The sequence below is a fragment of the Carya illinoinensis genome, chromosome 7, assembly GCF_018687715.1.
Source record: "Carya illinoinensis cultivar Pawnee chromosome 7, C.illinoinensisPawnee_v1, whole genome shotgun sequence".
In the NCBI taxonomy this organism is placed as follows: Eukaryota; Viridiplantae; Streptophyta; class Magnoliopsida; order Fagales; family Juglandaceae; genus Carya; species Carya illinoinensis.
Window position 1 is genome coordinate 33479749 of NC_056758.1, and position 143015 is coordinate 33622763.

The window sequence follows — 143015 nt, forward strand, 5'->3', positions numbered from 1 at the left end:
TGTATTATGTTGGGAAATGATAGTTTAATACATTGCCTTTTCTTGTGCATTATAATGCATAGTGTGGGAACAAAGTTAAGAGATGCTTGAAAATTCCAATATTTTAGAACTATCAGAGGTTTTATTGTCTTAAAAAGTGAATTGTAGGCTTCAAAGCGTTTGTTATAGAGTGGTGATGTTACCTTGTAAAATTGCTGGAATGCAAGTCTACTATTGCATCAATGTTCTTGAATGGCTGGAAACATTGTAATCTAGGTTTTCTAATATTCCATTCTCAAATGCTTATGCTTGAGAGTCAGCAGTGGATTATCTCTGACAAACTTTAACTCTTCTAGGACAATGATAATTGCAAATGCCGGGGATTGTCGCGCAGTTCTCGGGAGGCGAGGTCGGGCAATCGAGATGTCAAAGGACCATAAACCCAATTGCACATCTGAAAGAACCAGAATTGAGAAACTTGGCGGTGTCATTTATGATGGCTACCTCAATGGCCAATTATCTGTGGCTCGTGCATTAGGAGACTGGCACATGAAGGGCCCCAAAGGTTCCGCCTGCCCTTTAAGTGCAGAACCAGAGTTGCTGGAGACATGCTTGACTGAGGACGATGAGTTCTTAATAATGGGTTGCGATGGTCTGTGGGATGTAATGAGCAGCCAGTGTGCTGTCACCATGGCGAGGAAAGAATTGATGCTCCACAATGATCCTGAAAGATGCTCAAGAGAACTGGTCAGAGAGGCACTCAAGCGCAACACGTGTGATAATTTGACGGTTATTGTGGTTTGCTTTTCTTCAGACCCTCCCTCTCGGATAGAGATACCTCAATCCCGAGTTAGGAGGAGTATATCAGCCGAAGGATTGAATTTACTCAAAGGTGTATTGGACTGTAATTCATGATTAGGAAGGGGAATGGTTGAAAGATTGATGTACATATATTGAGGTGACTATTGGTTGAGGGCATTTTAGCCCCTGAGCTGCTGCTGCAGCCATTTACTTGGGCTACTCCCACTTCACTTGTTGCTCTTGTTCTATTTGTTGCCCCCTTTCCATGGCTGACATTCAGCCTCATTCACAGAAATAAAATTATGTAGGATTGATTTTCATTTCATTGAGTTCTGAATCCTGAACATCTCAGACTAATCAAAGAACAAAAAAAACTGTACATCCCAGAATAGTTATGCCGTGCCAACTAGAAAATCATAGTTTATGTTGTACATATCAGAAGAAGTCATCGCTTTTGACCCACCCGATTTCCATTTCTCTATCATAACTCCAGCAAGGCTTTTGAAGGGGTACGATTTAAACGTATAAATATATAGAAAAATCAGAGCTCGTAGCTGAGGATATTAGTGACTGTAGAGTTTGGCGAATATATTAGTACAAAGTGAACTGTATTCTGCACTCTTTAAGCAACTGCTTGACGACATTTGTGCCTCGCCGGACCTGCTTATCTGTAGCCTGGCCGTCCTCCTTATTGCCCGGTACGGTTTAGCACCAACTGTTGCTATTCTCATTTTCCGTTGAATTGCATGTCTTTCTTTACCAGAACCTTTTGTTTGCTCCAAACACGGCATTGTTGTTTGTCAGCAGCGTACTTTGGTATTGTTGACTGGACAAGGAATTATGTATTTCGTTGAATGAGTAGTTATTTGCGGTTGGAAATTTGATTTTACAAAGACGACCACGCAGATTGTCCACGATCAACCAGAAAAAGATTTGCAATGATAAAATGAAAATTTTATTTTAAGAACAATCATCCCTTAGCATATGAAGGAAATTTTAATCTTGTACCCAGTTTCCAGTACATGATGATCTCTAACAAGCATAGAAACACAAACTGTCGTGTCATTGAGTTCTTCAAACATGTGATCGGGTATTTTAAACTTTTGTGACTTTAACACGTTGATACATCCAGCTAGCAGAACAATTGGGAGAAAAAATTTCTGGGTTACAAGTTAAGCATAAGTAAGTCACTCTGAGGAATGATGCCGATGGAAGTTCTAAAACGCAGGAAACCTTTTTTCATGAGAGTTGATCAAAGTTCTCCATCTGATCCATGATCGGTGCCAACAACTTCTGGGAATCCATTGCAAGAAACATGAAATCCAATAACTTAAAAGTCTCCCTCTCAAGTCTCACTTCAAGGCACTCTATATCTAAGCTTTGCTTGGTAAGTAGGCACAAACTAGAGGCGGCTAAAGAATGCAGCTCCAAGTTCCTGTAACTTTTATTTTTGTTGTTCCTCTCCTTTTTCGGAAAAAGGAAACGGGGGTTGGATTACAGGTTTAAACTTTAAAGTTCAACATTACCTACCCTGACTGCAGTGCTTGCTTACATCTCCTACTTGACAGATCCTTTCTCCATCAAGTCTGCCAACTGCAAGGATCGGTAAAACTGACATAGTTTTATGCAATGCATCAATAAAAATGACCTTCAATTGGGTCAAAATCGAAATGCAGAACATCAAAAGCTACATCATCTTCTGTTAGTTCAAGTAAACTGTCCCATTGTAAACATGGGTCGGATTCAGTGAATCACAACTACCAAGATCAAGATTGACTTCAGACCATAAAAAGGAGGTGTAACAGTATTGTTTAATCTCTCACCTTCCACAATAAGACGATATAGCTTTTAAATATGCTCGGGCTTCTTGTGCATTTAACATACAAGACATGTGCTTGATTTCCATAAATTTTTTTTTTACGAAGTAGAATGAATTGTTGGGAGAGTCATATGAGCACAAAATACAAAACAAGAATGTATGATTATATCTTAAGGTTTCTGTATCATCTCCTGTAAGATTAATTTTCTCAATAGCGCTAGAAATCCAAAGGTTTTAGCAGTAAAGTGTATGCAATGCAATGATTGCCTGAAGTAATTGAGTACTCTTCAAGCAAATTTGCAATAGCAGTTCTGATCTCATCATGATGCATTTCACCACCAAAATCAAAAGCCCAACTTGGTTGCTTCCAATTGAGTATTATTCAAATGAATACCACTTCCTTCATGAGCAGGAAATCATATGTGCTGCAAGAGATCATTCACATGCCTTTCTGATGCTCTTCTCCCAAATATTGGTTAATTAAGGTGGATGCAGCCTCTTGAATTTTTGGGACAAACAATAATTTAATATGGTATTAGAGTAGAGTCTTGAGTTAAAACTTTGACTTCACCATTTACTTTATGTTCATTAGATAAACATATTATCATCAATTTAAAAATTTGAGACAACTGATAATTTATCGTTAATTCAATAGATTAGCGTGTCGAGTTTTTTAGAATTTGTAACATGGGATAGGTTTGTACCACACCATACTCATATCCATGAGTAGAGATCATGTGGTACGAATCAACCAAAGTTGATAATCATTCTTTCAATTAAAAATAGATCAATCCTCATAATTATATTCATAATGCATTCACATGAGAGCTATTTTCATACGCTTGTCTTTTGGGATTTCATCATGATCAACAGATTATTCTCTCCCTCCACCATTTGGAAGGCCGATGTATGTTGACTCCGGTTTTTATGGGCCTATGAATTGTATCAACGATGGGCTTTCTTTAATGATAATATTTTTATAATTATTGTTGAACCAAGGTTTCAAGTTTCATGTGATTATAAATCTACACATGGATTTTGATGATAACAAATGAATTCAAAGAATAAAGGAGTTACAAACTCAAGTTGTTCACACAATGGAATCAAGCACATCAAAAAGTCAAGCATGAGCAAGAAGGAAACAAGTTCACATTAAAGTCATAGAGTAATGTTGTAAATCTCTTAAAATTCGAAATTAGGATTAATGCTCAAAATTAATATTTTATCATAAAACATTAAAATATATTTTCCACATGTGCATGAATTTTTTTGAAAATTAAATTTGAAAATTTTGAAAGATGATTAATTGTCATCTTTTGCATGTGCATGCCTTGATTAAAGGGTTGAACTTTGAAAATATTAAAGATGATTGATTGTCATCTTTCATATGTGCATGTTTTATTTGAATATTTTCAAAAGTGATTGATATTTTTTTAGACTTATACAAAAGGTAGATGATTTTGTTTGAAAATTTTGAAAAGTAAAGTGTGCTCATTTTGTCATATGCAAAAAGTAAAAGATTAGGTTTGAATTTTTTAAAAAGGAAAGTGTGCTCATTTTGTCATATGCTAAAAGTAAAAGATTAGGTTTGATTTTTTTTTAAAAGTGAATGATGTCAATTGAAAAAGAAGAATCTTTTATTTGAATTTTTTGAAAAAGTGAATGATGTTGTCTTTGACATGTGAATCTTTTTAAATTTGAATATGAAGTCTCATATGCCTATAAATAGATCATTTAAGAGTTTCACATTTACAACACCAAGAGCATACAACATTCATTCAAAACTTTCATTCTCTCTTCTCTAAGCATTGAGCATTAATCCTTGTTTATTTTGAGAGATATAGTTTGCGCTGTATTGTTCTTATTTCACTCATTGAGGAGTGTTTTCTGATAACCTACCTACTATCAGCTTTTGTATCAGAAAAAGAGTGTGTATAACCCTTGTGCGTGTAGAACCTTGTGCGTGTAGAAAGTATTCTACACGGGGAATAGTTGAATCAACACGTGTAAGGTGATTGCAAGTGTAGAGGATGTTCTACACGGATCCTTTGTAGCGGTGTTGTTTAAAGGTGTAATAAGTTTCTATCTCCACCTGAAAGAGGTTGAATAGTGAATTTGAGAATCCTCAAGGGGTAGCTTGAGGCGAGGATGTAGGCAGTGGGGCCGAACCTCGTTAACATACTGAGTTTGCTTCTCTCTTACACTTACTCTTTATATTTATTGTTATTTCATATTTTGTTTATATTTTATATTATATATTTGATTTATAATTGTTATTTTTTTAATACAACTCAATTCACCTCCCCTCTTGTGTTAGTCATTTGGGCAACAATTGGTATCAGAGCTAAGAACTCTATTATAAGATTAACTATCTTTTGAGTTAAGATCTTATGGCTAACATTGCAGCTTCATTTGGTGAAGGTCAATCTAGTAGTCGGCCTCCACTCTTTTGTGGAGATAATTACTCATTCTGAAAAGTTAGAATGAGAATATTTCTTCAAGCTCAAGGTAGAAAAATCTGGAAATGTATTGTAAATGGATCTTATATTCCAACAAAAGTGGTTGATGGAGTAAAGGTCAAAAAGGAAGAAGAAGAGTTTGATCGTGAAGACGATAGACTTTATACTTTAAATTTAACTGCTATGAATTTATTATATAATACTTTTAATGGAAATGAGTTTAATAGAATAATGAATTGCGTTACGGCAAAAAAAATTTGGGATAACTTGGAAGTAACTTATGAAGGAATTTCGCAAGTCAAGGAATCAAAAATTTATATTCTTACTCATGAATATGAAATGTTTAAGATGAATGATGATGAATCTATTTCTAGTATGCACACTTGTTTTACTAACATCATAAACAGCTTAACAGCTCTTGGCAAAATTTATTCCAAGGTGGAGATAGTAAGAAAAATTCTCAACTCTTTACCAAAACGTTGGGAATCAAAAGTTACAGAGATTCTTGAAGCTAGAGACCTCAAGAAGCTCGAAGTCAATGAACTCATCGAGTCACTTATCACCCATGAGTACACATTGAAAAGAGGAGAAGAAGAAGGAAAGCCAAAGAAGAGCTTAGCACTTAAAATTGTTCCTCATGAAAGTAAAATTGATGAAGATGAGGAAAATGACGATAAAGATGAAAAAGTTGCGATGATAACAAGAAGAATTAAGAGGTTCTTGAAGAAAAATAGAACTCCTCCGAGGAAATCCTTCAAAAAGTTTTCCAAGAAAGATTCAGGTAAAAATGACACTTTAATTTGTTATAAATGCAATAAACCTGGTCATATCAAGTCAGATTGTCTTATGCTAAAGAAAGATCGAAATAAGGGCAAGAAAACAATGAAAGTTACATGGGATGATGATTCAAGTACCTCAAATAGTGAAGCAAGCAATGAAGAATCAGTAAATCTTTGTGTTATGGCTAAAGATGACATTGAGGTAATAAATCTTGATAATACTGAAAATCCTTCATATGAAGAATTGCAAAATGTTTTAGAAGAGATTTATGAGGAATTTGAAAGATTGGGTATCAAGTATACTGCTTTGAAAAAGAAAAATTCTTCTTTAACAAACAAAATTGAAATTTTAAGAAAAGAAAATATCATTTTGAAAGATGAAAATCTTGAATTGAATAAGAAAAAAGCCGATTTAGAAAATATTGTTGAAAACTTTACGAATGGAAAAAGAAATTTTGAAAAACTTCTTGGTAGTCAAAGATGTGTTTTTGACAATGCAGGTTTGGGATATATGCCAAAACAAAAATACAAACCTTATAAAAATATATTTGATAATCATTCTACATCAAAGACTAATATTCAAAATTCTTTTCATAAAAATAATTTTGTCAAAAAATGATATTATTATAATCATTCAAGTTTTTCATATATGTCACATGCTATTTGTAATTTTTGTAATAGAAATGGTCATAATTATCATACTTGTCCTATTAGAAGAAATCATATAATGACTATTAGGGCCATATGGGTACCTAAAAATCTTGTTTCTTCTAATACTAATAAATAAAGGACCCAAAGAACTTGGGTACCAAGAAAAATCACTTTAATTGTTTTTATAGGTATGCATGAAGTCATCCACAAGCAAAAATAAGTGGTTTTTAGATAGTGGATGTTCAAGACACATGACGGGAGACAAGACTAAGTTCTTTGATCTTAGATCTAAAGTAGAAGGACACGTGACATTTGCAGACAACTCGAAAGGGAAGATCGTGGGAATAGGTAAAATTGGTAATGAATCTTCTCTCATAATTGAAGATGTTCTACTTGTTGAAGGTTTAAAACATAATCTTTTGAGCATAAGTCAATTATGTGATAAAGGATTTACAGTTACTTTCAAAATGGATAAATGCATTATTTTAAATAATCATGATTGTAATATTTGTTTTATTGCTTTTAGAAACAATAATGTTTATACAATCAATTTTGAAGAAATTACCTCACAAGATGCTATTTGCTTTTCAGATCAAAATGAAACTAGTTGGCTATGACATATAAGATTAGGTCATGCCAATATGGAACTTATTTCCAAACTTTCAAAAAATGATCTTGTGAGAGGTTTACCAAAAATAAATTTTCTTAAAGACAAAATTTGTGATGCATGTCAATTTGGTAAACAAACATAAACTTCTTTTAAAACTAAGAAACATATTTTCACTACTAGACTATTGCAACTGATACACATTGATCTTTTTGGACCAAATAGAGTTGTAAGTCTAGGAGGAAAATATTATGCATTTGTTATTGTTGATGATTTCTCTAGATATACTTGGGTCATCTTTCTTGCTCATAAAGATGAGGCACATAATGCTTTTACCAAATTATGCAAGAGAATTCAAAATGAAAAGGGTTATACTATTTCAAGTATCCGAAGTGATAGGGGAAAAGAGTTTGTTAATAAAAATATTGAAACATCTTATAATGAAAACGGTTTTGTGCATAATTTTTCTACTCCTCGAACTCTTCAACAAAATGAGGTAGTAGAGAAGAAAAATAGATCTCTTCAAGAGATGGCAAGAACAATGCTCAATGAGAACAACTTGCCTAGTTATTTTTGGGCCGAAGCAGTAAGTACTGCATGTTATGTTATAAATAGAGTTATGCTAAGGTCTAAGTTAGATAAAACCCCCTATGAGCTTTGGAATGAGAAAAAGCCCAACATTGGTTACTTTCATGTATTTGGATGCAAATGTTTTATTTTGAATGACAGGGATAATTTAGGCAAGTTTAATGCAAAATCTGATGAAGGTATCTTTCTCGGGTATTCTACTAATAGTAAAGCTTATAGAGTACTCAATAAAAAGACTTTGACTGTACAAGAATCTATGCATGTAGTATTTGATGAATCTAATTCTCCACTCTCCAAGAAATCTATTGATGAAGAAACAGGAGGTATAAATAATACAGAAAGTCTCAATCTCAACAAAGAGAAAACAATAGAAGAAGTTCAACATGGAGCCATCAGGAAAGATCATCAAAATTTAATACAAGATGCAACCAAACAGTGGAAATTTGTGAAAGATCATCCAGTGGAACAAATTTTGGGAGAACCTTCACAAGGTGTAAGTACTCGATCATCTCTTAGAAATATTTGCAATCATACTGCTTTTCTATCTCAAATTGAACCCAAAAATATTGATGACGCACTTCTTGATGAATCTTGGATTCTAGCTATGTAAGAAGAGTTGAATCAATTTGAAAAAAATGATGTTTGGACACTTGTTCCTAGACCCAAAAATCATACTATTATTGGAACAAAATGAGTTTTTAGAAACAAGAAAGATGAGTTCGGAGTCATTACTAAAAATAAGGCTCGACTTGTAGTCCAAGATTTTAATCAAGAAGAAGGAATCGATTATGATGAGACATATGCACCTGTCGCAAAATTAGAAACTATTCAAATGCTACTTGCATATGCTTATTATAAAGATTTCAAACTTTTTCAAATGGATGTTAAAAGTGTTTTCTTAAATGTTTTTATAAATGAATAGGTATATGTTGAGCAACCTCCAGGTTTTGAAAATCATATTTCCCCAAATCATGTTTTCAAACTCACAAAAGCACTATATGGATTTAAACAAGCTCCTAGAGCTTGGTACGAGAGACTCAGTGGTTTCTTGATTGAAAAAAGTTTTTCAAGAGGAAAAATCGACACAACTCTTTTCATTAAATATGAAAATGATGATATTCTTTTTATTCAGATTTATGTTGATGATATAATATTCGGTGCTATTAATGAAAATATGTGTCAAGTTTTTGCTAAAACTCTGCAGGAAGAATTTGAGATGAGCATGATGGGAGAACTTACATTTTTTTTCGGATTGCAAATTAAGCAAGCAAAAAGTGGGACATTCATCAATCAATCAAAATATATTAAGAAATTACTGAAGAAGTTTGGGATGGAAAATGCTAAGGAAATTGGAACACCAATGAGTCCATCAACTAAACTTGATAAAGATGAATCCGGTAAGCCAGTTGACTCGAAGATATATCGAGGTATGATTGGTAGCTTATTATATTTAACAGCCAGTAGACCAGATATTATGTTTAGTGTGTGCTTATGTGCACGCTTTCAATCATCTCCAAAAGAATCACATTTAATTGCAGTTAAGCGCATTTTTAGATATCTTAGTGGTAGAATTAACCTAGGGTTATGGTACCCTAAGCACACATCTTTCGATCTAATCAGTTACACAGATGCAGATTATGCTGTCTGTAAAATAGATCGAAGAAGTACTAGTGGAGCATGTCATTTCTTAAGTCATGCACTAGTTTCCTGATTTAGTAAAAAACTAAATTCTGTTGCATTATCTACTGCTGAGGCAGAATATGTTGCTGCGAGTAGTTGTTGTGCTCAAGTTTTCTACATGAAGTAACAACTTGAAGATTTTAAACTCATGTATAATCACATTCCAATCAAATGTGATAATACAAGTGCTATAAATCTTTCAAAGAACCCAATACAACATTCTAGAACTAAGCATATTGAAATAAGGTATCATTTTTTTCGAGATCATGTGCAAAAAGACGATATAATATTAGAGTTCACAAACACACACGATCAGTTAGCAGATATTTTCACAAAACCTTTACCAGAAGATAGATTATGTATGATCAGAAGAGAAATAGGTATGATGCATGCTATGAATATCTCTTAAAAGATAGACCAGAGTCAATAAAAATAGAGATAGATTTTTTAAATACTTTTACATAAACTTGAGATTCTTAGCCTCATGTTTGAGACGCCCATTCTCTTCATACAATATCATGTCATTCTTATCCATGGGAACCGGCAAGCGGAATGAAGAATCTAATAAAGATTTCAACTGTTTATTCTTCTGCCGAATGATTCCTTCCCTTGTGTGAGACTCTTGAACAATTCGTTGAAGTACAACAATTTGTTCTTTAAGCTTTTCAACTTCGTGATTTTTGGCTTGTAGCCGCTGAGAAAAAGCAACAATAGAGGAAGAGTAGCGAGTCATAAGACTCACCAAGTCATAAATAGCATCAGAATCTGACTTATTAGTCAGATTATTATTTTCTTGCTGCAACATGGCACCAATGGTAGCTGCAGAAAGAACAGGAGGTTGAGATGCAGAATGTCTCATGGATGGATCTAGAGAAATGTTAGAAGAATGAGCCATTGAGAAAAGAATAGAAGGCTTAAAATGAGAATGTTGAAGGAATGCAGATGAGTTATAGAGATGAGAAGAAAACTTGATGCGGATTGGATAAACTTCAGGACTGATTTTATAGAGATAGCATAAAGAATAAGACAATCTATCATCCAAGTCAAAGAGTAATGTATTTTTTTCCTGATCGGTGAAAATGACATTTTTTAGAAACTCGGAACCTTTAATCTCGTTTGTCAACAACATCAGGCAATTTTTTTCAAATCTCCAGCCGCACTTGTCAGGTCACGGATGGATGAAATTTATTTATTTATTTATTTATTTTTTAACTATCTACTAACGCACCGTTTTCTTCAGGTCCATTTACTTGTTGCCGATCCTTTTTAATGATGCCAAAAGGGGGTGAAGTTTTAGACTAGAACATTAAGGTTGTTTAAATTGTTAAACTTGTTATATATGCTTGGAATTATATTTATATTTTTACTTGAAAAACTAACGCATATTTTCAGGGGGAGTTTAAGTATTAATACAGGTTTCAAGTTCTATCAAGTATTTGTTATCATCAAAAAGGGGGAGATTGTTAAACCCAAGGTTTCAAGTTTCATGTGATTATAAATCTACACATGGATTTTGATGATAACAAATGAATTCAAAGAATAAAGAAGTTTCAAACTCAAGTTGTTCACACAATGGAATCAAGCACATCAAAGAACCAAGCATGAGCAAGAAGGAAACAAATTCACATTAAAGTCATAGAGTAATGTTGTAAATCTCTTAAAATTCGAAATTAAGATTAATGCTCAAAATTAATATTTTATCATAAAGCATTAAAATACATTTTCCACATGTGCATAAATTTTTTTGAAAATTAAATTTGAAAATTTTGAAAGATGATTGATTGTCATCTTTTGCATGTGCATGCCTTGATTAAAGGGTTGAACTTTAAAAATATTAAAGATGATTGATTGTCATCTTTCATATGTGCATGTTTTATTTGAATATTTTCAAAAGTGATTGATGTTTTTTTAGAGTTATACAAAAGGTAGATGATTTTGTTTGAAAATTTTGAAAAGTAAAGTGTGCTCATTTTGTCATATGCAAAAAGTAAAAGATTAGGTTTGAATTTTTTGAAAAGGAAAATGTGCTCATTTTGTCATATGCCAAAAGTAAAAGATTAGGTTTGATTTTTTTTAAAAAGTGAATGATGTTGTCTTTGACAATTGAAAAAGAAGAACTTTTTATTTGAATTTTTTGAAAAAGTGAATGATGTTGTCTTTGACATGTGAATCTTTTTAAATTTAAATATGAAGTCTCATATGCCTATAAATAGATCATTTGAGAGCTTCACATTTACAACACCAAGAGCATACAACATTCATTCAAAACTTTCATTCTCTCTTCTCTAAGCATTGAGCATTAATCCTTGTTCATTTTGAGAGATATAGTTTGCGCTGTATTGTTCTTATTTCACTCATTGAGGAGTATTTTCTGATAACCTACCCACTATCAGCTTTTGTATCAGAAAAAGGGTGTGTATAACCCTTATGCGTGTAGAAAGTATTTTACACGGGGAATAGTTGAATCACCACGTGTAAGGTGATTGCAAGTGTAGAGGGTGTTTTACACGGATTCTTTGTAGCGGTGTTGTTCAAAGGTGTAATAGGTTTCTATCTCCACCTGAAGGAGGTTGAATAGTAAATTTGGGAATCCTCAAGGGGTAGCTTGAGGCGAGGACGTAGGCAGTGGGGCTGAACCTCGTTAACATACTGAGTTTGCTTCTCTCTTACCCTTACTCTTTATATTTATTGTTATTTCATATTTTGTTTATATTTTATATTATATATTTGATTTATAATTGTTATTTTTTTAATACAACTCAATTCACCCCCCTCTTGTGTTAGTCATCTGGGCAACAATTATTTCATAAAAATAGTATTTATTTCAAATATGATTATATAAAGAATTGCGAAGAAGGTTGTGTATTTATCATTTTTCTTCGTAGTCAGGTCGCCACAAGACTTTGACTAAGATTGGAGTAATAGAAATTTTCTTTTATTTATAAATATTAAGACTTTTCATTCTTATTTTTTTTAGACTCTGTTTGGATGTTGAGCTGGGTTGAGATTGATTAAATTCTTTATAAATAATAGTGAGTTGAGATGGTAGAGTGAATTTTATAAGGTACACTTAAGATGAGTTTAAATATATTTATGAGAAGTTAAAAAAAAGTTATGGATTCCACGTGTAAACAAATTTTGAGTTAAGATAAATTTAATAATTTGAGAGTTAAGTATTTGAATGTTAGATTTACCTTAAAATTAGTTCAGTTTAAGTTTCAAATGAGACTTAATCTCATATAATGTATTTTTAGTAAATTTAAAAGTCAAATTTTTAAATAAAATCTATTTAAAATATAAAAAATGAATTAATATGTTTTGAGAAGAAAAAAAATCAAGATAAAAAAATAATATTTGTTAATTAAAAAAATGAAGGAAAAAGTGGGACATCATGTCGAATAAGATTCAAGGAAGGAAAGTAGATACAAGAACAAATGAGTGTATTAAAGTGAGATTATAGACAAAAAAAGGTAATAAACTAATTTTTTGTTTATATTCCAGAATTAAAAGAGGACAAAAATACATAAAACCCCGTAATTCCATCTGTCCCCCAGCCCCGACCCCTTCTTAGTTCTCACATATTGAGCTAAGTACCCAACCTTTTTGTTTTGTTTTGGCACCCAAATAGCAAAGTCTTTGCACAGTCACTCTCATTTCTTTTGGTTGGTGAGGCATGAATATAAGGTGTTGAGAAATCATGTCAATAGAGATACACAGATCATCAACATCCACTTTAATTTCCCATGTGAGACTATAAATTCAATTCTTGGGGATAGATACAGTCTAACAAATTCATAGATGTTTAGATGCTGTTCTTCATATCTAAGTAAGTAGTAGTGTAGTAGGGTCAACTCTTAGAATCGAGTTTACTTGTCGCAGTTAAAAGATCTTGGTTCTCTCTCTCTCTCTCTCTCTCTCTCTCTAAGTTAACACGGTTCAGCATTCGTGGCTTTAGGACCACACCAACCGTCTTCCAATAATTAAAGATCATGTGGTCCAAAACTTTTAAGAAGAAATGTTATTCGTCATCTTAATTTTTATTATTTTTTTATTATATTATACGGTATTAGATAATTAAAAATTATTTATTATATTTCACTTATAAACTTATCATATAATGTCACATCATAAGATGATAAAAGGATTATGAGAAAATAAATAATAAATAAATTTTTTTCTTAACCTTTAGGGATAGAGTAATGTTACCCATCATCTCAATTTTCATTATTATCTCATTATCCCATAATATGTTATTAGATAATTTAAGACTATTTATTATATTTCACTTGTGAATCTATCATCTAATGCCACATCATGAGATGATAAGAGAATAATGAGAAAATAAATGATGAATTAATTTTTTTCTTATACTATTTATATTGAAGAATGTATTTGCAACTATAATTCATCTTCAAACATTTAGGGCTCATTTGGATTCAAAGATGAGATGTGATTATTTCATATGAAAGTTGAATAAAATATTATTAAAATATTATTTTTTAATATGATTATTGAATTGAGATTTAAAAAAATTAAATTATTTATTATATATTGTATAGAAATTTAAAAATATTATAATTATTAGATTAAATGAATTAAAACACTTTTTAAATTCTAAGTGGCTCTTATATGTATAATTATTAATTAATAATAAAAAAATGCAAATAAAAAACTCACCCCTGCCCCAATAGAAGGAAAAAAGTACACAGAGAGGGGAAACAGGATGATGGGTTCCACCCTTCACCAACTACTGAAGAAAATTCTCACTTCGCACGTGTTAACACTCACACTCGTGCCAAAACAAAAAGCCCCAGCAAATTTATAAAGGTAAAGAAAAAACAAAAAGTACGACAATGACCCGTGACGACATATCGACTCCCGCGATAAAATCAGACGGCTGAGAGATATGAGTAGCACAATAATCTCCGTGGGCAAGATTGTAGCAGATAGAAACACAGGGAAGAATGCACAAATGCAAATGGAATTGGGATAAAGAGTAAAGAGGGGAGGAGCCGAAGCTGTTGGGTCGCTTTTTGGATCAGTGTTGCGTCGCTTTACTAAATTCCACCTCCGACACCAACCAAACCCCACATTTTGTTTTTTGAAATTTGTTTTTCAGGCTCTCTATGATCGATCTCTGTCTGGCTTTCCATCCAGATAATCACAAGATTACTCGCCCATTCCCCTGAGCTCGAACGATCCAATCTCGTCTCAGATTTGCTTTGGTTTCTCTAGGCGCTTTCACATTGCTGCGAAATGTGAGTTTTTGGGTTAATTTTGTGTTTTCTGGGCTTTGGACTACGTTTTTCCGACATTTTGGTCGACGAGGATTCGTAGGAAAGAGAAGGAACTTGAATTCTGTTGCCGTACTACGTTTCCGTTTCTAGATTTCGAGTTTCCCCTTTTGTTTCTCCACAACCAAACGGTGCTTTTTCTCTTTCATTTGTTTCTTGCTTCGTTCTTGGCTTTTGAATCTCTATAGAACTCGCTTTAAAATTCTTTCAGGATTTTGTTTTGAACGTGATTCGTGTAGTTCTACCCGATTCCATGTTGCGTTTTTTTTTTTTTTTTCTCTGGTTTTCCACATTTATGTCAAACAAATTTGAACAGTTCCGAAAATTGATGGATTAGGATATACAGTGTAATGAAAGACCGTTACATAACCTGTTATAAACGTTTTCTTTTTAGCTTAATTATGCACTCGATGCAGCGGATCTGTAAATTCTACCGATTAATTAGGTAAATTTTCGGGTTTAGAATTGAATTTTCATCACACCCATTTATTTTGTTGTTTTTCCGTTATTTCTTGAATTGGGTCGTGCTTAACTCCTTGTTCTAGCCTTTCGATTCAAGGAGAATCGCACCGGGTTATTGAAATGTTGTGGCTAATTAGTTTCTCTTAACTTGTGATGTATTTCTCTGTGCACGAATAATAAGGAAAGGTTTCAACTTCTGCTCGGTGCTTATATATATTGTATATGCTTTTGTGCTCTTGAAGCAGACGTCTTTTCAGTCATAGTTTCTTCTACATTAATGTTTGGGCCTAATGCTTCTTGGTTCTCCTGTTTCAGATGAATGCCGGCAGGCAAGTTTAGTGATGGGTATCATTGCAATTTGTGAGATAGTGAGTGGGTATGTTCTTTTTCTGGCAAAAGACTAGAGAACAGAATGTTTTCTGAGAAATTGACTGGAGAAGAATCTCTTGGTCAAGATTTTGAGGCTTTGAGTGTGTCGAAACGTCTCTTCAGAAGTGTAAGCCAGAAGTGGAAGAAGAAGTCCAAAGGTGGAGGAGAAGAAGAGGATGATGTGCGGGGGGTTTCTTTGAGATGTCTTACTTTATATGGTAGAGGTGGTGGTTGCAAAGTAGGGGCTGACACTAGTGGTGAATTTCGGGATCCAAGTAGCAGAAGAAGGTCAAGTTCCAGTGAAGAAGGAAAGGGATACAAAATGATATGTGGCACTGAGGAAACTGGAGTGGATTGCTTCTCATATGGGGTGAAGGAGAAGTTTTGGAAGAAAAATAGTAAAAAGGATTTTGAACTTGAAGAATCGGTAAGAAACAGTAGAATGCACATATTTCTTCCAGATGATATTCTGGAAATGTGCTTGGTGAGGCTCCCACTGACAAGTCTTATGACTGCCCGCCTTGTCTGCAAGAAATGGCGATACCTAACTACCACTCCTAGGTTCCTGCACATGAGACGGGAAGGTTCACATCAGAATCCATGGTTGTTTCTTTTTGGTGCTGTTAAAGATGGCTATTGCTCTGGCGAGATACATGCATTAGATGTTTCTCTAGACCAATGGCGTAGGATAGATGCTGATATTCTAAAGGGAAGGTTCATGTTCTCTGTTTCCAGCATTCAGGATGATATATATATCGTTGGAGGTTGTTCCAGCTTGACCAACTTTGGGATGTTGGACAGGAGCTCATTCAAGACACATAAAGGGGTGCTAGTGTTTAGTCCCTTGACTAAATCATGGCGTAAAGCTGCATCTATGAAGTATGGGAGGTCAATGCCTATTTTAGGGGTTTCCAAGGTCAGTTCAGATTTTTCCATCTATCAAAGTCATCAAAATCGGCATGATAGACGCTTTTCCAGATCACGGGTTGGTGGGGTTTCAGATGTTTACGAGGATCCTCACAGGCTTTCACTAAGAAGACAATGCAGAAATGCTTTGGAAGAAAACGAGGCTTCATTGTTGCCCAATAAAAAGTCATACAAATTTACTAGGCAAAAAAGTGATCAGTTGGGCACAAAGGGCTGTCGAAGGTTTGTGCTGATTGCTGTTGGAGGTCTTGGATCTTGGGATGAGCCTTTGGATTCTGGAGAAATCTATGACTCTGCATCAAATAAATGGACAGAAATCCAGAGGATGCCTGTAGATTTGGGAATTGTTTGTTCTGGTGTTTTTTGTAAAGGTGTCTTTTATGTATATTCTGAGACTGATAAACTTGCAGGATATGACATAGAAAGAGGTTACTGGATTCGGGTCCAAATGACTCCTTTCCCATCCTATGTTCACGAGTACCATCCAAAACTTGTATCTTGTAATGGGCGGCTATTCATACTTTCTGTCTCCTGGTGTGAAGGAGACGGTCAAATAGGCCGAAGAAACAAGGCTGTCAGGAAACTCTGGGAGCTGGATCTCATGCATCTTACATGGACTGAGGCCTCGGTACATCCTGATGCTCCTATGGACTGGAATGCTGCATTTGTCGGGGACAGAAACCTGATATTTGGGGTTGAAATGTTCAAAATATTTGGTCAGGTCTTGGATTTCTTGACTGTATGTGACGTGTCTGATGGGGCTAAATGGAGCCATATTACAAGGAATCATGTAACTCATGAATTTGATGCTTCTTCATGCACAACAAAATCACTGGCAGTGCTACATCTGTGAAGCCTATTGTAAACTGCAACTCGTGCAGAAAATTAAAGACGTCCTTATCCCTAATGGTCATTCTGAGAGGACATAACAACTGGGAAAATTCTGTTTGGAATTCTTTGGACATAATCCTGGACACTACACATCTGGTCTCAGTTCCTGATTCCGGCGGCGACTAGAGGTATGGCTTGCTTGTGTAACATTTGATGTAATTTATTCCACCACAATTCATACAATTGATTCTGTACTTTTGCTTTTGCATATATTGCACCGGTATATTTCTTTCCTGGTAAACGTCCAATTTGTGGATGTTGTTTCAGCTCAATTTATAGCCCTTCAGAACCTCATGGGTATCAAGTCGCTGAATCGAAGTATCTTATTATCTGTCATTAACTTGTTTGAAATTTACTTTGGTATTAATCATATAATGTATATCGCCCAAAAACATATCATTTGAGCACAAACATTAGATGGCCAGTAATTGAGAATTTAAGAAGATTGGCGATATAAATTTATAGGTAAATGACCAATCGCTCATAAAATGACCATGTTGTTTCAGACCTAGTATGCTACATTATGTTTTAGAGTTTAGGATTTTAGGTTCATGGCTGTTTCAAGAAGCTAAAAGATTCTAAGCCATATGCACACAGACTCGTGTCTTGTCCACGAAGGACCATACCTTGAAAAGTCTGTAACTTTTATGCCACAACCACCTCTCTCTCAGGTGTACCCTTGTTCAGTCTTATTGAACAATATCTTTAGTTGTGTTTTAATGTGTTTGTGAAAAACTTTTTGAATTCTATGATAAGTTCGGTTGATAGGACCGAGACAACCCCTCATGTTTTCTATGAAATTGGTTCTGGAGATGCAGGAGGGAACTTGGGCTGCATCGATTACAGTAGTTTTATTCTGATTGAACCTGATGTAATGCCAGTAAGGGAGTACTGTTCTTTACTCTTTGTTATGGCTGTGCTGGGTATGTGAAACGGAAAGGGCATTGAGATTGCTCTGGGCATTTCTAGTTGTGGCAGTGGAGAACATTTAGCATGCACTCATGCGAACGGTGCTTTACCAATAGCATGATCTTGTGAGGAAGTAACTTCACATTGTTCGATCGAAAGTCTAATCGTTGGGTTATGATACACTGATACTTACCTTTTGCTTTGTTTTCAAATTTTGGTTTATCAACCTCCGTTAAAACCTCAAAAACCATTATTACATACAAAATACAACCTCAAGGATTGAGTACAATGGACAAGCCATACATTTACCAAAATTATCTATAGGCACCTTAAGCTAGCAGTTTTTAACCTTTTACACAATGACAAGGTCATTGAAGAAAAATAAAATATATAGCAAAATCTTAATTGTCAGATTTTGGCTGAAGATGCAAATTGTCAAGATTCGGTAATTTAAAGATACCAAGTATTAATTTTGTTAGATTATGATACAAATTGGAAAACGGTTGCTATTCAAAAGCACAAAATGGAACTTTTTCCTAAATTTTATATGATGTTTCAATGTGGATAATGGCCGAACGCATGTACATAGCAAATTCCTGCGTTGTATCAAGATAATTAAGGTGCATGGGAGATCAATACTTGTGTGATGGTGGAACCCCATAACAATCCCACCGTTTATGCTTTGTTAAAAAGGTAAGACCATCCCTATAAAAGAATTTAACAATTTCCCCCACTCAATTCAAGCGCTGTGCAATACAAGTCGATAGAATAGAATCATTCAGAACAAATAAACAGCTTTAAAAAACCTCAACAAAGGGAAAATGAGGAAGGCTGTATACAACATTATCTACCTTCAACTTTATGCTTTCCAAGCCACCATTGAAACAGAACTCTCCAGACAAAAGGAGAGTTACATACGGGTACTTGTACTCATCAACTTAAAGAAATGGCCTATCCCATATTTGGAAAGATTCCAGAGAAGTTAGGTATCTTATCAACATGCTTCAAGGCACGCTCGGCAATCTGCCGGGTTCGGTAATCAGCATGCTGAAATGCATCAACAAGTGCTGTAGTCACATTTGGATCTCCAGAAACTTCATAGGCTATATCTTCAGTTCGCAAAAGTCTTTCTACAGCCCAAACTGCCCTCCTCCTCAGATTATCTGTTCTTTTCTCGAGTAAAACATCGAGTATAGGTTTGATTCCCTCTACCTCATACAGCACTGTTACGCCTTGTTCAATGTCAACACCATCATCCAGTAAAGTAGATAATGCCGCCAGGGCTGCCTCAACCACCTTCTCATTTGTATGGTCTAAAAGAGCAACTAACTTTGCCACGGCCTGTCCTTCCAGAAGACAAAAGGATTCTTTTAGTGAACATGTTCCTCGATGGAGCCTACACAATCCAGTTATGACCTGCTGTTTGCTAAAACATGTGAAGATTGAGGCACAAAAACCAGGTGCTGGCAACTCTGGCAATGTTGTCAAATTCTTGGATTCTAGTGATAAGTTCTCCAGTGCCGTGGCAGAGATCATCTGTACATTGTCTAGTCCATTGGCCTGAAGCAGTTCAATAAACAACGCAGCAACATTCTCCTCGCGGCAGAAAGCAATGCAGTCAGGTTCATCAGCTAAGACAAATGTAACCCTCGCAAGAACCTGTACAAGCCCTTCTAGGAATGGAGTGACAAATCGACTGCCCCTAGTCTCTCCTTGACGGATCCTAACAACTCTAGAGAAGATCATCTGAAAGGCACCCTCATCCAGCATCTGCCTGGTAAGGCCCAAGTCCCTCTCGGGAAGTTCAGCTAAAAGGCCAACAGCTGCAGCCTGCTCTTCACTGATTCCTATATTTTCTGATATGACTTTAATTAGGCTGCTGAGCTGGCCAACTGAGCCGCGCAGGGCATCAGCCAATTCCTGACCCATGAGTGGGGAGAGGTTCTTCAAAAGTTTAATGGAAGCTAGCCGCAAATCTCTCTGTGGAGCCTCAATAAACTGAACCAAACTGATAGCAGCACCAGAGCTTTTGATGGCAGAGACAACATTAACAACGGTAGTTGGAGAGTTAGTGAGCCCAACAAGAACCTGGAGAAGCTTGCACTCGATTGCTGGACCTGTGTTGCTAATGAGATGTAGTAGGTTATGGACTATGTCTTCTGAGACCAGAGTCTGGTGGTCGGATCCAACTGGGATAGAATCACAGTCATAACCCGAGCTCACAACATTAGCGAGAATTGTTGCAGAAACCTCTTTTAGTCTCATGGGAAGCAGATTGGAACCAACAGCAAAGAGATCCTTCACAAGAGGGGGAAGTATCCCAGCCTCTATCAACACTTTGGCACTTGCCTCATAAGATGAGATCTGGTTTAGAGCTTTTAAAGCAGCTTCTCTTGACTGAATATTTCCATTTCTCATTATATTAATCAAAGATAAACCGACAGTTTTGGCCACAATGACTTTTACGTCATTGTTCAAGACCAGCTCACCAAGATATGCAGCCATGGACAGTTTGGTTTCTGGTGGCCCTGCAACCAGAACAAGGGAACCGAGTTAATCTGGAATTTCTTTAACTGACTGTTACTTCATAAAAAAAAAATAATCCTACGACATATGAACTCTTAAATTGCTAAGGTGGACCCACCACTCTACTTCTCCAGCTACCAAATAATAATGATTAGAAGAAAGGATTACAGATCTCGTACAAGAAATAGTTTAATTCTCATTTCAGAATATCATGTTTGGCATTTGGATTGCCTCGTACCATATTCAACCCAAACATCAACACCTCTTCAAGAAAAAAGATGAAAATCAACTGAAGATGGTACAATCAGTATGTAAAATATTTGAGCTACCTTATTTAGCTCATAACTTGGCAATGTGTTGAAGTTTGGTTTGAATCGAGTAATAATTACTTGCACATTCATGCATTATCTTTAACAATTAACTTCAGCAAGCAAAACAGAATATTCCTTGCTCTACCCCTGCAAGAAGCAGGACATGTCTGAACAACAGTGTGACCTACATAGTTGGTTAAAGAAGAAGTCCAGCAAAAATTTATAATTCTAAGATTCCTTAAAAACTATCAAATCTCAGGGCATAAATATTGCATAATCAGCTTATGCTTCTTACGCTTTTTTCTAATAGTGAGAATAATATCTATTTATGTATTTGTACATACAAGAAATTAGGGAGCTCAGTAATCGAGTGAGACTTGGATATCGCTCGACATAAATTCTAATTTAAACACACATGAAAAGCAACATTTTTGTAGTCCAGTTTGTTTTGGGAAAAGAAACTGGCCAAGGAGTACAGCTTTTGTAATCAATGAAATAAGCATAAAATAAGACTGACAGTGCAAGCACCTTCAAGGAGTTGCGTCAGAAGAGGCTGCAGTCTGCCATTTTCAGCCATCTGCCGCACATTGTTCTCACACTTCTCCAAATTTTCTAGCGTTTTATCAGCCTTTTCAACAGTTAAAAGATCCTCTGAATTGCTGCTTGTCATTCCAACCAAGATAAGAATTGCTCCATTGATCGAACCAATCTTCTCACACAATGTTTCGGATTTGGAGAGCTCATACAGCAAAGATACAGCTTCCTCCCTCTCTTTGGAGAGTTCATGGGACAAGAACTTTACTATAGTGCGCACAGTGTCTCCCTCAGCCAACATTTTCTGCAAAACAAAAAGAGACCATTAACAAGAGGCACTAAGCCTATCCATGCCAATGATTCCATAAAAACAATTTAGAGAATCATAAACCAATAAAAACCTTATTCTCATCATCATCCTCCACCACAATTCGAAGAGTTTCCAGAGTTTTACACCGAACTTTACGGCTGCTGCTCTTTAACATGTCAACAACCAAGGGTATCAACCCTGCATTACGTGGGATATGCTTATTGGATCTGCTCTTTTGGCATACGTACTGGACACACTTCAAAGCCTGCAGAATATCACTATCTGAACTCCCCAGATTCAATGACCTACGAGCCATATCAATCTGAACAGCTTCATTCCTAGCAGTCCACTCTTCAATGGTGTTCCTCAAAGCTATACTAGGTTTCAGATCTGTGCTTTTTAATTCCTTCAGCGTTAAGGGACACACCATCTTTCTTGCACTCTCCCTGCATTCCTTGAACCACTTTTCAATTGCTTCTCGTTCAAAAGTTTGCCCATTCTCTAAGGTAACAGGATCACGCATAACTTGCTTTGTCAATGGGCAGACAAATGCATCATAAATAGGCTCAAGGTATAATCTTTCAAATTGACTGCTCTCATCTGATTGGCTGCCAAGGTCAAAACTCCCATCCCAGTTATCAGCCATCTCATCTAAATTATCCCCTGTGACATAGATAAGGTAAAACAAGTGTAGACGACTATTAGAGAAGTAATGCAAGAAGATACAACTAAATCATTTTTGTGATAGGGGAAAAAAGGAAGCTGCTTACAATAACATCAACTCATCAAGGGAAGTGAGACATGGAAAGTTCAGAATTTGATCATGCTTCTTTTAAGGCAGCAACATGTTACAGAAACAGACACTTCGTAGAGAAACGCACTAAGCTATGTGCAGTAAGCAAGCAAACAAGACCCTAGAAGCGCTCATTCCAAGTAAAATACTATGTTGGACCCAAACTCCCAAACCTCGAATAACCACTCCAAATCCCCCTTCTTCATCTAAGACTCGTACATCTGGCCAGATATGATCCAATTTTGAACCAAAAAGCAAATCTTATAATCCCCTGAATTATAAGCATCATTTGAAATATATGGACACCAAGAAAACTGAGCCAAACTTTGCCAAAAGTACTAACTACATTCAACCACAAGAACAACAGCATGGTATTAATCCTAAGATTCAATTTAATCCGTTCTAAATTAAATCCCAAACTTTTCTAAATTTAAGCAACCACCCCTCACAAATTGATCGTAAAAATGACGACCAAGTTTTAATCAATATCGTTGAACGCAACCATTTTAATCTCAAATATTCACGTCAAGGTGCGTTCCGGAAAATTCAGATTAAACCCATCCCTAATTTGCCTCCGCTCTTTCAAAGCGATCGGAAGCAACCAAAGAAGCACAAGGAGGAAAAGACACGGATAGAGAATTAGAAAACAGAAGGAAAGAGATAAATAAAAAGAAACGATAAGAAGGGTATACCAAGAACATACCTTTACTCCGAAATTCTAGAACAACTTGCCTCCAAGGAAACCCTAATTCTAGTCTCACAGTTTGGAGGCAATGATCACTGGGTGGATTCGTTGAGCAGAGAAGACTCCGATACGGAGCACTTGTTCCATAAATAAGAATTGACTTTAAACTCGCTGAGAGCAATTAGTATCAAAGGCTGTTGTTGCTGGAAGTGGATGTTTTAAAAATGGAGAAAAATGAAAGAGGAGGGGCTTTGTGGTGAATCAGGAAAGCAACGAACGCTACAGAACAAAAGAGCCACATAAGTAATATCATAATACAGCGCGTACATTTCGTGGAAGATGTAAGAGGGTTGACTAGACAAGAACAGTCGTACGAGAGATAAGAGTGTGTGGGTGTGGAGCCCATCTTGGTTAACCGGTAGGTTTACCTCGCGGTTAACCCACCAAGCTCCAAAAACCAGGCTGGCCGAGGCTTTAAGCTGTTAAACTACAATAGTATGAGAAAGGGAGACGGGCGACAGGGAATGGAGGTCAGTTCCACGTTGGTACCGAGATCACGACTCATGGCCAAGGCACAGTCTACCGTGGTATGATCACATCTTGGATGTGGGTCTCTACAACCTAAGAACATGGTCGTTAACATGCATCTGTAAGTTAAAGATCCACGGCTACGATCGAGAGTTACGGAGATGCCGATTTAATGACCCACAGTTGTGACCATGGGTCATAAAGATCTACCAAAAATTTGTGCGTACATCACTTTAGACTCATGGCCCGTGGGTCTGTGCACAAATCAAGACAATTATTACTTGCTTTTAATTATTTATTTGGATTGATCTTTAGCTTTGTAAGTTTGAATTGGCTTTTTGTTGAATTTGTAAGATTTTTCTCATTTGTAAGTTCATTTAATTTCATTTGTAAGTTTGTTTGTGATTTTATTTGGATTTGTAACATTTGTAACTTTGCTTTGTGTGACTTGTTTGTTAATTTTTGTTAAAAAATGTGGTGTTAGACAGGATAGCGAGAAGGTGGTGACGCTTATTTGCTGCCCAACGTCTAGATGGGGGGCACCCACCAATAAGGGCCTGGGGCCTAACTCGACCCCCCGGTCCATATGGCGAGGAATGGATCTGGAGCCATTTGTCTTACGGGTGTGGGTGGCATCCCTAATGGAAACTAGATGCTTTTGCAAAATAATAGGAAAAGCTCTTTTAGCTATTTCACTCTCTAATATTTGTCCAAAAAAAAATACATAATCATATTTTGTTTTATTGCGTAAAGTAGAAGGTTTACACCCTTTGTTGACTTATTCCATCCACACAAGAATGGAAGAGGCATAGTCCATATATACTTGTAGTTAGGAAAGCAAGCCACCAATAATGATAATAATAGAGAAAGTGAATAAAACTATAAATATTTTACAATACTTATTTTAAGTTCTTATAAATAGAAATACATGGTATAAAAGTAATAAATAATATATTAAACATGTAATTCTATTACAATTTCAACATAACTTAGTCTATTAACAACTTATCATCACAAAATCTTTCGCAAACATTAAGAATAAATTAACAAAGAGTTGTGCTACATCCACTGAGGATGTAGCACGAGACTCGTCCTGACAAATAGTAAAAAAAAATTTATTTTTTTATTCATTTTTTTATATTTTTAAATATATTTTTTTTAAATCACAAAATCACTAAAAATACTTCCTTAATTACTAAGTAAAAAAATAAAAAAAAATAAAAGAGAAAAAAATTTTATCAAGACCCAAACGTAAGTAGGACTAGCATTTTTTATTAACAAAAATATTAATATACAACAACAATAATAAACATCACAAACACCAACAATATAAAAAATAAAAAATGAATTAAGTTTATCTTACAAAATAAGAAAAAGGTACAAATATCATTGTCAGACTTCGGGAAAAATTCATTTGTACATTAAGCCATTCATTTTAATCTTATATACTATGACTTTTTCTAGAGGCATTATAATGCTAATGATGAAACTAAGAGGATGGTCTCGATAATAATAATATGAAAAGATTATGTGATGTGATGAGATGATGATGATTATGAAAAATGATGTAATAAGATGAATTATGATGGTTATGAAGATGAGGATGCAATGAGATCACAATGATATAAAAATATGATAAGATAATGATTGTTAGGGGGTTTTCTACCCCTCAGGTCTAAGGCCCAAGATCACAAGCTCAGGCAAGAGAAGCCTAGGCTAAATGAATAAACCCTAACCCATGTAGGGCCTTTGTATCGAGAGAAAGAGAAATAGGGGACACTATGAGTCTGATTCCCTACCGTGTCACCCAACCCTTGAAGGGGTAAAATAGGCAGATAGCTCATATAGGCGGGGGACTCATGACCTTCTAACAACAAACAAAGAGGAAGAGGCAATCTGATGCATCACACCCACGACAGACAGACAAGATAAGGGTCACACCGCATTAAATGCCCCTCCTAGAGGGTCACGTCGCATTAAATGGGCATGGCTGAAGAAGCTATAAGGGGACACCTCCCCTTACCATAGAGCATGGGCTTCTAGTGCCAGATCCCATGTATAAAAACGACACCCAGGATTCGGGACAGGGGTTAGACTGTAACAGCCCACTAAAAATTCAATTAAGGAATTTCTATTGACTTTAGGAACCTCGTGAAAACTCTGTAAGTTTACACGAATCGACTAATCGCATAAATTTTAGCCTGTCAACATAGTTAGTGTTATCACTCACTATGGTGCTAGAAATGCGATTTTAATTATTTGAGATAGTTAAAAGTGTCAGAATACATTATAGTCTACACCACTAGGCTTAATTAAATATTTAGAATTTTTCAGTACTAAGTTTATTACGTTTATTTTTGGAGTGAATAGTAACCTCGGTAAATGTACTGAGCGCAGTGTTTTCAAAATCATAGTGTGAAATGTCCAAATTAGGATAGCGATATTTTATTTGGACACTTGGCAAGATCTTAACCACACATAATGAATAGTATTAGATACTTGGCACAAAGAGAAACCATTAGATAGAATTGTGAAGGAAATCAAGGTGTGAGATCATGACACCTAAGCAAAATACACATTTGGAAAATATATTGAGCTGATTTTTATAGATATTATTGGATAGAATATTTTGAGATAATATTTTATAGATATTTTGGGTAGGAGAAAACCACACTCAACTCTCAACTCCAGCCTTATCATCTCCCTTATCTCTTCCATAAGCATCTCCAGCCATCACCCACGAACTTATCTTCATTTACACGTTTCTTTAAAAGAATATCAAACATTATCTCTCGGACAGCTTTTAGGAGTTCTTTTGCATGCCCATTTCGAAGCTGTTGTAAGTGTTTTATCATAAAGTCTCCTTCATATAAGTTGTTCCTTTTTGAGTCTAGTTTACATGGATATCTTATTTGCCCCATTTGAAGATCATTTGGTCAGTCAAATATTGTGTAAACTATAGAAAGGTCATTCTGGGAGATAAACTGGAGAATATGTTATAGTTTGGAGTTTTTGACCAAGCTAATGGATAGATATTGGTCCGAAATTTTTATGGAGTATTGTTAACATGTATATATGACTATTGGTTGAGGATTTTTGCATGATTGAAGGTTTTGATGAAATATTTTCTTAGATTTAGAAACTTAGAAACTGGAAGAAGAAAAACAGTTTCTATTTTGAGAAGTTTAACTCTTTGGTGGTCTAAACCTATTCTAATGACTTTGATAATTTTATTGGAGGATCCTAAGCATCTTATATACATGTTATATTATTATTTTGAAGATATTTGATGTTAGTTTCAAAGATATGAAATTTTATACAAAGAGATTTCAGATAAGCCAAAGTGTGGATGTTCTTGGCTAAATTTATGTTTTGGTTAATTTTTAACCATGTGATCTTGAATTATAAGCTTATATATGTTTTAGGACATCTTTTTAAACCATGTGATTGTTTGGTTTGAAGATCACATATTTATAAGTCATAGATCAAAAGGTTGATCAAAACAAGTTAGAAACAAAAATCAATAGAAATAGCATATGAGAATTTCGGCCCTATGGAGTTTTAATAGTTGTGATTAGTTTTAAATTTTTCTAAATTGATATTTGAGTTGAGGATAAAATTTACATGAGGCATGTAAATTTTGGTGACTTTTGGAGTTAGTATGCAAAATCCTTAAGTTATGGGTAAAACGGTCATTTTCCTACATGTAGAAAGTAAAATGGAAATTTTACTCTTTAAGTTAGTATTTTTCCATATTTCAAATTATTAGTGATTTAGTACTAACTTTTAGAATCACTAATTACAGTTCCTCGTGATCGCGCTTGAGGTTTTATAAGAAACGCGGAGATCGAGGTAAGTTAGCTTTTAACTTACTAGCAGTCTACTGTGTATGTGTGCTAAGTAAAAGAATTACAGTGTATTTATGTATGTTATCATATATGTCATGCAATGCCAAGTTATCATGTAATTGTCTATTATACAGAATTTATTCTGTCATCAATTTTTATCTGTTACACAATATATTCTGTCATGTATTACTATACATTACAAATATGTCATGCTAAATATGTTGTCTGTTATATGTTATGGCATGTTACGAAATGTTACTATCTCAAGTTGGTTATGTATTTCAAATTATGTTCAAGTCACGTTATATTACGTCAGGGCTTCAGTCCTTTCATATTCCAGTCACGTTTCATCTTGAGTATATTCAGTTTATGTATAATACATGGGGCCACAACAACTGTGGAGTATGTATTTAACTACAATTGTGATGCGTAAAATACATGGGGCCACAACAACTGTGGAGTATGTATTTTTCATGTTAAGTCAAGTTTGTGTAGAATACATGGGGCCACAACAATTGTGGAGTATGTATTTAACTACAATTGTGATGCGTAAAATACATGGGGCCACAACAACTGTGGAGTATGTATTTTTCATGTTAAGTCAAGTTTGTGTAGAATACATGGGGCCACAACAACTGTGGAGTATGTATTTTTAATGTTAAGTCAAGTTTGTGTAGAATACATGGGGCCACAACAACTGTGGAGTATGTATTTACACGTAGAATACATGGGGCCACAACAACTGTGGAGTATGTATTTTTCATGTTAATTCAAGTTTCAGAGCAAGTTCATGCTAAGTCAAGTTTCAGAGCAAGTTCATGCTAAGTCAAGTTCACTTCATGATTCAATTTAAGCTATGTCAATTATGCTATGTTGTACGCTAAGTTATGCTTTAATTACTTATGAATTTGATTATGCATTTATGCTTTTACTGTCATCCATGCATCATTAGTCTGTATGGAAGTTTTTTGTTAACTTGCTGAGATTTGTAATCAAATCTCACTGTGGTAGTCCCAACTACCATTCCCCCCGAATGGTAGATCTTGTTACAGGACCTGAAGGAGGATCAGGAGCTGACCAACTAGACACAGTCGACTGAACGACGGTGCGTCGTTAATGTTAATATAGTAGTTAAATTACTATTTGTACGATGGAGTTGCATCTCCAGTACTATTGGATCATAACTATTTTGGAATAGTGCTGTGATCTTAGTTATTCAATGGATCTTTATGTATGAAGTATGTTTTAAGTATTGGGATATTTTCAGTTTGGTGCATAGTATTGCTAAAAAAAAAAATTATCCGCTGCGAATATTGCATAATGTTAGATGCATGTTAGGATTATTGCATCTTATATGTCATAAACGGGGGCAGGTAACCTTGTGTTGTATGTCTCGACGCTTCAAATGTCCGTCCAATCCCAAACGGAATTTGGGGGCGTCACATAGACTCTTTGAACTCTCTCTACTCTCACTACTCTCCTGTACATTTCCTACAAAGCATCTTACTGACTTTGGCATCAGTGGTTCCCCTGGCCACCACACAACTGCCACCTCTCGATGTTTTCTCTATGTTTATAGGTCTAAGAGCAAAGATCTTAACTGCTTAGGGCCCGACCCCAAAAGCATAAGAAACACGACGTTAACAATGATAATGATCTAATGAGATGAATGATTGTTATGAAGATGGTGATTTAATAGGATCATGATGATATGAAAATATAATGAAATGATAAATTAGATGAGAAGTTGATGAGTGGGATAATGATATGATAAGATGGATCATGATAGATATGAAGATGAGGATGTGATAAGATCATGATTATAGGAAAAGATGATGTGATGATAAATGTTATAAAAAGATAATGAGATGATTAATGATAAACTAAACCGGGTAAAGAGATATGGCTATTCCCTTTCATTTCAACCTTTTAGGCCTCAATAGCCACTATCCTTATTTTTTTCTCCTTTCTCTTCTCCTCTGTCTTTCCCTCTTCTTCTCATCCTCCTCTAAGCCAACTTTGGAACTCTCTTTGTTGTCTACAGTAGGGGTGTAAAAAAAAAATCGATAAACCAGTAAATCGGATCAAACAGATGGGATCGGTCCAGTTCCGAGTTTAGTTCAGTCCGATATCGATTTTATTTTTCTTAAAACTAGTCAAAATCGGTTCGATTCTTATTTTTCTTTTTCTAAAACTGGACCGAACAGAACCGGATCGGTTTATATATATTTTTTAATTTTTTATATTGTATATAATATTTATATATAATATATAACTATATATAAATTAGTTATGTATTATATGATAAATTACTAACTAATATAATATTAAATTTTAAAATCTCATATCATTTTGTTTATTGTATTAATAGTTATATTAATATTATATAGTGCATATTAATAGTTATACTAATACTATATCACTAGATATTATATTATAATATATCATTATATTATATTTTATAATATATCAGTATAGCCTATAATACAATTATAATATATATTATAATATGCTACAATATATTATCAATATAATATGATATCTTATAATATACTATATTAAAACCGGTAAAATCGGACCGAAAATTGGTAAAATCAGAGTACCGGTTTAGGAGTATAATCGGTTTTAAAAAATACAAAACTGGTGCATACCGGCTCGATCCTAAATTTTGTCTAAAATCAAACCAAACTGGACCGGTTACACCATAATCTACAGCCGCTACTCACGGCCAAGGCACAATTTATAGTTGTATGATCTCAACTTAGTCATGGGTCTCTACGATCCAAGAACAGGTGAGATTTGATTGGAGATGAAATATGAGATGAGATGAGATGATGAGATTTACGCCTGTAACGCAAAAAAGACAAAAAAAAAAATTGCCTTGCAAAGTAGTACATGTATTGAAAAAAAGATTATACAACTTCAATATAGAAAGTGAGAGAGAGTGAGAAAGCTCTCATGCTCGTAGAACATGTACACATCCTCCAAATGCTTATAACTATATTGTTTACTTGTCCTTTTATGATCTCATGGAAGAAAGGATTATAATTGTTCTTGAATTAATAAAGTGAATTTTATGTCAACTGAATACAAAATCAAAAAGGGAGAAAAGTATGAAGAAACACAATCTGGACAACTTTTATTATTCTTAAATTAATAAAAGTGGATTCATTGTTCGAGACATTAAACTGGATCATTTTTTTATTTTATTTTTTATTTTTTGTCGAAAATGTTTAAACTTACGTGAATCCTTTGGTTCTAACAAAAACCAAGGTTGTGAAAGATTTGTATCGGTAAAATGTATTCTATATCGTTTTCAGGCTACATCAATCACACCAAAGTTGACCCACACTATTAAAATAATCAATAAATGCATATGTTCGGCCCCTTTTTCTGCACATCAACGCATATACTTCCACACGTCATGAGATTATTATCCACAAAAATAGCAATGCAAAAAAAAAAACCATTCAAGAGAACAACAACACAAAAATAAGAGTTGAAAAAAGAGAGCTAAATAGTGTCACTAAGAGCATTGGCAATGGCTAGCTAGACTGTACATCTAAAATAAAATTCTAATGTAATCTTTTGACTATAATATAAACTTTTAACTAGATTAGTTTATATTAGACTAGCTATCTTAAATTCTAAATAATAATATAATATTATGTATTTTAATAATATTTGATAATTGTTTTTTAATATTTTATAAATACACTTCATATATTAATTAATAACTTTATTAAAAAATAAAATTATTATTTTGGAAATATTTTTTTTATAGAATATCCAAGTTTTCACAATAAATATATCCCTACTATATTAAAAAATAGTAAAATTTTTTACAATAAATATATTCCTACTATATTAAAAAATTATAAAAAAAAAAAAAACAGAAATATCCCTACATGTAAACGAGGGAAGAAAACTTTTTATGTAGTTTTGGTCTTTGTGGTCTTTGTACAGGAGGGAAGCATGGATTCACGTGTGGGACTTAAAGATAAAATAATAAAATATGGTTTTGATCTTTGTACAGGAGCTCACTAGGTACGGTGAGGAGCTGAAGCTTATTGTAGATAAAATCTTAAACCTTTTATGTATGACTATCCAATGCTAAGGAAAATAAGGTTTAACTTCAAAATTTTAGACTTGGATTGAGCGATATTAGGCAATGATACTAGCAACCAACAGGTGTTTGATAAAAGTCTTGAAAGACTTGTCTCGTGTATTCCATGTATATGATTGTCTCGAAAATAATAAAATACTATTTCACTACAGTGTAAAGGTATTTATAAACTAAAAACAGCCAGATGTTACAATGAGAGTTAGCCACATCTTTATTCTATTGGAGATGAATTTCATTCTTGAATAAGTACGGAGGCAGAGCATTGTGAGTACAAAGGCAGGGACAAAGGCAGAGCACTATGCAGCGGATGGCAGGTCCTTTCTTGTGTGCGTATTAGTGGTGCTTGAGCAATGGTTTTCTGTCTTAACATCCCCCCGCGATTCAAGCGGCACGTGAGTGAGAGTGAGGCTTGATCGTAGCTGTGAAAACCGAGTTGAAGACAATGGTTTAGTAAAGATGTCAGCAAGTTGATCTTTACTTGAAATGAATGAAACTTAGAGTGTTTTTGCAGCCACCCTTTCACAGACAAAGTGAAAGTCTAGTTCAACATGCTTAGTACGAGCATGTAGCACAAGATTGACAGAGAGATAAGTAGCCCCTAGATTATCACACCACAGTGTGGGTGCTTCAACCAAAACAATTCCAAGTTCTTGTAATAAAGATTGAAGCCATAAGACTTCACAAGTAGCATTAGCCATAGCCTTATACTCAGCTTCAGTGGAAGACCGAGCTATAGTGGGCTGTTTCTTAGCCCCCCAAGAGATCAAGTGAGACCCAAAATAGATACAAAACCCCCCAGTAGACTTCCGGTCATCAGGGCACCCAGCCCAATCAGCATCAAAGAAGACACACAGTTTAATTGGTAAATTTATGCAGAAGTATAGACCCAGATGTTTAGTAGAGTTGAGATATCGAAGAATGTGTTTGACGGCTTGCCAGTGAATTGACACACTTTATTAACGGCAAAGGCAATATCTGACCGAGTGAAGGTCAGATATTGCAAACTTCCTACAATGCTCCTATACATGTGGGGATCTTCAAAGGCAGGACCATCCAAGTTAGTTAATTTTTCAGAGGCCGAAATTGGAGTTGACACAGTTTTGGATTGGTGCATATTTGTTTTAAAGAGAAGATCAGACACATATTTATTTTGGGAAAGAAAAATACCAGAATCAGTGTTCAACACTTCTATACCCAGAAAGTAATGTAGGGATCCAAGGTCTTTTATAGGAAAATGACTACGCAGAGCATTAATAAACTGAGTTATTAAAGCTGGATTTGAACCCGTAACAACGATATCATCAACATATATCAGCACATAAACACAATCTGAGTTATTTTTAAAAATAAATAAAGATCTATCAGACTTGGATCCAATGAAATCGGAATGAAGTAGTCGATCTGTGAGCTTGGAAAACCAAGCCCGAGGGGCTTGTTTCAAGCCATAGATCGATTTCTTCAACTTACAGACATGTTGAGGAAGATCCGGGTTGACAAACCCAGGAGGTTGCTGCATGTATACATCATCTTCAAGGTCTCCATGTAAGAATGCGTTCTGTATGTCCAGTTGGTGTAGATGCCATTTGTGAGTAACTGCAAGAGAAATAATGAGGCGAATGGTGACCAGTTTGACAACCGGGCTAAAGGTTTCACCATAATCCAATCCGGGCTGTTAGTGAAATCCCTTAGCCACAAGGCGAGCCTTGCGGCGTTCAAAGGTGCCATCAGCCCGTCTCTTGGATTTGAGAACCCATTTGGAGCCTAAAATATTGAAAGAAGGGGAAAATGGGACAAGATCCCATGTCCGGTTTTGGAGAAGAGCAGCAAACTCATCATTCATTGCTGCTCTCCATTCCGGAAACCGAGAAGTTTCAATGAAATTTGAAGGTTCTTCTGGTATGGCAATGGAGGACGTGGTAAGGGAGAGTGTAGGTTTGAGTGGCCACGGGATGGTGCCGTCAGTTCGGATGAGGGGGCGAGTGGAGTGAGTCTTGGATCTTGTGAGCATAGGATGATGAGGTAGAGAGTCACCGATTGATGAGGAGGAAGGAAGAGAGGCATCGATTGATGAAGAGGCCGAAGGGTTAGGGTTTGAAGGTTGGGAAGAGGATGAAGCTGGCGGCTGCGTATTAGGGTTGGAAATATGAGAAGGCAGAGGGTTATGTGGTATGCGATGGGCTGGGTCAGATCGAGGGATAGGAGAGCAAGGGAGGTGAGTGTCCGTATTAGGCTGTCTGCTGGAAATGGGCTAAAGGCTTATGGGTGAGTGAGGTGCAGTGGATGGCTGACTTGGAGATGGGCTGAGGTGTTGGGCAGGTGGGCAGGACACAGGCAGAGTGTATGGTAGCTTTAAAACGGTGGGTTGGGCCTGATCGGTCGGTTGGGGTATTTTGTGAGGGGAGTCCGAATTAGCTTGAGAAAGAAAAGGGTAGTAGGTTTCATCAAAGATAACATCTCGGGATATATACATGTGACCCACAGGCAAATGAAGACACCGATATCCTTTATGATCGAGGCTATAGCCCATGAAAATACAAAGTTGTGAACGAAAATCTATTTTATGACGGTTGAATGGTTAAAGATTGGGCCAACAAGCGATGCCAAAAACACGTAAAGATTTATAATCCGGAATTTTTTGAAATAAAATTTCAAAAGGTGATTTATTACCAAGAATTTGTGTGGGCATACGGTTTATTAAATACATAGAGGTATGAAAAGCTTCAAACCAGTATTTATGTGGAACCGAGGCATAAGCAAGTAATGAGAGCCCAGTTTCTACTATATGTCTATGGCGCCTTTCAACCGTGCCATTTTGGGCATGTGAGTAAGGGCACGTAAGACGATAAGAAATTCCATATGAGGTGAGAATTTGAGTAAGAGGCCGAAATTCACCACCCCAATTGGATTGTACTGCTATGATATTAGTGGAAAAGGTATTGGAAACATAGCGTAAAAAGGTAGTAAAAATATTGGAAACATTAGACTTTGCTTGAAAAGGAAATAACCAAATAAATTTAGAAAAGTCATCAATAATTGAAAAATAAAAATGACAACCATATGAGGAGAGCATAGGTACAGGTCCCCAAACGTCTAAAAAAAGAAGTTCAAAAGGTTTATGAGACCTTGAAGGAGATGATTGATGTGGTAAAGCATGAGCTTTAGCCTGTGAGCACGCTGAAAATGCCGAAGAGTGAAATCTGTGATTCGGTAAGATGGATGACCAAGACGGGCATGCCAGTGTTGAGTGGAAGTATGTTCACCAAGGAAAGCACATGGAGTTGATGAAGGAACTGTGTTGGGCATAGGAAGGACATAGAGCCCATTCTTAACTGGTCCTTGAAGCAGCACCTCCTTGGTTTGTAAATCCTTCACAAAGAAACAAGTGGAGTGAAACTCAAAATATACAGAATTATCAACACAAAATTGATGAACAGAAAGCAAATTTTTTGTAATAGAAGGAACATGCAGGAGTTGAGTAAGAAGATATTTGCCAGAAGAAGTGGTGAAGTGTGCTGAGCCAGTGTGTTGAATGGGAAGGGTCGTGCCATCTCCAATGCTAACTTGTTCAGGGCCCTGATAAGGCATAGAGTCTAAATTGAGGTTAGCAAAATTTGAAGTTAAATGATTCGTAGCAGCTATATCAGGAAACCAATAATTGAATGGTGATTCAGAAGATGGTAGAGAGGTGAAATTAGCTGTAAGAGAGGAAGGAGGTGGGGCTTGGTAAAACTGATTTAGGCGATGATAGCATGTGACAGTAGTATGGCCCACTTTGTGACATATTTGACCTACGGGTTTGATAGAGTCTGGACGGGGAAAAAGGTCGGGTTGGTTAGACTGGGCCGAATGAGGCCCACGGCCTCGTCCACGTCTTCCTCCAAGGGAAAAAGAGTTGCGGCCTCGTTGTGGATTACCAGAGGCTTGGAAGGTGGCATTTGCAGAGATGGGATTAAGGGAGAGTAGGGATTGGTTCTGATGAACTAGCCGAGCTTCATGGTTTAGAAGATAACCAAAAATTTGATGGGCAGTGAGAGGTTCGGGCCGAGTGGTGATTGAGGAGATGACTGATTCATACTCAGTCCCTAATTCGGCCAGAAGGTAAACAATAAATTGGGCTTGAGAGAGAGGTTCGCCAGCAGCACTAAGAGAAGCCGAGAGGGATTGAGCTTTGTGATAGTAATCAGTGATTGATTCAACACCCTTCTTCAAGGTAGCTAGTGAAAAATGGGTTTGAAGAATATGAGCTGATGATTGGGCAGCATAGATATTCTCAAGTGCCGACCATATTTCATGAGAAGTTCGGCACTGAAGAACCTGGAAAAGGACCATCGGAGAGAGGGAGCTAGTGAGTGCTGAGACGATTAGCTGGTCTTGTAATACCCAGTGTCGATACTCAGGATTCACAGCACCATTAATGGTTGCGGGAGGAGGGGGGAAGGTTCCATCAACATAGGTTTCAAGTTGATGTCCTACTAGGAGAGGTACTATCTGAGCTTTCCAAAGGGGATAATTATCACTGGAAAGTTTGATAGTGATGGAGTGATTGGCTGCCGTGACAATGGCAGTGTTGGGAGAGTTGGTATTCGAGACACTTGAGTTAGGAGTGTCTGTGTTGAGTTCTGGAGATGCCATAGAGGGCGGTCAAGAACTAAGAAAAATTAGAAAAAAAGAAAGAAAGGCAAAAAACACAAGAGGGGTGAAGGCGTTGGCCTTTAACCAGCTCTAGATACCATATTAGGCAATGATACTAGCAACCAGCAGGTGTTCGATAAAAGTCTTGAAAGACTTGTCTCGTGTATTCCATGTATATGATTGTCTCGAAAATAATAAAATACTATTTCACTACAATGTACAGGTATTTATAGACTAAAAACAGCCAGATGTTACAATGAGAGTTAGCCACGTCTTTATTCCACTGGAGATGAATTTCATTCTTGAATAAGTACGGAGGCAGAGCATTGTGAGTACAAAGGCAGGGACAAAGGCAGAGCACTATGCAGCGGATGGCAGGTCCTTTCTTGTGTGCGTATTGGTGGTGCTTGAGCAATGGTTTTCTGTCTTAACAAGCGAGAGTCCATTGCCAATGCTCTAACTACTTCAAAGCAATAGACTAGCAATTAATCTAGCATGCAATAATTAATTGAGAAATTCGTACTTTATTTTATTCAACTTTTAATGTCATATTGTAGATCCTGTTCATCTGGGTGATATCTGCATAAAAAATTTTGGTACGCCCGGTTCGGGTTTGGATACCGGGTTTATAATTTGGTACCTAGTTTTTTATTTTTATCGTTTGAATGATTTAATTTATTTTTTAACAACCTACGGTAGTAGACATTAAGGAATTGATGACAGAATACATATATCGTTACGAAATCACGAAAGGCTAACAATAAATAAATTGCACACAATGAGAAACAATAACATGCAGTTTCATTCCCCTTTTTTTCTTTTTCTCTCTGAAGAGTTTCATTCCCATTTATCCCCTTATAAAAGAGTATAAATGCCATAAGAGAGAGAGAAAAAAGGCAAAAGAAAGAAGAGAAATAGCTAGCTAGCACGTTTATCCACAATTGTTTTCTTTTACTCATGTTCTCGTCTTCTACGAGAGACAGAAAAAGAAGTCATAGTGAGTTATGACGCATGAAGATCGTGGCCGGGATGAAAATAAATTAAAATAAGCGCCATGCATGGTACTGAAAGGTCAAGATCGAGACAAAACGAGATACCTCAGAGGATAAAAGACAAAACAATAGGGAAAGGTAGCGAACCTGCAAGTAGAGGGGCCGACCCCTTGGCATGTTGTTGTAGTTTAAGTTGTTGATGAATATGCGGTTATCTCGATAGCAAAAGTAGTGACAGTATGTAATGGCAGAAATGAAGGTCTCAAATGCTTCGATCGATCGGTAACCATGGAAATTAAGAAGGGAAAACGAGCCAAACCAAACTCTAGAAGATATTCCTCCGCATGCAGCCTAGGCATCACTTCCTTAATGCCTAATCTCTTCTAAAAAAATATTCCAAAGCTGTCAACTATATTCCATGCCATCAATTTCTCGGGGTTAAACATTCAAACGGAATCCAAAAAAGAATAAAAAAATAAAAACCAGTTACAACCTAGAAACCCGGATTCCAAATTTTTAAACTGATTTTATCTGGTTCTGGCCCGGATTTAAAATCCGGTTCTCAAGCCGGAACCCATAAGAACAATACTACATGACTGCAGCAAATGAAAGCCTCAATGCTCAGAAGTTGATTTCCCTGTAAAATAAATCCTTCGAGGTTTGTTAAATTTATTACATAGCATCTATTTTTGACTCTTGCTCGTAGTTTTAATTTAGCTTGTTACTTCTCGATGATTCAAAATAGAAAAAACACCTGTTTAGAAAAGCATCAAAACATATGACCGTGTGTGGCCTTTTTTTTTTTTTTTGTTGCAAAAAAGAAAATTAAAAAAACAAACAGAAACAGTCTATGATAAAATGAATTAACAACCTTATTGAATTAACAAAAAAAAAAAAAACTAGAAAATACATTATCACAAAGGGAACACCTATACTTTTCTTGGAAATAAATCACAAAAACTTTTATGGAAATCATTGCGATGAAATAAGTGAGTCGAGAAGAAGGAAAATTAGATCTTCCTGTGGGCATGTGAAGAAGCAGAAGAATAAGCTCTCTCTCTCTGTCTCTCACTTTGAGTTGTTTTGTTTCTTTCTCTCTACAGACACAGAGTTTTGCAATTATGGAGGAGCACTGTAAAAAGAATAAACAACGGTCAGAAACTCCCCCACAAACAAAAGTTACACCTGTGTACTAATCATATTCTTTATAAAATAAAATAAAATGACTAAACAAGTAACGGCTAAGAATTCCCATAACATAGAATTAGTAACCGTAGAGAAGGATATTATTTTGACCGTTGTATTTCATATTTTCACTTTTAAACTACTAATGGCTAGGAATTTCAAATTTTAAAAACCGGTTGAGAAATATATTAATGGCTACAATATTCAAAATGAAGGATACATAGGGCTTGGAATTCTCGTATCTTCTTCATTTCGTATATTCCTTTTACAATGCTCCTCCATAATTGCAAAACTCTGTGATGTAGTGAGAAAGAAACAAAACAACTGAGAGAGAGATTGTTGTATGGACAATGCTACAACCACCGCTACTGGTGTTAGGAGCTACCGCTGGTTATTTGATGTGTTTTTTTATATGTATTTTTTTAATATTTTTAAATATATATTTTTTTTAAAAAAATCACAATATTATTAAAAAACTATTTTTCTTAATTACGAAGTAAAAAAATTAAAAATTAAAAATTAAAATAATAAAATAATAATATCGGTTTCGCTAGCATTGTTCTTGTTGTACTGACTATTGAGGTTGGACGAGCTGGAGACGACTCCCTGCAGATGGCGCCAACAACCCGGTTTTTCGATGAAAGACATGGCAAATAGAATTTGCTGCGTAGTGTTGTCGCATGTACAATTATTAAATTATTATTATTATTATTAAACTAGCTTGCAAGACTGTTGCATTGCAAGATTACTGCATCGACTGACTGACCGGCCTGACTCCTGAAGAGACTTCCGGCGGATGTTCCATTAAAGGCGTTGACTTAACGGAAAAAACCTTCCTCTGATTTAATGAGTTGAAAACATGAAACCAATGTGTACTATTTCTTTTATTTAATGCGACTCTCTGGTGCTTCTTCGGCTATAAAATGCTACCGAACTCCATTTACGTCTATATATATATATATTAGGGAGGAGTACGTGTAAAGTACGTTTTTTTAATTTAATAAAATAATTATTTTTAAAAAATAATTTAATTTTTATAAAAAAATAAAATATTAAGATTTTTATAAGATATTAATATTTAATTTTAATGTTTCATAATGAATTTAAATTGATAAATAAATAATATTTTATTTGAATAATTGTATTCGTAAATGTAATTGGCAAATAGATTTAAACTTAATTATTTTACATTTCTTTTTATATATATATAAAGAATGAATAGAAATTTTAAATCACATATATAAATTAATATAAATTTATATAAATTATAATTTATATAAAATAATGTTATATTATAATTTATAATATGAAGTAGGTTTATCAATATTAGAATGTTATATTATAATTTGCATGTTATATAATTTATTAATGAAGTAGTGCAAAGTTGCAAACCTTGATTGTGGAGAGGGTTTCCAGGACCAATGTAGAGGATGGCTCGCCTACTTAATTGAAAGCTCCCTTAATTCTTTGAGATTTAAAGCAAGGTCCGTGATAAATATAAGGCCAGTTTAAAGTAAGTCCAGAAGTTTAGCACATGAGAAAACATTATTCAAAACACACTTGTCAATGCCTCGTATGCTAAAGGACAAACTTGTAATGTCACTTAAAACTATGCCCTAGCAGTACTCGTACACGAATAAAATTCAAAGAAGCAAATTCTTCTTCTTGTAGCCGACATTCCTTGAGGGACAGAGAGTGAAACGGGTGCTTACCAAACAGAGGTAAAAAAAAAATGGAGGCTGGGCTGAATCATGGTATGGGGACTCCCAAAGAAGAAAAATCAGAGGCAGTAACACCATGGGATAAGTGCGACAAGTTGGGCTAGGTAATGTGGGTCAAGTTGCCAAGAAGTCGCTTAACAGAAACAAGAAAAAAAAAAACTGCTCTGCTTTTGTGGGCAAAAACAGAGATAGCTTCACTCTCTAAGCAGGTGATGATAGCATTTCTGTGCAAGCGGCTTAACACGGTGTGGAGATGTAGTAGGTTAGGAGATGCGGTTGCGGCACTACGTGAAGGAGATTTTACCGAAGACTGAGGCTGCAGCCAATTCTTTTTGCAAGAGAGGAGAACGTATTTAACTACGTTAATAATTTCCGTTATAAACAAAAATTTCCGTTTAACATTTTCGTCAAAACAAGATTTTCCGTTTCTATTTATATATATAAAGGTATTACTACAAGAAAATGCCGTAATTGCGACCAATTTCATTTCCAGCTATTAAAAATAGTCGCAAAAAACACATTTTTTCTGTATGGTGAAAAATATCCGTCCACTACAAAATCGCCGTAATAAGGTCTTTAATACGGGACTTCTGGAACACTGCAAATTATATCGCCGCTAAAATTTCTGTATTTACACTGTTGGCCGTTGGGGCCTAGGGTGCAAAACATACGAAGATATAACCAACTGTCGAGAAAAAGGTTTGCAGTGGCGGAAAACCACCGCAACAATTTTTTGTGGCGATAATACAAAATGTCAAAATTAACCTTTTCTTTGTACTCCTGAATATTAGACCAAGAAATTTTCAATGCACGTTGAATATTATCTTCATCAAAAATTAAAGTTCTCTTTATTATTATTTATATTGAAAGCAGGCAGGTAGACATGTCAATTCGAATTAATGTGATGACATTATGATTTATTGATCGATTGGGAGTACGATTTATAAGGAAGGACTACGAGACTTTATATAAAGAAGATAATGTACTTTAATTTTTTCAACAATAAAGTTTTAGTCGCAAAATGGCACATGTGTTATTTCTGGCAACGGAAAAAAGTCTAATATTAAAGAAAATTCTATACATTATATTAATATCTTATTATATAAGATGTGACATATTTATTATCATTAAATTATAATTTATTACATATTTCTATATCATCAAATAATAATAAATACGACATATCAAAATAATGAGATGAAAGTAAAATAGTAATGTGGTGTATAGCATTACTTCAATATTAAATAGTTGTAAAAACTCTTCAGTGGCGCATTTTTTTCGCCGCATAATTTTTTTTTCTGCTGGTTAAGAATCTATTACTGGCACATTTAAGTCACCGTACAAATACTTTAGCTCGCTGCAAGAAGATTACTTTAGCGGTGAAAAAGTATTACTAAGGCCAAATACTGCAGGTAAAACACCATTGCGACCAAGCTTCACCGCTGTAAAAGTCACAACAACTATTGGAAAAGTTTTTGTGCGGTGACGTTATCTCGCTGCACATATTTGTTGCGGCGTTGCTCTTATAGCCGTGAAAATTTTTTATTGACAACAATACCTTTAATCGGCAATACTAACTTGAGGCAACAAACCAATTCCAGCTAGAGTATTTTAAGGGAAAGCCTTTTGACAGCGATCATTATTCAACACAAAAAGTCAAGTTCTTACCGGCGGTAAAATTAAGTTTCTGTGCACATCTTCATCGGTTTTTTTTTAATACCATTTGCAGTGGTATATATCGTGATGGTATGAAAAGATGAGGTTTGCGGCATCTGAAAAACCAGCCGTAATAATTTTTAGCAGCAATAATACAAAATGCTGAAAATAACCTTTCCCCTGTACTCTTGGATAGTAGACCAAGAAATTTTCAATGCACGTTGAATATTGCCTTCATCAAAAATCAAAGTACCCTTTATTATTATTTATATTGAAAGCAGGATGGTGAATATACCAATTTGAATTAATGTGATGACATTATTTTTTATTGATTGATTGGAAAGTAATATTTATAAGGAAGGACTAGCATACTTTATATAAATAAGACAATGTACTTTAGTTTTTCCGACAACAAAGTTTTGGTCGCAAAACGGTATATGTGATATTTTTGGCAATGGAAAGAAACTCAGTATAAATAATCGCAAAAACTCTTTAGTGGCACATTTTTCTCGCCGAATATTTTTTGTGCTAGTCAAGAATCTATTACTGGCACATTTAAGTCACTGTACAAATGCTTTAGCGGCGATACCATTTCACCGAAAGAAGATTACTTTGGCTTGAAAAATTATTGCTAAATGCTTTTAGCGGCCACTAAATACAGCAGGTAAAACACCGTTGCGACCAAGCTTCACTATCGGAAAAGTCATAACAACTATCGAAAAAGTTTTTGTGCGGTGACTTTATCTCACTGCACATATTTGTTGCAGTGTTGCTCTTATAGCCGTGAAAAAATTTTGATGACAAAAATAACTCGTCTGCGATAATAACTTGACGCTATAAACCATTTCCAGCTAGAATATTTTATGGAAACCCTTTTGGTGGCAATCATTATTCGACGTAAGAAGTCAGTTCTTATTGGTAGCAAAATCAAGTTTGTATGCATATCTTCATCAGTGATATTTTATACCATTTGCGGTGGAATAATAGTACCACAAAAGAAATTTCCGATTAAGTCAAAAAATTAGTTGAGAAATCGCAATTGGCATAGTGCCAATTGCGACAACTGTCCGGTGAGTAAAATTTAGCCAGAAATAAGTAATTGCAGTGATTTTAATGTATTTTTTGACTACTTTTGATCACAGATAAAATCCAAATTTTTTGTAGTACTCACGTGTTTTCTCCATCTTCTTAAACTTGTTTACCTTGTATTGGTGAAAATACACAATAATAAAATTAAAATTAAGATGAAACTAATTTGGATTGAGGCAAATAAATATCGCTCTCTTTAAAGAGACTCAAGCCCTCTGAAGTATATAAAGTTTTTTTAAATGAACCAGTGCAGTAGAACTCTTCTTGATTTGTCTCCTCTGGGATACAGCATTTCAACTTATGTTCGTATAACTCAAGCCTATTTTAAACAAATGATTGAGCCCAAAACTCTACTCAAAAAACACCTCTCTTTTATCTAAAAAATACTCTCAAAATTATCTACACACTTTCTGTTATCTTTTCTTTGTCTCATGCGAAAAATACACCAAAATGAATACTAGAAGCGAACGGCAAATCAAATAGCTAACTTGCTAGTTAGAAAACCACTTGGAGTTTAAAATCTAAACGTTGGAATTTTCAGTAATGACTCTTGATTCCAAGCTTTTAATGCCGTAAACATAAATTTATAAAATAAATAAATAAAACCGTAATGAATTAACACCCAACCCAACGGCTTTAGTTCTTTTCTTTATTGCCTTAAAAAATATTTAAACAAGATCAAATGGTAAAACAGGTGCTGGAAATAAAACCCATAAAAGCACTAACCGTTCAGAACTTAAAAATTACTTGGAAATAAAAGATGTTGTAAAAGTTTTCTTCAAAATTCAAGAATAAAAAACGTTACGAATAAATACCATTTATTATTAAAAAAATACCAACACCTTGATAACAAAGAACTCTCACCTTTTGGAAATTTTCTATCTTCTTTTTCAAAAGCTACTCATTTTTTAATCCTCCTACGTTTGCCATAAAATATACAGCACAAAAATTGGCCAGATATTAGATATGTCATGACTAAGCTTTACATTGAACTAAATTATGTACGACCATGTCATGTACTAAAGCTGAGAACCAGCACTACAACTTTGAAGTCCCCTTGCAAAGATGATCTAGTCCAGTTCCAAGTCTTCTTTCTTTATTATTAATTTTTTATTTTTTGGCTCAGAACCTATAACAAGTATTGCTTTGACTTCATAAACTAGTGGATCCAATGATGGCTACATGCTAACCACGGAGAGAGAGAGACCTTTTTCTGATCACTTCCGTGCGTTCAATTTTCTCGAAAAATATTATGCCTCAAACGTGGTTTATTTTGACTGGACATCAGTTTCATGTAGGGCAAAACCAGATTGTCTTCTATTTGTTAATTATTATGATGTTTTCCAGTAGGCAAAGAAAAAACCTTCATTGAAAGTGAGAGAGTGCTTGCTTTTCCTTATGAAGCCTTGTATTGACCAAATCTGATTTCCAAAAGTTTTTTTTGTTTAAAAAGTCAAAAGTCAAGTTTTTTTTGTTTATAAAGTCAAAGTTTTTCCTATCTTATTTGGGCGGCTGATACAAAAACCTGTCAAGGGCTGCAAGTTAAACCTGCCACGGTGCTACCTGTTGGTCCAAGGTTGCTACACATGATTATGGTATGATAAAACGAATAATAAAGACTTGAAGAATAAACAAGTCAATGTTTGTTTTGGCAGAAACAAGTTTTAGCTATAACTAACAAATAATTTGTTGATGAGAATAATAGGGCATAGCCCATGTACATATAACGTATACAAGAGAGACCGAAGTATAACTGGCAACCGATACAGGAAAATCACGGACACCTCCCTTGTATATACACCTATATATCACACCACTTCCCGGGATATCATCGCATAAGATTGTCATCTAACGGAATTCTGAGTGCCTTGTTTGTGCTATCAGGCACCAATTTCTCGAGGATTCTATCTGCAGACAGCTTTTATGGAGTCTCCCTTACCAGGCAACAAGCATGATAGATGATCACGGTAGTAAACCTCAAAACAATTCCACTTCGTACTCCCGGTACAAGATAAGCTATTTTGTACCACGGTGGAATCAACATATTTCTTCAGCAAATATGATATCAAATATGAATTGAACTGCAAGAAATATGCTGTAATCAGATTATGGAAGTAAACTGGGAAAGTTGGTGAAGTAACCATACGTTTTCCCCTGAGCAGATGTAAATTTTGCTGGTTTGGACATTGGTGGGTTCTCCCAGCTGGATTGCTTAAAAAAAATGTCAAAAACCCAGCAATCCAGCTAGCAGAACCCATCAAAGGCCAAAGGAGTATTTATCTTTTCCCATCTATCCTGTCCCTATGTTTCTTTGATTTGTTTAAATTTTTATTAAATGGGCATAATGTGCTGCACATTGAACCAGGAGAATTATGCTCCTTATTCTATGACATGTTCTTCATTTGTCCTTGGCATACCTTCCTCTTTGGGGATATTAGGCTGATCAACCAGGAGCTGCTGGAGAGCACATAGATCACTGGCACTGCAATGTAGATAGTCCAATATACATGTCAAAGCCGAAGAACAATAGAATACACACGCAGAGCACGCAACTAAAAACAAGTCAAGACATGCTAACATAAACACATCAGCCAAAAGTGCAATAAAGAATAGTTGAGAAAAAATATGGCAGACCTAATTATCTAGAACAGGTAAATTATGAACGGGTTAAACAAATATATTTAGAGCTTCTTCTCTTTTCTGTTTCGTACCTGGGTTTCAAGGTAAGTGCTGATAGTGCTGAAACCACTGATGCTTTGAGACGGTACCTGTAAACAAAAAACAGGCAAGTCATTGATAATCAAAATCTTTGTCTAGCAGCAATACAGGACCATAAATCATAATGGACATGTTCCAGAGTTCACAGACAGAAAAATTCCATACTCTGAATGGTGCATGTCATAAAGAACCAAAAGCCCATCCAAGCAATCAACAAGGCTGGGTTTTACGCCAACTCGTTGCTGCAGTTGCTTTGCATTTGGCTTACTGGAACCACCTTTAATTTGCTGTTTACTGTCTCGATGAATCTTCTCAATTGAAAAAACAATACCATGAAACTCCTCCCTGAAACAATTATAGAACTTACGTGTAATGAATAAAGCAAAAACTAAGAATCCTCTAGGGTAAATGCTGAGTCGCAAACTCTGAACAATTTAATTAAATATAGTGGCTAGAAGTTTAAGAATTGATACGCATACAAAGTGGTTGCTCAATTCATTGCCACTAAAATCCTATGTTCTCTACGTACATCTATCAAACGACCAATGCCCATCTTTAATCCTCGCTAATCAGTCGCCCAAACACGAATCGAAAAAAACAAAAAAACAAAAATGAAGCAGGGGGCCAACTCACATGGTTCTCTTCATGGAAAGCAAATTTATTTCTAAAGACTCCATCTGCTTTCTCAGCACTTCGTCTCTGATGCCGTCGATACAATTCAGAGCACCATAATTGCTAGGGTCTTGAAGCACCTGATAACGACGCCCAAAATTTAACATTCTGCATAAAACAAAATTGAGATATATATATATATATATATATAGGACAGTGTATAAAACGTGGAACCATCTGGCGCAAGAACGACCTGGAGCCTCTCGATGATGGAGGAGGCGTTCCTGAACTGTGAAATTAAGCGACATTGAAGCTCGTCCCAACGGTTCATTTCGTCCCTAACCTTTCTGAACTTTTGCTGATATTTCTTCACCATCGCCTCCATGACTGTCTCCGACTGCCGACTATAACACAATACGGAAGAAAGAGAGAATCAGAGTGACCGAGCTAGCCTAAGCTGCAGCGCCATTTTCAATTTTTCAGTCCGTTCATTGCTTTGATTTTCAGGGGACGACCAGTCGTGGAGTGGAATGTCGTCGCAAGTCGGTCCTTGGGCCTAACCCGAAAAATACTATAACCCGAGCCAGTTTCGTGTTATGCAATGACAATTGAGTCCCCAAAAGTTATCTGAAATTACGGACCTGTGGCGTAAACCGAGTGGGATTCAAAACTTCCAAGTGTGTTGAAGAGCTGAATCTGCGGCGGTATTTTAGATAAAAAAAGAATCGAAGGCCATCGAGATAAGATTAACCCAATACTAAGATCGCATTTACCAGAATTGTCCAGACGGTGCCGCAAGAAAGTCGAACTAAAGCTACTTCTGGAACGGCATATAGTGCGGGTCATATTGATTTCACCGATCCAGCGTTTGTCGTTTAAACCTTAAAGAACAAGCTTTGTTTTTTCTTTTCTTTTCTTATTCTTTTTTTGACAATTCGTGCGCTCTTTCATCCCGAAAAAATACAAAGGCAGAATGTACTCGACATAATATAAGGCCATAGTCAAACCATACAAAAAAACTAGTGTTGGGATTTAATTCCAAGCTATACATTACAACAACAAAATGGCTACCATTAACACCTCGAAAAAAAAAATGGGGAAAAGAAGGGAGGCAGTACAAAAGCTAGGTAAATTGCCAGCTAGAAAGCACTCCAATTATCCGAACTTTTCGGCGTTTGATTCTCTGATGAGACCCTAAATGGGCCAGAGGATCCGAAGGGGTCTGTGTCATCAAAAGTAAATGCACCAGCACCACTGTGGCTGAAGTCTTTGGTGCTGCTCATAGAATCAAACCTTGTAAGCCTGTCACCACCATAGCCGAAATCTTTGCTGCTGCTCATGGAATCAAACCTTGTAAACCTCTCCCGTGGCGAAATTCCGCCGTCATGCATGCTAAAGGAATCAAACCTTGTGGAGTTGTCAAAGAAGTGATCCCCCGCCTCACTGTACCTTGGAGAATTTCCAAACCTGGACATCGGAGTGCCCGGAACAGAATCTTCAAACATAAATGGGCTCTTTGTCGGAAAGATGCTTTCTGCACGTGAGGACCCTGTTCTTACTGGCTTTACATCAAACTCACTAGATCTAAAGATATCTTTGTGCTTCTCATTATCCGAGTACTGCAGGAATCATGGGCAGGGAATTAAACATCATTCATTATAACAATATACCATATGCAACAAAAGTGGTTTGACAGCAAATATGTGAACAAGCAGTCTGCCATGATAGTAGCATCTTATATAGTTGGAATGCAGAAACCGCACTGTAGCATCATAAAGCTTTGGAATAAGACAGTCAAGAATTAAATACATTCCTAGTCTTGGATTGTCCAATGAGGACAATCCTCATTGGACAATCCTAAAAGAAGCGTGTTGTCTCTTCTAATGGAATAGATCAATAGCCTTGAAACTGTTTTACATGTCGACCAAAACACTTTTTCAGTCAAAAGCATGCATTAAATAGTTAGTTTTCCTTGACCTCAAACCCTTTCCCTCGGTGGAATCTTGATCTTATACAAGAACATCCTAATGTATTAAATAGTTAGTTAGGCAGCCTAGAAGTCAGGTCAACACAAGAAAATAAACAAATTCTGAATAAGTAGGGATGAATCCTTTGATGCATCATACAGCAAGGCAGGTTCTTCTATCCATAATCCATCCCCAACTGTAGATAAGCATCCTATTGTATTATTGAACAGTTAGAATGTAGATGTGTGTGCACTCTAGGGGTGCAAACTTTAGGTTTTCCAATGTGCCATATATTGGAGGGCAGCATATGTTATGTGGACAATGACATCTGTCAAGTGCAAGTATAGATTGAGGTATGAGATTCATCGAAGCACTGAATGTTAAGAGATTATAAAATCACATTGTGGTGAAGCCTGTGTTGTTGGAACTGTCCAAGTATTTCCATTTGATATGGCAGAACCAGTTTTCCATTGGGCGTGGCTGTTGCATGCTTTACAGAGAAATTTTAAGTTATTGCATAAATTCAAGGAAAATTTTGATAAAATAACAAAATCCTAGGGAGCTTATAAACAACACACATCTTTTCACCTTTTACTCTTATTAGACACACCTAATGGGAAAATGCCCAAACACATCTCCATGTGCTAAAGGAGGTTTTGGCTCACCTTGATAGTGGTAGTATTAAATCCCCACACTGAGTCCACGTCGTCATTATTGTCGAAGGCACCCCATGTCGTTGATTCATCAAAACTTCTGTCACCATATATGAGTGAACACGGTGAGCACTAGAGAAAGAGATGAAACTGCAAATTAGGTGAAATAAAGGCATGAATCAACGCCTATACCTATGTGTTTCTGAATCTGCTTCGAAACCTTTTCCATAATGAACATCTGAAAATTCTTGAGATGGACTCTCTAATTGAGTCCTTCCAGCCAGACTATCCCGAGGGCTTCTGGCCAATTCATCTTCACTGTGGGAATAAGCAGATTCACTCTCCAAGGCAGGTTCAGGGCTCAAAGAATTGCCTGGCTTTCCATTAGCATATAAATCATGGGGTGAACTATCATCACCATACGATTTTTCCATGTGAACAGATGCAGATTTTGGTCTTGGAGAGATGGAAGTATTTTTTGCATCAAGAGTGAGATCATTAACAAAACCTGAAAGTTCAAAAGGTATACCCACCTTGATAAATAATTCTTTTTAATAAGTATGCCAAATTACTCAATTTCTTAAAATGATATGCAGAGCTGACAGCATTAACTGGAGACAGAAAAAGTAAGCAACTACTATTTTGTTTTTTAAAAAGGTAGGAAGCAGGAGGCATACTTTCATCTTCAAACTTATCCCACTCTTCATCCCAAAGAGCTGCTCCTTCTTGAATTCCAGGTTCCCAACCTTCAAAATTAATCATGCAAAATGACCATATACGATTTGCAGTTTATCAAAAAAGTATTGCCCTTTAAGTAATATTATCTCTGTTAAAGTCTTCAAAGTTAAACAATAAATGGAAGTTGTGGAACCCTGTATCCTATTCAATGCTTTTATTAGGAAAAATAATTAACTTAAAATAAACCCTGCGTTCTAAAACAGGTTTCAAGAATTTGGATTACTATGGTTACATAAAAAGGAATCATATATCTTGACACAGTAGCAAAGTGTTCTAAATGTAAATAGCAAGACATTGAAAAAGGCAAGGAATTGTATTTTTAAAGAAGCTGCACGATGAGTCTAAACAAACAGTTAACATGGGACTAAAAATACCAATTGGAAGCTCAATCAATGCAGTCGACTTAATATCCAATCCATGTTTCTTGCAACGTTCAGTTAGAGCCTTCAGCAGCTCCTCAAGATCTGATTGAATACGGTCAGCTCGCACCTATATAAGTAGCAAATGCAATGGTGTTGGACAAGATTTAAAGGATTCTCCATTGACTCATCATAGAAATTTGGGTAGGCGTACCTGAAGGATACCATCTGCACTGCCTCCATGTTCCATGTTAACAATTGCTTGATGCAACTCCACCCTCCTCTCCTAATAGTAAATCAAGTAAAATTCAAAATCATACAAAATACTTACTTGAGATAGAACTCTAATAAAAATCCATGTTTAAAGGACTCGAAGGTACAAATTCTTGATCAGGGAATGAATGTCACCAATGGGCTGCAGCTCAAGATAGAATTAGTATGTTTCGCAGTGTTATCCATAAATGTTATTACTTGTAATCCCCCCCCCCCCCCCCCCCCCCAAAAAAAAAAAAAAAAAAAAAAAAAAGGAAAAATCCTTTTCTTTCTACTAAGCCCTAAACAAAAACGAAAGAGAATCATCTCAATAAAATGAGTATAATAAGTGGAAGAAGAAACTGACAAATTAAGCATAGATGATAAGATACAAGTTGAGTTCCAACTTAGCAAGAAATTAATGTCTCAACTACCAATGAGAGAGAGAGAGAGAGAGAGAGAGAGAGAGAGAGAGAGAGAGAGTAACCAGAGGGAGCTGAAAAGGCCATCAATTCTGTCAGGGAAAACACCACAACCACCATTGATGTAGGAGCAGCTATGGCTCTAATTGAGCAATGAGACAAAACACATTGCTGTAGTATCTCATATGTTCATAACTATGTTTTATTAGGCTCGGTTGGATCACTCATAAAAAATAAGTACAATCGATAACAAAACTCATTGGCTGTTCAATAAGCCCATAGTCACACTGTCTCATAAGCAACTCCAGGCCCTCATTATATAAAAGTGAAGATTGCCCATTTACCTGAATATCACAAAATCTAGCCTCTTCAATGGTTAACTTAGATGCTATGTCTGCCACTTGCTTGTACTTCTCTTCATATTTCGAACCCAGAGACTCTGCCTGCAATAAACATTAATAACATAAATAAAATAAGAATCTAATTATTGTCAGGTGACTGCAGCACAATTCTTTACATCTTAAAGGGTACCTCACGCTTATCAGCAGATGCCCTTTCTGTGATCTCATTTAGTTTGTTATCACATCTGCTTTTATATAGAACCTGATACCAGAGAATAAACATGAACAAAGACAACTAAGAGAATGAAAAAGAAAACACAAGTAGCAAATGGTTCACCAATAGCTTCACGGTTGCACCATTTAAGGGTATACGTAACCGTGGTAAACTATACAAGGTAACATATTAAAGCTCCCAATAATGTCACGACAAAGTGGTTATTTCATGATTAAATTCCAACAGTAATTTCAGCAATTTGTTTCAATTATTTTAACTTTTTTCATCATTCCCATTGAATTTGGAACAAAGATCCAAGTTGGTACAGAATCCTTTCACTGCAACTCAGTTGAGTATTTCTGTAAACTTCTTTATTTAACCTACATTGACGTTCTAGCATCACCAACCATTCCACACATAAAGTAAAGCATCACGCCTTTCCAATTCCCTGCAGGCCTAGCCTGAACCAGTTCTTGACTACAATTATATAAAAAGGAAACAACGGTTGATTATTAATGAAAAAAACTAGAAGCAAGCGAATAAGACAAAAATAACTCACAAGTTCTTGCATTTTGGTGCGGTAGAACTTGAGCTTCTCTTTAGAATCCAATATCACGTTTTGTGTTTCTTCAACCTACCATAAATAAAGAAAGTATTTTCGTACCCCTCAGAAAGTGAAAATAACTACAATCTTTTTGACAAATTTCTTTTTCGAGAAGGGGGACATGGGAGAAAATTGAGCGCACTTTCTGAGTTAATTTGATTTTAAAAAAAGTGGTTATACTGAAATCCTAAAGTAATTGATTACATACACATGCGGCTGTGTGGAAGATGGTACCTTTATGCCTTATGTGGTGTATTTGGAATGAGGGAAATGGGCGTTGTTTTGACAATAGAGAATGTTTGTTGGGAGGGACTAGAGATTTTTTCTTTCATACGTTGTTACTTTGGGCTTTGGTTATTGTGTTGGATGGGACTAGTCTTAATGCCTTTAGTGCTGTTTTTCCAGCTTTAGTTTTTGTATACTTACTATGTACTTGGGTTATGCCTAATTATGTGGATTAATAAATTTTCTTACTTATCAAAAATAAATAAAAAATACACATGCTTCCACATCATTTTTTCTTACAATGAGAATGTACCATTTCCATACTTTTTTGGTTCATTAAGCTAAAAGTGTTTTCTTTTACACATCTCGTTGTAGTTGGATTGCGCCATTAGCGCTTATAACGAAAATCTTTTTACTTGTCAAAAAAACAAAAAGTGGTGTATATTTTCTTGTGTTTTTCTTAAGAACTATTCCTGTAAGGCATGAATAATTTTTCACCACACACATTCATAATTCAAATACTTCTATGTTAAGGCAACCAAAAGGACAGAAAAGATGCCTTTTTCCCAGCAGTTGTTGCCTCTGGAGGCTTTGAGTTCATTGAATTTGGTCCTCTGGTATCAAGTTGGTTTACAAAGGAATCCTCCAATGCAGGCACTCCAGATTTCTGCTGATTGGATTGCGATACACTATCAGCCTGGGGGGCACTTACCTGCATTGGAGGCCTCAAACCAGTTGCAGGTGCAATCGGCCGGGCACCTTGCATCCCTTGCTGCTGTCCAAAACCTAAGTATAGAACCAAATGCTTCATCAAGAAAAATCTGTATGGCACGAGAGAAGAAATTAAGAATATTAAAAGCAGTTCTAATTAATACCAGGCCTGGGGCCCCAAGCGGCGTTCCCACAAGGGACCTTGGATTGACCTGTCATAGACAGCAGTGTCTCGTCAAACATGACATTAGGTGGCAAAGCAGCTGGCAGAGGGCGGCCTTCCCTGTATCTTTCCATCATATAAAGAGCAAAGCAAAATTCCCTCAAAGACAGCATGCTATCTTTATCCTGGTCGGATAAGTCCCACACCTGCTTTAAGACCTCTGAAAAAGGCAACAAAGACATTATTGAGCATATGTAATCCTAGACTACAACCAAGTCCTCAGTAAGCTTGTCCAAGAAGAAGAATTCAGAAGATGTACAGGAGTACACATCAGTTCCATTACAAGAACACAAAGTCCAGTAAAGAAGAAGTCATCTAATATAATCATTAGTAAATTCTAGTGGCACCTTCATTCTAAGGCATGACAGATGTCTTAGCAAAAAGATGAAATTTGGCCATTCCTAAATTTCCCTTCATAACATAAATAGAACTTCATAATGCAAATCAATAGCCAAGCAATTTAAATGGAACTGCAGGATTTAAATGCCAAAAGATTGTAGCAAAAGTGAATTGCATTTACCAAATACCTGAAAATAGAGACAACAGGCTTGTTTGGATTCAAGAATTTCCTAAAAAATTCTTTGGCCATAGAAAATATATTTGGATTGACAAAATTGGAGTTTGAAAAAACTGTGGTCCATTTAAATGATGTTTGGAGAGAGATTTTTGTGAGATATTTCTAGTTTTGTGAAAATTGATATATATATTTTTACTTATAAAAAAATCATGAAAAGAAATGCAAATGACTAGATGAAAATTAATTTTGACAGATGAAAAAATGTTTTTGGTATGTAAAATATGTTTGGATAGAAGGTGAAAATGAAAAAATAAACAATAAAATAAAAATAAAAACTGATATTTTTTCTGAAATTGCTGGTTCCCAAACAAGGCTTACATCTCCTGAGAAATTAAGAATATTTAAAGTAGAAACCCCAGCACTTTTTAATAAAATGGGGCACCTTTACTTATAAAAAAAATCATTTGTTCCCAATTAATTTGTAAGGGATTAGTAACCAAAAAAATATTTGTTGAACAACTATCCAAATAATTTTTTGGGGACAAGCCACATATAATTCCATGGTTTCAATTCGCCTAAACTATGCACTACACTTGAGGTAGCATCGAGAAAAGGCCACATTCTGCTATGTAAAGAGATAACGATAGCCAAAAAAATATCAATCAATGAAGAATATCCTTATTAGTACTGAAATACAGCATTAAGTACTGAAAGTCTGAAACACAATATAATACCACTATTATTTTACTATTCCGTTTTTTTTTTTTAATGCTCTATTCCTAACAATAATGCTTTAATTAACTATTTATCAAAAAGCACATGATCAGAAGGGTTGGGTGAAAAACTATATGGTGCAACAAGTCGTGTTTTATATATATGTGCACTTGTGTATCAGTAAAGCTTTAATAATGATAGGGTGCAACGGTTGTGTTTTTTATAACAGAATTTAAGGATTTTAGAGAATTTAGGTCTAACTATTGGAGCGTGGAAGAATGTTCTGTAAGACCTTTATTTTTGTGATTATGATCCTGCTTTTTTCAACTTTCTAGAGGCAGTCATGTTTAAACAGGCATACATCATATGCACTGGGTTTTTGCCCACAACTTCTCATAAAACTAAGAAAGTATTGGGTGCAACACAGAATACTGGTGGCGTCACAATCCATAACGGCAATATTTAGGAAATAAACATGAGAATACAGTTTCAGAATCAGCCAACTTAGTAATAGACAACAACACAAGGAAATATCAGCCAAACTTCCCTATTGAAGGATCCTTACCTCTAGGTAATCTCCAGCTCAAAAATAGATTCCGTGCCTCCTCACCAGTGATTTTCCCATCCCTGTCAATGTCTACGTCCAAAAAAACTTTTGTATATTTCTGAACATCAGATGGTTTCATCTTTGGCCAATGAAGGTGCGTATTGTCAGAAGTAGGATTTCCAAGTCCAGCCGAAATCCCAGATGATGTGATTGAGGAAGAACCTGGAGCTGAGGCTGTCATCGTTGAACCCAAAGGTTGAGGTGCAGCAACAGGTTGCATTGAGAATGCACTTTGCAATGAATCGAGTGAGCTCTGCTTACCCAAAGGTTGAGGTACAGCAGAAACAGGAGTGATGGCAGAAGAGGCAGAAGTACTACTAACAGAATTTGGCCCAGAAGCAAACCCATTTCCTGAAACAACTAACGCTTTAGAGGCATTAGCTGTTGGCTGGGAGGTCATAGAAACTGGAGATTGCAGCTGTGAAGCTTGCAAGGGCGTTGATGGACCAATACCTCTGGGCCCATTAGGAACTGAACCAGCCTGTCCACTGAGCCAATCATTTGAGATATTTGAGTTTGGGACATTGGGACCTAACATATTACCTCCCCTAGCAAGGTCTGGACTAGCAGTCCCCTGTGATGGGTGGGAAGCAGTAACAGAAGGTAATGGCATAACTTGAGGTGGTCTCATGGACTGATTTTGCTGAGAAGGAAAATAATGCTGGTTCATACTAGGATTTGGCACTCCTTGTGCTCTAAAGCCAACATTTTGAGAGGATGTTGGTGCAACTGCACCCATCCGTGGGGCAGATGCAGCACCCGTTGAATTCAATTGAGGCACAGATGTGGCTGCAAGATTGATTTGCGGTGGAGGAATTTTAGCAGCAGCCGGACCATATAGTGCTGCGTTGACAATATCTGGGGTTAATTCTCGTTTACTCTGTGCCACAGTTACAAGTTTGAGAGCATTATAAAATTCTACACGACCAAGGAAACCAGTTTTGTTCTGATCAGCATGCATCCATATCTGCAAGTCATCTCGAACATTTTAATTAACGTACATCCCTAACATGTTGATCAACATGCAAGTCATGTTCAACAAGGTCTTAAAATTACTCGAGAAAGGAAGATAAACAGATAAATTTACTTTTTGAAGATTTCACTGACAAGCAAAAAAGACTAAAAGATAAAAGACACCAAAACAAACAACTTCTTCCACACTGTGCAAAAGCACAGTAACAACACAAAATTAAATTAAACCTACGTAAGTAGGCAAGTACAAGACTATCTCGTCAACCATGTTGAAGATGTCCAACTCAAACGCCTGAGATCTGGGATATGGCTTGTGCTTAGCACCAAATGCTCAATGCAACTATGATCATCCCAAGATAAAAATAACCATCCCAAGATAAAAATAACCGCTTGATGAGAATCACTAATAGAAGTCTTCCCTCGTGTCAGTCAATCCAATATTCACCGATAAAGGCAAACATTAACTTACTAAGGGTAGGTTTGAATAGTGAGATGAGAATTTTTTGTTTTAGATGAAAGTTTAAAATATTATTTTTTAATATTATTATTGTTTTGGAATTTGAAAAAATTGAATTGTTTATTATATTTTATATGAAAATTTGAAAAAATTGGAATGATAAGATGAGAATTTTGTATCTCATCCCACTTGCCAAACCTACCCTAATTTATTTCTTTGTTTTTTTAATGAGTACACATTAAGGGCATCCTTATCCGGGTTATCCCCCAAACATACATTTATGGGCATAAGCAAACCAGATCATAGTAGATAGAGAACTTACGGCAAACTATTGCATTCTATAAGATTGATCCCAATGCCTTTTAGTCTAGTTAACAAGAAGAGAACACTAAAGATGGCTCCTTTATGCTTAATGTGGTGTATTTGGGATGAACACAATGCTTGTAATTTAGAAGACTGGTACAGTGTGGTGTTAGAGTTTGAAAGTTTCTCTCCGTACACTTTCTGAGAGAAATATTCCTACGTAAAAATCATTATTCAGAGCATCCATGGGGTGTTAAGGTCATGGTTTAATCTTGTTGATGTGAAGGAGATATGTCTCAGTTTAGGGAGTTAGTGGTAGAATCTAAGAGAATCACTATCGCAAGCGAGGGAGTAAACTTTCGGGTAATGGAAAGGGGGTGGAAAGAAAAATACGAGGTGGTGGTCTGCCGTAACACAATACTATGGCTGGTACGTGCATTAGAGGAATGCTTGAGGGGAGGAAGAAAGGAGATGTATTCGGTGGTCCGAGAAGGTTACAGGAGTTTTATTGCTCAACGTTGTGCAAACCACCGTGGGCGATATCTGTCGATGGCAGAGTATGGGCGTGAGGGAAGAACATCTCTACTCTGTTTTCCAGAAGGGTATGGTGGATGGGGATGGAAAAGCCTCAAGGAGATGGTTGAGGAGATGACACACAAAAAGGTGCCGGTGGTAAAAGGAGATGGGAATCAGTTGTCCAGAAGAGCATGGAAACCTCATACCGTCACATACGCAGAGGCTCTCACGGCGGCAAAGCAAGTAAACGGGGAGCAGAAAACAGAGGTTGTCCGGCAAGGGGGTGTGTCTCGAGCCTCTAAAACAGTACAGAGGCCAGTTTTCGGCAGGCCTAAGGTGGGACAGGAGACGTGGGTGAGTAGTAGGAGACTGTTAGAGTTGCAGGGACAGGTGAGGAGAATGCAGAGGGAGCTGGAAGAATTACGTGCCTATGTCGGGATGAAAAAGGAAATAAAAGGGAAGGAATTGATGTTAGGAGAAGAAAGTCAGGGAGCGGGGACGTGGGGTTCTGATTTAAATGGAGGTGGACATGGACCTGGGCCTGGGCCGGGCACGGCCCATGTGGCTGTTTTAGAGGAATCGGGGCCGTCGAAGTTTTTAATTGGCTGTGGGCCTGGGCCTGGGCCATCCCAGCCCATCCCAATTTTAAGTTCGGCTGGCCCTGACCCGAGCCTTTTGAATCGGTTACCCCGACCCGCTGACCCGTCGATCTTCACCGAGACACCATCGCGTGTTCTGTGCACGCAGTCGAGTCAGATGACGCCGGCGAGTCCACAGAAGCTGCCGACGGGAACAGGGGGACACTCCGGCAAGGTCACGGCGACTACAGATGTACCCAGCCCAACCCCGGTCCAACCCCATTCAACGCCGATGAGTGAAGGAAATTTCTTCTCTCTATGTAATGGCCAGAAAACGCCGATCTCCTCTAGAATCAATGGGGAAGATGGTATGGAGCTCATAATCCAATCAGGCAGTGATTCGGAGTTTGAGGAAGCGGAATGAGAGGGGCCCGATGATTGTAGTTACTCGGTGGAGGGTGATTGTGTGCTTCCTAATGAAGAAAAACAAGTGGGTTTGGATGATATTGATCTGGATGGAGTCAGTCACGAAATTCTGCTAAGTAGATTGGAGGAACCTACCCCATTAAATTTCTGTCTCCCTTCCCAACCGATTGTAACAGATTGGGTTTATCATAAAGTGAAAGAAATTCAAAAAATAGTGGGGCTTGAGTGTGATGGGTATGAGGAGCAGTTTATGGCGTTGTTTACAGCCATCGAAGCAGGGCACAAACAAAAGGATAAAGGAAAATCAAAAAAGCATAGGGAACTCCAAAGATTGACTTGGTCGATGAACATGGAGGGTAGCGCTAGTAGGGGTAGGTTAAAAGGGAAGGGGCAGAATGTTTCTCCATGAAACCAAAAATTGTGTCATGGAACGTTCGTGGGCTTAATGAGGGGGATAAACGCCTGCGGATTAGAAATATGATTAGGGAATGGAAAGCGGATATTGTGTGTTTGCAAGAAACTAAATTGAAAGGTATGGATAGAGAAATAGTGCGAAGTTTATGGAGTGGTGTACATGTAGATTGGGCTTATTTGGCCTCTAATGGAGCTTCAGGGGGAATTGTGGTTTTGTGGGACAGACGTGTGGTAGAAAGGGTGGAGGAATTTATTGGTAATTATACGGTGGCATGCTCGTTTCAGAGTATAGCCGATAACTATCGTTGGGCTTTTGCAGGTGTTTACGGTGCCAATTCAGATTCTGAAAGAAAATTGCTATGGGATGAACTTGCTGGGATTCACAGTGTGTGGGATCTCCCCTGGTGCATAGGGGGGGATTTCAATGTCGTGAGATTCCCAAGTGAAGCATCGGGAAGCAGAAGATTACAACCAGCAATGGAGGCTTTCTCAGAGTGCATTTTTGACTTGAATTTGGTAGATCTGCCTATAGCTGGGGGTATCGCTACCTGGTCGAATAATCAGTCCTGGTCCCGACTGGATCGTTTTCTCATTTCACCGGAATGGGAAAGTCACTTTCCGGAGGTTTGGCAGAAGAGGCTAGCCCGTATTGGCTTGGACCATTGGCCAATTATGATAGACTGTGGAGGTATTCGGAAGGGTCGTCGGCCGTTTAAATTTGAGAATATGTGGCTAAAATCAGAAGGTTTCGTGGATAGGGTTAAACAATGGTGGTCCTCCTATCAGCTTCAAGGAACCCCGAGTTTCATTTTTGCGGCAAAATTGAAAGCTCTTAAAAAGGATCTCCAAACTTGGAACTTGGAATCGTTTGGCAATGTAGGGGAAACCAAAAAAGCAAAGCTGGTGGAACTTCAGGCGCTTGAGAGACTTCAAGAGGTACAACACCTCACACAGGCAGAAAAAGACAGAAAGGTTGAGCTGGGTGCAGAAATTGAAAGGTTGATCCTATTAGAGGAGGTGTCGTGGCGTCAAAAATCAAGAGCTTTATGGTTGAGGGAAGGGGATCGGTGCACGGGCTTTTTCCACAGAATAGCAAACTCACACAGGAGAAATAACAACATTGAGATGTTGAAGGTGGATGGAATGGAGTGCAGAGATGAACAGGAAATTCACAATCATGTTGTGGGTTATTATGAGAACTTGCTAAAGGAACAGGCGGGATGGCGGCCTCCTCTGAATGGGCTGGATTTTAATACCATTGGTTTGAGTGACGCATCACATTTAGAAAGGGATTTTGAAGAGAGAGAGATCTATGAAGTTGTGAGGAAAATGGCTAAGGACAAGGCACCAGGACCGGATGGATTCTCTATGGGTTTCTTCCAAGACTGTTGGGGTGTTATTAAGGAAGATCTAATGAAAGTCTTCCAGGAGTTCTTTAGGGTGGGAAGATTTGAAAAAAGCCTTAACGCCACTTTCTTAGCTTTGATACCTAAGAAGGTGGGAGCGACGGAGATTAAGGATTTTAGGCCTATCAGTCTAGTGAGTGGGGTGTATAAGATAATATCCAAGGTACTTGCGAATAGACTAAGTGAGGTGATGGGTAAGATTGTTACTCAACCCCAAAATGCTTTTGTTAAAGGAAGACAGATCTTAGATGCAGTGTTAATTGCCAATGAATGCCTCGACAGTCGACTAAACGCCAGGAAAACAGGAATCATGTGTAAACTTGACATGGAAAAGGCGTATGATCATGTTAACTGGGATTTCCTTTTACACTTATTAAGGAGGTGTGGTTTTGGGGAGAGGTGGAGGGCCTGGATTCGTTGGTGTATTTCTTCGGCAAAATTTTCGGTACTATTGAACGGAACCTCAGTGGGTTTTTTCCAGAGTTCACGTGGTTTGAGACAAGGGGATCCATTGTCTCCTTTGCTGTTTGTCATGGTCATGGAGGCGCTAAGCAGGATGATATCGGCACTGGTTGTGAATGGTGTTATTGCAGGTTTCCCGATTGGTACCCCAAGCAGGGGCATCATTGATATTTCCCACTTATTATTTGCAGATGATACATTGATCATGTGTGAAGCTGAGCATAGGCAGGTTCAAGCGCTAAAGGCTGTACTGTTCTGTTTTGAGGCTGTCTCTGGGCTGAAGGTGAATTTGGATAAATCAGAATTGGTGCCAATTGGGTCGGTTCCAAACACCCGCCTATTGGCACGAACGCTGGGTTGTAAGGTTACTTCTCTTCCTATGACCTATCTGGGACTGCCTTTGGGGAGTGCTTCAAGGGCTACGTCTATATGGGATATGGTGTTTGAGAAAATTGAGCGGCGACTGGCAGGGTGGAAAAGAATGTACTTGTCTAAAGGCGGTAGGATCACCTTGATAAAAAGCACACTTTCTAATCTACCCACATATTTCTTATCCCTTTTTCCAATTCCAGCAAGTGTAGCAGTCCGTATTGAGAAGCTTCAACGAGATTTCCTGTGGGGAGGATTGGGAGATGAGTTCAAGTTTCACTTGGTCAAGTGGAAACAGGTATGTAAGTCTATCCAGGGGGGAGGTTTGGGTGTTAGAAACCTAAGGGTGTTTAATCGGGCACTATTAGGCAAATGGTTATGGAGATACCCCAGAGAACCAGATGCGCTATGGAAAATGGTTATAGAAAAAAAGTATGGCGGCTTATGGGGAGAGTGGAACACGAGAGAAGTAAGGGGGGCTTATGGAGTTGGTTTGTGGAAAAACATTAGAAGAGGATGGGAGGTTTTTAACCGTTTTGTTAAGTTTCAGGTGGGTACAGGATCCAGGATTAAATTTTGGAGCGATGTGTGGTGTGATTGTCGGGCCTTAAAAGATGTGTACCCATCTCTCTTCCAACTGGCGAGTGCAAAGAATATTTCAGTGGCGGATGCTATGGAGGTGATGGAGGGACGGATTGTTTGGAATATTCACTTCGGTAGGGCGCTACAGGATTGGGAGATGAGTAGCATTGCAGATTTTTACAGCTATATATACTCTATAAATCTAGACAGCCAGCAAGAGGATGTCATGTGGTGGAAGCCAACAAGAAAAGGTATTTTCTTGGTTAAATCTTTCTATAAGGTTCTCACCCCAGAGTCTACTTCTCTTTTACCGTGGAGGAAGATATGGCGTCACAATGCACCTCCAAAAGCCTCTTTCTTCGTCTGGACAGCAGTGTTGGGTAAGATTCTTACCACTGATAATCTAAGGAAAAGAAGGATTATCATTGCAGAATGGTGTTGTATGTGCAAAAGTGGAGGAGAGTCAGTCGATCACCTTTTGTTACATTGTGGGGTAGCAAGGACTTTATGGAACGAGGTGTTTGCTCGCTCGGCAATGGTATGGGTGATGCTAAGAACGGTTGAGGCAGCATTGGCTAGCTGGCCAAGCATAAGAGGAAGGCGGCCGATTAAAGCTATGTGGAGAATGATTCCGATTTGCATTGTGTGGAGTTTGTGGCGGGAGCGCAATGAAAAGACTTTTGAAGACCAGGAAAGATCTATAGAGGAGCTTAAACTTTTATTTTTTAGAACTCTTTGTAGTTGGGTCATAGCTGTTGATTTTAATGGTATGGCCCTTTGGGACTTTCTAGCCTCTAATGCACCCACTTAGGCGGGGCATTAGAGTTGTAACACAGGCGTTTTGCCATTCTTTTGATTAATAAAATTTTTATTTATCAAAAAAAAAAGAGAACACTAAAATTTTAAAGGTCAATGACAACTCATGAGAGAGCATCCGTAAGGCAACCAGCAAATCTCACTATGATAGACCACAATTATTCAAAATAGAAATTATATTTGCAGTCGTGGTTGTGCAAGTGGCGTGCAGTCGCTTTGAAAAAAATGAATTAATATGGGACCCATACGAAAAAAAAAACTAACTTTTTAATCCTGGATCCTACTTTTTTTAAAGCGATTGCGCGGCGTTTGCAATTCTACGACTGTATGTAGCATTGCTGTTATTTTGAATAATTATCAGAAACCGCAGCTTTGACCAAATTCGGAAACATATATATATATATATAGACAAACATAATTGACCAAGAGGTAGCTCCAACGTAAACTCCATCCATCATTCATTCACATTCGAGGCACAAATAACTTAATTACCCATGAAAATTCATTATGAAATGGAAATTGGGGGTTAAAAAAGGTGAGCGACCTGAGCAAGAACTTGTTTGGCCAGACTGGATCCCTGAAAGAAAGCAACAGCTTCAGCTCCACTGATCCTACCATCGCCGTCCAAATCCGCTCTTCTAAAGTACGCCTCGAACTGATCCATGTTGGGCCCTTGATTTTTCCCCGCCATCTCCTTTTATATTTTACGAAGATTTTCCTAACGCTTTCTCACCAATTGAGATTCCCATAGATCAAGAATTCTAAATTCGATCAAGAAATCAGAAAACTGGAAAGAAAATGCGAGACCAAATGGTGAAAAATAAAAATCGAAATAGTGGCAGTGGACGGAGGAGTGTACGGAGGAGCTGGAATTCGGTATCGTCGGACCGCCGTCTCCGTTAAATATGATGGTTAGGTCGAGGGGAGACGAGCGCTAGTTTTATATGAATTTGGAGGTTGGAGCTTGGAAACTGAAAGAGTAGTGATCTCTTTCTTGCAAACACGCACGTATATTATGGCTCGTCTTGCTTCCAGTTCCTTCGATTCTATCTCATAACTATAAGACCACTCCCGCTATTGTAAAATAATATATTTTAATTCAAAATATAAAGAAATGTTATTAAAATACTACTCCATTAGATTTTGTATTTTAAAAATATTATATATTTTACTACAGTGATCTACATGTTATATGTAAAAGATTCTATTCATCAAATATAAATATTTTTAATTATTTTCTCCTTCCTTTTTATGTGATTTCTCATTTTCTCTTCATATATAAATATTTTTAAAAATATTTAAAATGAATATAAAAAAATAAAAGATGTAATATTTAAATGATATGAAAAAAATAGATAAATTGATATATGATATATTGTAAAAATTAATATGAAAAATAAAAATAATAAATTTTAGTGATGTATTTTAACGAATATGATAGATAAGCCAGCGAGAGTGTTCTAACAAATCAAAATATTTTTATGTTTTAATTGCAATGATGGGAAATGATTTAAGCTATCAGATAATTTAAAATTTAAATTATAACAATATTTATAATTCAATGATAAAAATCTTTACGCCTCTTATTTTTGCAACTCTTTTGCCTTCTCTCTTCTTGTCACATTTCTTAAAGTTTGTTTGGAGCATAATTATTTTAAAATATCTATAAATTATTTTATTATTATTTATAAATATTTTAAAATATTCAAACGGTTATCTAAAATCTCTTTTAAATTTAAAGTTAATTTTAACTCATCTCATTTAATGATTATAATTTTTTAAATAAAATATAAAAAAAAATTAATTTTAAAATAAAAATAATATTAAAAAATAATATTTTATTTACCTTTTAATTTTTTACCTTGACTCGTTTCATTCCAATTCATTCTTCAAATCACATCTCGTTGTAACCGCTTTGATTCAGACATAGCTAACTCTACAGTGAAAAGGGAAACTATGTCCACCAAAACAAATTAAAAGTGTACGGATTCAACGCCAAAAAATAAATAAAAAATGAAAAATGCTACATATCTTGTTTATTGCTCCCGTTTAGTAATCTTGCTTAAACGTGGAGCGGCCATCTGGCATTTTTTTTTTTCACTTTAAATCCTAAAACCAACCATACTCTCCCCCTTGACAATTTCTTTTGCAGTAGTCATCTCCTTCCCTCAATCTCTCCTGCCCCTCACTACCCATCTCTTCCCCTCGATCTCTCCTGCCCCTCACTACCCATCTCCTCCTCTCGATCTCCCCTGCCCCACGCCACCCCTCCCCTCCCCTCTAACAACGTCCCTGTTCCATAAGTTCACAGGTTGTTGGCTCGTCCGTAGGCCCGACCGTCTCCTCTTCAGGAGCCTTATTTCTAGAGGAAATATTGCAATCTTTTTCAATCTTCAGCCTTTGCCAAATGATTCCCACATGTCCACGGTGATATCCTCTTGAAACAACAACTGCACAACCACCATATACCAAACAAAATTAAAGAAATAAATGCATCAAAGAAAGAATCCCTTTTTCTTGTTTCCCTCTTGCTGTTGGGATTGGGAAGCAACTTTGTTTATGCTGTCAAAACTACTATCAAAAGATATGTCATTTTGTGCTCCTCGTTCCCAGCCTTGCAAACTACTAAACTAGGTCTAAAACATTTTACAGTACTGCAAAACCAATTGATTCGAAAGAGGATCACCCTCGCAAATGGAAACACACAGTCAAACGTTGTGTGCTTAGCGGCCATGGAACGCTTTGGTGGTCTTGCTATACTAATTAGGAGATTTCTTGATAGGTAATTGTGCCAATGGTTCTTTTAGTTTACCAATCTCAATCTCTTATCCCTTATAATTTTTGTTGTTTCACCACATAAGCACTCAGACGTTTGTAAGGCATCGTTTAATTCTTCAGAAAGATTGCATCAGTCAAAATCATAAAACCCTTCCACTAGTAGCAACCATTCCATCGCCTGTAAACGTCTAGTCCACTAGTCGAGGAGTTCCAAGACACGAGCCAAGCCTTTCGACACCAACAATCCACGACTCTGAAACAGGGGAGACGAGGTCAAAGAAATCATGCATTGAGGCCGGCTGAAGAACTCAAGGAATGAGGCTGGTCAAAGATGGAGGGAGAGGGGGGGGGAACAGTCTGGAGCAGGGACGGGCTAACAACCTACGAACTCATAGAGCATGGACGTTGTCAAAGATGGAGGTCGAAAATGAGGTCGAAGGGGTGGGGTAGTGCGGGGCATGGGAGATCGAGGGGAGGGGATGGGTGGTAAGGGGTAGGGGAGATTGAGGCAAGGGGATGACTTTTGGAAAAGAAATTGTTGAGGTGGTGAGTATATCTAGTTTTAGGATTTTAAGTGAGAAAAATAATATAAAATTTATGCCAATGGCTGCTCCACGTCAAGCGGGATTACTAAACAAGAGCAACAAATCGGATCTATAGCATTTTCCAGAAAAAATTAGGTAAAGAAATTTTGTGCGGGGCCTTATTTGAGACGAGTTCTTCTTTTTTGCATCGGGCGAGCAGAGCCTAGCTCTTGTAGCAAGTGAATGGAGTTAGTCACGTTACACTTTTGTGCCATGTTAAATTAGGCTTCAAACAATGAAAATGTTTATTCCTGTTTCATTTCATCTTATCTTATCATTATATATAATTTTTAAATTTTTACGTAAAACATAATAAATAATTAAATTTTTTCAAATTCTAAAATAATAATAATATTAAAAAATTATATTTTAATTATATTTTATTCAACTTTCAGTTTTCATTTAAAATCATATCATCTTATCTCACTGTCCAAATCGTACCTAATAAGAGCTTTACTACTCACACGTAAATATATTACACATCATTTTTATTAATATTTTTTTGATTTTATTATTCTAAATTAATTGAATTTTTTTACTTATCATCTATACACTATATATTTGATAAGAAAAATATTAAAAAAATTACATGTGGTATGTAGTATTAAGATGATGAGTAAAATTTTTCTAATTAGAAAAGTGATTATAATTAAATTATTTAATAATTAATTATCATTATAATCTTCCAAAAACCAATGTGATTACGTACCAATGTATAAGTAGCATAATTTGAATGGATTATGTTAGAGCCACAGAAAAAATTTACCTTGAATTTTTATTAATTGTGTAAAAATTTATTTTCAAATATATTTTTTAAATCTCTGAAACATTTTTTATTAGAAAAAATTCAAATTCATTAAAAAATACTTTTAATAATTAAATAAAAAAATCAATACAAAAATTTCCATAAGTATTTTCGGTGGAAGTAGTGTTTTCTAACTTAAGAATACTTCCATCCATCAGCTCTCCTGTACATGAACTTTATCGCCGTCACATGCACCTCCCATTGCTCTGTTGCCCACTTTGTCCCTCGGTCACCCGATTCGACTTACAACCATATCTTAAAGAAAAATCTTCTTATTATCTTCACACTTTATACACCACACTTATTTTAATTCTTTTTTTTATTTTTTTATAATAAATATGTAGTGTGTGGGTGATAAATATAATAATTTAATTATTTTAATAAGAATAAAATAAAAAATAATAATATTTTAATATATAAAGTGTGTGGTGTGGGATGATATGTAGCATTTCTCTATTTTAAAATAGAGAGTATTTTTGTATAATATTATTTTATAAAAAAACTAATTTATAATATATATTGTAAAATATATTGTGTAAATATCATCACTCCAAATTCTCTAAATTTATAATTAAAATTAAGTTACAAATGTCATATTGGTTAAGTTATATAATATATTGCCAATAATGATTCTTTTCTAACTAGTGGAACCAAATAGTAATTTGATAATGGACGCCTCAAATTGTTTGTCTTCATGCATAGATGGATAATAGATGAGTGGTACCAATAATGCTTTTTTCCAATGTGTCTTGCTGGAATTACATCGCAATCTGAATATTATATCCTGAATTATCAAGATCGAACCTTGAGAATGTATTAGATTGGATAAATATATGAGTTGGTTTGAGAACGAGAGATATGTTGAATTGATGATGAAGTAGCATGTTGTGATACAGATAATCTGACTTATTGTAGTGGCGAGTCTTCTTTATTATTATCGTTTGAGACTTGTGACATTATGTCAATTAATTTATTTAAATATTTTTTGCAGGTAATTAATGTCAATTGGGTTTGAATTCTATACATTTTTACAACACAAATTTTTGTTTTGTTTGAAAATATTTTTTATTCATATCTGTTGATAATCATAATAGTCATAATTGTAAAATATGTTGTGTGGATATCATTATTCAAAAGTCTCTAAATTTATAATTAAAACCAACAAATGTCATATTGATTAAGTTATATAATATATTTCATATACATTACACATTTTGATGTATAAATTCGTTAGGATCACTGGCATTGATTTCTTTGAATTTTTAATTTAAATTTAGCTAGATGAAATATTTATCTAAATATGAAAGATTCAAATTACAATAGATTTTTTTTAATATTAAAGATATTTTTTATGTATAAATAAGTGAGAAGTGTTATAGATATAAAACGATTATATAAAAAATAAATTTATAAAATGACACGATTTTACATGATTTATTAAATTAATTTTATAATAAAAATAATTTTTAATTTAATATATTGTATCAAATTATATCAATATAAGAATTTAATTTTTAAGAATTCCTTTGTTGTTAAATTGTTTTTCTAAGTAAAATCGTAGTTGTAAAAAAGTTTTTAAAAAAGGGGATCGTAATTAATACGTGCAACTGTAACAAACGACTGCGATGTGAAGCACCGCTTGCCTGCTTGGAAAGCAAGTTACCGCCTTGATCAAATCCTACAAAATCCAAGTTCCCGCCAAAACTCCCTCAACTTTCCGATAGGTCTTATAAACCCCACCGACAAAGCCTGAAAACGTTTTTTTCTTCTAAAGATCATCGCCAGAACGCCAAGAAATGGCCTCTACAACTTCAGGACCGAACCCGAAGAATGCATACCACATCGGAGGCATTCAAGTGGAATTCCCCTACCGACCGTACGGATCGCAGCTTGCGTTCATGGGCCGCGTCATATCCACGCTGGATCGAGCCCAGAGAGAGGGCCACTGCCACGCGCTCCTAGAGTCCCCGACCGGTACGGGCAAATCGCTATCGCTTCTCTGCTCGAGCCTCGCATGGCAGCAGAACTATAAGTTGAAGAATCAGTATGGGAATCCTTCTCAGTCGAAGTCTGCTCCGGAGGCGGTCACGGATCCTCTGGCTTACGGTGGCGGATTTGTTCCGGAAGTGGAGCCTTCAGGTAAATCAAGAATTTAATGATTGATTAAACCCTACTACATTATAAAAAAAATCACATTATCAAATTTAAACCCTAATGCATTATCAAAGAAATATATTATAAACAATTTAAACCCTAATACGTTCATATTGCATAATTATAATATATATCTCACGCTATAAGGGATTCCGAGAAAGTGAGAAATGAGCCCTTCGTATTAAACTCTTTTTTTATTTTTTATTTTTTTATGTTGGGAATCTCTCAAAGGGAGGACCCTTTAGACCCAGTCTTACAGATTAAATCTTGTCCCGTATACCGCATCCTAAAAAATTTCTTTATACGAGACTGGTTAAATTGCTGATTTTTGACCAGATGGTGTGGACTCAAAAGACTGTTTACACCCATGAGGTGTTAAACTTCAGATCTTGAAGGGAGTAAGACCCAAGACCAAGGCCTTCACCACTTGGGCCAACCCCTTGGGTTCTTCGTATTAAACCTAAAGCGTTAATGCTGGATCTTTGTTTGGTTATTGCGAATTTAGAAGAAAGGAACACAGAGTAAAACCTTTCCTACTGTCCTTTTACCTTGTGGTTTCGAAGCAGGTGTGAAATCTGAGTTACGAGTTTTTGTAAAAGGAGTTTCTAATTGATGAATTCTGGTTTCTGATTATTAGTGTAAAAAATGGTCAAACAATCCTTTATTCACTATTTCTATTTCCTAGTCGATGCACTATGCCACTGACATTACAGTCTTTATTAGGTAACCCAGGGTCAGAAAATGTGGAGCCAGCTCAATCTGCAGCAAAAACCAAGAACCATAAGAAACTGAAAACACCTACCATTTATTATGCATCGTAAAGTTCTATCCTATCTATTACTCCTCAGGACGGTTTTATTTATTTTGTGTTTATTTATTAGGTTAGTATTATTGCTTTTGAAAGCAAGGACAACTGTTTTAAAAATTCCACAAAAAGCATCTGACGACCACTCCATAAAAAATCTGTATAGTGACAATTAAATTCTCTTTATATTATTTACAAAGGCAAAAAAGTAATAGTTATTTAGTTTATTTTTTGTGTTATGATCCTGCGTTTCATGACTATAGAAGTATCAATTTTATAGTATTGCTTCCCATGGTAGGTTGTATTCAATTACTTTATTTAGTTGAATACTTGATTTCAACACTTACTTCAATGCTTTTATTTTTATTTTTATTTTATATTTTATTTTACCAGTATAGACGAATTTTATTGATGAGAAAAGTAGGCATAGCCTCACTATATTACTTTAATGCTGTGATAATGATTTTTTAATGTAAAATTATAGTTTCATTCTAGCATTGATTCCTCAGGTTTTACAATTTTAATTTGGAATTGGTTGCAAGTTATTTTTTTTTCTGATTATTATTAGCAACACTTTTAGCTGAAACTAGACATCATAAATTATTTATGTCAAGTGAAATCAGTCATTTTGCATTTTTCATTTGATTATTTGAGAACATTGAAAGAAGATTTTACAATCTCACGAGCATAAAAAAATACTTACTGGGTTGTCAAATGTTGAATTCAATTCTCAAAGGATTATAAACTATTTTCTGTATTTTAAGGAGGACACATTCACAAATTTCTCAAGTGATTCGTGAATACCGGAAAACTGCTTATCGAGTGCCAATGGCAGTTTTGGTAGGTTTGCCTTTCCTTTTTCAGTTCATATTCAGCAATCACAAATTTCACACATGCCCACACATTCATGTTTCACCTACAGCTTGGAAAATTTTTACTAGCCCTGCCTTGCGAATTGTCTTTTTCCTTAATTGTGACCTGCTCATCAACCTAATAGAACTTTCATATTAGCAAATAAATCATATTTCTAGATTCTTTTAGAATGCATGCTAATGGTAGCCACCTACCTGTCACTTGCATGCATTTTTCTAGATTGGCCCTGAATCTGGCTATGGAACAAACGTTATTATTGCTTAATATATATTGGAAAAAATTGGATTTGTCATATTTGTTTGAATAACAGTCTAGATCAATTTTGCTCTCCTTATGTTGTCCTGGACAAATAAATAAACATTTAATCGTTAACTGGGATATGCTGTCCTTGTTAGCAGTTGTTGACTAAATTAGGAATTTTCTTGACCGCAAAAAATTTCTGGAATGTTATTTAGTCATTATTTAATGTATGATATGCCTGTAAATTTTTTTAATAGGTAATCAAGAAGTTTTATTCATAACAAAAGGCATGGTCTCTCTCTCTCTCTCTCTCTCTCTCTCTCTCTCTCTCTCTCTCTCTCCCTGATGCCCAATATGACTAATTCTGGCATTTTCAAAACTTTAAGTAGTGATAAACTGGCTTAACTTGTTTACAATTCATGTTATATATATTTATAATATATATCTTAGCAAGTAGTAATTAATTCATCCACCATCCTCTCGCAGTATTCAAAACTTCTATTATTTCTTCCCTCCAAATACACCAACGCATATATATAGGGACCATCTTCCATATTGCAGTCACTTGTGGATTGCCTTGGAGACTACTACAACTTGCTAGGAAATCCATCAGGCTTGTAGGCATAACCCATGTTAAATCCATTCCCACAAAAAAATCATTCTGCAGGGTTTTGGCCACCTTGCAGTGTAGAAACAAGTGATCTACCATTTCCCCATTCTTCTTAGACACACAACACCAATCCAACAACTTGATCTGAGGTTTCCTTAGGTTGTCTATAGTAAGGATCTTTCCTAAAGAAGCTGTTTAGACAAAGACAGCTGCTTTCATAGGTGCTTTAGTCTTCCATATCTTCCTCCACATAAAGGCATTATTGAGTTGGCTAGTCAAATTATGATAGAACTATCTAATGATGAATCGACCTTTGTTTGTTGAGGCTCCAGTTGACCTTGTTCATAACCCCCGTTGTCACTCTTGTGGAATATAGTATAACAAAACTGACATCCAACTCCCAATCATGTGCTACTTTGGTGAAATTGACATTCCATTGAGGGGAGCCACTAGCTCGTGCGATTTCTAATAACTCTGGAAATGTGTCTTCGAGGCTTTGATCACTACACCATATGTCATATCAAAACTTTTGACCCAGGAGCCATCATCAACCTCAATATGCGTGAGTCTAAAGAAAGTCTACCATCTCTTCTTATGTGTTTCCAACGACCCACCCCATGTGATTTGCACACGTCATTTGAGCACAATCCACCCCATGCTTCACCAAACTCTGAGTCGATAATAGCTTTCAATGAAGCCCACCTTCACTTATAGAAAAAATATTTGATGTAAGCTAAAATTTGCATCCTCCTATTCCATAAGGAGGCTGGAGGTATATAGCTGTTTGAATCAGAACCCTTTGGACTAACGTATATTCACATGTACTCCCACTCTCGAATAATGTTTTGTTTTACATGGTTTTTTCCTAGTTCAAGCTTACAGTGCCCACACGTTAATTTTGTCTCGTTCTTTATCTCTCTCCCTTCCAGGCATCACGAAAGCATTACTGCACAAACAAGCATATTCGTGGGAAAGGGAATATTGATGAAGAATGGTGCACTTCTAAACTTATGGCTTCTTTTGTATTTTGTTTTTTTCCTTGTTTGTGAGAAAATTTCCTTCCATTTTTCCTTTCTGAAAATGGTTTGGGATTATCCAGCAAATTGCTTTTGAGTAATCGAGAAGTAGGATGCCCAGAATTTAAGTGAGTTACATCTCTTATCACATGCTTTCTTCATCTTAGTTATCTTGGTTTACACTGGTGTAATAAGTTGTCATAATGGCAATTGGATCATTTTATTGCCGACAGAAATGTACACAAAGTCAAAGGTCATCCGTCCCTTCAGAAAGGAGGTTGCCATGAGGTCCATGATATCGAAGATCTTGTAAAAGTTGGGCAAGTTGTGAAAGGTTCATTTATTATTGTATTTTGTATTATTTATATATATATATATATATATGTATATTTTAACTATTCTTACATCATCTTTTCTTCATCTCTAGGTTGTTCATATTATGCAGCACGTTCCATGGCAGATGATGCACAATTAGTTTTCTGTCCATACAACTACATCATCAATCCAGTCATCCGTGGAGCAATGGAAGTGGATATTAAAGGAGCCATTGTGATTCTTGATGAAGCCCAGTATGTTTTATAAACTCTCTGGATGAAGTTTAACTTTTTATGATCTTCTCTCTCCGGTTGTTGAATGTGTAGAAAAATAAAATAAACGGTAAGATTACAGTTTATTACTTAGACCATTTATAAAATGGATGATAGGTGATGAAACTCTAAATTGTGAAATGTAATTTTTCCACACTGGTTTTGGAAGCATAGGCAAGTCTGTCGGTTGGAATTTTCAATTCTTTCTTTGTTGCCTTGTATATGTATTTGAATTTCTAGGAGTACTACTTATAAAAAAAAATATTACTAGTAGTTCTCTCTGATTACCTATGAATATGGTGAGATGTGAGGATATTTCTAGTAGTTCTAAACTGGTTTAACATATTTACAGCAATATAGAGGATATTGCTCGTGATGCTGGCAGTGTGGATGTTGAAGAAGACATTTTGCATAGTAGGTTATGTGGTTATGAAACGACTATGCTTTCTATTTCAAGATTTTATAAGTTAGTTTCTTATAGTTGTAATACCTTTTGGAAGAATTGCAGATGGAACTAGAGCAACTCTGCGGAGTTGATGTTTTAACTTATCAACCTCTATATGAAATGACACAGGTAATTGCTTGGGCAATATGACAATAGTTTGTTCCACAATTCATTGATGATTAAACAATCTAAATGTGCCAGTAATTTCTAGGACCTTATTAATTGGATTGAGCGGAGGAAAGCTACATTAGAAAAGCGTGAATTTCAACATCACGTCTCCTGGTGAGTTAACTTGTTTTATGCTCCTCTAAATCTTTGTTTCTGAAATTCTTCATTTCAAGGTATTCAATAATTTTGATGCTGTCTAAATCCCTTAGAAGCTGATGTATTAACAATTCAATATAAACATTCAATCAGCCCAAGATATTCTATTGCTTTTAAGGGATATATTCCACTTTTCTCCACGGGCTTATTTCTACTAGAAGAAAATAATTTTATTCTTTTCTTAAGCACATTTTGCTGATGTTCATTATGTACTTTTCAATTAAGTATAGCTGCTAAAATTTTGGAATTTCAAAATGCAATGCATTATGGTCGTGGGTATGTTATCAATTTTGAGGGATTTCTATTGTAAGGCAAACATATGAATTGTGGGCTCCAATAAAATGTGGTTTGATTACCTTGTTTTAATATCAATTTTTTTCCCACTTCTATGCTTTATACACTTGTTTTCCGAGGGAGCTATCTGTGGTTTAATATAAAATTTATTTTTGGTTCACCTCATTGTAGTTAGCTCATGGATTAAGAGTTTCTTCAATTATTTAATTATTTGCTTCTTTTAAGAAAAGACACTTGTTTGCATGTAAGATTTAGGCTTAAAGGCTTACTTTGAAATGTTGGAACATTTTTCTGGACAGGAACGTTTAATCAGAACTTGATATGAAATATTTTTTCTTTGATAAGTAAAACAACAATTTATTAATAGAAGTAAATATGCATACTCCAAGTACATAGTGGGGTATACAAACAACATTACACCTAGTTACATAAGAAGGAGATCCAAGAAAGTCATTGAAACAAGCTCCATTAAGTACACAAGAGGATGCCCAAAGAAACAAAGGTATGGAAGAAGAAACTTCTTAACTCACTTGGAGAACGCCCATTGTTTTCAAAACAAAGGTATGGAAGAAAAAACTTCTTAACTCATCCGGAGAACGCTCATTGATTTCAAGCCTCGACCATTCCTTTCAATCCATAAGCACCACATGATACATAGAGGAATCATCCCCCATACATCTTCAATATGTGAATTAGCCCTACATCTTTTCCAACATGCAAACAACTCAACCACCCTCTTGGGCATTACCCAAGCAATGCCTGCTCTATTAAAGATTTCTGCCCATAATATTTTTGCTACCTTATAGTGAAGTAAAAGATGATCAACTGATTCTTCACTCTTCTTACACATATAACATCATTCCAATACGACAAGGCCCTTCTCTCAAATTATCCAACATCAAAACTTTCCCAAGAGATGCTGTTCATCCAAAGAAGGCTATCTCATTTGGCACCTTACCTTTCCAAATAGGCTTCCAAGGGAACGATGTATGATTTTGGATTGACAAAGCCTTATACAATGACCTTACAGAAAACTTCCGATTCCCAGTCTTCGTCCACAACATCCTGTCCACCTCATAATTTCAAATGCATGGAATACAATAAGCTGTAAAAATCAGAAATAGCTCCAATTTCCCAATCATGAACAACTCTACTGAAATAAACATTCCACAAAGGGGATCCACTAGAATGATCCAGCAACTCAGACGTTGAAGCCTTTTGATTAAGGGCAAACTTAACAATAGAGGAAAACATGGTCTTAAGGGCTGAATCACCACACCATAAGTCATGCCTAAAGCTGACCCACACACCATCACCAACCTCGAAATTAATGAACAGAGCAAAATCATCCCATCCAGTTCTAATATTCTTCCACAAACCAACACCATGCACACTTCTCACTTCATTTGAACATTAACACTCTCGCAGACTCCCATCCTTCAACCCAATAATAGTCTTCCATAAAGACTCATTTTCTCATAACCACTTCCTAACAAGTGCCTTATTAATGATTCTCAAATACCCACCAATGGGTAGCCCAAGTGGTAAGGGCGAACTTATGTACACGAGACGCATGGCATAGATTCGATTCCCCTTGGGATCAAATTGCGATTTAAGTGGGAGGTCATGGCAGTGGGTTGCTGTGCTAATTTTCCCAGGGGTCTAGGTTCCATGGGTAAGGGCTCTACAGTGGGGTGGTTCCCCCATCATAAAAAAAAAAGATTCTCAAATTACGAATTCTCAACCCTCCACAAGAGATCGGTGTACATACCTTATTTTGCATGACTAAGTGAAACTTAGGGCATGTTTGGGAAACAATCTCATCTCAAAAATTTTCATAATTTTTCTTTTCAAACATCAATCAAAACAAACACTTTTTAATTTCAAATATTCAACATTTTCATCTAATTATTACCTAATCATTATAACTTTTCCAAACTTCCAAACAAAATACAAAAAATAATATTTCTTTTTCAAATTTCAAAATAAAAATAATATTCTAACAATGTTTTAACTTTATAATACTTTTTACTAAACTTTTTCTTTCTCATTTCACATAACCCAGTAAAGCATCTCAACTGAAACCATTTTATTACTAATCACAAAATTTTCATCTCATCTCATTCCTCAAACATCTCCTTTCTATTTCTTCCCCACAATAAGGCTTGGCAAAACTTCTTAATTTGATTAGCCACACTAGTCAGCAATGGAAAGCTTTTTCCATATCTAGCTTACATGATTTAGAACTTTGCTTTTATGGGCCAAAGCTGTTGATTTTAATGGCCTTGAGCTTCATGATGTTCTTATATCTCCCTCCTAGATAGGTGTTACCTCTTGTATACCATCTTGTGTATTTGGGCAATACTTATTCTTACTAATACAATCGTTTAATTATAAAAAAAAAAAAAAAAAAAAATCTAGCTTACACAAAATACATGGCACTCCCATTCTCAATCTATTCTCCAAACTTTCATTTGCAATAAGAACCAAATCAAGGATTTGACGACTCTTAACAAAAGCATTTTGAGGTTTTGAAATAATCTTCTCCATAACTGTACTCATACGTACACCCCATTTATAAGACTAATAGGATGAAAATCCTTGACATCCATCGCCCCTGCCGTTTTAGGAATGAGTGCTGGTAAAGTCGTATTGAGACATGTCTCAAACCTTTTATGGACAAAGAACTCATGAAAAATGCTCACATCTCCCTTCACAAGCTCCAAACACTTTTTGAAAAAATGCCATAGAGAAACCATCTGGCTTTGGGGCTTTGTCTCTTGCCATCCCTTTAACTGCAAGATGCACCTCCTCCTCAAATGATCTCTGCAACCAATTTGCACTCGGAATATCAATAGACTCAAAAACCAGCTCATCAAGTTTTGGCGTCCACAAGTGCTGTTCCAATAAAGTGTTTGATAATAATGAATCACAAGGTTCTTAATATCAGCTTGGTCATCAATAACACAACCATCAGAATGAAGTATCTCAATAGCATTGTTCCTACGATGAGAATTGGCTACCCGATGAAAGTACTTTGTGCATTGATCTCTTTCATTCAACCACAAAGCCTAAGATTTCTACCTCCACAAAATCTCCAACAAAATCACCTTTTCGTTCAGCTGTCACTGAAATTTTTTTTTTTTGCTCAATCTCCTCCTCCAATAAAATCCCATTCTTGGTCCTTCCCTCCAACCTAAGCAACTCCTCAAAGAGATGCTTCCTTTGGAAATTGTCATTCCCAAAAACTTCCACATTCCACTCCTTCATATCGTCTTTAAGGCTTTGAGCTTATTAGCCAATATAAAACTCAGGGTACCAATAAACTGATAAGAAGATCACCATTATCTCACCATATCCACAAAACCTTCAGCTTTTAACCATGTATTCCAAACTTGAATACCTATGACACCCATGAATACGCTCGCAATCCAAAATGATCCAAACAAACCCTAAGCATTCTTTTTGGTAGCACTTCGAAAAATAAACCTCCCAAGAAGGGGAAACAAGAAATCTGTCCAACCTCGATCGAACTCAGTTGTTGGGCCAAGTGAAGGCACCCTCAAGGAGCTCCACAATACTCTTGTCCCGCCTCACAATGATACCACCGGAAGCCCCATTGATGTAAGGAAAACCCAACCCACATACGGGCATCCACATAAACTTTTGATGATTCTCTTGTCAACTAATTGTATTTTGTTCCCTGTAAGCAAATAATGTCAACCTTCTATTGGTGAAATGAGTTGTTAACATGGAGGCACTTGTTAAAGTTATTAAGCCCCTTAATGTTCCAGAAAGAACCTTGGGCTTAAGCAAGATTAGAAACCCTCCCCTTATTCCTTCCACGACTTATACTTCCCTCCTTTGCGTCATAGCTTATTGTACAGGTAAGTCTCTTTAACTCTTTCTTTTTTCAATGCTGATTTAGCAGACAAATGATGGCCTGCTTCAATGGCAATAAGTAAGGCACTGAATTGATCTACCCTTACACGAAATCCCCAAGCACTCTTGGATTTCTTGGACATTCTTGAGGACCCATTTTAAAGAGCACCCAGCCAAATTTACCCCCGGGAGCAGAGTACATAATGGCAACAGATGATCACCCATCTTTTCCATTTCAGCCTGATTAAAAACTAGATTCTTCATATCCCTTAAAACCAACTGCATCTCAGCACAACTATGGTCTTCCCCCGTAATTATAGACTCATCTTCCACCATCAGATTAAAGAGAAAGTCCTCATCCTGACACACTCCACCACTACCCATAAATTTTCGAGATTAGGGGGAGCAGAGGAGAAGGCGACATCGTCACATTTTGTCCCAGTTAAAACCTTCAGATTTGAACATGCTGGAAAACCACCGGCGAAACAACGGGAGAGTGGTGGTGTAACTTCTGGTGTCTGAATATTTAAACCATGAGTGGTATTTAAACTTGATATGAAATATTTATCAAGCATGTTTATGTCCTAAAAACTCTGTACTTTTTATGTGATAAATCCGTAATGATATATTTCTCGTGAAAGTAGTCAATTTATTCTGTCTTCTTTTCACCATTGCATTCATGGCCATTGTGTTGAATTAAGATTCATCATTCCAATTATAGAGAAAGTAAAAGAGAATCATAAGTATTGATCTGTTCATTTTTATTTTGCTTAATATATGTCATAGTTGGACCGGTGGTAAGGCTTTGAGAGAGCTCCAAGAAGCTAATATTTCACAGCAGTGCTTCCCAATCTTGCTAGAATGTGCCACGAAGGTGTTTCGAATACTTGGAGTTTTTATAAATTTATTGGCTCTGGATTCTTATAAGTTTTTGCTGAAATGTAATATATATTTTTTCAAGGCAATCAAAGCTGCTTCAGATGCAGAATCAGATGTAGCGCATTTAAGTGGCATGTCGGTGATGACCCTGGAAGGTACAGGCTCCATATATTCATGTTTATGTATCCTGAGCTTATCTATCGGCCATTGAAGCTTCACATCTGATTACCTATTTTGGCAATGCTGTGCAGGATTATTCTCTTCTCTAACTTATTTTTTCTCAAGAAAGGGGTGTCACATTTTTGATTATCAGCTGTCTTTACAACGATACATTAAAAGAGATGCTGGTGAGTGGAATATGTCATAGGTTTTTTTGAAGGTTAACTATGTGATGATACATAGAATTTGAAAAATAATTGGCCATTGTCCCAGTAATTTTTATGGTTATTATCTTTCTTAAATCACTTTTCTGTTCTTATTGCTATAGATATTTGATCAATTACCATCCTGTCTCTTTATAAAATTTTCATGAGATTCGGGATCAGTCGTGACTTCGTTTTCGGACATCTGGAGCCAATAAAAAAAATAAAAATTTTCGTGAGATTAGTTACAGCTGCATCTATTTTTGTTGTCATGTCACTATCATTGGTTTTGATACTGTATCAGGAAAAGCTGGCAATTGGACACACACTCTAAGTTTGTGGTGCCTGAATCCAGCTGTTGTTTTTAGAGATATTGCTGATCTTTCGTTGTCAGTCGTGTTAACATCAGGGTAAGCATACTGCTTAGCACACCTGGCTGCTTAACTGTGTTTGAGGCGGTGATCCTTAATTACTATTTCACAGTATGGGTTATGCTGCTTATACAAATTCATGCTATTCTTTTGAACATAGCTTTCTGGCCACATGTTCATGAGCTTGGCCTATTGGGGTGGTATGTTCTTACCGGTAGGACCTCAGCAATTTCAATCAGTTAGCAGAATGATTCTATCCACACACACACTTAATTCCAGTCTCTCTCAAAAGCAAATTGACATATATGATGTCACATACTGTGCTGCCACTTGTGGGGGGGGGGGGGGGGGAGCTCACTTATTGTTGATTTTGCTCTGTTCAGTTCCGTGCAATTTGCTCCATTGTCATTACTGTGCCATAGAATTTCTCTTTTACAATATTACTCAGCTAGTATTTTTTTTTTTGGGGTGATTAGGACTCTGTCACCAATGAATTCCTTTTCATCCGAGCTTGGAGTTCAGTTTGGTACTTGTCTGGAAGCTCCACATGTAATTGATGTTGAGTCACAGGTTCAAATGATATTTCTTTACTCCTGTATTGTTCATTGGTTCAACAGCTGTTCTAGTTACGGAGTCAACTTTGTTACCGCAGGTGTGGCCTGCTATAATCTCCACTGGCCCGGGTAATTATCCACTGAATGCAAGTTATAAGACAGCGGATGCATATGCATTTCAGGTAAATCTGTGGATTATCGTTGATTTTTAATTGATTTAATAATGATATCTTCTAATTTGTACATAAGTTACTGTTATGATTTTAAGGATGCACTCGGAAAATCTTTAGAGGAGATTTTTAAGATTGTTCCAGGCGGCTGTCTAGTGTTCTTCCCAAGTTATAAGCTAATGGAGAAACTATGCAAGCGTTGGTGTGAAACTGGCCAATGGTCACAACTAAATGCAAAAAAACTCCTTTTCGTTGGTAAGACTTCCCTCTCTTCCTCTGCTTATTTATCTTATGGTATACAAATATTCCTTTAGAAAATCTAATGAAAATGTTAAGTTCCTGTGTGCTGTGTTTTAGGGGTGAGGCTAAAGTTGAGTTCATCTTACTTGCATCATACTTGGCTGGATTTATTTTATTGTCTCTTAACAATATTTTTAGTTATATTATTTTGCACTGGTTAGTGCAGAGCCAAGAGGAGGAAGCCAAGATGATTTTGAGCCTGTTTTGAAAGGTTATTACGACTCAATTCGTCAAGGAAATAAACCTGTTTTAGGGAGAAAACGACGGGCTAAGAAAATAGGCCTTAATCACTTAAATGCAGTTGAGTCCCCTGAAAATTCGAAGGAAGGAGCTGCATTTCTTGCAGTTTTCCGAGGAAAGGTACATATCTATATTTTATTCACTTTGGAAAAAGGAATTTTAGCAATGGTTGGCGTTGTCTTCCACTCCAATGTATTTATTTTGGCTTGTATGCCAGTTTTAATGCCTGTAATAACATGAAAGTACTGGGCCGATTTGATCTTCTGCTGTATTTATTTACTGTTGCAACTTATGTTCTGGAGCCAGAATGCCCATATTTGTACATAACAAAAAGTGGTCTAGCTGTTTGATGCCTTGGCAGCTAGTTTGATGTGATTCAGATGTAGTTGAATGGTACGTGGTAAGGTACTACTGGAAATTTAGATGTAGAGTGGCAGGGGTGTGTTGAAGGAGATGGATTCCATGAGACACTGAACCTTTTCTATTCATTTGCCCCAAAAAATATTTTTTAGAAATTCCAAAAGTTTTTCTATTATCAAAGACAAAGGGGATCTTTTCATTCTATCATTGTAAAAATCAACATGTGGTCTTATAAATAATGTATGAATATGACCTTTTGTTGACTCTGAATGTGCTCGGTCATTATACTATGCTTGCAGGTTTCCGAGGGAATTGACTTCTCAGATGATAATGCTCGGGTGGTTGTATCCTTTTGGCCCTCTTTGACACCTGTTGTTTAGTCTCTATCTGATAACAGCTTCTTCTTTTTTTTTTTTTTAAGAAGTTAAATGCATTCATTTAAATTAGAAACTGATCTATTCAGCTTTTATGATTGTTAACTGTTGATACCTATAAAAAATGATTGTTGACTATTGAATGCGTATTATCTTGACTATCTCAGATAATTGTTGGAATTCCTTTTCCAAACATGTAAGGGTTCTTTCCTTTCTTAAAGTTGTGTGGAAGAAATATCCTATCATACAAGCCGTGATTTTCTGATTGATTGAATTTCTTATCAGAAATGATATTCAAGTTGCATTAAAGAAGAAATACAATGATACACATAAGTCATCCAAAAGTCTTTTAAGTGGGAATGAATGGTACTGCCACCAAGCCTTCCGAGCCCTAAATCAAGCTGCAGGTATGCTCTGTAATGGTTTAAACTCAATGTTTCTACCTTAAATTTGATATGAGGTGTTATATTTATCCTGCTGTCATAATTTGCTTGAAATTTTTTTTGTTTTACATAAACGATAAGTTTCTATGCATATCTAATAATTCTTACTCGTTGATAATTTATCATGATAATAACTGCCTTTTACTTTCAATAGGACGTTGCATACGACATATGTTTGATTATGGAGCTATCATCCTATTAGGTAAATGTTTTGAGCTTACTGATTTCTTTGTCCTTTTAGTTGGCTTCATTAGTAATTATATATACCCAGAATATATATATATATATATATTTATTTGCATTGGGTGTCCGGAACAAAATCCTGACTATAATCTCAAGGGTGCACAAGGCCTTCTTGGTAAGGAGTTTCCCTCAAGTACCTTAGGTAATTTAAGGGAAAATTTGCCAGTCCGATGGCTAGGAGAAATTGTTTGCACCCAAGGGTTTGAAGCTGACACTTGTTTTGAGAATATCCAGATTTTATATGTTGTTGGGAAATATTTCTCCTTTCTCATGGGAATAAGCAGTATCCAGAAAGATATTGCCTATGTCCGACCAGGCAAGTGTGATAAGATTTTCTTAAAAAGTCTTTTGTATTGAACTCTTGTCAGACTTAGCTTCACCATACAGCTTCTGCAGGCTGCTGAGGCAACCAGCATTTTATTTTACTTATATTTATGTTTGGCTAGTTCAGCTTAAATTCAGAATTTGTCTTCAGATTTAATTGATGTTGTTACTATTTGTGTTATTTCTGATGAGGCAAATATTCCATGATTGATATTTCTTTGATGGCATATTTTGCATGTGGATTGAATCCCCCTTTCCATCCAGTTAGTGTTGACTTTGCAGGGAATTATTTTTTGTAAGCAGATGAGCGGTATCAAGAAGAAAGGAATAGAGCATACATATCAAAGTGGCTCAGGAATTCAATTAGACAATATGAAAGATTTGAAGTATCGATGGAGGGATTAAAATCGTTTTTCAAGGATGTCAAGGTACTTGCATTTTTTGTTCTTAATCTATTTCAGGAGTTATGTTGTTGTATGAACTATATATTCTAAGTGGTCAATGTGCTTGCAGGAAAAGATAGGGAAGAGTACAATAAATGTCTTGCAGAATATTGACAATAATGAAGAAAAGTCTGAAAGTATGATTGTGAGGGGTCAAAGCGAAGAGTTTAGAAGAAAGGAAAGTTGGAAACTAAACAAGTCTGATCATTGTGGACAAAAAGTAATTTCTTTGACAAATTATGATGCTTCCCCTTGCGGGCAGAAATCTCACAGAGATGCAGAAGTTCACACATCTCTGAAAGTGGATGAGGGCACTAATTGTGCATATATTGACCTTGAATGCAGTTTTCAGAACGAAACAAGGTAGCTCTGGAATCCCACTGTTCATTTTATTAACTACTGCATATTCTAGATAATTGGACCGACCACTGGTCTTCTGGTAAAATGGTTGGGCTGTCTCCTTTTGAAGTTTCTGGATCAAATTTTTTTGTTCCATTAGATATAGAAATGAGCATGAAACTAGCATCTGCAGAAGGTTTAAACGTCCCCTGCTACCATCCAAAAGGGAGTAAAATAAAAGGCCAGAAGGTAGTAATACTGAAAGCTAGAGAGTAGAACTTCAGTGAAGTTAGGGTAGCAATGCACTATGTGAATTAATTTTATTTCTACTCCTTTGGGATTTAGCCAGTCACATTAACATAGTTCACACACTTATCTTTATGTATAAAAATATAAAACATTGATCGGAGGGGTTTTGAATTCATTTTTTTAGTCCCCTGACTTGCCTTTCAGCATCATCTATCTAAATCTCATTTTTTAAGTATATAGCTGGATAGCTAATGAAACATCTTCCACCCTGGTGTAATAATAATGTGTCTCCAGTTACAACTCCGTTACAAGGTAAGAGGTATCCTTTTGCAGGTGTACAGAGGCTTTATCCATGTCTTTCTCCCATGAAGATCCAGAGGTTTCTCTTGTGAAAGAAACCCCATTTGCTACAGCTAGTCCAGGATCCTTCCTGAAGGATGATTATTCTAGTTCAACCGTAATGGAGGCTTCTACTGAATTTCTAGATCAAGTATCGGTTCCCGCAATTTGTTTATCTTATCCAGGCAAAGCTCTTTCTGAAACCCAGTGTTCAGTTGTTACTCCTGATAAAAATATCGCTATGAACACCTGCAGCCTTACGCCAGAAATAGAATCTTATTTGAATTTGAGTGTTAATTCTCATACCCAGAAACGGAGAAAGTCCATGGCATCTCTTCATATTGACCTTACACAATATGATCAGTCTGATGACCCCAATGCTGAAACTCCTGTCTGTTCAAGTTTCATGAGAAGCTCAATGGCTAGCAGAGACTCAAATCGCAGAATTGAATTTGGTTGTGAGTCTAATTATGCAGATCAGAAATCGAAAATTTCAAATGTTTCCCAATTGCTCACAAAGGATGATTATGGCACTCCGTGCATGTCTTCTGTTCCTGTGATGGAGAAAAGTTTAAAAATTTATTGTTCACGCTGCAAAAGCCCGTTGGGTCTTCCTGAAAACGATCTTTTTGTAATGTGCTCGTTAACTTCATCATCGAAATCTTACCCAGCATCTCTTTTAAATGAAAATATGAAATGTTCTATGGACACACCAAGGAGCATACAAGTGTTCATGACAGATACATCATCTATTCATCCTGAACTCTGCTCCAAAACTATTGAAGGTGCTCCAGGACACGGCATTTGGCGTGAAGATGATGGGTGCGTATTCAACACTATTTTCTGTCCTTTCTGCAGGAAACCTTGCAGTTGTCTTGGTGTGCAGATTGTGGCAACTGATGCTTCAAATGTTCAGTTACTTAACAAGGTATCTCATTGTACTCATGCTTATAGGTAATTTGATTGTGCTTGATAATTGACTTGTTTTATGCCATCCATCCTGATTTAGTTAACATTTCAAAGTAGAATTTTATTTCTGACTAAAAATCATGAGCAGATATTGCTTTACCCTGAGCGTTTGGAAATTGCGAATCTTGAAGCTTCAAGGGACAAGGTTACAAAGGGGAAGGTAAGATTGTGCTATACTGGTTTAGTGGGTATCGATTCATATTTTGTCAAAATGTGCCCCCCGTGCCGAGGTGCATGTGAGTTTCTAAGGTGAAGAAGATATATGAGGAATTAAAAATTTGAAATTATTGCCTGCTGGATTGTAGTAAACTGATGAATAACAGCAAACAAAAAATTGAAATTGACAATGAATTTGAAATTCCGGGATCTCTTTGTTCAGGCCTTCGGGGGCATTTTTTTAGTAGTAGTAAATAGCAAGATTCCCGTTCCTATTAAGGTTTGGTGGGTAAAAATGTTATTTTGGCTGTTTATTAAAATAGAGAAGATTTATTTCATCAATCTGTCCGAAAAATTTACATTTTCACAAGTTACTTGAAGCATACATTTCATGATTCCCTTCAGAAAAGGGAAATAACATTTCTCCGCATGATTGTAGAATTTGTTGTCGGTCAGTGGCTCCGGCATGGAAAAAATGGCAATCTTGAGTTCCATTGATAAATTCTCATACTCCCTCCCCCAGCAGAAATTGGAAGGCTGGAGGACTACAAAATCAAAGGTAGAAATTTATAGATGACTCGAGCTCTTGATTTTGAGACATTTACTTGGCTAGAAGCAAAAAGATTTATTGTTTGAAATGTTGCAGTTAAGACTACCAAAGAAAGGCCTGCTTTCCAGTGCAGAGGATTGATGCTGAAAGCATACAGGATTTCAAAATGCATGTTTGGTTGCACGTTATGTATATTGGGGAGATGATGTGCTTCTCCACACAAGATGTTGGTTCTGAAATTTGAATTTCCAGTTGATGAGCGTCACTGCAGCCGCCTTGATAATGCAGCTTTGGCATTGGGTTTACAGGTGTAATCTGTTTTTCTGATATGGTTCTGGAAGGGTAGCCACTAGCGAATTACCTGGCAGCAGCTGATCTAGCAAAGTAGCAATCTTCCAATGTCTCTAAAGGAGGTATTTCAGGTTGCATTATCATGATGAATTGGAAGCATGTTGGATATATGGCTTTGCAGTTCATTGCAAGTTAAAACCAGTTGGATTGGGTAAACTTACAGTTTTCTGGTTCTAATTTACATGGCTATGAAACGGGCTCACCATTTGTATCTGGCCTTTTGTTTATATCAACAAAACTAAGGCATTGTTTTTTTTAGTATTTTGGAATTACTTTACAGATTAAGATCTTTTAATCACGATTAAGATTAGAGGTGTTCTCAGGTAAACAAACACAAAGTAGATGCGTACTTGGATTCGGCCACGAGTTCTTTAGTTTTGCACAACAATAAGGTCCAGCTAACGTTGTAGATAAATTAATCATGCATGCCGAGCATTGGCATTTTTTTTTTTTAATCCCCAGTTGACATAAGCTACGAATTAGATTTTTCGAGTGCGAGATTTTGTAGTCGCTATTGGATGCCCGAAACGTCTCTCATCCGTCATCAATTGTCCCCGATGCTGAATTTTCGTCGATTAACATTCCTGGTTTCCGACCGTTCAGATTCCATGGATGGACTTCTTCAGATCTGAAATGCTTTAATATTAAAAGTCATAACTGGTAATGCTCAGTCATTTCTTAGCGTTGTTTTTTTATTTTTTAAGTTTTAATTTGTTTAAAGTGGGAAATTGATAGTTTTATATATAGCATCGTTTCTGAATAATACATATGTCAGACAAATCCGAAAGACGCTGAAGAACATTACGAGTATTGTTGGGAGTTTGACGCCCTGCTTTAAAAAACAACAAATTTTAGTCTCATATAAATCGAGTATTTGTCCAAATCTACAGGCTTAAAACTTTGAATGACTATATCTCGACGTGTTTTAGCGTTGATACAATGCCTACAGATAATGAGTCTGATACAAGCACATGATACAGCCCTCTGTCTTAACAGCGACAGTGGAAAGAACAACAACAACAACAATTAACGAACTGGTGTTCAGGTGGCTGCTCCTGGACTCGGGTTGTTTTCTAAGCTTTTTAATTAGACTGGCCATATACCTCCTAGCAAATATATGAGTGCCCAACTACGTGCCAAACTGATCATGTTAAGTAAACACAACAGGAGATTAAGAGAGATGAGTAAAAACTTGGCAATCATTGGTAAATGTGAGAGTGATTGAAACCTGTTTCACATTGCCCCCATAACGAAGGGCATCCCTGTCAGAACTGCAGAGTTTTGGTGATGATTAGTTTCTTTTGCTTGTCGGCTTGATCATTGCCTGCAAATTTCGCTGGCATGTTCGTTAAAATTATTTTCTCAATGGTGCTCAGATTTAGCAACCTATCCGGAAGCTTGTTTAGCTTATGACAACGTCGGATTTCTAATTCTCGGAGATTTTGCATTGCTTCTTCCTCCACTGTCCATTCTTCCAATTCCTTTAGCATCCAGAGGTGTAGAATTTGAAGTTTACCGAAGCCTTCACGAGGGCACAACATTTTCTTCTGGGTGTAGGAATCAGCCAACAGCCTCAGGACAGAAAGGCTTGGCAACTGCGCTAGGATTGGCATGGGATCTTTTGTCAGCTTTGAAACTGACAGAGTAAGAACTCTAAGTCCGGAGGGGAATTCATGTCCATCATGTAGCTCTGGTAAGTTTCCGAGCAAATACAAGTGAGTGAGATTCTCAAGGCTTGACAGAGGCTTTATTCCAAGCTGTGAAGGCCGACCATTTTCATCCTTGGATCTTAACCTCAAAGATTGAAGACTTGATAATCTTGCAATCCACTCATTTAATTCTTCAATGGAGTCAAGATGATATGTCAGACCTAGTTTCCTGAGACTTGTCAACCTATTCAAAACATTCTTCACCGGACTCTTCTTGTCCACAAATAATCCCCAGACTGTCTGGAGCTGAGTAAGAGAACAGCGATGTTTTTGCACAGACATATCAAGGCGTATTTCATTCAGGCATAGATGTCGCAGGTGTTTCATCTTCCAAATAGAATTCGGTAGAGAACTGATATAGGTGTGCTTCACATCCAAAGTCTCAAGGTAGGGCAGCTCACCAACAGAGTGGGGAAGGGTATCCAAGAAGGTCCACCTTAATCCCAAGTACCTTAATTGAAACAGTTTCTCCAGATTCTCAGGCAATTGAGGTTTGTAAACACGCTCTAGATCAAGCACCCTGAGTAGTCCAAAGCCTCGATGATCAATGACATTGCTGAGAAAGTTCCTTATTTCTTTTGCAGGTATATCTTTCTTTTGAACGTTGAAGGACAAGTAAGAGCGTAGATGCTGAATGTATGGCGGTTCTTTACATGGATAGTCTATGATGTCTCCATGCCCAGCAACTCGACGAACACTGGGCATAGGAGAATCATTTTTTTCCTCCTCTGACATTATTCTATGGATGTAGAAAAGGCTAACATATTTTGCTTTTGGCAAAATGATATCGTGTAGCTCTTCACGAATAACGCATATCTTGGGACTCCCATCTTTCCTCCTTGTTATTTCAATCATTTTCTGGTTTAGAAGTTCGTCCAGATACCCTTCCACCATATCCTCAGGAGTCTCGTTTGGTGAGTGGTTTACAAAGCCTTCTGCAAGCCATAAACGCAATAACCTCCTCACAGGGATTTTGTATCCTTTTGGGAAAAGCCCAAGATAAAGTAGGCAAGGCCTCAAGTGGAAGGGCAGATAATTATATTTCAAGGCCAAGATTTTTGCGACCTCAACTTCATTTTCATTACCTAGAAAAAAATTATGGAAAGGCTGACGAGAATAAGAAAAATCCTTATGAATATCAGCATTCAAACTTGGATGGTCAAGAACTTTCAGCCATTCCTTATAGCTGGCAGTTTTTGTAGACAGAAAACCTCCGAGTAGTATGATTGTCAAAGGTAAGCCCTTGCATGTTGTTATGATTTTTGTCCTAAGCTTGCTCAATATTTCCGAATCAGAGAACTGAGCGTCATCCGGTAAGCGTACCTGTTTCAAAAACAAATTCCATGTGTCCTCATCGTTTAGTGGCATGAGTTGATAAGGTCTTCGAGTTGGATTTGCCATCCTAGCTATGTTTACGTTGCTAGTAGTCAACAGCACCTTGCTACCAACAGTTTCTTCAGAAAAGGCAACACGCAGGCCTTTCAAAACTTCGAGTGACTGCACATCATCCAACACCAACAGAAACTTTTTATTCTGCAAATTCTCACGGATTTTGGCTACCAATTCTTCATCAGTAGCTTTCTTATCAACTATTAAAATGCCCATCGCCTCCAAAATGCTCAGCAAGGCATCTCTTAGGTTCTCAGAGGCAGAAACCCATGCACGGCAATCAAAATGACCTATAATCTCACTGCTGTTATATATTATCTGTGCAAGGGCAGTCTTGCCAGAGCCAACCACACCTACGATTGAGATGAAGGGAAGACCTCGGAATGAAGTGTCAGTTAGCCTGGTCACTAGCTTACTTTTGGCCTCTTCGAAGCCAAAGAGTTCTGATTTTTCATCCATAGAATGGCTTTGACTGTTTTGCTGATTTTGCGTTTGCCCTTCATCTTGATAACTTGAGCCATGCATATTGAAATAGCCAGGCTTTTCCTCCTTGATCTTCTGGATCTTTATCTTGATCTCCTGAATCTTCTTGTTAATATTCTGTACCTCATTGTGAAGGTCTGCACCATGCCTCAACTTCTTGTGGATGCAAATGTACTTCCTAGGGAAGTTCATTCTCCTGCTATGCATTCTCTGCAGGACAAATGTTTCAATGGCATCCTCTGCATTGTAAACAAGAGCAAGAAATTCTTCCACCCACTTCGTAACGCCGTCATCGCGTTCTTTCTTATCTTCTGCATCTATGAAGAAGTTCATCATCCGTCTTAGACTTACTCTGACCTGCTCCACCTCGTCTATCACCTCTTTGAAGATGTTTGATTCTTGAATGAGCAGGTCAGTAAGTTTCCTTATGACTACAGAGACAGCTGCCACAACATCCATTGATTGTCTTCAGCCTTTCCTCTTCGTATTCTTTTGCTTTACCACAGCCAAACCAGAAATGGTGGTTCCAGGAGGTGATTCATTGTTTGAGTACGGGTTGTGGATGAGTACAGTAGGCCTTGACCTTGCTGTAAAAGAAAGCCAGGCAAAATAATGTCATCTCTGTAGTCTTTTCTTTATTATCAGTAGTTATGTGGTGGGTGTGTTTTAATTGTGGTGTCATGTTTTCCAGCGAATATATTCTACCCAATGCAAATGCAGGCATAAACTCATCATGTTTTCAGATCTGTAATTATATAATCCGTCCAAATTTGACTCGATTACGAATATTTGTTAATGTGTGGTAGGATCTCTCTCGTCTGTCATAAAGGTAGAAAATGTAGGAGCAAGCAAGAATTTCTTTCCAGTCAAATCTCCAAGATAGTCAAGCAATTCACATTTGAAAAATTTCTCGCTTTCTGTGTTCACACCTCAGTTCAGAAATGACAAAATATTCTTGGAAATGTATTTCTAGAAAGAAATGCACCCTTCTCTTATAGAATTAAGATTGGACTAGTTAAAGTTAAGCTCAAGTTTTAGTTAACATGAGATGAATTTAATTTTAGTTATTTCATTCACATTATATTCTCACATTAAATTATCTATTTATCTATTATATAATAAAAAAATATTAATTGAATTTTTTAAAATTTAAATTTATTTAATTTTATTATATTTTACCATTCTACTGATTATATGTTAGTTAATAATTATATTCTACTTAAATTATTGGTTAAAAAATCATATTTTTAATGATCATTTAATGTTAATAACCATTAACGTCTAATTAAACACATAAAATTCTATATAAATATTTTAATTACAAATCAAATTTCTATATTTCCTATTCAATCTTTTTTTTTTTTGCCGAACTCTTTTTGTTGAGGCAAAAATGAGTTGGTTGACATATTCTTGTGAAAACCTTTATAAAATTGTGTTGTAACAAATGTTAAAGTGGAGTAACATGAAAAGGGTTGAAGTGGTGCTAACATGGCTTGTACAGAACTCAAAACAGAGACTTCGCTCGATGTGCGCTCAACTTGGAGCTCGAGCAGAATTCATCCAGAGAGTTCGCTCGACATAGAGCTCGAGTGGTAACCCAAAAAGAGAGTTCTCTTGGAGTGAGCTCGACACAGCGCTCGAGCGACTTCTGAAGCACAATGTGCGCTCGACTCGTGCTCGACACCTCGCTCGAGCCAATGTTCAGACAATTTAATTTTTCTAGGGTTTGAGTGCCGTGTTTCTTGGGACTTATCAAAGGGAAACTTTGTTCTGTTCTTTGTGTAGAGAAATAGAGTAAAAACCCAATTGGCTTCCAAGAACTTTTGAGAGAAACAATTTCCCCACATTGTTGACTCTCTCTTAGAAAAACATACTTCCACCACACCACACTCAAGATCAAACATTTTGTTGAGTCCATTGAAGTGGATGAGTTTATTGGCTGGGAAGAGTTTTGGAGCTGCTGTTGATGCACAGATTGAGAGGTTTTTGTGGGAAACTATAGAAGGGTCGGAATTTCAGCATTACATGCATGTAGAGATCTAGTGGGTCACTCGGGGTGTTGCAAGCCAAATTTAACAACTACAAAGGTTTTGTGAATGTCTTTAAATTAATTGTAATAACTGAAATTTCTATAATAGATTTGAGGTAGTGTCTTACACCTGGAGTGGGTTTAGAGTTTGAAGTCGTTCTTCAAATGAGTTTCTATTTCGTAAACAAATTGCTGTAATCGATTATTTGTTTGATTTATTCCTTTGACAAATTGTTTGCTTAACAATATTTTTGAATAGACCAACAAAATTGTTTTACACCTATTCACCCCCCTCTAAGTGTTGTGTTAGGTAGAACCACTACTTTTTCATTCTTCTATCCAATAATCATATCTATTATATTTTCATCCGACCATATTCTTTTACCAAACTTTCTTCTATCTAACCGTCTAACGAGAACCTTGCAAACGATTCAAAGAAAGTCAGATACATTTATTTGGACTAATAATTTGAAAAGACCAATTAATGGTAAATTGTGATACCTCGGAATCATTATAAACTATTTCTCCTACCAGGATAATATACGATCTCATTTACCACCATCCTATAATTACCATCGCTTAATTTCCATATGTTTAGTTGAGGGTATGAATGTAGTTTTATTAATTAAAATAACAATTAAATTGGTTTTTAAAATGAAAGGTTTTGAAAGTCTCGATGTTCACACGTTAAAATCAAAGTTTAAAAAAATTTTGTAGTCTCCATAAAGGAAAAGTAATCGTAGTCTTTACATTTCTTTTGTTCCCTGTGGACTCTTTGGCTGCTGTTTTACCTTGGCAACCAGGATGTCAGTTCATCGACAACATGGAAGAGTTCCCCCAGTGGCTCTTCATTTTGGGTTAGACCAAGAAAGACCTTCTGTTAATGGAGCATGTTTAGAAATTTACGTTTTTTTATTTATCCGTATGCATTCCTTCCCTCTGAGACAGTTTGAGATTGATGCTTCTTTGCCGCTGGGTTTCTCCGTGGTCTTTCTTTATTTCCTAGCGGATGCGCAGATGGGTTTATTATAGCTGTCACATAATAATTTCAACTACTTCCAGTAATCAGACCAAAATTCAAGCAGACGTGAGAATAACACGTTTTGGGATTTATTATTATACAATTATGTAACTTGTTTGAAAGAAAAACAAAGACAAGTTGACTTGACTTTGCGAAATTATCAGAATAGTGTTATTCTGTTTACATCCATCAGGAGCATGTACGATATCTTGAATGAATGTGAATGAGGCGAGTTAGGTTTCTGTCAAGCGGTGAGCAGCAACTACCAATTCTTTTTTTCTATTTTCCTTTCCTGTCAACCCATAAAACAATATTTTTTCCCCTGCGGAGCCATAAAGCAATTCATATTTGAAGTTTACACTTTTGGGTCTATTTCTTACACCATGTCCGAAATCTGTTAACAAGAAATGCAGTTTAGGGATCTCAGAAGCTGAACTGAGGATGCTATTTACAAGTAAGTCACCAGAAACATCAAGCTCGTGGAACTTATCTCTTGTCATTACTAGTTTTATTTACCATATATATGGTCTTCTTGACAAAGCGTCGTGTGTGTTTGTGTGTGTGTATTCTTCCTGCTTTCAGTTTTGAGTGGCTGGCTTTTTGTGGAGAAGAGGAGGATTGTCCAGGTGTTCCCAGAACCGGTGCGGAAACTATGGAACGATTGGGAGCTACGAATAATGGTCCTGATCAGCCTTACCTTGCAGATGTTATTAATTGTCATGGGCAACCGCAGAAAGTATAATCCGGGAACTTGGCTCAGATTTTCCATTTGGTCTGCATACCTAATGGCAGACTGGGTAGCAACTGTTGCACTAGGTGTCCTCTCCAATAAGCAAGGAAATTCCTGTACCTGTGCTGCAAACAAAACTGAAACTACAGATGCGGAGCTCATGGCATTCTGGGCACCTTTTCTCTTGTTGCATCTCGGCGGCCCAGACACGATTACTGCTTATGCTTTAGCAGACAATGAGTTGTGGATAAGGCACTTTCTTGGGCTAGTTGTCCAAACAATTGTAGCATTGTATGTCACTGTCACGGCTTGGAGTGGAACTTGGCTCTCATTCTTGACAATTCCCATGCTTTTTACAGGGGTGATAAAGTATGGAGAAAGGTCATTAGCCTTGAGGTCTGCAAATCGGGAGCAGTTTCTTGATTCCTTGCTTGAGCCTCCTGATCCTGGCCCCAGTTATGCTAAATTCATGGAGGAATTCACTTTGAAAAAGTGTGAAGGGTTTAGTGTCTTGGCCATTGAAGTGATTGAGGAGGCTGACCAGTCTCCTACCCGCAATGGCAACAACGATGGTGCTGCTAATAGTCGGACATTATTGCTCGCCGCATACAACTTCTTCCAGACTTTCAAGCGGCTCTTTGTAGATCTTATTCTTAGCTTCCAGGACCGTGACCATAGCCAGTCTTACTTCAAGGATCTCTCTTCAGAATATAGTTTCAAGTTAGTTGAAATTGAACTTGGATTCGCATATGATGTTTTCTATACCAAAGCACCTATAATATACACTACATGGGGATGCATTCTCCGCATCATCAGTCCCTCTTTAACCATTATAGTGTTGGTGGTGTTCCTGTTTGTTGATAAGGGCGATCACCTCTTGACTGATCTGGTCATTAGTTACATACTGCTGCTTGGAGCTATTATTCTGGAATTCTATGCTGTCATTTTGCTACTCTACTCCGACAGGGCAAAGCTATGGTGGAGTAAGCATCCAAAAATATGTTGTTTTGGATCACTAGTCTCTGGTTTTCAATGTATGGTTTCTCCAGTTTCCAAATTTATTCCACCTATGGTTTCTCGAATGTTATCTTATTCTCTACCCTCTAATAAAATGAAGTGGTCAAATTCCTTGGCTCAGTACAATTTGCTAAGCTTCGCCCTTCAAGATAATCTTGTACCTTGTCTGGAAGGTAAACGCGATCTTTTCATAAAGATTGTGAAACATATACCAACATTGGAGAAGCGCCTGCATAGATATCGTTGCAGCATCTCTCCTGAACTGAAATCTTGGATCTTCGAGCACTTTCTGAGGAAATCAAAGGACACCACAGAGAAGGACAGCAAAGACAAATCAGAGGACGTCATCGCATCTTTATGTAGTGCAAGAGGCAATCTTGTTTTTGAACAAAATAACTGTTTCCTCTTGTTCAAATGGACAACTGAGTTAGAATTCGATCAAAGCATTCTTGTCTGGCATGTTGCTACAGATCTCTGCTATCACTCAGATGAGGTTAATGACTCAGCTGTCAAATGTTGGAGCAAGAACCTATCTGACTACATGTTATATCTTTTAGTCATGTGTCCTTTCATGCTGCCCATTGGGATTGGGATGATCAGGTTTCGAGACACTTGTGAGGAGGCCAAGCAATTTTACAAGGAAAAAGGTTTGTCATTTAAAGACGAGAGTCATAAGACGAAACTCTACGAGATGTTGCTTGCAGTGAGTACTGAAGTTCTTCCAACTAAGGTAAAAGGGGACAGGAGCAAATCTGTGCTATTCAATGGTTGCAGGCTTGCACATGAATTGCTGAAAATGGATAGAGAGAAAAAGTGGGAGTTTGTTTGTGACGTGTGGATAGAGATGCTAGGCTACGCAGCCAGTCAATGCAGAGGATACTATCATGCTCAACAGCTGATGAAAGGTGGGGAGCTCCTCACTCATGTCTGGCTTCTTATGGCGCATCTAGGCATTACACAACAATTTCAAATAAACCGAGGCCATGCCAGAGCCAAGTTGGCTGTGTACTGAGTATATATGCTGCACTTTTATTATTATTATTATTATTATTATTCTTGATGTGAACGTGGCTCAACTTTTTCAAGAATAAAACTCTGAAAACTCGTTAAGCACCAGCGGATTATAGATGGGATATATCACTTCTATCCTCTCGTAAAATGTCGTGTTAATAAAATGAATAATGATAGAAACACAACCTTTTTTATAACAATGCTTTCAATGGAGGTTTCATGTTTTATTCGTCCCTCCCTCCCAGTGTTGTTTTTTTTTTAATGTTTATATTTTCTCTCTTTAATTTTTTTGTTAAGTTCATACTTTTCAAGCTTCCTCAATTTTTTGTTTTATTTTATTTTTAGTTTTTGTTTTTTTAACATATTAAAACTTGAAGATGTTTTCTGAAAATTTTGTCTTATATTTTCTGTTTTGACAGAAAGGGAGGGTAACCTTAAACAAAGGCATAGTTAAAAAATTAAGAAGAAAAATAGAAAGAATAATTAGATTAACAATGCATCTAGAAGATTAACCACCATAAGGAATCCTGAGAGCTGGGAAGGACAAAGTTGCACTTAATTTGATTGAGGGCAAGCAAGCTGGTGATAAATTGGGGTGTACTAAACAATATATATATAATTTTCGACTGTTCGTTATGGAAAAATACACCAACACGGGACGTTCCACCTGAACAAAGTCGTCTCCCACAAAGGGATTATGTCTGAAACCCCTGTGAGTGGAAAGACTTATATTTTCCAGTTTAACAATCTAAACCGTACGAATTAATTAGCAGCCCATATGTATCAGTTGTATTTGTCAAATGAATCCTAAGATGCATTTGATTTCAATTCGAATTGATGACATGCCAAAAATGAAAGATTTGGTTTCTTTCAAAGATTTTAAAAGTATTGGCAAATAAAATAATCTTAACATCACTTTAATTTAGTAATGCTTTTTTTTTAATACGGTCTCGAAGGATGATCGTGAATTTCAATGAGAACTAAAAAATTGTTTAATTTCATTGACCACGTGTACCATGATCTGATGAAGTCAACGACAATGTTAATGCTACAATGTTCACCAGCAGTTAAAGATATCCCAGTCAACAATCCTAGAGCTCTCATTAGCATATCACTCCCAGATATCAAAAGGAACAACAATTCTTTCTAAAGGATGAAAAATCACTAGAAATAGAAAAACCCAAATCTTGTCCACACACACACAGAATAGGAGGCACAGAAATGTACCATAAAATGTGAAGCAATTCCAAACCCCCAGTCAGGAAATTAAAAAACAGGGCAGGAGAGGTGAATATGAATCCTCAAACCTAACAAGTAAAACTACATAGAGATCAACTCCAACAGGCAACCACATGACAGAAAAGGGGAAAACAAAAAGAACTAATACAAACGGCATCTAGATACGAATAGACACGAAGACAAAATTTCCCCATCATATGATTTTTTTGAATCTTCAAAAATACAATCCCAGAAACTACCAAATCAAATAGTTTTGAAACTACGCACTTAAGATCAAACCGACTTCACTTCCACTCAAAAATAAAGAAAAAGAATTGTGTCAAAACTTCAAAAATTAAAAAAGGAAAAGGAAACATACAACAGGACAGAGGGGATAACAAAGAAAAACTAAATATATTTTTTTGATCGGTATAACAAAGAAAAACTTAATATATAACAAAACATAAATTAGACGACGCATTCTCGCCAAGAGCTAAAGCACAGAGATAGGGAGGTGACAACCTACAATAGATCAAACACCTTTGCTAATCATTAGAATTCAAATAAAAGTACAATAGAGGACATCTTCCAAGCTATCACTACCCACTTTTTTCTGAAAGGGCAAAACAAATTGACAGGGAAGGATGGATATATATCCTCAGAAAAGAGAACAAAAGTCCAGACATAAGATCGTTGAACCATTAGCATGAGATGACCAAACATTTTGACAGCTTGAATGATTATCCTATACTTCACATTCCATCTACTCGTCGTCCTCTTCCTAAAAAGAACAGAATAGAAAAGAAAAGAAACAATTAAAACGATGATTCAAATCTGATTGTACAGAATAAACTACCAAGACCAAATAAATTAAAACAAACCTCATCACTGCCCTCTTCTTCTCCTTCCTCATCATCATTCACCTCAGACATTGACTTCTCGGACTCTACCTCTTCCTCTGCTGCATTGGCACCTTCAGCCTGATTCAACAAGAAAGACAAGCATGACAATCATTTATAGGGTACACAAACAGTATGGCAAACAAGAATATACATTAAAAGACTTGCCTGTTTCTTATTATAGGCTTTCATGTTCTTCTCATAGTCGGCCTTCCTTTTGTCGGCCTTTGCTACATATGGTGCTTTCTCCTAAAATATAAACACCACTTTAGTTTAATGCATTTATCCATGCATTATTTTAATAAAGGACTTTCATGCTGGGATATCTTACGGCCTCAGACAGAGACTTCCATTTTGCTCCAGCAGCTTTACCAACCTGGTTGTTTCAAAATTAACAACAGATTTTAGATTTATTGGGGCACCGTTTCAATTTCCAAACCAACCCAACCCAGAGAAGACCAACAAGACTTACAGCAGAGACTGATTTGTTGTCAGGGTGATCTTTATTGAACTGCTTCCTGAATTCTTCCCTGCAGCGATCATATTAGGGAAATAAAGAATGTGAGAGGAATAAAAATTAATCAGAATCATATTAGGTCATAGCCCTCACTTTGTTACCTGCAAGATATTTCACAACAATTGAATTCACATTTACTTTTCAACACGTTGCAGGTAACAAGGCTTTCCTTGTTCCCCCAACCCAACTCCCCTCTCCTCTCTCCTCTAACGCGCCCTCTAAATAAATATATATATATATATATATCTTATAATGCGTCCCGATAAATACCTTGCGCGCACTTTTTCCCTTTTTTCCTTCATTGGAGAACATTGTATTTTCCATCGAAAAAAGCATAGTAAGTTGAAAAAAGAGATCTGAGGTTCAGGAAGATGATTACATGAAAACGAAGAAGGCACTGGCAGGCCTCTTAGGCTTGTTAGGGTCCTTCGCTGCCTTTCCCTTCTTAGTCGATGCACCTACCGCTTTCGTGGAAGCACCGCGTTTCTTATTCACGGAGAGCCTACCATCATATACAAAACCATGCGAAATATATGAACAAACTCACATATAATTTCACCGACATATAACGTTTTCGTCAGTTTCTAGATCTGAGATTTGAGCCACCATGATCGACGTGACTCGAAACGCTCAAAGAAGCAACGGATTCTTAGTAAAAGCTAGCGAAAACAACAAAACTTACTTAGCATCAGCTTTCTTCGGCTCAGACCTCGGTTTTGCTCCCTTCATGATGATTCCTGCATATATACGATCGGATCAGCGAAAATAAATCAAAATACGTGAAAAATCGTCGAAAATTGATCTAAACCAACAGGACTTACGAGTTGGTGACCTAGTTAGTAGGGTTAGGGTTAGGTTTGGGGCAAGGGTTTCAACGCGTAGCGAGAGAGAGAGAGAACAAGGGATAAGTGGGATTGATTGGAAGTGAGGGGCTTTGAGAAGCCGAAAACCGGAGATATTAAGCTCGGGAGGTTAAATTGAAATTCAATTGCGAACGAAATGAAATTTGGGGGTTTAGGCGGGATTTGAAAATTTATGCCAAGTCATCCATCCTTGTGCTTTCACGGTATTGGCTCTGCGTAGATCTTAAGCGTGTCCTTTTATCTCTCTCTTCTGTCCTTGACTCTTGTTGTGTTTTCCTTTGTGTTTCTTCTTCCTCCGACGGTCAGCAACCCTCTGGCGGACTCGGATTGCAGTCAGACCAAGCCCAAGTCTAAGCCCAACTCCATTAAATTTTCTTTGCTCCTGAAAAGCCCAATTCTGATGTACAGGACCAAAAGTTTCAGTGACCCGGGCCCAAGATTTTGTTTTCTCAATTTTTCTTGAGATGAATCACTTAGCTCTGAATTTAGAAAAATGATTTGTGCAGTCGGTAAATATAGTCGGCATGCAGTCACTTTGAAAAAAATAAATTAATATGGAATTTATATGAAAAAAAAAATATTTTTATAACTTTTTTTTATTCATTCTGTACAACCATGAAAAAAAAATATATATTTTTATTTATTCTGTACAGCCGACTGCATGCCGACTGTATTTACCGACTGCGTCTAGCAAAACCCCTGAATTTATCCAATTTTCGGTTATAAAAATAAGAAAAATTCTTGTTGCAATAGGCTAGAGGAAGCGCCTCGCAACCGGCACCCACGTGGAAAAATGAAACGATTCATTTCATTAATTTTAGAGGAATGATATTTGCAGTTGTGGTTGTGCAAGCGGCATACAGTCGCTTTGAAAAAAATGAATTAATATGAGATTCACATAAAAAAAAAACTAACTTTTTAATCGTAGACCCTACTCTTTTTCAAAGTGATTGCGCGGCGTTTGCAATTCCACGACTGTATGTAACATTACTCTTAATTTTAAACAATATGGTACGTTCGTCATCCTTTTGGTTTTCTTTCTCCCTCCTTTCATTTTTTCCCTTCTCTTCCTCCTCTGAGTTTCCTTCCTCCTCGCATGGCTCAAAAGCACTTACACTAGCTATTGGAACAAGACCAAGAACCATTCCTTCTCACCCAAGACCCAGTTACAAGTTGTTAAGAAACAAAAATTCATCAACAAAACGTTGAGCTTTCCTCGAAGCTTTTGCCAAAACACTTGCTTTCTCTCATTCCATGACTTTCTCGATTTCAAGAAACCTAAACTCTTTGATTTTTTATCTCCAGCCAAGAGTCCTTGAAGAATTTCATTTTAAGGCTTCAAGCAGGTGGGGAAATGAATTTTGATTCTAGTGAGTATTTTTTGCAAATTTTTTGATAGAATTATATGGTTGACTAAAGTGAGTTTTTTCAAAATACATACACTTGCTCTACATTACAGCAATCATTTTGAATTTGGGAGCACTAACGGCCAGCCAACATTAATAAACAATGGTCTATCTGGAAGGATCAACAAGAAATAACAGAAATGCATTGAAAATGAGTTTGGGAAAAATCTAAGAAATGGGTTTGGCAAAAATCTAGGAAATAGGTTAGTGAGAAATATGTTAATGATGAAATGTAGGAGATAAATTTTTTTTTTTTTTTTTGGGTGGAGAAATGCTTCAACGTAAGGGAAATCTTGATTCATTGCTCTGGTTTGCTACTCACCTGAAGAAGAAGAAGATCTCAGTTGCTTCCCGCTTTCTTCCTTCTTTGTTTTTTTCTCTTTCCTTTTTTTGTTTGCATTTTTGCTCTCTTTCCTTCTTTGCATTTTTCTCTTTCCTTTCATTTCACTAAGTTCGTTAGGCTTGGTTTGGGACTCTTAACTTATCTTCTTTCATTATTATAAATTTTACAAATTTCTATATAAAATATAATGAATAATTCAAAATTTTTAAATCTTAAAATAATAATATTTAAAAATAATATTATAACAATATTTTATTCAACTGTAAACTTTTATTTCATCTCAATTCACTATCGAGACCTAACATTAACTTCCTCTGCAGTATTTGGTGGACAATAATATATACGCGCGCGTGTAGATGTGATTTCTGTTCCATCAGAACAACTCAAAATACTTCCGACTTCCAAGTTTCCGTTGCAGGTTGAGAGAGTGTTTGCAGACTTTTGTTCAGAGACGGAGACCTCGAGAAACAATGCCTTGCAAGGGCTATAAAATCATACTGCGAGTTTTACGTTATGAACAAAACAAGACTGTTGAGGATGTAAAGTGGTTGAAATGGGGCTAATTTTATGTATATGATTATTAATTACCGTTTGATTGGTAGAATTGCAAAATACGATAAAAATAAATTAGATAAAAAAATATTAATAAAATATTAAATTAATAATATTCCTTTTCATCAGGGGGCATGGTAATCAACTTGCTAAGTTAATTTGTCAAAAGGCAGGAATCCAGATTTTCGTCAATTGTTTTCAATAATATTAAATATTAGATAATTATAATCTATATATCTTTTCTTTTATGACGAACGTTAAAAGCTTGGATAAAAAAATTTAAAAGATCAAACCTACATATAACAGTAGCTCAAAAATGAAAAACAGAGAGAGAGAGAGAGTGGAAACAAGTTCAAATTATCAAAGTCCTGTTTACAACAATTGTTGAAGCTTGTGTTTGTTTGTTCGTTTGTTTTGTTTTTTGTTAGCTCTGGTTGGTGTGAGTTACAGAGGATCCCTATCTACAAAATCGACAAGCCAACACATCCCACAAACGCTCCCTCACTCTAAAAGTCTACGACACAAATCTCACAAATGTTAATCTTCTGAAGCATAAAAAAACTCATCACTTTCGACACCTTCGAGTATATTTAACATTCGATTACCCCTTTTGAAACTATCTTGTTTGTTTCATTGATATCATCTCTGCTTCTGGTGCCCTTCTCCAAGCTAATTAGCGCATCTTTGGGGGCATGCATGTGATGATCCGCTTTTAAGTGTATTTTCGTTGAAATAGTTATTTTTATTTTAATTAATATTTTAGTTATTTATTTTAATTTATTTGCGTTTTAAAGTTAGTTTTTAATTTAATTGATGTTGTGTTTTATTTCTTTTAGTTGTTTTGTGGGTTTTAATCTCTTTTTGACGGTTTAGTTTTGTTTCCCGGAATGAGGATTAGACCTCATCTTTTCCCTACATCTCTTTTCCTTTTTCTCATCTTTTTCCTTTTTCTTTTTTTTTTTCTTTTTCTTTTTTCCTTCTTTCTTTTTCCTTTCTTTTTTTTTTTTTTTCTTTTTTTCTTTTCCTCTCCCCAGCGTCGACCCCCCCGGTCTCTCTCTCTCTTCTCTCTCCCTCACGGCCGAACGCTTCCTCAGCCCAGACCCACCGCCGCCGGCCACCGTGCGGCACACCACCCCTACCAAAACCTTCCCCTCCCTCCGGCGCACCACCCCACCGATTTCCACCCCCATCCGGCCGGCCGTTTGGCCGGAAAAGCTCTCCAAAGGCTGCACGGATTTTGCCCCGATCTGCCGCCGTCGCTCCACCTCCGGCCACCATTTCTTCACCACTTCATCACCGGTCCCTTGCCGTCCTAACCCACCTATTTCCGGCCTCCAACGACCACCGGAACAGCTCCTACGAGCTAGCTTTCCTTTTTGGGAAATCCGGCCTCTTTCCAGCGATTCCGCCGCCACCCACGGCCAACCACCACTTCCAATAGCTTCACAACCATCCCTAGACCATTCCCTATCAATCCCAAACCCTAGTTTATCCCCGTTCAAAAGTGGGTTTTTCACAACCCACGGCCACAGTGAATTTTCACTGTGACGTTGCTTTTTCGCCGCCGTTTGCAACGCCTCGTATTTTCTAAAATTGCCATATAGCGCTGTAAGTATTTTTCCAAACCCTATTTTCAGATTTAAATATATATTGCTCATTCAATTTATTTTAATCTGCTGGTTGGTTGATTCCGAACTGAGTCCGAGGAGTTCGGGGGTCGGATGGATGGAGGACGGAGTTACTTGTTTTATTGATTTATGTTGTTGGATTATTTTATTGTGCATTATTATGGCATTGCATGGTGCATGCACGTGTGTTTTTGTTTATGTGTGAAAAGTCTGTGTATTGGCGTAAGTGGTCTTACGGGTGCGTGTGTATCACGACCCCAAGCCGGGATGGGGTATTATCCCGGTGGAGCTCCTCTAGTCACTCGGGAGCGGAATAAACTGAGTGATGTCCCTTGAGTTGTCGCTAGACGACGGGAGCGGGGGCTAGGGGTTGCTTGGCTACGAACGCGTCGGGCGCGGAACCGGGCAACGCTCTACGCACCGACTCCGTGGCCCTTTGCTGGTGAGGGCTAGAGGATGCTTGGCTACGAACGTGCGGGGCACGGAACTGGGCATCGCTCGTTAGGTGTCACATGCGTGGTGGTACTCTGCGGTGTGGCACTGGAGCCAGGGTGTGCGGATGACCCCTAGGGGAGGTCATGGTGCATACGGTTAAAATGGATAATGGTTTGAGTCGGACAAAGGCCAAATGTGACTTTTGGCGTGTTTTTCGGAAAGGATGTGTTTTTGGGCCAAATAGGTTTTTGGCGTGTGTGGAAAAATCGTGTTTTATGGGCTTTGTGCATTGGGCATGTTTCATGCATGTTGTTTGAGTTCTATGTGTTTTTATCTGATAGTGTTTGGGTTTTACTTACCTGCGGTACCATTTTTGGTTCCGTAGCTTTTGGTGCAGAGTTTGAGGACGAAGAGGAGGAGGCTGAGCCCGAGGATGCGGCTCCGCCGGGTTGCTGATGCTATGCTTTATATTTGGTTTAAACTGTATTTGTGTTTTTATAATATTTTATTTATGTATGTTTTAAACAGCTTTTATTACGTTAAGAAAAATTCTGGTACTTAGTTAAGACTTTCGTTATCCGCTGCGTGTTCTTTCGTGCACATTTGTTGCCTTGCACACACTTGGCACACGTCGATAGGATGGTGACCCGGGTTGTCACCATCCGGACGTCTCGATTTCCCCGTGTTCGGGCGTGGGGATCTGGGGGCGTCACAGGTGGTATCAGAGCGGTTTGGCTCTGGGTAAAATCACATGTCCCGTAGGCAGTACCAGAATGCTTTTTAAAGTTGTGTTTTAAAAATTATGTTAAGTACAGTTGTTTTATTTGTTTTATTTGTTTGAGCTTGTTTGTTTGTTTGTATTTATTTGGTTATGTTTTTGCAAGCTGGTTTCCTTTGTTTCTTGCTGTGTGGTGTTGGTTTTGTTTTTGTTGGTTTTATGATGGTTTTATTTGTTTTCTTAAAGGAGGGTCAAGAGTGGTGTTGTGGCAGGAAAATTGGGAGACCAATGAAATCTACCCAGGAACCACGGGACAATACCTCCCGGGATGACTCCATAGCCGAAGCAATACGGTAGATGACGGAATTTATGCAGTAGAGTGCGAGGTCTCAACAGACAGGGCCTTGGCCACAACAAGGACCTTGGCCACAACAAGGGGGTCCCTGGCCACCATCAGGAGGGCCTTGTCCACCGTCAGGAGAGCCTTGTCCACAACAAGGAGGGTTTTGGCCACACAACCAGGAGGTCCTTGGCCATATCAGGGAGGGCCTTGGATGTATCCAGGAGGGTCCAGTAGCATGGTGCAAGCCGGATGCACCTATGAGCGCTTCCTGGCGCATAGGACTCCACACTTCGCTGGAAATGAGGATCCACTTCAGGCTGGAAGATGGATCAAAGATCTGGAGAAAACCTTTGAGGTGTGTGGATGCACTGAGGCACAGCAAGTACTCTACGCCAGCTATCTCTTGCAAGGTACCGCTTCTGATTGGTGGGATACCAAGAGGGTGTTGTTGGAATCTGAGCTGGGATCTTTCGCTGCGGTGACCTGGCAGCGTTTCAAGAAGGAGTTCAATGACCGCTTCTTTCTCGCATCGGTAAGGAAGCAAAAGGCAAGAGAGTTCACAAATCTGGTCCAAGGGGGCGCGACAGTGGAACAGTACGCCCGGAGGTTCATAGAACTTGAGCGATTTGCTCCTCACCTTGTCGCCACTGAAGAGATGCGAGCAGATCGTTTTCAGGAGGGGCTACGTCATGACATACGCCGTATGGTGGTCAGCCATCGGATATCCACTTTTCCAGAATTAGTGGATGTGGCCACCCTCGTGGAGCGGGAAAATAATCTGAGTGTGGGCTCCCCTCCAGGGCATAAGAGGCGGAGTTTTTCTGGTGAAGGAAGCAGCTCGGGTTCGTCCCAGAAGTTTGTTCAGCGGACCGAAACTCGACCTCAAACGTCCTCAGGTGTTCGTATGGGAGGACGGGTGCCTATTTGTGGAGCTTGTAATAGAGCTCATGAGGGCGAGTGTCGGATGAGTAGCGGACTCCAGTGTTACCGGTGCGGCCAAGTGGGACATATCGCTCGGGATTGCTCCGTCAGAGTTCAAAGAAGCCGTGGAGGTAGACACGGTGGAAGAACCAACCCGAGACAAGTAGTGCAAGCCCGGGTTTATGCTGTCACACCCGGAGAGGTGGATGATGAGGCGCCAACGACCCATGATGCTGGAGTAATTACAGGTATGGTTCAATTTAATTTTAAGTTGGATTTAATTCTTGGTGTATGTGGATTATTCTTTGTTTTTGGATTTCATGGGTTGATGTGTTTGGTTCAGGAAGAGTCCGTTTGTATGAGTTTTATGGTTGTACTTTGTTTGATTCCGGTGCTTCACGGTCGTTTGTATCTTCCACGTTTGCTCGGGTGTGTAATTTGGTCACGGAACCGTTGCCGAAGTCTATGGTAGTGGCTCTACCCGATGGTGAGATGGTGTGATGTTTCAAGGTTGCTTTGGGATGCCCGTTAAATTTTGAGGGAAGGTTCTTGGATGCGGATTTGGTGGTGTTCAAGCTGTTGGGCTTCGATATCATCCTCGGGATGGATTGGCTATACCGATATTCTGCGAGTATTAATTGCAGAAGTCAGATAATTAGCTTTCAGCTTCCAGATGGTGATTGTCTGGAATTTGCGAGGAGTAGATTAAGAGAAAAACCGATAATTATATCGGCGATTCAGGCAAGACGAGAGATTGCATGGGGAGCGGATGCATTCTTGGTGCAGATGGTGTCCACGCCGTCTGAGAAGAAGTCTTTGGCAGACATTCCAGTTGTGGAAGAATTCCCCGATGTGTTTGTGGATGACTTGCCCGGACTACCCCCTGTTCGGGAGATGAAGTTTGTTATAGAATTGGAACCTGGAGCGGCTCCTGTGCATAAAGCTCCTTATCGCATGGCACCGGCTGAATTGAAAGAGTTGAAGACTCAGTTGCAAGAACTCGTAGAGAAGGGATTTATTCAGCCTAGTACGTCGCCGTGGGGTGCACCAGTTTTATTTGTTAAAAAGAAAGATGGAACCCTCCGTATGTGCATTGATTATCGGGAATTGAACAAGGTGACCATCAAAAATAAATATCCTCTTCCGCGGATTGATGATTTGTTTGATCAGCTTCAAGGAGCAGCCGTGTTCTCTAAGATTGATCTGAGGTCGGGATACTACCAGCTGAGAATCAGAGACCAGGATGTGCCTAAAACTGCTTTCAGGTCGAGGTATGGGCATTATGAATTTAAGGTGATGCCGTTTGGGTTAGCTAATGCCCCTGCAGCTTTCATGGATTTGATGAATCGAGTGTTTCGACCTTATCTGGATTCCTTTGTGGTAGTGTTCATTGATGATATACTGATTTATTCCCGAGATGTGGAAGAGCATGTGTATCATCTTAGTCTGGTGCTTGAGAGGTTGAGAGAACACCAGCTATACGCCAAGCTCAGCAAGTGTGAATTCTGGTTGGAAGAAGTTAAATTTCTTGGGCATGTAATTTCCCGGGGCGGAGTGGCTGTTGATCCTAGTAAGGTAGAAGCCATTTTGTCATGGCAGCGCCCGACAACAGTGCGCGAGGTCAGGAGTTTCTTGGGGCTCGCCGGTTACTACCGAAGATTTGTAGAGGGTTTTGCTCGCCTATCCGGACCTCTCACAGCTTTGACTCGGAAGAATACAGAATTTGTTTGGTCAGAGAAATGTGAGAGAAGCTTCCAGGAATTAAAGAACAGGTTGACGACGGCACCAGTGTTAGCGCTCCCAGAACCGCATAAGCCATTCGTAGTCTTCAGTGATGCGTCTAAGTTTGGTTTGGGTTGTGTCCTTATGCAGGAAGGACGGGTTGTAGCCTATGCATCTCGTCAGCTAAAGGACCATGAGAAGAATTATCCGACGCACGATCTAGAATTGGCTGCGATTGTTTTTGCCCTCAAAATCTGGTGGCACTTCTTGTATGGGGAAGCTTGCGAGGTATTTACTGATCACAAGAGTTTGAAGCATTTGTTTTCCCAGAAAAATCTGAATATGAGGCAGAGGCGATGGCTGGAGCTAATCAGTGACTATCAGTGTGAGATCAAGTACCATCCGGGGAAGGCTAATATAGTTGCTGATGCTTTGAGCTGGAAGTCACACTTGGAAGATGAAGCCGAGCCATCAAAATTGGATTCGTTGCTTTGTGGGATGAGAAGGCTCCTTATAGAGAGTTCGCAGCAAGTGGAGATTTTGTCTTCAGTTCTTGATATTCGGGTAACTGATTTTGAAGAATTGAAAACTCTCCAAAGAAGGGATCCGAAGCTGCTGAACATCAGGAAAAGAGTCAGAAAATCTCGAGGGCCGTTACACTATAGCATGGATAATGATGGGGTACTTCGGTTCCGAGATCGCAGAGTGGTCCCAAAGGACTCAGATTTCAAAGAACGAATCATGGCGGAAGCTCATGCGGCCCCGTATTTAGTTCACCCCGGCAGTACAAAGATGTATCGGGACTTGAAGAAAAATTACTGGTGGGATGGAATGAAGAAGGACGTTGCCTTATATGTTGAGAAATGCCACACATGCCGTCAGGTAAAGGCCGAGTATCAGAGACCTGCAGGCATGCTCCAACCCCTCCCTATTCCTGAGTGGAAGTGGGATGACATCACGATGGACTTCGTAGTGGGTTTGCCGAGAACGCCTAGTGGGAAGAATTATGTTTGGGTGATTGTGGACCGGTTAACGAAGAGTGCTCATTTTCTGCCTGTTAATAACACCGACTCTTTGGGTAAGTTGACCCGTTTGTATGTCAAAGAGATAGTGCGGCTACATGGCGTACCAAAGAGTATAGTGTCGGATCGAGACCCGAGGTTCACGTCGCAGTTCTGGAAGAGTTTGCAGGCAGCTTTGGGTACTAAGTTGAAGTTCAGTACTGCTTATCACCCGCAGACAGACGGCCAGTCAGAGCGCACCATTCAGACCCTGGAAGACATGTTGCGAGCATGTGTCATGGAATTCCAAGGAAGTTGGAAAAACCATTTGCCGCTCATCGAGTTTGCATACAATAACAGCTTCCATGCGACCATTCAGATGGCTCCCTATGAAGCTCTTTATGGGAGAAAGTGCAGGTCGCCTTTGTGTTGGGATGAAGTTGGGGAGAGTAGGATAATTGGACCCGAAATAATTCAAGAGATGCAAAGCCAAGTCCGGATCGTCAGAGATAAAATGGCGGCAGCTCAGAGTCGCCAGAAGAGTTACGCTGATACCAGGAGGAGAGAGTTGTTGTTTGAAGTTGGTGATTGGGTTTACCTTAAAGTCTCTCCCATGAGAGGTGTTAAGCGTTTTGGTAAGAAGAGGAAGCTAGATCCGAGGTACGTCGGTCCTTTTCAGATTCTGGAGAGAGTAGGGTCCGTCGCCTATAGAGTTGCTTTGCCAGATTATTTTGGGGATGTTCATGATGTCTTCCACGTATCATCCTTGAAGAAGAGCTTTGGACAGCAAGAACCACGCTTCGTCCACCCAGCGGGTATTCAGTTGCAACCGGATCTCACTTATGAAGTTGTTCCGTCGCAGATTTTGGATTGGAAGGAGCAACAGTTGAGGTCCAAGACGATACCTTTGGTTAAAGTGGCTTGGGGAGATCCGTTAGCTCAAGACTTCTCTTGGGAGCGAGCAGCGGACATGAGGGAGCAGTACCCGTATTTGTTCGAATAGAGAAGGTATGTGTCTTAATCTTGATCACAGATGGTTTATGTGCTTTCTTGTGGCTTGCTTTAAGTTGGTGGTTGATCTGCAAATTTCGAGGACGAAATTGTTTTTAAGGAGGGGAGGATGTGATGACCCGCTTTTGAGTGTATTTTCGCTGAAATAGTTGTTTTTATTTTAATTAATATTTTAGTTATTTATTTTAATTTATTTGCATTTTAAAGTTGGTTTTTAATTTAATTGATGTTGTGTTTTATTTCTTTTAGTTGTTTTGTGGGTTTTAATCTCTTTTTGGCGGTTTAGTTTTGTTTCCCGGAATGAGGATTAGACCTCATCTTTTCCCTACATCTCTTTTCCTTTTTCTCTTCTTTTTTTTTTTTTCTTTTTTTTTTCTTTTTCTTTTTCCTTCTTTCTTTTTCCTTTCTTTTTTTTTTTCTTTTTTTCTTTTCCTCTCCCCCGCGTCGACCCCCCCGGTCTCTCTCTCTCTTCTCTCTCCCTCACGGCCGAACGCTTCCTCAGCCCAGACCCACCGCCGCCGGCCACCGTGCGGCACACCACCCCCACCAAAACCTTCCCCTCCCTCCGGCACACCACCCCACCGATTTCCACCCCCATCCGGCCGGCCGTTTGGCCGAAAAAGCTCTCCAAAGGCTGCACGGATTTTGCCCCGATCTGCCGCCGTCGCTCTACCTCCGGCCACCATTTCTTCACCACTTCATCATCGTTCCCTTGCCGTCCTAACCCACCTATTTCCGACCTCCAACGACCACCGGAACAGCTCCTACGTGCTAACTTTCCTTTTTGGGAAATCCGGCCTCTTTCCGGCGATTCCGCCGCCACCCACGGCTAACCACCACTTCCAATAACTTCACAACCATCCCTAGACCATTTCCTATCAATCCCAAGCCCTAGTTTGTCCCCGTTCAAAAGTGGGTTTTTCACAACCCACGGCCACAGTGAATTTTCACTGTGACGTTGCTTTTTCGCCGCCGTTTGCAACGCCTCGTGTTTTCTAAAATTGCCATATAGCGCTGTAAGTATTTTTCCAAACCCTATTTTCAGATTTAAATATATATTGCTCATTCAATTTATTTTAATCTGCTGGTTGGTTGATTCCGGACTGAGTCCGAGGAGTTCGGGGGTCGGATGGATGGAGGACGGAGTTACTTGTTTTATTGATTTATGTTGTTGGATTATTTTATTGTGCATTATTATGGCATTGCATGGTGCATGCACGTGTGTTTTTGTTTATGTGTGAAAAGTCTGTGTATTGGCGTAAGTGGTCTTACGGGTGTGTGTGTATCACGACCCCAAGCTGGGATGGGGTATTATCCCGGTGGAGCTCCTCTGGTCACTCGAGAGCGGAATAAACTGAGTGATGTCCCTTGAGTTGTCGCTAGACGACGGGAGCGGGGGCTAGGGGTTGCTTGGCTACGAACGCGCCGGGCGCGGAACCGGGCAACGCTCTACGCACCGACTCCATGGCCCTTTGCTGGTGAGGGCTAGAGGATGCTTGGCTACGAACGTGCAGGGCACGGAACTGGGCATCGCTCGTTAGGTGTCACATGCGTGGTGGTACTCTGCGGTGTGGCACTGGAGCCAGGTTGTGCGGATGACCCCTAGGGGAGGTCATGGTGCATACGATTAAAATAGATAATGGTTTGAGTCGGACAAAGGCCAAATGTGACTTTTGGCATGTTTTTCGGAAAGGATGTGTTTTTGGGCCAAATGGGTTTTTGGCGTGTGTGGAAAAATCGTGTTTTATGGGCTTTGTGCATTGGGCATGTTTCATGCATGTTGTTTGAGTTCTATGTGTTTTTATCTGGTAGTGTTTGGGTTTTACTTACCTGCGGTACCATTTTTGGTTCCGTAGCTTTTGGTGCAGAGTTTGAGGACGAAGAGGAGGAGGCTGAGCCCGAGGATGCGGCTCCGCCGGGTTGCTGATGCTATGCTTTATATTTGGTTTAAACTGTATTTGTCTTTTTGTAATATTTTATTTATGTATGTTTTAAACAGCTTGTATTACGTTAAGAAAAATTCTGGTACTTAGTTAAGACTTTCGTTATCCGCTGCGTGTTCTTTCGTGCACATTTGTTGCCTTGCACACACTTGGCACCCGTCGATAGGATGGTGACCCGGGTTGTCACCAACCGGACGTCTCGATTTCCCCGTGTTCGGGCGTGGGGATCTGGGGGCGTCACAATGCATTTTGCAGGTTTCGTGTCTGCGCCTTGCTTTTGCCCCCATTCTTTTCGACTCGACAGTGCAGCTAAAGCTAGGCTGAAGAATTATCAAGGCCACCCCTTCAATAAAATAACTAAAATCTAGCCACAGTAGCCAAACGGTGTCCCTAATTATCTTTAATTGTAGTAATTTTGTTAGATGAAAAATAATATTTATAATTGTGAGCATGCAAGTACCGTGTAATCACTTAAAAAAAATGAATAAATACGAAATCTACATGAAAAGAAAATTAATTTTTTTAATAATAGATCAATTTTTTTCAAAACGACTACATAACATTTGCATACTTCATATATAGCATTACTCATTTCAAAATTACTAAAATTAAACATAATTAGATGCCCGCAATAATGTATCCTTTTATTTTATTTTGATAATATTGGCAGTGTCCTTTTAGGGAAATCAAATTATCGAGAAATTTTGTTTTTTGGATTTTTATATATCCAATCACATACATATTAAGTAATTTTTTTTGAATTATTTTTACAGTTCCACTATATACAGTCGGCAAGTGTAAACGTGGGATAACCGGCTTGCCTACATAGAAGAGGAAAAAAATGAGAAATGATATTTACAGTCGTGGTTGTGCAAGCGGCGTGCAGTCGTTTTGAAAAAAATGAATTAATATGGGACCTACATGAAAAAAAAAACTAATTTTTTAATCGTGGACCCCACTCTTTTTCAAAGCGATTGCACGGCGTTTGTAATTCTACGACTGTATGTAGCATTGCTCGTTGAGATGAAATAAAAGTTCACAATTGACTAAAATATTGTTATAATATTATTTTTAAATATTATTATTTTAAGATTTGAAAATTTTGAATTATTTATTGTATTTTATGTAGAAATTTGTAAAATTTATAATAATAAAAGAAGATAAGTTAAAAGTCCCAAACCAAGCCTAACGAACTTAGTGAGGTACTCTACTATTTCTTTTGTCACTTTTTTTTTTTTTTTTAGAAGAGAAGATGTCACATATCTAAAAGTGACTCCCTCTTAATTTTATTAAGAAAAAACATCACTTATGACAGAGAAAAATCGATTTCTTTTGCCACCTTGGTGTTAATGTTCCATAACAATTTGACTCACTAGAATTTTGAAATTTTCCAGAAAATAATACTCCTAGAGATAGTAATTGAGCCAAGAACCCTTGAGTGTGCATCAGTAAGTCAAGCAATTAACTTTACATTCTGGCTTGGACGATTATCATTGCTAAAACTTAGGCCCAAAAAATGCCGTGCTTCTTTGGCATGAACTTAAAATATTCTCAAAGCCTCGACTATATGCAACAGTGGCTAGGTGTGCCACAGAGCTACTTACTTTCATATCCAACCACCCTTAGGTGACTTCTTCCTATCCAAGTTTAGATGGTAAGTGTTAGACCGTTGAAACTTTGAAATAAAAGAGAGAAATACGATATGGTCTAGCTGCAATAATAAGTTGCCAATAGACAGTGAATATCATGAGCCCCACCGTGAGGTTTCTAAGTAACTGATCTTTTAGATTGCCAAAGGTTTCACCAAAAAGAGGGGCTCGTGATCCACATGCGCGGGTCAAAGTGTGTGCGCGCGCCCCCACGAGCCACCACACAGAGGACTCTGCTGCTACCACACAAGGCGTTTCTGGGGCTAACGATTTCGGTAGCTTCAGGATCAACGGTCCGACATACTCTTAGGGTGGTGTGTCCTTCACACGCCACTACAGCCTCTTTGCTCAGTGTTTTTTTAGTATTTCCTATATACTTTTATTCTGTTGTGTGTGTTAAGTAAAAATAAAAAGAAATATGTTATTGGACATGTTGTCCATAGCAGGAGTATCCTCTCAAAGAAGGATGGAGAATTGTTGTCACGCTACTTCTTTTGAGGATGGTGGGTGGTTTTTTATGGAGGATAAGGGTTGGATACCCTCTCCCCATTTGGAAGTTGGAGATGGTTATCTTTGTCTTTACAGAGTGTTATATTTTCAGAAAAATAGGATTGAAATCTTTATTTTTATAGAGTCTCATATCTCATAAGGTTTTGTCATTAGAGAGTTTATAGAAATTAAAACAATGCCCGTCACAAAAAAAATCTGTGTGCGGGGTAAGGCTCAAACATATAAGTAATTTGGCCTGTAAGCTGGATTTTCACATGTATTTATCTGTCACAATTATAACTTCAGTTTCATTAAATGAAATGAAATCTATTTTTTATTAAAAAAAAATTGTAATAATAAGTCAAATATGACCCAATGTGCGAAAGATATATGTGTTTGGGTACCGAGAGTATCTTAACATACTCTACTATTATTTATTACTTTATTATTACTTTTCACAATTTTTTACTACTATTCAATATTTTATTATTATTTTTTATTACTATTCACAACATACCTCAATATTTCTCAACACCCAAATCCAACTTTTTTTTTTTTTCTAAGCAAGCGAGTAGATTTCATTAAAAAAGTAGAAAATATGATAAATGAGGAGTGGGTGAGGTTCCCCAACAAACGCCTCAGAACAATAACAATAGTGCAAATAGGTGGATAAAAAAAAAAAGAAAACGGGTTTTAGTGACCAATTTCTTGGTCTTCACCCATATCCTACCAAGAGGACACCATCTTAAAAGACGGTAATAAGACGTTCGCAAAAAAATGCGAACAGCTCCTCTATAAGCGGCGAGGGGGGTGGATGCACAGTTGTTTGTTGTTTTGAGATGATTTTTGGAGAGATCCGCAATCCTTTCTTCAAGATCACCGGTTAGCGAAAGCGAAAACATAGTAGAAAGTATGGCATCGGGTGGACTGATCTGCGACCACAACTGTGGAGTATGTATTTTTCATGTTAAGTCAAGTTTCCGTAGAATACATGGGACCACAACAACTGTGGAGTATGTATTTTCACATAGAATATATGGGGTCACAACAACTGTGGAGTATGTATTTTTCATGTTAAGTCAAGTTTGTGTAGAATACATGGGGCCACAACAACTGTGGAGTATGTATTTTTCATGTTAAGTCAAGTTTGTGTAGAATACATGGGGCCACAACAACTGTGGAGTATGTATTTACACGTAGAATATATGGGACCACAACAACTGTGGAGTATGTATTTTTCATGTTAAGTCAAGTTTCAGATCAAGTTCATGTCAAGTCAAGTTCAGTTCATGTTTCAATTTAAGTTATGTCAATTATGCTATGTTGTATGCCAAGTTATGCTTTAATTACTTATGAATTTGATTATGCATTTATGATTTTACTGTCATCCATGCATCATTAGCTTGTGTGGAAGTTTTTTGTTAACTTACTGAGATTTGTAATCAAATCTCATTTTGATAGTCCCAACTACCATTCCCCCCCAATGGTAGATCTTGTTACAGGACCTGAAGGAGAATCATGAGCTGATCAACTAGACACAGTTGACTAAGCGACGGTGCGACATCAATGTTAATATAGTAATTAACGTAAATTACTACTTATACGATTGAGTTGCATCTCTAGTACTTTTTGGATCATAACCATTTTGGACTAGTGTTGTGATCTTAGTTGTTCAATAGGTTTTTATGTATGAAGTATGTTTTAAGTATTTGTGATATTTTCAATTTGGTGCATAGTATTACTAAAGAAAAAATTTATCCGCTGCGAATATTGCATATTGTTAGATGGATGTTAGGAACATTACATCCTATATGTCATGAACGGGGGCAGGTAACCGTGTGTTGCATGTCTCGACACTTCAAATGTCCGTCCAATCCCAAACGAAATTTGGAGGCGTCACACGAACCATAGGAGAGAGGAGGAAAAAAAACACTACTTTGAAAGTGTATTCACAGTACGGAAAGGAAAAAGAGAAGGAGAGGAGGGTGGAGTTGTGGCTTTCACCCTCCTCTCCGGTAAAGGCTATCACAAAAATAGAGTTTTCTAGAGAGAATGTGGACTATCTCTCTCTAGAACCTCTTGGGAAGAACTTCTGGACTGTCTCACCCAACCATTGTACCTAATCGTGATTTTGATGTAATATTAGGCAAATTTTTAAACTTTATAGTAAATGCCTAGTCTATTTCAAAAGAGTTTTACTACGTATAAATAAAATTACGTACTAATTTATATATTAATAATGATTTATTTATATTTATAATTTAAATTTATATTATTTTTAATAAAATTTACTTTTTAATCAATTATATTAGATTAACATATATTAATATACAGTTATGTTTATAATTAGATTTTTCATTTAAAAAAAAGATGCGTAGTCCATTCAGTTGCTATTATAAGCTACGCAGCGTCATTGTTTCACAATTTTTTTTTTAACAAAAAAAAAAAAAAAAAAAAAGAGGAGAGAGAGAGAACTACGCAGCGTCATCTTCTTTTGGTGCTAAAACACAACCATTCATTGGAGCCGCTCTCCAGACTGTTTCAAGAGAATCCGCAACCTCTTTCTCTTGCCGATCTGCTTCTCAAGTTCCCTCTCTCCCTCACCGATCGAATCAAGGCTGAACGGTCCTCACGGTTACTTTATCAATCTCGTTCTTGTAATTACGGCTTCTTGATTGGCTTTTTTGAATTATCAGAAACTCTGAACTTCTGTTTGGGTGCTGAGAAATCGTGGGAGGGAAAGATGATGTGGGAAACCGTGGAATGCGTGTTTTCGTGTTATTTAGTGTTCTGAGGAAAGTGAGAAGCTTACCTCAACCAAGCTGAACGGGAACTGAAATGTCCGATGCATATGGGAAATATATAAATTTTAGCAGACCAGATGTCTGCTGAAATTTCTGTTTGCCATTAACAATACGTCTCAGAAAGAGTGGCACATTTTCGGATTCACAGGAGTCCAGTTCAAACAATGGATTCCAGATTATCAACCATGACCCTGTATCCCATCCCATCATACAGAAAGTTTACAACAAGTGGAAGGGTAACTTTGCTGGCGCGTTCAAGGACTAGGAGAAGACCGCCCAAGAACCTCCGTTATCCACGGCACCCCAAGAGTCCTCCCAACTTTGGTGTTAATTTATTCTTGAAGAAGACAAGCACGAACTCTGCAGACATATCACTTGCATATTTGATAGATGGTAAGAAACCTCGTTTAGCTGAAAAAAAAGGAGAGGGAGAAGAACAAGAACAAGAAGACACTGAAGAAGAAGAGGGTCGACAAGAAACTGGTATTTGTTGGGATTCAGATGAGATTGAAGCTATTTCATCGCTTTTCCAAGGAAGAGTGCCTCAAAAGCCTGGAAAGTTGAACAGAGAGAGACCCCTGCCACTACCTCTTCCCTATAAGCTTCGACCTCTAGGACTTCCTACGCCAAAGAAACATGTTAAATCAGCTTCTCCGCTGGTTGTTTCTTCGCGTGCATCCCTTTCAAAGCAAGTGTACAAGAACCCGGGTGTCCTTATTGGTATAGCCAGAGAGATCAAGGTGATTAGTTCAGAGGAAGACGTGTCTGTAGTTCTCAACAAGTGGGCTAGGTTTCTGAGGAAGGGATCTCTGTCATTGACAATACGGGAATTAGGTCACATGGGTCTTCCCGAGAGAGCTTTGCAGACATTCTGCTGGGCGCAGAAACAGCCTCAACTCTTCCCAGATGACCGGATTTTGGCTTCGACAGTAGAAGTTCTGGCAAGGAACCATGAGCTAAAGGTGCCATTCAACTTGGGAAAATTTACAAGTTTGGCAAGTCGTGGTGTGATGGAGGCAATGGTGAGAGGGTTCATAAGAGGAGGGAGCTTGCATCTTGCCTTGAAGCTTCTATCGGTTGCCAGGGATGGAAAAAGAATGTTGGACCCAAGCATTTATGCAAAGTTGATATTGGAGCTTGGGAAGAACCCAGATAAACACATGCTCGTTGTGAGCTTACTACATGAGCTTGGAGAAAGAGAAGATCTGAATTTAAGCCAGCGTGACTGTACGGCTATAATGAAAATTTGCATTAGGCTCGGGAAATTTGACGTTGTGGATGGGCTGTTCAATTGGTTCAAACAATCTGGGTACCAACCAAGTGTGGTAATGTACACTACTCTGATTCACAGCCATTATTCTGAGAGAAAATATAGGGAGGCATTGGCTTTGGTCTGGGAAATGGAAGCTTCTAATTGTCTTCTCGATCTTCCAGCTTATCGTGTGGTAATAAAGCTTTTTGTTGCTCTGAATGATATCTCAAGGGCCGTAAGATATTTTTCGAAGCTTAAAGAAGCAGGTTTCTCTCCAACTTATGACATATATCGCGAGTTGATTAAAATCTACATTGTTTCTGGGAGGCTTGCAAGGTGTAAGGAGGTCTGCAAGGAGGCAGAGATAGCAGGATTCAAGTTGGATAAAGACACAACGTCACGGTTGTTGCAGTTTGAAAGAGAAAAAAAGGTTCACTATTTGTAATTACTGAGTAATTATTGATGCTTCTTTCTTTTTTATATTTGTTTTTAGGTAGACGACGACGACGACTTAAGCAAACAGTCGGGCTCGGGGCCCTCATGACGTAAAGCACAAGTTCCTTAACAATAAAATCATTACATGATAAGCAAACGAAACCAGCGGACTAGGAAGCAGCAATTTCTGTACGTGACGAAGTTCCCTGTCACCACATTAGCAAGTTTAAAGGACTTAGTTTAGAAAACGAAACAAAGATCAAGCCTTCCCTTGTTTGCTTTGGCTGCAACCCAAGACAACAACACTGGAGGGGACAACCTCGTAATAGTAGAAAACATAAAGCTAGATAAGTTAAAACAATTGGTATAATCTATCAGTTGGCGGTTTCACCACGGAAGTCATCTAGGAGGAGGATCAATCAGTACCTTAATCTCAGATTCTCAGCCTTCCTCTGCAATTCCTGAAGCACCTTTATCGACGCTAATTTGCTCCCTAACACCTCCACCTCTTGCAAGGTAATCAAATTGCATAATTCCCAAGGAATCATGTTCAACTCAAAGCATCGATTGATAACCAAATGCCTTGGGCCCATCATTGCATCTTTCCCCAGTTTCCATTCTCTAATCCTCGAATTTTCCAGTTTAAGGACTTCAAGGCCTATAAACGAATTCTCAACGGCGTGAAGCTCACAAGAAAGCAAGCAACTCTGTAATTTCAGTTTTGGAACTGATCTCCAATTAGGAGGCCGTGAACAATTTATAATTTTCAAATTTTGAAGAACATGTAAATGGTAAGGCGGTGCCCCAACATCTACTTTGCTGCTGCTCTCATCGGATACAAACCATTGTCCTAATTTCTTTAGGGAAGGGAACCAGTACTCGAAAGAAGTAGAAAGTAAAACACGACTAGACCCGGTCAGAGGCTGAGGTGGGAATCCCTCGGTGTAGGGTGGAAGCAAACTCAGTATGTTAACGAGGTTCGGCCCCACTGCCTACGTCCTCGCCTCAAGTTACCCCTTAAGAATTTCCAAATTCACTATTCAACCTCCTTCAGGTGGAAATAGAAACCTATTACACATTTGAACAACACCGCTACAAAGGATCCGTGTAGAACACCCTCTACACTTGCAATCACCTTACACGTGGTGATTCAACTATTTCCTGTGTAAAACACTTTTTACATGCATAAGGGTTATACACACCCTTTTATTGATAAAAAGAGCTGACAGTGGGTAGTTTATCAGAAAACACTCCTCAATAAGTGGAATAAGAATAATACAACGTAAACTATATCTCTCAAAATGAACAAGAATTAAGGCTCAATACTTAGAGAAGAGAGAATGAAAGCTTTGAATAAATGTTGTATGCTCTTTGTATTGTAAATGTGAAGCTCTCAAATGATCTATTTATAGGCATATGAGACTTCATATCCAAATTTAAAAAGATTCACATGTCAAAGATAACATCATTCACTTTTTCAAAAAATTCAAATAAAAGGTTCTTCTTTTTCAATTGTTAAAGACAACATCATTCATTTTTTAAAAACTTCAAACCTAATATTTTACTTTTGGCATATGACAAAAGGAGCACACTTTACTTTTCAAAAAAATTCAAACCTAATCTTTTACTTTTTGCATATGACAAAAGGAGCACACTTTACTTTTCAAATATTTCAAACAAAATCATCTACCTTTTGTATAAGTAAAACAAAATTATCAATCACTTTTGAAAATATTCAAATAAAACATACACATGTGAAAGATGATAATCATCTTTAATATTTTCAAAATTCAACCCTTTAATCAAGGAATGCACATGTAAAAGATGACAATCAATTATCTTTCAAAATTTTCAAATTTAATTTTCAAAATATTCATGCACATGTGGAAAATATATTTTAATACTTTATGATAAAATATTAATTTTGAGCCTTAATCCTAATTTTGAATTTTTAAGAGATTTACAAAATTACTTTATAATTTTAATGTGAACTTATTCCCTTCTTGTTCATGCTTGTTTCCTTGATGTGCTTGACTCCATTGTGTAGATAACTTGAGATTGAGACTTCTTTATTTTTTGAATTCATTTGTTATCATCAAAATCCACATGTAGATATATAATTACATAAAACTTGAAATTTTGGATTCAACAATCTCCCCCTTTTTTATGATGACAAATACTTGATAGAACCTGAAACATGTATCAATACTTAAACTCCCCCTGGGAATGTGCGTTAGTTTTTCAAGCAAAAGTATAAATATAATTCCAAACATATATAACAAGTTTAGCAATTCAAACAATGTTAATATTCTAGTCTAACACTTCTCCTCCTTTTGGCATCATTAAAAAGGATCCACAGCAAGTAAATAGACTAAAGAAAACGGTGCAGAAACTGTAGATAGTTGAAAAAAATGGATCTGTCCGTGACCCGACAAGTGTGACTGGAAATTTAAAAAAATCGCCTGATGTTGTTGACAAACGAGATTGAAGGCTCCGAGTTTCTAAAAAATGTCATTTTCACCGATCGGGAAAAAAAATCACATTGCTCTTTGACTTGGATGATAGCTCTCTGGTTCTTTATGTTATCTCTATAAAATCAGTCTTAAAGTTCATCCAATCCGCATCAAGTTTTCTTCTCATCTCTATAACTTATCTGCATTCCTTCAACATTCTCATTTTAAGCCTTCTATTCTTTTCTCAATGGCTTATTCTTCTAACATTTCTCTAAATCCATCCATGAAGCATTCTGCACCTCAACCTCCTATCCTTTCTGCAGCTGCCATTGGTGCCATGTTGCAGCAAGAAAATAATAATTTGGCTAATAAGTCAGATTCTGATGCTATCTATGACTTGGTGAGTCTTAGGACTCGCTACTCTTCTTCTATTGTTGCTTTTTCTCAGCGGCTATAAGTCAGAAATCATGAAGTTGAAAAATTTAAAGAACAAATTGTTGTACTTCAACAAATTGTTCAAGAGTCTTACACAAGGGAAGGAATCATTCGGAAGAAGAATAAACAGTTGAAATCTTTATTAGATTCTTCATTCCGCTTGCCAGTTCCCATGAATAAGAATGATATGATATTGTATGAAGAGAATGAGTGTCTCAAAATGAGGTTAAGAATCTCAAGTTTATGTAAAATTATTTAAAAAATATTTCTTTATTTTTATTGACTCTGGTTTATCTTTTAAGAGATATTCATAGCATGCATCATACATATTTCTCTTCTGATCATACATAATCTATCTTCTGGTAAAGGTTTTGTGAAAATATCTGCTAACTGATCGTGTGTGTTTGTGAACTCTAGTACTATATCGCCTTTCTGCACATGATCTCGAAGAAAATGATATCTTATTTCAATATGCTTAGTTCTAGAATGTTGTACTGGGTTTTTTGAAAGATTTATAGCACTTGTATTATCACATTTGATTGGAATGTGATTATACATGAGTTTAAAATCTTCAAGTTGTTGTTTCATGTAAAGAACTTGAGCACAATAATTACCCGTAGTAACATATTTTGTCTCAGCAGTAGATAATGTAACAGAATTTTATTTTTTACTAAACCAGGAAACTAGTGCATGACCTAAGAAATGACATGCTCCACTAGTGCTTTTTTGATCTATTTTACAGCCAGCATAATCTGCATCTGTGTAGCTGATTAGATCTAAAGATGTGTGCTTAAGGTACCATAACCCTAGGTTAATTGTACCACTAAGATATCTAAGAATGCGCTTAACTACAATTAAATGTGATTCTTTTGGAGATGATTGAAAGCGTGCACATAAACACACACTAAACATAATATCTAGTCTACTGGTTGTTAAATATAATAAGTTACCAATCATACCTTGATATATTTTCGAGTCAACTGGCTTACTGGATTCATCTTTATCAAGTTTAGTTGATGGGCTCATTGGTGTTCCAATTTCCTTAGCACCTTCCATCCCAAACTTTTTCAGTAATTCCTTAATATATTTTGATTGATTGATGAATGTCCCACTTTTTGCTTGCTTAATTTGCAATCCGAGAAAGAATGTAAGTTCTCCCATCATGCTCATATCAAGTTCTTTCTGCATAGTCTTAGCAAAAACTTGACACATAGTTTCATTAGTAGCACCAAATATTATATCATCAACATAAATCTGAATCAAAAGAATATCATCATTTTCATATTTAATGAAAAAAGTTGTGTCAATTTTTCATTTTGAAAAACCTTTTTCAATCAAGAAACCACTGAATCTCTCGTTCCAAGCTCTAGGAGCTTGTTTGATTCCATATAATGCTTTTGTGAGTTTGGAAACATGATTTGGGGAAATATAATTTTCAAAACCTGGAGGTTGCTCAATATATACCTCTTCATTTATAAAACCATTTAAGAAAACACTTTTAACATCGATTTGAAAAAATTTGAAATCTTTATAACAAGCATATGCAAGTAGCATTCGAATAACTTCTAATTTTGCGATTGGTGCATATGTCTCATCATAATCGATTCCTTCTTCTTGATTAAAACCTTGGACTACAAGTCAAGCCTTATTTCTAGTAATGATTCCCGACTCATCTTTCTTATTTCTAAAAATCCATTTTGTTCCAATAATAGTATGATTTTTGGGTTTAGGAATAAGTGTCCAAACATCATTTCTTTCAAATTGATTCAACTCTTATTGCATAGCTAGAATCCAAGATTCATCAAGAAGTGTTTCATCAATATTTTTGGGTTCAATCTGAGATAGAAAAGCAGTATGATTGCAAATATTTCTAAGAGATGATCAAGTACTTACACCTCGTGAAGGTTCTCCCAAAATTTGTTCCACTGGATGATCTTTCACAAATTTCCACTGTTTGGTTGTATCTTGTATTAAATTTTGATGATCTTTCCTGATGGTTCCATGTTGAACTTCTTCTATTGTGTTCTCTTTGTTGATATTGGGACTTTTCGTGTTATTTATACCTCATGTTTCTTCATCAATAGATTTCTTGGAGAGTGGAGAATTAGATTCGTCAAATACTACATGCATAGATTCTTGTACAGTTAAAATCTTTTTATTAAATACTCTATAAGCTTTACTATTAGTAGAATACCCGAGAAAAATACCTTTATCAGATTTTGCATCAAACTTACCTAAATTATCTCTGTCATTCAAAATAAAACATTTGCATCCAAATACATGAAAGTAACTAATGTTGGGCTTTTTCTCATTCCAAAGTTCATAGGGGGTTTTATCTAATTTAGATCTCAGCATAACTCTATTTATAACATAACAGGCAGTACTTATTGCTTCGGCCCAAAAATAACTAGGCAAGTTGTTCTCATTGAGCATTATTCTTGCCATCTCTTGAAGAGATCTATTTTTCCTCTCTACTACCCCATTTTGTTGAGGAGTTCGAGGAGCAGAAAAATTATGCATAAAACCATTTTCATCACAAAATGTTTCAATATTTTTATTAACAAACTCTTTTCCCCTATCACTTCGGATACTTGAAATAGTATAGCCCTTTTTATTTTGAATTCTCTTGCATAACTTGGTAAATGCATTATGTGCCTCATCTTTATGAGCAAGAAAGATGACCTAAGTATATCTAGAGAAATCATCAATAATAACAAATGCATAATATTTTCCTCCTAGACTTGCAACTCTATTTGGTCAAAAAAGATCCATGTGTATCAATTGCAATGGTCTAGTAGTGGAAATATGTTTTTTGATTTTAAAAGAAGTTTTTGTTTATTTACCAAATTGGCATGCATCACAAATTTTGTCTCTAAGAAAATTTGTTTTTGATAAACCTCTCACAAGATCATTTTTTGAAAGTTTGGAAATAAGTTCCATGTTGGCATGACCTAATCTTCTATACCATAGCCAACTAGTTTCATTTTGAGCTGAAAAAAATAGCATCTTGTGAGGTAATTTCTTCAAAATCGATTATATAAACATTGTTACTTCTAAAAGCAATAAAACAAATATTACAATCATGATCATTCAAAATAATGCACTTATCCATTTTGAAAGTAATTATAAATTCTTTATCACATAATTGACTTAGACCCAAAAGATTATGTTTTAGACCTTCAACAAGTAGAACATCTTCAATTATGATAGAAGATTCATTACTAATTTTACCTATTCTCACGATCTTTCTTTTCGAGTTATCTCCAAATGTCACGTGTCATTCTTCTTTAGATCTAAAATCAAAAAACTTAGTCTTGTCTCCCGTCATGTGTCTTGAACATCCACTATCTAAAAATTATTTATTTTTGCTTGTGGATGACTTTATGCATACCTATAAAAATAATTAAAATGATTTTTCTTTGTACCCAAGATCTTTGAGTCCTTTATTTATTAGTATTAGAAGAAACAAGATTTTTAGGGACCCATATAGCCCTAATAGTCATTGTATGATTTCTTCTAATAGGACAAACAGGATAATTATGATCATTTCTATTACAGAAATTGTAAATAGCATGTGACATATATGAAGAACTTGAATGATTATAATAATATCGCTTTTTGACAAAATTATTTTTATGAAAAAAATTTTGAATATTGGTTTTTGATGTAGAAGAATTATCAAAGAAATTTTTATAAGGTTTGTATTTTTGTTTTGGCATATATCCCAAGCCTGCCTTGTCAAAAACACATCTTTGACTACCAAGAAGTTTTTCAAAATTTCTTTTTCCATTCGTAAAGTTTTCAACAATATTTTCTAAATCAGTTTTCTTCTTATTTAACTCAAAATTTTCATCTTTTAAAATGATACTTTCTTTTCTTAAAATATCAATTTCGTTTGTTAAAAAAGAATTTTTCCTTTTCAAAGCAGTATACTTGATACTCAATTTTTCAAATTCCTCATATACCTCTTCTAAAATATTTTGTAATTCTTCATATGAAGGATCTTCAATATTATCAAGATTTGTTACCTCAATGTCATCTTTAGCTATAAGATAAAGATTTGCTGATTTTCCATTACTTGCTTCACTATCTGAGCTACTTGAATCATCATCCCATGTAACTTTTATTGCTTTATTGCCCTTGTTTCGATCTTTCTTTAGTAGAGTACAATCTAGCTTGATATGACCAGGCTTATTGCATTTATAAAAAATTAAAGTGTTATGTTTATCTGAATCTTTATTGGAAAACTTTTTGAAGGATTTCCTCGGAGGAGTTTTATTTTTCTTTAAGAACCTTTGAATTCTTCTTGTTATCATCGCAATTTCTTCATCTTTGTCTTCATTTTCCTCATTTTTATCACTTTCACTTTCATGAGGAATAGCTTTAAGTGCCAAGCTTTTTTTTGGTTTTCCTTCTTCTTCTCCTCTTTTCAATATGTACTCATGGGTGATAAGTGACTCGATGAGTTCATTCACTTCGAGTTTCTTGAGGTCTATAGCTTCAAAAATCGCTGTCACTTTTGATTCCCAGCGTTTTGGTAGAGCGTTGAGAATTTTTCTTACTATCTCCACTTTAGAATAAATTTTGTCAAGTGCTGTCAAGCTATTTATGATGTTAGTAAAACGAGTGTGCATACTTGAAATAGATTCATCATCATTCATCTTAAACATTTCATATTCATGAGTAAGAATATAAATTTTTGATTCCTTAACTTGCGAAGTTCTTTCATAAGTAACTTCCAAGTTATCCCAAATTTCTTTTGCCATAGCGCAAGTTATTATTCTATTAAATTCATTTCCATTGAGAGCATTAAATAATAAATTCATAGCAGTTAAATTCAAAGTATAAAGTCTATCGTCTTCACGATCAAATTCTTCTTCTTCTTGACCTTTACTCCATCAACCACTTTTGTTGGAATAGAAGGTCCATTTACAATACATTTCCAGATTTCTCGACCTTAAACCTGAAGAAATATTCTCATTTTAACTTTCCAGAATGAGTAATTATCTCTACAAAAGAGTGGAGGTCGACTGCTAGATTGACCTTCACCCAATGAAACTGCAATGTTAGCCATAAGATCTTAACTCAAAAGATAGTTAATCTTATAACAGAGCTCTTAGCTCTGATACCAATTGTTGCCCAGATGACTAACACAAGAGGGGGGGTGAATTGAGTTGTATTAAAAAAAAAATAATTATAAATCAAATATACAATATAAAATATAAACAAAATATGAAATAACAATAAATATAAAGAGTAAGGGTAAGAGAGAAGAAAACTCAGTATGTTAACGAGATTCGGCTCCACTGTCTACGTCTTCGCCTCAAGCTACCCCTTGAGGATTTCCAAATTCACTATTCAACCTCCTTCAGGTGGAGATAGAAACTTATTACACATTTGAACAATACTGCTATAAAGGATCCGTGTAAAACACCCTCTACAATTGCAATCACCTTACACGTGGTGATTCAACTATTTCCTGTGTAGAACACTTTCTACACGCATAAGGGTTATACACACCCTTTTACTGATACAAGAGTTGATAGTGGGTAGGTTATCAGACAACACTCCTCAATGAGTGGAATAAGAACAATACAGTGCAAACTATATCTCTCAAAATGAATAAGAATTAAGGCTCGATGCTTAGAGAAGAGAGAATGAAAGCTTTAAATGAATGTTGTATGCTCTTTGTGTTGTAAATGTGAAGCTCTCAAATGATCTATTTATAGACATATGAGACTTCATATCCAAATTTAAAAAGATTCATATGTCAAAGACAACATCATTCACTTTTTCAAAAAATTCAAATAAAAGGTTCTTCTTTTTCAATTGTCAAAGACAACATCATTCATTTTTTAAAAACTTCAAACCTAATCTTTTATTTTTGCATATGACAAAAGGAGCACACTTTACTTTTCAAAAAAATTCAAACCTAATCTTTTAATTTTTGCATATGACAAAAAGAGCACACTTTACTTTTCAAATATTTCAAACAAAATCATCTACCTTTTGCATAAGTAAAAAAAAAGTATCAATCACTTTTGAAAATATTCAAATAAAACATGCACATGTGAAAGATGACAATCAATCATCTTTAATATTTTCAAAGTTCAACCCTTTAATCAAGGCATGCACATGTAAAAGATAACAATCAATCATCTTTCAAAATTTTTAAATTTAATTTTCAAAATATTCATACACATGTGGAAAATGTATTTTAATACTTTATGATAAAATATTAATTTTGAGCCTTAATCCTAATTTTGAATTTTTAAGAGATTTACAACATTACTCTATAATTTTAATGTGAACTTATTCCCTTCTTGCTCATGATTGTTTCCTTGATGTGGTTGACTCTATTGTGTAGACAACTTGAGCTTGAGACTTCTTTATTTTTTGAATTTATTTGTTATAATCAAAATTTATGTGTAGATATATAATTATACAAAACTTAAAATTTTAGATTCAACAGTAAGGATTCTAACTCAGGCAGGCAGGCTCCTCCTCGGAATCCCTTCTTGTGGAAGAGTACCTAGCTTTCATCTTTATTAAGAACTGGGAAAAAGTAGGGAGGAGTAAGATTTGCATGCAATACCACTTCTTGTATGCTGGTGGTGATTAATATTCTGCTTCCATTGCTCATATCAGGAAAATCAGATCTTACTTTATTCCACAGTGCAATACTCCAAATGTCGTCTAGAACTAATAGTCTACAAGATACCTTTTCGGCCTCAAGTACATGGCCAGCTTGTTTTGTATTCCCCGTTGAGTTGTGAAGGGTGTCCTTGCCAACTCATTTGCTACTGGCACCTCTTCTAAAATTTCAAGCAACATTTCAGCTCCAACATATTGAGATGCACACACCCATAGACGGCAATCGAAGTGTCTCTGGACGCGATCGTTATTGAAAATTTTCCTTGCAAGAGTGGTCTTGCCTAACCAGGAATAATGCGAGAGAATAAAAAGGAATTTTGAAAAGATTGTGCGAGCCTTCGTAATTATTTTAAAAATATAAATAAATATAAAATTTTTATTAAAAAAATTAATTTTTTAATAATAGATTTTATATTTTTTCAACGCGACTATACGACGTTTGCACATTTTAAGGCCCCGTTTGGTTGTTGAGTTTAGTTGATATGAATTGGATTCTTTATAAATAGTAGTGAGTTTTATAGTGTCGTCTAGAACTAATAATCTACAAGATACCTTTTCGGCCTCAAGTACATGGCCAGCTTGTTTTGTATTCCCCGTTGAGTTGTGAAGGGTGTCCTTGCCAACTCATTTGCTACTTGCACCTCTTCTAAAATTTCAAGCAACAGTTCAGCTCCAACATATTGAGATGCACACACCCATAGACGGCAATCGAAGTGTCTCTGGACGCGATCGTTATTGAAAATTTTCCTTGCAAGAGTGGTCTTGCCTAACCAGGAATAAAGCGAGAGAATAAAAAGGAATTTTGAAAAGATTGTGCGAGCCTCCGTAATTATTTTAAAAATATAAATAAATATAAAATTTTTATAAAAAAAATTAATTTTTTAATAATAGATTTTATATTTTTTCAACGCGACTATACGACGTTTGCACATTTTAAGGCCCCGTTTGGTTGTTGAGTTTAGTTGATATGAATTGGGTTCTTTATAAATAGTAGTGAGTTTTATGGAGTCTATCTAATATGAGTTTAGATATATTTAAATATTAAGATGAGTTTATACGTATTTATGAAAAATTAAAAAAAGTTATGAGTCTTGAATGTAAAGAGATGTTTAGTTGAAAAAAGTTGTGGGTCTCACGTGTAAAAAGGTTTTAAGTTGAGATGAGTTTAATAATTTGAGAGTTTAGTGTTTGGATATTAGACTCTGATTAATTAGACTGAACTGAGTTAATCTCAATTGAGTTTAAGTTCCAAATGGAACTTAGTCATTGATATGGAGATATCATGGAAATTGCCATAAAAGACTTTCTTTTTTCTCTGAATAATGATATACTTACTACCTCCTACTATTTTTTTAATATCATTTTTAACTTTTTATTTTTTTTAATCTTATTATTTACTTAATGGTTAAGAAAGTGATTATTAATGAAGTTATATGTTTTTTTTTTAATGTTAAGGATGTTAAAAAAAAATTTTGAAAAAAAAATTCAAATATATTGAAATAATAAAGAGATAGTAAAAGACTAGTAAGTGTATCCTCATCCTAATCACACTCACATTGTGTTGGTTCCAAAAGCTGAAGCTCCTAGTAGTGTCCATAATTTCAGGCCTATTAGTTTTACCAATGTTTGCAATAAAGTCATCGCAAAAATTCTTATAAATAGATTTAAAGAAATTATGCCAAAATTCATCTCTTCCATGCAATCAGCATTCCTGCCTAGTAGGAAAATTCAAGATAACACCATTATAAGTCAGGAAATCTTTCATTACTTAAAGAAAAAGAAAGGGAGACAAGGCTTAATGGCTATAAAAATTGATGGAGAAGGCCTTGGATTATATGGAATGGAAATTCTTGATAGATGTTTTTAAAGCCTTGGGTTTTCAATAGACTTGGATCCATTAGATCTAAGAGTGCATCTCAACTGTCTCTTACTTTGTTGTTATAAATGGAAAATTTGAGGGGTTCTTTAAACTATCGAGGGGGTTGAGGCAAGGAGACCCACTATCTCATTTTCTCTTTATTCTAAGTAGTGAAGTCCTCTCACGTCTTATTAACAGAGAAGAACACATGGGTAACATTGAAGGTATCAGATTAAGCAGTCAAGGCTTTTATATATCCCACCTTCGTTTTGCAGATGATCTTATTCTCTTCAGCAAGGCCTCTACTCTTAATGCCCAAGCTTTCAAAGTCCGTTTAGATAATTATTCTATTTGGTTTGGCCAAAAAATACACATGGGTAGGTCAACCATCCAATTTAGTGAAAACACAAGTCCTAATTCAATCAGGGAAATTAGGGACATTCTAAACTTTAAACTCTATTCTTCTAGAGCTAAGTATCTTGGACTACCTCTTAATTCTGGAGATCCAATGAAAATCCATTTTAAAGACGTACTGGAAAAAATTCATATGAAGCTTGCAAGTTGGAAAACAAAACTTCTATCCCAGGCCAGCTGCACCACTCTCATTAAAACAGTGGCTAATGCTATTCCTTCCTACACAATGTCCTTTCTTTGGATTCAAAATTCTATGTCAAAGAAAATAGATCAAGCACTTATGAGTTTTTGGTGGGGGTTTGAGGCTAATAAGACCCACAATTTCACTCTAAAAGCCTGGTCTTCCATTTGTAAACCAAAGTCTATGGGTGGTCTTGGTATCAAGAAAACTTCAAATTTCAACAAAGCTTTACTTAGTAAACTTGGTTGGCCTCTCATTAACAATGAAACAAGCCTTTGGAAAACCATTCTCATTGCAAAATGTTTGAAGAGATCCAAGTAGCTTTCTGCCCAATCAAAACCTACCGACTCTAGATTTTGGAAAGGATTAATGAAACAAAATAATTTTATTGCTAATAGTTTCTGTTTCGAGATCAACAATGGTTCCAATATGAGACTATGGTGTGACCCTTGGATTTCCACACTAATCCCTTCATTTCCTGAACCAAAAACTCCAAACATCCCAAAAGATCCATCCATGAAAGTGTTTGAGCTTACTTTGGAAAAACCTAGAAGATGGAATACAATCTTGCTCCAAACTCTTTTCAGCCAAGATAGAGAAAAATTTCATTTACCAATCTTCCATTACTACAACATACCAGATATTTCTTAATGGAAACATCACTCATTTTGTAAATTTTTAGTCAAACCCTCTTATGTGGCTCTCATTCCTCCCTTATCTGATCAGAACATTCATCAAACTGAAAATTTTTGGAAACAACTTTGGTCTTTAAAGATTCAAGAACGCTTAAAACATTTTCTTTGGAGAGTTGCCAATAACATACTTCCTACTAGAGATCTCTTAAGCAATTGTATTCTTCTCATAGATGATCAAAAGCTCTGTCCTATTTGTCAAATCGAAAAAGAAACACTTTCCCATCTATTCTTGAATTGTCCATACTCCATTATAATATGGAGACATTCACCATGGCCTCTGGATATCTCTCAGCTTGCTGCTCAAGGAATCATCAATTGGATAAAAATAATTTTGAACCCTTTTTCTACCATTAATATCCCTCCGGATGATGAGCATAAATTCCAATTGTTTTCCATTATTGCTATGGAAATTCTTTTGTTTATCAGAAATAAATCTATCGGCCAAACTCTCTTTGTTGACCAATTCCTTTCCAAAACATCAAAATGCTTCAAAGAACATGCTCAGGCTTGGGGTTATAAAGAAGTGAGGAAAATTTACAATGGAGACCTCCAGCTATTGAAAACAGATATACCATAACTTTTGATGTAGCTGTTAGAAGAGAGGGGAGCACATCAGCTACTGTCTATAGAAGCCAAGATGGAACTATCTCTTTTGTCATAACTTCAAGCACCAATCTAAACCAAGGAGAGGCAAATGCAGCTTTCATTGGAATTCAAGAGGCCCATGCACAGAAGATGAGGAAAATTCTTATGGCAGGTGATTAATCACTGTCCCTTACAACATTGAAAGATCCAAGAAAGCTACAAATTGGACAATGGAAGGTATTGCTAGAGATACAAGATTCTTACTTAGAGATTTCGAAGCATGGGAAGCAACAAAGATACATCAATCTTAGAATCGATGCGTGCATTCCATTGTGCAATAGGTACATTCCAACAGCATGTTTAGAAATATCCCTATTATAAAAATTCCTCAATGTCTTTTGAATTTTTATAGTGGGAAGGATCCCCCTTAATTATGATGTACTGTTTGTAATATGTAAATATTACTCTGTCTTTAACTTAAACAAAACACTAGTACTGTAGTTTTAAGTTTTTTGGTAATGAAGTCTAGATTTGCAAAGGAAAAGAAAGAAAGAAAGTGTATCCTCATCCTTTTTCTCTAGCCAACCGGAGAGTCATTCTTCTATAGGGCATCTCACAAATGACAAATCTTTCTTTTTGATCGATGCTTTTCTTTTATTTTTCTTTGTTAATACATGTGCCTTCCAAACTGAGTTTCTACTACCATTCCTTCCCTTTCAATATCTTCACCACAGCCTCAACCAATGAAAGGAATTAAGTGAGAGAAAAAAATAAGTTGAAGATTACATGAGCTGAACTTTGTTGGCCCAGGATGAATTCTTGTGCGTATTTGAACAAAAAGAAAAACTCTTTAGTGGAGGGCAGGATGAATTCAATTCGCCTAATAGTGACCTAAAGCTGGCATATGCATTTATCAATGAATGCAGGGGAAAACACAACGAGCATGAATTACTGACAGAGGCAAGGAGGCAATTAAGAGACATTGCCAATGAGGCCGAGGATGTTATGGATGCATTGAAGGTTGAAAACCTGTGGAGGAGGAACTTGGTGTGGAAGATATCCTGCTACCCAATGATGTGTCATGATGCAGCAAAGAAGATAGAGGGCTTCAACCATAAAATCAATAAAATCCTGGACACTGTACAAAGGTATGAAGCGAAAGCTACTCCAGTTGCAGCAGTGGACGTTGCACTAGAAAGACAATATAGGAGGTTCGTTGAGGAAGAAGACGTGGTGGGCTTTGCTATTGACTCTACAAAATTGGAGAAGCAGCTTATGGAAGGGGATTCAAAGCTTGGTTTCATTTCAATCATCGGCATGGGAGGGTTGGGTAAGACCACTCTTGCTTGGAAGATCTACAATACTCTTATCGTCAAGAGTCACTTTGTTTGCCGTCTATGGGTGCATGCATCTTATCAATTCAGAACTAGAGACTTGCTGCTTGAAATGTTAGATCGGTTGGCGACACCAGAGTCTGATGAATCCATGGGGGCACTCGAAGACACTAGGAGGATAAAAAGAAGAAGGATGAATGGAATCGAAGGCATGAGTAAAGAGGAACTGAAAAAAAAAGTTGTTCAAATACTTGGAAGGAAAGAGGTATATAGAGTCATGGACAACGTTTAGACAACCAAAGTTTGGCTTTCCCTGATAACTCCAACGGAAGCAGAATATTGATCACCAGTCATATAAAAAGAGTGGCTTCAGATATAAGCCTTAGTACTCCCCAATTTCCCCCAGTTCTTGATAAAAGATGAAAGTTGGGAACTTTTTAGTAAGAAGTTGTTTCAAGGAGGAAAACTCCCCCCTAAGTTGGAAACTTTGGGAAGACAAATCGCAAAAAGCTGTAATGGCTTACCACTTTCAATTGTGGAATTAGGGGCCAGCCTCACAGCAGTTGAAGAGAAGACACACCGAACATTATCCAAATATATTGGCAATGTGAATTCCTATCTTTATAGGAACACAAGATGCAAGGACATACTGTCCTTGAGCTACACCCTCTTGTCGCAACACTTGAAGTCATGCTTTTTGTACTTTGGAGTATACCCAGAAGAATTTGAGATCCCTATAAGGCAATTGATCCAACTTTGGATAGCCGAGGGATTCATACAACATACTGGCTCTACAAACATAGAGGTTGTTGCCGAAGACTACTTGGTTGAGCTGAATGATCAAAGCTTGATCCAAGTGGCTAGCAGCAGGACAAATGGAAGAGCAAAGACATGTCGTATTCATGCTCTTCTACAATGCATCTCCATTTACGAGGGCAAAGAAGAGAGGTTTCTTGAGGTATTTGGACACGTTAATCTTTTATCTGAGAACAAATCCCGTAGAATTTCCATCCAATGTAGCACTCCTTGTTATATTTCTTCAAATTTCTCTCACGGTACATGTGCCCGCTCTTTGTTGTTCTTTGGCCAAGAGAAATTTGGCGATGACTCCAACAAAATAAAAAATAAAAAAGACCTGCGGCGACCTTGATCCAAACCATTGGAAAATGGGTCCACAAAAATTTCAGCTTGGTTCGGGTGCTTAATTTCGGTCACATAAATATTTACTCCATTCCCTCAAATATAGAAGAATTGATCTATTTGAGGTACTTGAGAATAAAGTCTGATGTTCTCAAAGTAATTCCAGCTTCCATTTGCTGTTGGAATCCCCCCAAGTATGCATGCCCATGCATAGCCACCTCCTCATGTATAGCCACCCACTTACCAAAAATTCATTGTCCATATTAGGACACCCCAATTCTTTGGCAGCAAACATTGACCATAAATTGCTGCAGCGAAAGAAGCTATTGGAAATCTTCCTCTTGGTTAATAATTGTAGATGTTTGTCCCATATGGCTTCTCCTATAAAAGGAGGTCATTTGCTGAAAATTAAAATCATCCTCACTCAGGTGAGCAATCAAGGCAGAGGGCTGAGGGCGGAATATTGGTTCTGAGGAAACCCAGAACAGATGGCCTTTTGAGAGATAGAGAGCTTGTTTATGATTGTTTGTTATTTTGTACAAACATATTGAAAACACTGAGTTTCCACTTAAATATTATCTTTCTATCGTCTTGTGTGATTTTTAGACAGGTTAGAAGCACAACAATTGGTATCAGAACTTTGGTTTCGTGCTGTCCAGAAAAATTAAGTTGATCAAAAGTAACTTTTGATCAACAATGACGTTCCTTGCATCAAGATGAACCTGTTGCCACAAACGGCATAAAAAACGGATGCCAAAGGAGCCTGTACGTGCTCCTAGAAGTCAGAGAGTGCATAGACGGGCCTCAGTCGCATCAGAGGAAGAAGACGAGTGGGAAACACACGCTCACGCACCCCCACTCTTGGTGGGAGGAAGAAGACGCGTGGGGGACACTCTCCCATGTGCCTGCACGCTCTCCCATGTGCCAATTGTAGCATAAGATTGATCTGAACCGTCCAAATGTTACAGATAATTTTTGGTTAGATCTAAACCATTTGGAGTTCGATTTCAACGAACAAATAATGATTTTCAATTATTTGGATCATTTTGGACTCATCCGTATGGTGGAAATGTTGAGATTCTCCATTAATACTTTTGATCTAGACAGTTCAAAATTTAGATCAATTTTGGGCCTGATCTAAGTCATTTGGAGTCCGATTTCAACGATCAAATAGTATTTTTCAACTATTTTGATCATTCCAGACTCATCCGTACGGTGGTAATGTTGAGATTCACCATCGGTACTAATAATCTGAACTGTTCAATTTGAATTCTTAAGGAAATTAGGAATATGGTTTGCTTCGGACGACAACAACTGCAAAGCCGTTGAGGTTTTGGCATAGCTCCACCATTTACCTCATCTTCAAACATTGAAAGTCGTAAATTGTTCAGAAGGTCCCCGTCTTCCGATTTCATTTCCATCCACAATCACCAAGATCACCTTAAGATGTGTACTTAAAAGTCCGCCGCGACATGAGAGTGCTGGGGAAGCTTCCCTGTCTTTATATACTGAAACTACAGAGTTGCTTGCTTTCTAGCAAGCTTACATTCTTTGCAGACTCGTTCCCTTGTCTGGAAGTTCTTAAATTGGAAAAATTGAATATTAAGATATGGAAGCAGAGGAGACGTACAATGCCATCCCTCAAGCATTTGGTCATCAAACGTTGCACCGACTTGAACATGCTCCCCTCGTGACTATGGAGTTCGAATGCCATGCAAGATGTGGAGGTGTTATGGAGCAACTTGGAATTCGTAACCTTTCTTCAGGAATCGCAGAGGAATCTTGGGTTTAATCTGCACATATGTCCTCCTCCGGATGACGAATTTTATCAAAGAAGGGCCGTATAATGGTGGCTTTATCTGGAGAGCCAGAGTTCAGGTACGCTTCATCTTTATTTCAAATTTGACTTCCAGTTAAATGTTCTTGCTTTTATCTTTTCCACAAAAAACAAGATGACAGACAACTTCCGTGGAATTGGACAATGGTGTTCCTTTCAATTGCTGCTGCAACTTTCTTACCTGCAAGGGTTTGGAGAGGAAGAAAAGGTTATTGTTTCCTCTGGGTTGCTTTCTTTTGATTATTGTGAAATGATTTGGTTTGAATCGGCTTGTATGTCCTCATTAAGATTTCTTATTTGTCTAAAAACATTATGCAAGACTTACGTGTTGTTGTTGGTTTTTTTTTTTTTTTTAATGACTTTTCTTTTCAAAGAGGTTATTACCGTTGTTTTTCTTCCATTAACTTTGGCTTTTTAACATTGACTGCTTTTATTGGCTTGCGGTTATAAAAAGCATCCTCATTTACTATTCATTTTATTTGTCTTTTATTCAATTGCTTAGCCGAGCATTTTGAAAAATCTACGGTTATAAACTCTTAAGTTATTTGACGTTATGAGATTTATTGCTTAAACGTTATTGCCTTTGTTCTCTTGAATTGCCAGTGGCCGGATCTCTTGGTATTAACGTCTATCTTCCTTTAAAAAGTAAATAGAGGTTCGCGTCCAGCGTAGAGTTTTTAAATTAAGAGTCTTGTTATTTCTTTTTTGACGAAAAAACAGTGTTTTGTTCATTTTGGATAAAAGAGAAAGGTATATAAATTAATTGTATATATATTTTTGAGAGATTTTTGATGTGTTTTTTGAGTGGAGTTTTGGGCTTAACCATTTATGCAAAGTTGGTTTAGGCTATACGATAATGAATTGGGCTCTTGTATTCTGGAGAAATCAAGTCAAGAGCAGTTTTACTGTACCGGTTAAATTGAGACTTTCTACACCGCATATGGCTTGAATCTCCTTAAAGAAAGCGAGATTTCAATGTCTCAGTCCAAACTGATTTCATTTCAATTTTAACTTTATTGTAATTTTCATTACATTATTGTATAATTTTACCAGCAATTGAAAAATCCACGAAAAGCATTGGAGATTTTAACAAGCTATTTCGTTTCAAATGAGCCTATTTTAAGAGATGGAAGTGCAAAGTGCTCTTCTATCTAAGCCTTCTCAATGTCTCTTATGTTCTTACTGCAAAGAATCCTAAAAAAATCACTACTGAGAACATGACTGAAGCACAAGTGAAAGCTCATGAAGAAAATATTAAAAAATATACCAAAGATGAGTATAATTGTCGATGCTATTTACTACAATACTACTTACACTTCTGCAAAGAAAATTTGGAAAGCTTTACAGAGTAAATATGATACAGAAGAAGCCGGAGTGAAAAAATATGCGCCGAGTCGCTTCTTTCGATATCAAATGATTGATGGAAAGTTCGTCGCGAAGCAAGTCTAAGATTTTCAAATAGTTGTAGCAGAAGTTAGATCCGAATGCATGAAGATTGGAGACAATCTAATTGTTTGTGGTATCATCGATAAGCTACCACCTTTGTGGAGAGAGTTTCAAAAGTCGATGCATCATAAACAAAAGGAGATTTCATTGGAGACCTTAATCACGCATATTCGCCTAAAAGAGGAAGCTAGAGGTCAAGATGCTTTGGTATTTCAAAATGGTAATGAGGATTCCATGACAAAGGTAAATTTAATTTATGAAAATAATAGTTTGCCCAAAGGTCAAAATACAAGAAATAGTTATTTGAAGCCGCAAAGAAAATATTTCAAAACATTTAGTAGACCTCACAAAAAAGGGTTTCAAAGTCAAAATGATAAAAACCAAGGACCCTCTTCACAAAATCAAGCTTGTTTTGTTTGTGGTAAAAGTGGGCACTTTGCTCGAATTTGTAAGTTTTGGAAGTGAGAAAATAATCCTCAAGTTAATGTAACTGAGGAACCTTTTGTAGCTATGATTACAGACATTAACGTGGTTGAATTCGTTGAGGGGTGGTTGGCAGATTCTGGTGCCAATAGGCATGTCTGTTATGATAAAGATTGGTTCAAAAATTTTATTCCATTTGAAGAAGAGAAAAATATTATGCTTGGAGATTCAAGTAAAACCAAAGTTATTGGGAGTGGTGAGATTGAGCTGAAATTTACCTCTGGGCGTATATTGATGCCCAAAGATGCTCAAAGATGTACTCTATACATAGTCTATGAGAAAGAATTTGACGTCAAGTTTTTTATTCAACAAAGCGAGCTTTAAACAAACTATGGAATCTGATCAATATGTAATTACAAAAAATGGAATTTTTGTGGATAAGAGCTATGTTTGTGATGGAATGTTTAAATTGAGTATTGAGAATAAAGTATAGAATGTTTCTCTTTATATACATTGTTCTTTAATTATTTTTGGGCTGCATGCTTATGTCGTATCAATAATAGATATGTTGCAATGACTAGTTTTTGATTAATTCTCAAATTTGACAAAAATCATTTGTGTAATATTAAAGAATGTAATCATGATTGTAGAGATTTGACAAAGGTTATTCGATGCTCGCATTTCACTCTTAAATTTTTAATGGAACATTTTTTAGTGAGATGTTTTTCTTTTTATGAAAAAGAAAATTTATTTTTAAATCCAAAAATTAGTGGGGGTCCAGATTTTTAGAAAATATTTTTTTCAGGAGGTTTGGCTGGAAGGTCTTTCTTCAGGTTTATTTTCTTTAAACTTTTTGGAATAAAGCCGGGTGTTATTATCTTTTTGGTGTTAAGTATACGTTCAATGCATTTAGATGCACGGGAAAATAAAATTTCAAATGGTTTTTTATTTACGTCGGATACGTCTATTATATTTGTTGCCGTTTGATTTGTTTAGAACGTACATTGTATTAATTTTTGGACTGCTTGTACTGTTTTATTATTTCTTAAACCGTTTTAGAATTTAAGTGTACTTTATTGCATGCTCTAGCTGCCGTATTGTTTGCAAATTCAACTATGAAACTTGAGCTGCTTTGGCTTCAATAAAGAAGTAAATTGGTTGAAAGATTTCTTACATGGGATTTTCTTGTGGGAAAATCAACTTCACTCATATTAATACATTGTGATTGTATTGCTACAATTAATAGAGTATAAAACCATTATGATAACGAAAAATCCAAATCCTTTAGAAGAAAAATACTTATAGCACTGTGAGATTTTATTTAATTGATGAAGTTATTAACGTGAATTATATTAAGTTATGTGATAATCTTGCAGATCCACTAACTAAGACATTGACAAGATAATGAGTCTGGAATATATCGAGGGGAATGAGATTAAAACCCATAATTCAAGAGCCATGTATGAGGATACCCAACCTAGCGACTAAAGATCTTGAGAACTGGATTCAATGAAAAAACGAATCATATGATAGTCGTAAGAAATGCACTATTTATTTTATTTCTCATTCCTATGATGTGAGTGTATTTATCCTTTAAGGTTGCGGAGGATGAGTTTTTGGAAAAACTCTTAATAAAATCATGTAGCTCTTATGAGTAGGGTGTAAGAATTACAGGAGCACTATTGACAGATTTCACCTATGTGAGTGTGGGAGTGGGACCACTCTCTATGAGAATTGGGTTTATTATCAAATACACTCATGAAACCGGGATTAGCACAATGTCGAAATGTGCTGGCTAATAAAGCTCATGTTAACACCTGGGTTATTATGTGTAAATAATAATTCTTTATTTTCTTTAAGTAGTTATAGTTCAAGTCTGAGACCACTACTGACTCTGGAATAAAGGTTGTTATTTTACTAAGTAAGGGTTTAATGCAGAGCACATATTCATGATGCATAATGATCATTATTTGTCTGGAAGTATCTTTTTTATTTATATTATTTTTTTATTATTAAAAAATAGTGGGGGAATATTGGTTTTTTTTTAATAAATAGGTTTTTTTTTTTTTTTTTTTAATAACTTTTCTTTTCAAAGAGGTTAATAACTTTTAACATTGACAGCTTTTATTGGCTTGCGGTTATAACAGGCATCCTCATTTACTATTCATTTTATTTGTTTTTTATTCAATTGCTTAGCTGAGCCTTTTGTAAAATCTACAGTTACAAACTCTTAAATTATTAGATGTTAGATTTATTGCTTAAACGTTATTGCATTTATTCTCTTGAATTGCCAGTGGCCGGATCTCTTGGTATTAACGTCTATCTTCCTTTTAAGAAGTAAATAGAGGTTGGCGTCCAGCGTTGAGTTTTTAAATTAAGAGTAATGTTATTTCTTTTTTGACAAAAAAATAGTGTGTTTTTTATTTTGGATAAAAGAGAAAGGTATATAAATTGTATATATATTTTTGAGAGATTTTTTAGATAATAGAAAAGTGTTCTTTGAGTAGAGTTTTATGCTCAACTATTTGTGTAGAGTTGGTTCGGGTTATACGACGATCAGTTGAGCTGTTGTATCCTAGAGGAGTTAAGTCAAGAGAAGTTTTGTTGCATCGATTAAATTGAGACTTTATACATTGTAGAGGATTTGAATCTCTCTAAAGAAAATGAGATTTCTATGCCTCAGTCTAAACTAGCTTCATTTCAATTTTAACTTTATTGTAGTTTTTATTACATTATTGTGTAATTTTACCAATAGTTATATATATCATTTTCCTACTCTTTATACTCTTGTAGGTTTCATCACTTCGAATTTGGTTGTTTAGATCATTTTTGGGACGTAACTTATGTTTCGATTACTTTTAAATATAAATTTTCAACTATTTTTATCAAATTTATTCAAATTTTAAAAGTTCTTTTCAAATTCACTCTTGAGATTTTCCTGCTGCATCCTTGCACCACTTCTCTAGATGTCTTTCTATGAGCGTCTCTACCTTTGCCAAGCACTTGTGCTTCGTGTTCGAGTCAAAAAACCTCGACCTGTCCTCAAAATTTCTACCATTACTACTGTTGTTAGCACCACCACTCTTTAGAACGATGGGGCGAAGAAGAAGAACTCGTCTAAACTATCAAATTCTTCAACTTTTTCTTTACCATTTATTTATAAAAGGGTTTTTCGTGTTCATCTCTCTCTCAACCGACTCAATAAAGACTATCCATTGAGGTAGTCCCTTGCGGTTACTATTTATTTATAAAAGTTTTTCGTGTTCACGGCGACGTGGCCTGATGGTTTTTTCTGGACGACGGAGCTTGGTGGCCGATGGAACTTTTGACACCATTATTCGGCGGTGCTAGAATTTTTTTATATTTTGTAAAATTATTGACGTGGTGTCATTTTATTGGGGGTTGTTAAAGTCACAAAAATAGACGGACTGTTTTGAAGGAGTTTTGAATTGAAAATGAAGTAACGAAAAATTTTAATAATTGTGAGAATTTTAAAAGTTTTCATTCTTGCAAACATGACCTTATTGTGACAAAAGTCTTTCTTTTTAAATCAGAGCACCAAACGAGTCTTTTCTTCTTCTCAGTGCCCCACGAGCCTTTTTCTTTCTGAATGCATTTTTCTTTTTTATTTGAATACTTGTTCCTTCTAAACTGTCTTTGTTTCTATTTACCGCCATCTCAACCAAGAAAACGAATAAAAGGAAAAAAGAAAAAAGAAGAAGCAAAGGTTACACAATCTGAGCAGTGTGGATCCGGGAGCAGAAGTGGGAGTTGGGAATAAGAAAGAATGGCGGGAGAGTCTTTGACTCTTTGTACTTTGCTGCTAGAGAAATTGTCGTGGGTACTTGAACAAAAAGAATACTTCTATCTCGTAGGGCATTATATATTCGAATCACTTCATAGTGGTTTGGATCAAAGCTACCATATGTATCTTATAACTTTGATTTTGGTTGTTATAAGATCATTTTTGGGAATGTAATTCATGTTGGGGGTTATTTTTTATATAATAAATTCTGAACTTTTTAGGCTATTTTATCAAACGAATTTCTCCAAATTTTAACAATTGTTTTCAAATTCATGATTGAGATTTCGTCTCATCATCATTATTTATCATTTTAGAATTTAGATATTCATCGTATCAATTAATTTAAATTATAAATATTGATGGAATTTCTTGTGACTAAAGTATTTCTATTCGAGAATTGGCATAGGAGACTTAAAAACGTAATTAAGCCTTGTTGCCGACTACAAATCAGTAACACGAGTTAGAAAAAACGAACATTTTATTTTAAATAGTCTGGCCAATGGCACGCGACCATTTATTAAAGCACAAATTCGTTAAGAAGAAATCATTAGAAAATAAGCAAACAAAACCGAACGACAAGGAAGCCACAATTTATGTACAGGACGAAGTTACCGCCAGTGGCCCAGTTATCATAAAAGTCAGCCTCTAGAGGTGGATCGATTATCAGCTTACGAAACCACGCCAGTTTCAGCGTCATTGCGGCTCTCAAGTTGCTCTCTAACACCTCCACTTCTTGCAAGAGCGGAGAAAAGTATCGTACCAGAGGGAGCGTAGTCAACTCATAGCATCGATCGATAACCAAATGCCTTAGGTTCTGCATTGCATCACTCCCCTGTTTCCACTCTTTAATCCTCAAATTTTCCAATCTAAGAAATATGAGTGCTGGAAACATATTTCCAAAGATGTAGAGCTGACTAGAAAGCAAGCAGCTTTGTAATTTCAGAATCTCAAGATTGACGAGATTTCCCAGAACTTTCATGCAAGCACACTTGTCGCAAGGTTATCTTTGTGATTGTCTCTGGAAATGAATTCGGCAGACTAAGAATCTCTGAACAATTTATAATTTTCAACTTTCCAAGGCGGTGTAAATGTTGGACGCTGGCCAAAGCATGTCCTGCTTCGCTGTTGCTCTCGTTTGATGCAAACCATATTCCTAATTTCCTTACATTAGGGAGCTTAGCCTCGACAATGGGTCAAGCAGTTTGTGCGTCAAGTGATACGGTGGAGAGGACTTGGAGATTTGAAAGAGCTTTAATTTCTGTGTCCGACTGGTTCGGTAAACTCACTGGCCCAGACATATAGAGATTCCTTAAATGTCGCAGCTTCCATATCCCGTTTGGCAAACAATTAAAAAAAGTACCTCTCAGATCGAGCGTTTCTAGGTTCGTAAGGTTGCCAATGGAAGCTGGAAGAACTTTCAGTGCATCTGACTGCACACGTAAGTACCTCAAATGGATCAATCGTTTGATCCACGTGGGAATGGAGTAGACATATAGATTGCCGAAGTTAAGCACCCGTAGCAAGTTGAAGTTTTCCTGGACCCATTTCCAGTGGTTTCGATCAAAGCTACCATATGTATCTTCTTCGAAGAACAACAAAGAACGAGCAATTGAGGGGCCGGGGGTGTTTGAAGACATGTATAGATCAAGAGTGCTACCCTGAATGGAAAGCCTGCGAGAATTTTTCCATGATGAAGATTGACATTTCTAGGTACGTCAAAAAACTTCTCTTCCGCACCCTTTGATATGCAGAGGTCTCGCAGAAGGTCGTGGACGTGACATGTCTTCGCACCTCCATCTGACCTCCTCTCAACCACTTGGATCAAGTTTCGGTGAATGAGCTCCTTCAAGTACTTTTCAGCAACGTACTCAATGTCTTCATTGCCACCACAATTTATGAGTCCCTCTGCTATCCATAATTGGATCAGTTGCCTTGCAGGGATTTCAAAGTCTTTCGGGTACGCACCTAAATACATAAAGCATGATTTCAAGTTTCGCGGCAGGTGGGTGTAGCTTATGTCCAGAATGTCATCACGTAATGTTGTAGCCTGAGCGTGGTACCAATTTACATCGGCAATCACTTTTGACCATATTCGATCAGTCTTCCCTTTTAAAACGCCACATAATACCAAAATTGAAAGTGGTATGCCAAGACCTTGTGCTATTTGTCTCCCTTGATCAATTGGGAATTGTGAAAGATATCTTTTTGGCAATTCCATCTCCTGAACGAGTTTCCGGCTTTCACTTTCGTTAATGAATGGAAGAGAGTAGGGGCGATTAAGAGTTGTATGTGAAGTAACTTCTTGTATGGGGCTAGTGATTAATATCCTACTTCCATTAAAGTCATCAGGAAAAGCAGATCTTATCTCATCCCAGATTTCAGTTATCCAAACGTCATCCATGACTATTAGGTACCTCTTCCCTCGCAAGTATTCCAACAGCTTCTTCTTTAATTCATCCCTACTCATGTCTTCGA

At 36.7% G+C, this 143015-nt stretch overlaps 12 protein-coding genes across 23 annotated transcripts in view; 6 read left to right on the forward strand and 6 right to left on the reverse strand.

Moving 5' to 3' along the window:
- The window catches only part of LOC122314708 (probable protein phosphatase 2C 27), a 3413-nt gene extending 2313 nt beyond the window's left edge, over positions 1–1100 (forward strand). The window contains exon 5 of the mRNA XM_043130248.1: positions 336–1100. Coding sequence (XP_042986182.1) covers positions 336–894 — 559 coding nt within the window. The 3' untranslated portion in view covers positions 895–1100. The remainder of the gene's footprint in view (positions 1–335) is intronic.
- A 13245-nt stretch (positions 1101–14345) lies between these two features.
- Positions 14346–18412, forward strand: LOC122314706 (F-box/kelch-repeat protein At5g42350-like). Of its 4 annotated transcripts, none has more exons than XR_006243862.1 (3): positions 14346–14621; positions 15435–17434; positions 18125–18412. XR_006243862.1 is itself a non-coding variant. In XM_043130245.1 (2 exons), the coding sequence occupies exon 2, from the start codon at positions 15532–15534 to the stop codon at positions 17266–17268; it is 1737 nt and encodes a 578-aa protein (XP_042986179.1). In that variant the 5' UTR covers positions 14346–14621; positions 15435–15531; the 3' UTR covers positions 17269–17642. The 4 variants fall into 4 exon arrangements, 2 of the variants coding, with proteins under 2 accessions (XP_042986179.1, XP_042986180.1); XR_006243863.1 differs by lacking the exon at positions 18125–18412 and adding an exon at positions 17574–17642; XM_043130245.1 differs by lacking the exon at positions 18125–18412 and having other exon boundaries at positions 15435–17642.
- Positions 18413–18989: 577 nt separating this feature from the next.
- LOC122314705 (U-box domain-containing protein 44-like) lies at positions 18990–23691 on the reverse strand. Of its 2 annotated transcripts, none has more exons than XM_043130242.1 (4): positions 23393–23691; positions 21988–22559; positions 21581–21890; positions 18990–20743 (listed from the first exon to the last, which is right to left on the reverse strand). In XM_043130242.1, exons 2-4 carry the CDS (start codon positions 22540–22542, stop codon positions 19167–19169), a joined length of 2442 nt encoding a protein of 813 aa, XP_042986176.1. In that variant the 5' UTR covers positions 22543–22559; positions 23393–23691; the 3' UTR covers positions 18990–19166. The 2 variants fall into 2 exon arrangements, with proteins under 2 accessions (XP_042986176.1, XP_042986177.1); XM_043130243.1 differs by lacking the exon at positions 23393–23691 and adding an exon at positions 22667–23268.
- A 21088-nt stretch (positions 23692–44779) lies between these two features.
- LOC122315387 (uncharacterized protein At5g43822) lies at positions 44780–47299 on the reverse strand. 2 transcript variants are annotated; one of them, XM_043131263.1, is made up of 6 exons: positions 46735–47299; positions 46503–46649; positions 46035–46214; positions 45863–45919; positions 45569–45633; positions 44780–45232 (listed from the first exon to the last, which is right to left on the reverse strand). In XM_043131263.1, exons 2-6 carry the CDS (start codon positions 46646–46648, stop codon positions 45189–45191), a joined length of 492 nt encoding a protein of 163 aa, XP_042987197.1. In that variant the 5' UTR covers position 46649; positions 46735–47299; the 3' UTR covers positions 44780–45188. The 2 variants fall into 2 exon arrangements, with proteins under 2 accessions (XP_042987197.1, XP_042987196.1); XM_043131262.1 differs by having other exon boundaries at positions 46503–46621; positions 46735–47289.
- A 140-nt stretch (positions 47300–47439) lies between these two features.
- Positions 47440–63390, reverse strand: LOC122315386 (epidermal growth factor receptor substrate 15-like). Of its 2 annotated transcripts, none has more exons than XM_043131260.1 (13): positions 62874–63390; positions 54987–55995; positions 53132–53350; positions 52816–53042; positions 51987–52061; positions 51404–51475; positions 51217–51315; positions 50413–50484; positions 50214–50328; positions 49779–49847; positions 49294–49609; positions 49114–49201; positions 47440–48100 (listed from the first exon to the last, which is right to left on the reverse strand). In XM_043131260.1, the coding sequence occupies exons 1-13, from the start codon at positions 63018–63020 to the stop codon at positions 47621–47623; spliced, it is 2988 nt and encodes a 995-aa protein (XP_042987194.1). In that variant the 5' UTR covers positions 63021–63390; the 3' UTR covers positions 47440–47620. The 2 variants fall into 2 exon arrangements, with proteins under 2 accessions (XP_042987194.1, XP_042987195.1); XM_043131261.1 differs by having other exon boundaries at positions 54987–55871; positions 62874–63014.
- Positions 63391–68171: 4781 nt separating this feature from the next.
- On the forward strand, positions 68172–86052 carry LOC122315862 (Fanconi anemia group J protein homolog). 6 transcript variants are annotated; one of them, XM_043132113.1, is made up of 28 exons: positions 68172–68635; positions 69374–69467; positions 70220–70295; positions 72108–72172; positions 72278–72322; positions 72428–72528; positions 72622–72763; positions 73134–73195; positions 73282–73355; positions 73438–73508; positions 78513–78600; positions 78688–78760; positions 78857–78952; positions 79272–79377; positions 79815–79908; positions 79991–80074; positions 80161–80317; positions 80529–80722; positions 81262–81306; positions 81504–81532; positions 81622–81743; positions 81934–81981; positions 82647–82774; positions 82860–83152; positions 83711–84644; positions 84774–84845; positions 85281–85400; positions 85488–86052. In XM_043132113.1, the coding sequence occupies exons 1-28, from the start codon at positions 68293–68295 to the stop codon at positions 85530–85532; spliced, it is 3801 nt and encodes a 1266-aa protein (XP_042988047.1). In that variant the 5' UTR covers positions 68172–68292; the 3' UTR covers positions 85533–86052. The 6 variants fall into 6 exon arrangements, with proteins under 6 accessions (XP_042988047.1, XP_042988049.1, XP_042988048.1 ...); XM_043132114.1 differs by having other exon boundaries at positions 68174–68635; positions 82650–82774; XM_043132116.1 differs by having other exon boundaries at positions 68394–68635; positions 69364–69467.
- Positions 86053–87007: 955 nt separating this feature from the next.
- Positions 87008–89782, reverse strand: LOC122316343 (probable disease resistance protein At1g58602). Its single transcript, XM_043132872.1, has one exon. The coding sequence runs from the start codon at positions 89780–89782 to the stop codon at positions 87008–87010; it is 2775 nt and encodes a 924-aa protein (XP_042988806.1).
- Positions 89783–92091: 2309 nt separating this feature from the next.
- Positions 92092–95328, forward strand: LOC122316728. Its single transcript, XM_043133471.1, has 2 exons — positions 92092–92827; positions 92956–95328. Exons 1-2 carry the CDS (start codon positions 92815–92817, stop codon positions 95130–95132), a joined length of 2190 nt encoding a protein of 729 aa, XP_042989405.1. The 5' UTR covers positions 92092–92814; the 3' UTR covers positions 95133–95328.
- A 1549-nt stretch (positions 95329–96877) lies between these two features.
- LOC122316730 (HMG1/2-like protein) lies at positions 96878–98751 on the reverse strand. The gene is made up of 8 exons (XM_043133474.1): positions 98587–98751; positions 98448–98502; positions 98145–98267; positions 97721–97778; positions 97580–97624; positions 97417–97497; positions 97231–97329; positions 96878–97130 (listed from the first exon to the last, which is right to left on the reverse strand). Exons 2-8 carry the CDS (start codon positions 98492–98494, stop codon positions 97113–97115), a joined length of 471 nt encoding a protein of 156 aa, XP_042989408.1. The 5' UTR covers positions 98495–98502; positions 98587–98751; the 3' UTR covers positions 96878–97112.
- Positions 98752–115236: 16485 nt separating this feature from the next.
- Positions 115237–117469, forward strand: LOC122317280 (pentatricopeptide repeat-containing protein At2g01860). Its single transcript, XM_043134272.1, has 2 exons — positions 115237–117276; positions 117396–117469. Exons 1-2 carry the CDS (start codon positions 115758–115760, stop codon positions 117452–117454), a joined length of 1578 nt encoding a protein of 525 aa, XP_042990206.1. The 5' UTR covers positions 115237–115757; the 3' UTR covers positions 117455–117469.
- A 13366-nt stretch (positions 117470–130835) lies between these two features.
- LOC122316344 (putative disease resistance RPP13-like protein 3) lies at positions 130836–137119 on the forward strand. Its single transcript, XM_043132873.1, has 4 exons — positions 130836–130896; positions 131397–132154; positions 132296–132944; positions 136833–137119. The coding sequence occupies exons 1-4, from the start codon at positions 130836–130838 to the stop codon at positions 137117–137119; spliced, it is 1755 nt and encodes a 584-aa protein (XP_042988807.1).
- Positions 137120–141527: 4408 nt separating this feature from the next.
- Positions 141528–143015, reverse strand: part of LOC122316345 (putative late blight resistance protein homolog R1B-12) — a 2617-nt gene continuing 1129 nt past the window's right edge. Inside the window, 2 exon segments of the mRNA XM_043132875.1 lie at positions 141528–142015; positions 142018–143015. The exon segment at positions 142018–143015 is cut by the window's right edge and continues 1129 nt beyond it. Of these exon segments, the coding sequence (XP_042988809.1) occupies positions 141734–142015; positions 142018–143015 (1280 nt within the window). The 3' untranslated portion in view covers positions 141528–141733.

Bases quoted from the DNA above. Each gene is read 5' to 3' on its own strand.
- LOC122314706 (XM_043130245.1), top strand. From the start codon at position 15,532: ATGTTTTCTGAGAAATTGACTGGAGAAGAATCTCTTGGTCAAGATTTT.
- LOC122314705 (XM_043130242.1), bottom strand. From the start codon at position 22,542: ATGGCTGATAACTGGGATGGGAGTTTTGACCTTGGCAGCCAATCAGAT. The intron at 21,891-21,987 runs GTTTTTATTGGT...TTTGTTTTGCAG, and splicing joins AGGATGATGATGAGAATAAG to AAAATGTTGGCTGAGGGAGA. The intron at 20,744-21,580 runs GTGCTTGCACTG...TTCTGGTTGCAG, and splicing joins TCTGACGCAACTCCTTGAAG to GGCCACCAGAAACCAAACTG.
- LOC122315387 (XM_043131262.1), bottom strand. From the start codon at position 46,866: ATGGAGGCGATGGTGAAGAAATATCAGCAAAAGTTCAGAAAGGTTAGG. The intron at 46,215-46,502 runs GTGAGTTGGCCC...TAATTGTTTCAG, and splicing joins CTTTCCATGAAGAGAACCAT to GGAGGAGTTTCATGGTATTG. The intron at 45,233-45,568 runs GTATGCCAAGGA...TATTTCTTGCAG, and splicing joins TAATATCCCCAAAGAGGAAG to TTCAATTCATATTTGATATC.
- LOC122315386 (XM_043131260.1), bottom strand. From the start codon at position 63,020: ATGGCGGGGAAAAATCAAGGGCCCAACATGGATCAGTTCGAGGCGTAC. The intron at 49,848-50,213 runs GTATTTTTAGTC...TTAATTTTGAAG, and splicing joins ATTGATTGAGCTTCCAATTG to GTTGGGAACCTGGAATTCAA. The intron at 49,202-49,293 runs GTATAGGCGTTG...ATATGGTGACAG, and splicing joins GCAGATTCAGAAACACATAG to AAGTTTTGATGAATCAACGA.
- LOC122315862 (XM_043132113.1), top strand. From the start codon at position 68,293: ATGGCCTCTACAACTTCAGGACCGAACCCGAAGAATGCATACCACATC. The intron at 80,075-80,160 runs GTAAATCTGTGG...TATGATTTTAAG, and splicing joins CGGATGCATATGCATTTCAG to GATGCACTCGGAAAATCTTT. The intron at 85,401-85,487 runs GTAGAAATTTAT...GAAATGTTGCAG, and splicing joins GGAGGACTACAAAATCAAAG to TTAAGACTACCAAAGAAAGG.
- LOC122316343 (XM_043132872.1), bottom strand. From the start codon at position 89,782: ATGGATGTTGTGGCAGCTGTCTCTGTAGTCATAAGGAAACTTACTGAC.
- LOC122316730 (XM_043133474.1), bottom strand. From the start codon at position 98,494: ATGAAGGGAGCAAAACCGAGGTCTGAGCCGAAGAAAGCTGATGCTAA. The intron at 98,268-98,447 runs GTAAGTTTTGTT...ATATGATGGTAG, and splicing joins CCGAAGAAAGCTGATGCTAA to GCTCTCCGTGAATAAGAAAC. The intron at 97,498-97,579 runs GTAAGATATCCC...TTTATATTTTAG, and splicing joins GGAAGTCTCTGTCTGAGGCC to GAGAAAGCACCATATGTAGC.
- LOC122317280 (XM_043134272.1), top strand. From the start codon at position 115,758: ATGGATTCCAGATTATCAACCATGACCCTGTATCCCATCCCATCATAC. The intron at 117,277-117,395 runs TTCACTATTTGT...TCATGACGTAAA, and splicing joins GTTTGAAAGAGAAAAAAAGG to GCACAAGTTCCTTAACAATA.
- LOC122316344 (XM_043132873.1), top strand. From the start codon at position 130,836: ATGGGAAGCAACAAAGATACATCAATCTTAGAATCGATGCGTGCATTC. The intron at 130,897-131,396 runs GTACATTCCAAC...TTGAACAAAAAG, and splicing joins TGCATTCCATTGTGCAATAG to AAAAACTCTTTAGTGGAGGG. The intron at 132,155-132,295 runs GTATATAGAGTC...AATTTCCCCCAG, and splicing joins AAATACTTGGAAGGAAAGAG to TTCTTGATAAAAGATGAAAG.